Source organism: Silurus meridionalis, chromosome 24 (genome assembly GCF_014805685.1).
Source record: "Silurus meridionalis isolate SWU-2019-XX chromosome 24, ASM1480568v1, whole genome shotgun sequence".
In the NCBI taxonomy this organism is placed as follows: Eukaryota; Metazoa; Chordata; class Actinopteri; order Siluriformes; family Siluridae; genus Silurus; species Silurus meridionalis.
The window spans coordinates 2,717,056-2,840,196 of NC_060907.1; the positions used below are offsets into that span (position 1 = coordinate 2,717,056).

At 38.6% G+C, this 123,141-nt stretch overlaps 3 protein-coding genes, 1 long non-coding RNA gene and 1 pseudogene across 6 annotated transcripts in view; 1 reads left to right on the plus strand and 4 right to left on the minus strand.

Annotated features, from left to right (window-relative positions):
• Window positions 1-1,497, plus strand: part of gcgrb (glucagon receptor b) — a 34,658-nt gene extending 33,161 nt beyond the window's left edge. For all 3 annotated transcript variants that reach the window (XM_046838002.1, XM_046838001.1, XM_046838004.1), the window contains one exon: window positions 1-1,497. This exon is cut by the window's left edge and continues 739 nt beyond it. The gene's annotated coding sequence lies outside the window, so the exon portion shown is untranslated.
• A 27,090-nt stretch (window positions 1,498-28,587) lies between these two features.
• LOC124378335 (complement C3-like) lies at window positions 28,588-96,984 on the minus strand. Its single transcript, XM_046837931.1, is given in 42 exon segments — window positions 28,588-28,914; window positions 29,016-29,151; window positions 29,459-29,542; window positions 29,666-29,722; window positions 29,725-29,745; window positions 30,484-30,579; window positions 31,699-31,804; window positions 31,889-31,969; window positions 32,075-32,165; window positions 32,971-33,019; window positions 33,124-33,214; window positions 33,774-33,833; window positions 34,160-34,312; window positions 34,515-34,678; window positions 34,756-34,906; window positions 34,998-35,093; window positions 35,177-35,336; window positions 35,433-35,508; window positions 36,607-36,810; window positions 40,034-40,120; window positions 40,274-40,337; window positions 40,566-40,772; window positions 41,021-41,160; window positions 41,293-41,384; window positions 41,478-41,586; window positions 43,327-43,398; window positions 43,793-43,922; window positions 44,102-44,260; window positions 44,459-44,647; window positions 44,827-45,024; window positions 45,492-45,650; window positions 45,824-45,939; window positions 46,061-46,181; window positions 47,932-48,034; window positions 54,126-54,183; window positions 54,186-54,212; window positions 54,303-54,385; window positions 54,507-54,595; window positions 55,435-55,508; window positions 57,020-57,176; window positions 96,487-96,682; window positions 96,878-96,984. Coding segments are annotated over 42 exon segments (4,722 nt in total). The 5' UTR covers window positions 96,949-96,984; the 3' UTR covers window positions 28,588-28,769.
• Window positions 64,412-79,342, minus strand: LOC124378346 (complement C3-like). The gene is given in 26 exon segments (XM_046837961.1): window positions 64,412-64,614; window positions 64,720-64,855; window positions 68,407-68,490; window positions 68,612-68,674; window positions 68,975-69,070; window positions 69,943-70,048; window positions 70,125-70,214; window positions 71,593-71,683; window positions 72,120-72,168; window positions 72,261-72,351; window positions 72,427-72,486; window positions 72,677-72,835; window positions 73,057-73,220; window positions 73,299-73,449; window positions 73,556-73,651; window positions 73,748-73,907; window positions 74,007-74,082; window positions 74,594-74,680; window positions 74,683-74,796; window positions 76,480-76,566; window positions 76,707-76,770; window positions 76,906-77,112; window positions 77,760-77,899; window positions 78,026-78,117; window positions 78,212-78,338; window positions 79,156-79,342. Coding segments are annotated over 26 exon segments (2,766 nt in total). The 5' UTR covers window positions 79,253-79,342; the 3' UTR covers window positions 64,412-64,535.
• On the minus strand, window positions 80,020-88,887 carry LOC124378477. The gene is made up of 3 exons (XR_006924236.1): window positions 88,758-88,887; window positions 88,039-88,101; window positions 80,020-80,089 (listed from the first exon to the last, which is right to left on the minus strand). It is a non-coding gene; the product is annotated as an uncharacterized LOC124378477 (long non-coding RNA).
• A 3,309-nt stretch (window positions 96,985-100,293) lies between the features above and the next one.
• On the minus strand, window positions 100,294-121,255 carry LOC124378452 (annotated as a pseudogene).
• Window positions 121,256-123,141: the final 1,886 nt, after the last annotated feature.

Genomic DNA, 123,141 nt, shown 5'->3' on the forward strand with positions numbered 1-123,141 from the left:
CTGTTAAAAACCACAGCAGTTACACATAATGTCCTGACACTGTAGAAGAGTTTAATCTTTTTAAACAAAGACCTATGATGGTATTTCTTCGACCATGAAGGCTCGCTAGGGCATTATGGGAAATCGCATGACCACATGAACTTGATGCCAGGCTTTCTAAACGTTCACACCAGCATTCAAGCTCCAGCAGGTAGCTTACCTACTGTACATTCGCACAGAGGTGTATTTATGGCATAATGAGGACTCGGACGAACCTCGCGCAAGCAGAGACGACGCTAAAACACAACACACACACACACACACACACACACAATATTTTATTTCTTTCACACATCATGGTTCGAATCCCAAAATGCCAGAATCAGGAGTGTGTATAATACTGTACAGGGGGTATACCAGTGTGAATAACATCATAAGTCATAATCGCTAATTTTCCTAAACCGACTTCCACTGTAATCCAGATAGTAAGTAGTCATTTCTTGAGTATCTTTCTAGTGCAACTGTCACATTGTTTTACATCCAAGATAAAAGAAAGAAGTTCACAAAGTCCACATTTCTAAGCTTCAAGAGAAGAACATTCAACAATTCGTGAGTAACTACCTCAAAGGCACGGTCAGCTTTCGTACTAAATCTGGAACGAGGAACAACTAGTAAGATCTGTTTGGAGGATCTGCGATTCCTGCTGGAATTATGAGGTTGCAATAACTAATTTATATAGACAAAAGATTGTCCATGCGACGAAGACCAGAATTTTCGAGTCAATTCTAAATTTTAAAATTGAAATTTCAAATTGGTGTTCCGTGAGATCTGTTTGACGACTTGGTTAAAGAGCTTCGATAATGGACAGAACTTTGTGGACACTTAACCATAAGATTGGTATATGCTACTTTTTGCGCCTCCCATTCCACATGGAGTCCCTATTGGCTGTTAATGGAACCCCCACTCTTCTGGGAAGATGTTCCACTAGATTTTGTGAGATTTCATTCATCCATTAGGGTAATAGTAAAGTCAGATAAAGATGTAGGAAGACCAAAAAAGACCAAACATGAGAAACTGAGCCCCTGATCCATTTCATTTATACATCCGAGCAGATGAAGGGTGTTGCTCAATAGCAGGTGGGATTTGATCTCATGAACGTCTCTGGTTTCGCCTTCGAAAAAAAGGGACGTATCTGTTTGCGAGAACATTTTCAAGTTTTTACGCTGCACAGAAAAAATGATGTTGATGTGAAGGGAAGGAAATAATTTTCCCAGATTTTTCTGGATTGAATGTGGGCATGTCTTAAAAAGGGGACATTTTAAGATTTTTTTGTCTTTAGAACATTTTCAGGTTCACATAACACTGTGAACGGGATGAGGAGTCCGCTAGGGAATAGGTACAACACACACACACACACACACACACACAATCTTTCTCGCTGTCTCTCTTTTCTCCAGTGTGCAATTTCCAGGTTATAAATCAGACAGGATGGAAAAGACATTCCTGTGGGAATCCAGACTCAGAGTCGTGTGTGTATTATTTTGAAAAAATTTCTAATGGTAAAAGTGAGGGAATGAGAGATAGAGTGAAAGAGTGTGTGTGTGTGTGTGTAAGAGTGAGTGAGAGAGTGATGGAGGGTGTCAAGGAGTGTGAGAGTGTGTCAAATTGAAAGAGTGAGAGTGTGTGTGTGTGTGTGTGTACAAGGTAAGTGGAAGTGAGGGAGTACAAGTGAGTGTGAGTGGGGGACAGTGGGAGTAAGAGAGTGAACAAGTGAGTGAGTGTGAGAGTGCGAATGAGAGAGTGTCTGAATGTGTGAGTGTGCAAGAATGTGGGATTGTGAGAGTGTGTACAGGTAAGTGAGAGTGTGTGAGTCAGAGAGAAAGAGTGAACGAGTGAGTGCAGTATACAAGTGTGTGAAAGTGTATGAGAGTTAAGAGTGTATGAGTGGGTATGAGTGTGAATGAGAGCGAGAGAAAGAGTGTGAGGTTGATTGTGTGTGAGAGTGAGGTTGAGTGAGAGGTTGAGAGTGTGCGAGGTTGAGTGTAAGTGAGAGTGAGGTTGAGTGTAAGTAAAAGTGAGGTTGAGTGTGTGTGTGTGAGAGTGTGAGAGTGAAAAACCTGGGAAAAGGGAGGAGAAAAATGCCACATTGCTCACACATGATCCTCCTGCTGCTGCTGGACTTCTTCACACTCACTTTTTTCTGGGTTACTGATTTATTTTCACTGACATGAGTGTGTGAGTATGTTTTTTATTTACATGTGTCTTATAGCGCTTCATTGACGAGGACATGGCGAATAAACTGTGACAAAAAAGATTCATATATATAGAGATATATGTATAAATAAATCATCTTTTTTTGTTTGTAAATGGAATTAAAAGATGAAATGGTGTCAAGATGTTGAGGCTCGAGTCATAGGACGTGTGTGTGTGTGTGTGTGTGTGTGTGTGTGTGTGTGTGTGTGTGTGTGAGAGAGAGAGTGAGTGAGAGTAAGTGAGAGATTTATTGTGATGAGTAAAACATGTGCTAGGGTTCTGGGAACTTCACCTGATCACTGAAGAAGACGAGATCGTAAATCATGGCTACTTAGAGAACACTGAACACACACTTGTACACACTTAAACAGAAACTTGGATTCCCGCCATGCTCTGCTGTAAACATTCAGAGACGTGAATCCCACCCCCACGGACAGGAAACGATCCACTTACACTTGTAAGCTCTCATTACACACACACACACACACACACATAGCTCTCATTCATTTTTTAAAAAAAAGAATGTCGGTGGTAGCCAAATTTAGCTGCTGTTTATGTGTTAAAGCTGACTTCAGTCACATAAACTCTTTCTCAGCAGTCACACACACACATGGGTTGTGTTTAGAAATCCGATTTGCTCTTAAAATCAAGGTTATGTGAGGTTGAGTCATGTGATCAGATCAAACATGTACATGTAACAATGCCTCTTCTAAAAAAATGTATAAAATTCTTATAGTTTTATACCAAGCTATCAAACTCTGCATTCTGATTGGTCAGGAATTATTGATTAGTTTCCTGTAACAGTGGCTCAGGCAATCGTTCAGGGTTACATCATATGTGTTTCCATAGCAACGCTACATTTGAATAGACTTGGTCGATTTTTACTCCATTATCAGTCAATCCACAGACACGCCCCTTTACTCCTTTACTATATACATCACTGCTAACATTAGCCCAAAAAGACATGGAGTTCTCATGCTAGCTGCCTTGTCAATTTCCTTATCATTCTCAACATCTCAGTGAGACGCTAGAGTCTAAAATCGCTCGCTCTTTCACCAATCACTATATAGTGCATTATAGACCACTATATGGGAAGTAAGGAATTGAACCGAGTGAACAAAATAGGCAAATATGAGGTGGCATCAAAAATCTTTGAGATTAGGTTTGTAACACGCCAACAGATGGCAGCACAAAGCCGCACACACAGTCACAGGGAGCACCAACCTTAATAAGTCAAGGTGCTAAAAGAGATCGTCCTGTATCGTTACTGGTGATGAAACTTGAAAAAGCGACCGGATCCTTGGATAACTAGTTTTGAAACTTAAAATATTTTATACTAGATTAGATACTAGATACAACTTTATTGTCATTGCACAGGTACACAGCAACGAAATGCAGTTTAGCATCAACCAGAAGTGAAAATAGTAGCAATTGTGCAAATTGGCAAGTGCAGTTTAATATGTAGCATATGTACAGCATGTAATATATATATGTAAACATATGTGCAGTAAATAAATATAATGTATATATCTGTGAAGAATGTGCAGTGAATGTTAAATAGTTAAAAATGATATGTTTATTACAGTGAAAATGTGCAGAAAACTGAATAATCAATTACACTAAATATATGTACATATATGTTAAATAGGAGGCAGGATGTGCAGTATATAAAGTATATGTAGACACATACATATAAATAAAATGTTAGTGCAGATGTAAATAATGCACAGTATTTGTAGAGAATTAGGTGTATATAAATGTACAATATGCACATAGTATGTACAACTTTACAGAAGTTATATACAGTGTCTATACAGTGATCTAATGATGTAGTGTAGAGTTCAGTAGTGTGATGGTGGTGGTAAAAAGCTCATCCTGAACCTGCGTATGTTCCTGTATCTCCATCTTGATGGAAGAAGGTTAAACAGTTTGTGACTGGGATGTAAAGAGTCCTTGATGATGTTGTGAGCTCTGCACAGACATCTGCTGTGGTGAAGGTGTACAATGGCAGGAAGTTGAGTGCCAGTGATGCTTTGTAGGGCTTTACGTTCACACACTGTGGAGCCTCCGTACCATACAGTGATAGAGTTAGTCAGGATGCACTCAGGATGCACTCAGGATGCACTCAAACTCCTTAGAATCCCTGGGGACAGATGAGCTTTTTTAAGACTCCTTAAGAAATACAAGCACTGTTGTGCCTTCTTAAGCGGAGCTGAAGTGTTCTGGTGCCAGGATAGTTTCTCATAGATGTGAATGCCCAAGAAGTAGTGGGCAAGTAGTGGGACAAATGCAAGTGTGATTTTGTCAGGGAACCACCAGTCATGCATCCCTTCAAGGCTCTATCTCCCACTCAGCCCTGCTCTAATCACTTACACCTGTTCCCCATTACCTTTCTCCTTTATAAGGTCCCGATTTCACCTCACTCACGGTCGGATCTACTTATTGCCATAAGAGATCTACCGGACTTCCTACCACTCGTATGCTCCGAACTTCTATGTTTCATGGTCCATGCTCCATGCTCCAGAGGAAGTGCTCAAGATAGGTTTGCCTTTAAAGGTTCCCATTGGCGATCATCCCTGGACTACCCACATTATGGATTATACCCGCTCTCCGGTTTATACTTCTCCTCAAGCCTCTGCCTTGTATATGTTCATACTAAATAAAGGCAAGGAGTTTGACCATACTCCGGTCTCTGACTCTTGGTCTATCCGTTGCAGAATAGCAAAAAAAAAATTTGTGGCACTTACCAGTGAGCTGCATCTATGGTGAACTATTTTTAAAAAAGGCCCGCGGGCGACTCGTGGTCCTTGTGAGTGATCCCTGGTTTAGAGACAGTGGCATTGATTAAAATACTGGAGGTGGAGCTGGAGGTAGCAGAGCTAAAGGTTTTGAGATTTTTGTTGGGAGTGACGACGATGGACAGGATTAGAAATGAGTTCATTAGAGGGACAGCACATGTAGGACATTTTGGAGACAAGGTGAGAGAGGTGTGATTGAGATGGTTTGGACATGTGCAGAGGAGGGACATGGGGTACATCTGTATCAAAATGCTGAGGATGGAGCCACCAGGAAGAAGGAAAAGAGGAAGACCAAGGAGGAGGACAGGGGGGTATGGCCAGAATTAATGTGAGATGCTAATCCAAAGGCTAGGATATTCTAAAATAAAACTAAGCTACTTTTATTGGATGTTTATTTACTTGGAGAGAAATCCGATCTATTGGTGTGGTGTTAAGAAAATTAAAGTAGTGCACGGCATGATGTTGTGAGCGTTTATCTAGTGTCGATTATAACTGATAGGATAAAGCCCCGCCTTCAATTCGGTATCCAATCAGAGAGTGTAGTTTCCTGTGTCTCTTCACAGTCCATCCGTAGATATAAAATATTTTACACTTCTTAAATCCCCCTTTCATTCACATGGACGGTCTTCAGCTACAGATAATAAGATTATTATTATATTTTACGATCAGAGCACAGAGATTTTCTCCCATCTAACATCTGTCAGGACACGAGCCGTGCTCGTGATTGCGCCGATTAGCTGAGCTCGAGTCGCTGCTTTTAATTTGCCAGAGTTAAAGTTCATGAAGCGAGATCTTTTTAACGAGATGAGCACCTATAACGGATTCCCCTTCGTCCCACAATCATTTCATACCGAATGACTTTGAGCTGTAAATGAGTTTAAGAAAAAAAATGAATGAAAATGAATTTACATCACACTACACACGCAGAATGCAAAGGATCTCAACGCCACATTCAGACCCCGAGCCTTAGCCACTAGCTGTTCAGATTCATTATCCGCTTCACCAACGCGGAGAATTTTAGTCATGTCGTGTTCCCCGAGCTGAACTCAGTACTTTATGTACAGATTCAGATTTGAATAAAACACATTAGTGCTGATGATCGTTGTGTCGCTGTACACATGATCTCCATTTGTGATTAGTGACTTTAAATCTAAACAGCGGTGTACTGTGGATGCCGAAGCAGTTTCCAGATATCAGACAGACAGACAGACCGACAGATAAGCTGCTACAATGTAAGTAGATAGAAGTAAAGCACTATACATCACACTTTTAATAAAACACCTCATCAGTAGTATAAGAGGAACACAGGGGGTGAGGTATGTGTGTAAATTGTGTATTTACCCAAATGTATTCTATGTTACTGTCTACATGAAAGGAGAGGCCTAAAATTAAAACACCTGCCACCCAAAACCATTCCTCGCTCTGTTCACCTACATTTTATACAAATCAATAGAATTTTATGCATGAAAATATAATATAATACAATATAACATAAACTAAACTACTACTACAACTAAAGGTTATGTTTCTTTTTTATATATAGTACTAAGTTACAATTCCAGATGGTCCCCGAGTTACGATGGTTCGATCCTAAGATGACGATAGCTATACGACAAAATTGTGAAAATATTTTACATTTCATGCAACCACTCTCGCTAGCGATCGACGGAGTAAAGTTGTTTTAGTGTGCATTTTTTTCAGTTTCAAACAGCAATTTTAGTGGTATAAGCGTCTTCCCAGCGCCCAAGAACGTCTCCTGCTGGTAGGGAGAAAAAGAAGAGAAAGCCATCAGTTTAGAGCAGAAAATTTTAATTATAAATCAGCAAGAAGTAGAAAAGCCTGTCACAGTCATAGCACCATCGACTTACGATACTTTCGATTTATGATGGGGTCGTCGTGACGTATCGTGATGTCGGGCTGAACACAGACACGGGGAATACAGTGTGTTTATTGGGAGTTAAAACGAAAAGTAAAAATGTAAAGAAAGGTGTATAGTAGTTGTTAATATAAGATTGTTGATTCAAAAGCATCAACCAAGTCTGATTATTGAACAACACAACACTATGTTTCCACACGGACGGTTAATGAGGTGACACTGGAGAAACTGTACCTCTTCTAACTTTTATACGGATTCCATAAGCATAGAATATTTTATTCAATGTGATTTATTTACAAGTACACATTTCAAGTTTTCTATTAATGTATTTATTATGTCTGTGAGGCAAATATTCACTGAGATTCAGGTTGTTTTATTTATGTGTCTGTGAAGAGAGACGACAGAGAGCACCCCCTGTCTGTTTCCTTTATTTTACAAGATAAAAAGTGTATGAATTTATTTTAATTTTTATATCTAATAAAGATAATAAAGAAAGGAAGCTGTGAATAAACGTGTTGGGCTGAAGGTTTTAGTTTTGCCTCTTTATATATGAATTAATATTTTTTATAAAAATTGGTCAAACAGAAATGCACACTGCATTAATCACACACTAATAAAATTAGTGCCGTTATAATGCATTTGCATTCATTTTTACAGCCCTTATTAATATATTAATACAAAACAAATGTACTTTTTTTTACCGAATGAATGTATCCGGGCTGAACATCCACCAGGATGATGATGATCAGGAATGTCTCTGTTCTCAGTCATGTTTACATCACTGACTCCCTCTGTCTCATCCACATTAACCCCAGACTTCTTACTGCCTTCTGTCTGCTCATTGTGAGCTTTGTGAGGATTTATTTTGTGTCAATTTAATTGATTACTCAATTTAATTAATATAACAAAAGGTTTATTGCATTATTTTGCATTATTCTATTTTTATAAGATTCTATATTCTATATTATTTAACCAAGCAGACATTTTTATTTAAAATTGTTTTAAAATAATGTTAAATGTTGATGATCACAAATACTACTACTAATGATAAACTGCGTTTAATAAAAAATGACCATCCTAAAACTGAACCGAACTGTGAATTTCAAGTACCGCTACACTCCTTAAATAAATAAAATAAAATAAATAAATAAATAAATAAATAAATATACCATAATATTTATAAATAAATATAAAATCCAATAATATAATGGTATTATATACAAAGCCTAATATATTTTAACATATGCAATATATTAATATTAAATAAATAAATAAATAAATTATTTTGTTTGTTTCAGAGCATATTTCATCTGAAAATATTTATTATTCATAAGTTCTAAATAAATAAATCTCATCCTTATTACTTATAAATGAACTGTATTATACCTGAAGGAAAAATAAAGACCAGATTGTGTGTGTGTGTGTGTGTGTGTGTGTGTGTGTGTGTGTGTGTGTGTGTGTGTGTGTGTGTGTGTTTGTGTGCTGTTGATATTTAACTGCACCTTCATGGTAAAAATTACTTCAGAAAATAAAATTTTCTGCTTCTTAATTACATGGTGTGTAAAGTCTTTAGTAAGAAAAGAAAATAATCACCAAGAGCAAAGAGTTACTAAACAAAAACAAAACAAAAAAAAAAAAGGTAAATTAATGAGAAAAATGCTTCATCTCTATCCACATTTTCTTATAATTCTTTCTCCTAATATTTTACCAAATTATAAACAAATAAGGGGACGAATGAAGAATTTACTGCCATGTCAAGAACAGTCAAGTCAAGTCAACCAGTAGATCAAGTGTAGATATTCTCTAGAAGTGTTCAAGAAAAGCAAAACTGAACCACAAACCAGGTGAACAACAATCATGAAGGACGAAAACAAGATGAGAACACCATATCGAAAACTTCAGGAGTGACACTAATCAGGTGAAACATAAAACCGGCGATCAGTGTAGCACATGACTTGAAATGTGGCAGTGCAATGCCTGATGGGAAAGTTAGTTCCCTAGGACAATAGTAAATGTTGGAATTACTGATATTCTGAAATGGATTATTTTATAGAGCTTATACATCATGATCATTACACAAACAATAGAAATGTTGAAATAACTCAAATGACATTGAATTCTATATGCATAGTCAGTACTATGGATCTGGTCCCCTTATTTGCGCTCTTCTGGGAAGACTTTCCACAAGATTTTTGGAGTGTTAGTGTGGAAATGTTGCCATTTCACTGATAGCACTGATGTTGGATGAAAATTTCTGGCTCACAATTTCAGTTTAGGTTCATCCCAAAGATGTTCAACAGGGTTTAGGTCAGTGTTGTGGGCCAGTCATCTTCTTCAATACTAAAATCCAAATATATCTTTATAGACCTTTTGTGCCCTGGGGCACAGTCCTACTGGAATAGGAAAGGGTTTTGTGGGAGATGGTTGTGTTGAAGTTCGAGCTCAGACATTATGCTGAAGCCAATAACGAATTTCTGCTTTGTGAACCATAAAAGTAAAACATTGGCGCTTCAGTTAAAAACAATTAAAGTCCACCAGCATGAGTCGTGTTTCAACCTCTTCCCTGCTCCCGGCCACTTATTGAGGCAGTCTCCACTGTCATGATGCCAAGATCCATCAGCGTTATCGGGTCTCCTAAAAAGCACAATGCACGCTCAGGTTCTCTTAATCGGACGTTCGTCCACCTGACAATGCACACTTTCCAAAGGATCTCTAATCTTCTTGTTGTGTTAAATGAAGAAACTGATTGATTCAAAAATCGACATTTTCTTTAGTGACATTATTCGCATCGAGCTAAACGAGACGATTTTCCGGTGTAGAAAAACTACATTCTCTCATCTGGGACTGTAGAAGATATTGTATCAGTGAGCACCATCAGGAGAAAATAAGGATTGCAGTATTTCCTGGAGAGACTGAACATCACTAAAGCCTGCAGGAGTCTGCTGTATAACACCAGAATAAGAATTATTTCAAGGGTCAGAGAGAACGCTGGATTGTGATTGGCTGGAAGTTCAGACGTGGGTTTAGAGCGTTGAAGACACAAGCAGTTTGCAGTTGACAGTTAAATGTAAATGAATGTGCTCTTGTAACCATAGTAACATCCAGTTTCAGATCCATTCAGAGTGAGCTATGTTTCCTAATGATCTTCCCGAGCTCCCTTGACGAGTTTTGCATGTTTCCAGCACATGCAAAACTTATATGGGGAATACAGGGATTTTGATCAATGGCTCGAGGTACAAGATGAATTTCATTAACTGGAGAAAAACTCAACTCTAATCAACTCAACTTAATTCAACTCAACTCAACTTAACTCAACTTAACTTAATTCACCTCACCTCACCTGTACTCAACTCAACTTAATTAAAATCAACTCTTCTCAACTCAATTCAACTCAACTCAACTTAATTCAACTCAACTCTTCTCAACTCAACTCAACTCAACTCAACTCAACTCAACTCAACTCAACTCAACTCAACTCAATTCAACTCTAGCTTTGTCTTACACAGTATACAAAACATACACAGTATACAAAAGAACAAAATGCCGTTGCATAGAGAGAAAAAAATGTCCAAAAAATAAACTAGAATGAAAAAATCCCCAGGAGTAACTCCAACAGCATCATTATTAGTAGAGGCGTGGCACAGATAGATCTATGGATAAATCTTCTGGAACTACTTTATCTCTGGGTGGGATTTGGAGCTGCAGAATTCTAGCTCTAAAATGCTGTATAGGAAACGTATAAGGAAAATGAAGTTCTGCTCTGCGAACAGTAATGACAGCTTTACATGGCAATTCTGGGAAGTGACCATAATAGAAGGTGATAGTCTGTGGCTAGGTGTGAGGTCTTACAGCATTATAACACTTCACTTCGGTCTGTTCTTCATCTCCGCTTTGTACCGATGCATAAAATCTGGAAATCTATGACATTGAGAGAACATTTCAAAAGATCTATAATGGTTTTTCCATGTCTGTGTTGTAAAGATGTGACCAAATACAAATACACAGAAATCAGAATAGACAGATGATTTGCTTTACACAGATGTGGACAGGAAATGCTGTGAGACATAAAGCTCATGGGCAAACCCAGGCTGTGTTAATGAACATTTATTTAGCATTCGTTAGTTCATCTGAATTCAGAAAAGTGGCCAGGTAATGGTGTGTTTGTGTGTGTGTGTGTGTGTGTGTGTGTGTGTGTGTGTGTGTGTGTTTATTAATGCTGGTTTATTGATGTAGCTTTGCTTATTCTTCACCCTTGTTACCCATCACTGTAATGTTTCCTGTAGATGATGTGCCATAAAGTGAGACAAAATCAATAAAAGAGAGAGAGAGAGAGAGAGAGAGAGAGAGAGAGAGAGAGAGAGAGAGAACATGAACAAATGCAGATTAATTAGCTGGGTTGAATAACAAAAAGAAGAAATGCACTAATTTACTCACTCCCTCATTATTCCCCCCGTTCTTTTCTCTTGTCAATGTTTACTGTATATTAGGTAAAAGCTTTAGTACTGTTTGTTGAAAAAAGTTGGGGGGCAAGAGAGAGAGAGAGAGAGAGAGGGACAGAAAAACAAAATAAAAAATAGATGAATGTGGAAAAATATGAAGGAGATAAAAGGAAATTTGAATGAAGAGAGAAAGAGGTGAAGGGAAGTGGAAAATGAGCAGAAAACGGAATGGGAAAATGATGTAGAGAAAAGAAAGAAAGAAAGAAAGAAAGAAAGAAAGAAAGAAAGAAAGAAAGAAAGAAAGAAAGAAAGAAAGAAAGAAAGAAAGAAAGAAAGAAAGAAAGAAAATAAGTACTGTGCAGTATTTTAATTTATAACATTAACATCAAATTCAACTCAAACAAATATACAGTACAAAATCAGTACATTATTTGACTAAATTCACAATACAATTCTTTATGTAAATAAAATAAAATACAGTACCTGTACCGTAATTTATCTGATGATGAGGAAACAGTACAGTGTATGATACTGTAGTGTATGCTGTGCAATACGATGATAATCCTGTAAAGGTGGAGGCTCATCCACTCCTTTTTGGAGAGCCTCATCTTTCTCCATCATTTCCTCTCCTTCTTGCACTGGTTCCTGACGTAGCGTTTTTGCAGGACTGAAAAACATTGTTATAGGTAACTGTTGTCTTTCATGTTTTAATTCAAACAGCGATTTTGATGTACGGCAAAAAAGCACCGTCTAAAGCATTTCGGAATCTTAGGGACTGTACCGTGTCTGTATCACGTTCAATAAATTGTTGTTTCAAAGCAGTAATCAGATCACCTGCTTCTACTAACATCTCTAAAGTTAAGCCATCATCTTCTTCATGCTTTTTCTCCATCCTCACCCTCCTCCTCCTCGCTTGCATATTTTGTCAATTCAATGAGCTCCTCTTCATTCAGTGTTTCTGTTTCACCTCCTAATAGCTTCCCCCGGTTTCGCTGCATTTTGCACAGCAACAGAATGAATATCTTCCAGAGAGAAGCCTTGAAATTTTCATCCTCGTCCATTGCACTAACCATGTGTTGCAGAGAATTCCTCGTATAAAGTGCCTTGAAGGCACGGATAACCCCTTAAACCATCTGCTGGAGAAGTGAGGTTGTGTTGGGAGACAGAAACTTGACTTTAACGCATGCATATGACAAGTTGATGGCGTGGCCCCCAGCATTATCCATGATTTATACGACTTTAAATTCCAGTCCGAAATCATGTACGTATTTGCGTGTTTCAGAAATGAAACACTGATGAAAACAGTTTGATATTAAATCTTTTGTTATCCAAGCCTTTGGATGTGACATCCAGACGAAAGGCAACAAATTTGATTTTTAATTTATTTAATGCTCTATGATTTGTCGACTTGTATATGAAGCCTGGTTTTATCAAATGCCCAGAAGCATCGCCACACATTATTAAAGTCATTCTGTCTTTTTGCGCTTTAAATCCTAGTGCCTTTAAATCTTCCTTCATACGTTTTGGATGGCATTTTTTCCCAATACAAGCCAGTCTCATCCATTTTAAAGATTTGTTTTGGCTTGCACACATTCTCCTCGATAATTTTCTTTAGTATTGCTGGATATTGTACTGCCGCATCGATATCAGCAGAGTCTGCTTCTCCGTGCAAGTGAACGCTTTTAATTTGGTATCTTTTTAAGAAGCTCTGATACCATCCTTTGCTGGCTTGAAAGCCTTTTGACTGATGTTCCTGGCTGTGGTCAGCTTGAAGTACTTGCTCTCTTCTTCAATTTGACTATATTACCATCATGCATTAAATTTTTTTTACTAGCATCCTCGATCCTCAGAGACAAAGCTCCTTCCATTTTAACAATGTTTTTATCTCGAACTTTTGATAAATTTTTTGCACAAACATGGAAACTGATAAATACTGCATGCCATATTTCTCTTTTTTTCTTTTTAATAGATCGTACTGTGCTTTCTTTCATTTACATCAAAATGCTTTCCAACCGCAGTATTCAACTTTCAAGTACATACAGAACTTTAAGTTTCTGATAAAGAGTCATCACATTTTGCGTACGCAAAACAATAGAAAGTTGAAGTTCTCATCACATTAAGATTAAGACAAAAAACACTCACGATTCAGTTGAGAATAATGCGATAAAAAGAGATACAGTAGTTTGAAACAATGCTTTAACGAAAACGCCTTTGTTCTGAGAGGAATTGCTATTGGCTGAGCCATTTGTCCTCGGCTCCTGATTGGCCTGAAAAATAAGCATGAGAGATGGTTCCTTTTTCAAGGGGAATTGTACATGTACTGTGGTGTAAACTCAACAACAATTGTGAATTACTTGTCATAAATGTTTTATTTACTACTTTAAATGAATAATACAATAATAAAATAGTTTTTCAAACATTTTTATGTCATTTATTGGTACAAACTCTGTTTGCTCGCGGCTTCTAATGAACTTTCAGATCTTTTGCGAGTTACTCTTCCAAATAAAAAGTCGCAAACTATCGAGGTCAGGATTTTTAAGGTTCCACTGTGTATGTGTATATATATTCGTATGGAAGGAAATGGAATCAAGGAGACAGAAATAACGGACTGTATACAAGGTGGTAACATACAACGTGTTCTGTGGCATATATAACACTGACACCACCTCGTACATACATAAATTAAACACAGGGGGAGACATGAACAAACATGTCAAGACAAGAAGCAATAATGAGACGGGATGGAGACATTACACGGGGAGGTGGCAGCTTAGTGGTTAAGATGTTGGACTTCTGATCAGAAGGTTGTGAGTTGCCCCCTTACCTGCTCAATTGTATGAATGAGATGATTGTAAGTTGCTCTGGATAAGGGCGTCTGCTAAAACGGCATAAATGTAAACAAAAACATATACATGTGAGACAGAAGTTGTGTGATGAGACGGATTGGAGACTACACATGGTCCATTCTCAAAAAAAGGCCCAGTAACAGTTTTATTCCTCAGGCAATTACCCTCATTAACAACTTACCTTAATGATATACCCTGCTTCATATCTATAAGTACTGCATTATGAACAGTCAGCCATCACTTCATCCCCATAAGTTACTCACACGATTACTGCTGTCTGTTGCACAAAAGTCCTAAAGAACTCTTTATCTTATGTGATACTATTACAATAGGTTACTGTTGTTTGCACTCTAACACTTTATGTACATTACTGATCTGTCATATACTCTGTATATTGCGGTCGTATTTAATCCTCATTAATGTGTTAATTAACACTTTAGGTTAAGCTAAACATAAATCAAGTCAAGAAGCTTTTATTGTCATTTTAACCATATATATCTGACGCAGTACACAGTGAAATGAGACAATGTTCCTCCAGAACCCTGGTGCTACATAAAACAAGATAAAGCAACTTTACAGAAAACACAGAGTTAAGGACTAGTAAGTGTCCTCGCCACATAAAGTGCATCGTGTGCAACCTGGTGCAAACAGTGCAAGACAACACAAGACAGTGTAGGACAAATACACAAAACACAAAATAGTGCCACCAGTGTGTAAAAGAGTTCTAAATACAGGAGTGAACCTGCAAAACAGCAGTAGCAGCATTTAAAAAAAATGTGCAAAAACAGCATGTAAACAGTTTGTACTAATGAGGTGATATAATATGATATAATATGTGTGAAGTGAGTACGGTTGTGTGTTTGAGTCCGGGGTTGTACAGATCAGTCACACTGTGTGTGTGTGTGTGTGTGTGTGTGTGTTTTAGTTCAGTTCTAAGTTAAGAAGACCAATGGCTTGAGGAAAAAAACTGTTGAACAGTCTGGATGTGGCGGGCCGAATGCTTCGGAAACGCTTTCCTGATGGCAGGAGGGTGAAGAGTGTGTGTGACGGGTGTGTGTGAGGGGTGTGTGGGGTCGTCCACAATGCTGTTGGCTTTGCAGATGCAGTGTGTGGTGTAAATGTCCGTGAAATAGGGGAGAGAGACTACAATGATCTTCTCAGCTGTCCTCACTATCCTCTGTAGGGACTTGCGATCTGAGACGGTGCAGTTCCCAAACTAGGCAGTGATGCAGCTGCTCAGGATGCTCTTAATGGTCCCTCTTTAGAACGTGGTCAGGATGGGGGAGGGAGCTGAGCTTTCCTCAGCCTTCTCAGGAAGTAGAGACACTGCTGGGCTTTCTTGGTCATGGAGCTGGTGTTAAGCGACCAAGTGAAGTTCTCCGCCAGATGAACACCAAGGAATTTGGTGCTCTTGACGATCTCCACAGAGAATCCATCGATGTTCAGTGGAGAATGGTCAACAACCATCTCTTTAGTTTTGTCGACGCTCAAAGAAAGGTTGTTGGCTCCACATCAGGCTGATAACTGGTGCACCTCCTCTTTGTATGCTGACCTAACGTTCTTGCTGACCACCAGGGCCGTGTCATCAGCGAACTTTATTATGTGATTCGAGCTGTTCATTGCTACACAGTCGTGAGTCAGCAGAGTGAACAGCAGTGGACTGAGTACACAGCCCTGAGGTGCCCCAGTGTTTAGTGTGGTGGTGCTGGAGATGCTGTTTTCAAACCGGACTGACTGAGGTTTTCCAATAAGGAAGTCCAGGATCCAATTACAGAGGGAGGTGTTCAGGCCCAGTAGGTTTAGCTTATCGATCAGGTGCTGAGGGATGAGTGTGTTGAATGCTGAGCTGAAGTCTATAAACAGCATTTGTACATATGAGTCCTTATTGTCCAGATGGGTGAGGGCCAAATGAAGGGTCGTGGAGATGGCATCATCCGTGGAACAGTTTGGACAATGCATGAACTGCATCAGGTCCAGTGAGGGTGGAAGCTGGGTTTGATGTGCCTCATGACGAGCCTCTCGAAGTGCTTCATCATGTTGGGTGATGGGTGTGGGTGTGAGCTTGCTCTATGAGAGAGTATAGTACCGCACTTACATGCATTCTTGAAGCAGACTCTACTTTCCAAACTAAAAATCAGCTTTAGCCTACAGAAGACGGTTTGAATGCATGTTAGTGTGGTACTTCACCAATTAGTACAATGGAGCAGTGTCTTGGGGCTCAGGCCACTGTAACCCCTCACAGTAGGTAGAGTTGAAGAGAAAGGTATGAAAAATCAGGTGAAAACAGGTGTTTTTTTATTGTTCCTTTGTTAGTTAAGGTTAGTTCTTGATTAGTATGTGCCTTAACTCATCATTAGATCATAATAAAGTAACATTTAATTGACATATTAGTACATTCTTATTATGTATTAAGTGTTACCAGTGTTATTTATGTCTTTAGAGCCACAGATAGCTGGAACTAAATGCCTTGTGTGTGTCAAAACACTTTAAAAAGATAAACCTGATTGTGAAAAAATTACAGGCATGGATGTAGAAGTGCGCTAGCGCTTGAAGAATGGGGATAATTTCTAAATAATAATAACTACCTTAATGTACTACACTTCCCCTTTTCACCTCAGCGTTTAATATTTTCCTTGAACTCCCCTTTGTATTGTGTGTTATTTCAGACCCTTGAGATGAAATCCTCACTGCAGTTCCCATTCCGTATTTAATAAGATGCTAACTGCGGTTCCGCTCCACGCAGATCCAATCCCAGCCCCCGCTTCCACGTCGCTCAGCGTGGAAATGAAAAGCAGATTTATTTACCAGGAGATGTGGAGCCACAGAGTGTTAAAGAGGGCAATAACTACTCCTTTAATGCACACAGCACGAATAAGTGCAGTAATCGGAAAATGGTAAAGTCTTAACTAAATCATTCTCCACACGACAACATCTCCGTCCAAAAGAGACCTCGTAACGTCCACGTTCACTTCTCCATTACTGCTCAGGGGGGGGCAGGTGCAGAGCCGGGTCATGGAGATATGGAAGAGGGAGATGTGATGGACATTTCCAGAATGAAGGAGGAGTTATATTACACCAGAAGTGTGTCTGGGAGCATTAACCACAACACAGAGGGGATAAAATGAAACAGGTGTTTCTTCAAGGTCAAGAAACAGTAAGACAGAAAGACACAGAGAGAGAGAGAGAGAGAGAGAGAGAGAGAGAGAGAGAAAGAGAGAGAGAGAGAGGTGCAAGAAGGAGGAGTGACAAAGATGACAGACAAAAAATAAGGCGAAAATGCCTGAAAGAGTGAAGAATAATAGTAAAGTGACAAAAAAGAAAGAGAGATGAGGAAGAGTGAATTAAAGTGCATTAGAATAAAATAATAAAAGAAAATAAACAAATGGAAGATGCAATGGTCAACAAAACATATCACATACAAAAAGTTTCTCGTCTTTATCCACTGTCCCTGTCAAATTCCCAGGAGAAGGACATGAATCACCAGTGCAAGCATTGATCATTTCCTTCTCGAGTGAACTTGTCGGGGGCTGAGACTTGAATCAGGATCTGCATTAAAGTCAGACCCTCTGAAAATGTGCCACAGAGAGAGTGTGAACCTGACCCGAGAGAAAAACCTCGACCGGTTTAAAGTTCCAGTATTTCAGTCCAAAACAAGGCAAAAGAGAAAACTAGCAAGAAGGCAATGTTTAAAAAGACATGCAAAAATCTTTACAAAAACATACCAATTTATCTCAGAGAAAAATAGGACAAAAAAAGTACAAGGCGGGACAAACAGGGGGCAGCACATAAAGGCTTATCAAACATCAAAATCCAAGCTACAAAACCGAGATATTCTGGAACTTAAATGGACAGAATAATAGTGCACAGGTGGCAAAGATTAACCTTAGAAGCATGGAGAAACAATGGGGACATCTAGTGGACAAAGGGAGTAGATCACACTTAAAAGTCCTGACAGGATCCCAAAATCCTGAAAAATCACTTAAAAAAAATATCACATCTCTGAAAAGCAGGAAAAAACTTTCAAAAACAACCTCATCAGCAGTTAACAGTAATTATAATTCTGGCCAGACGTTTTGTCATGAGTTTCCTGTAACAGCTGCTCTGACAGTATTGACATTTCCTCCAAAGAGACATTTAGTTCACATAAACAGGAAGGCATTTTCAGGCTGACGAGGTAATGACTTTTTGAAAATTCCCCTTAAGTCCATGTGACATTCCTGTGAGAGGAACATGTCTCAATTTGCATGAAAAAAAATATTTTTACAAGACAATCCATTGCAAAGTCTTGCCTGGATTTTTTCTTTAATACCGTACTTGTCCCCCTGTCCTCTACATCTGCCTCTTTCAAACCAACTACCTGCATGTCTTCCCTCACCACATCTATAAACCTCCTCCTTGGTCTTCCTCTTTTCCTTCTTCCTGGTGGCCCCATCCTCAGCATTCTCCTACTGATATACCCCATGTCCCTCCTCTGCACATGTCCAAACCATCTCAATCACACCTTCTTCACCTTGTCTCCAAAAAGTCATGCGAGGTCCTTCTAATAAACTCATTTCTAAATCTTTCCAGAAGAGCACAGAGTGCCATCAAAAAGTTTGGAGTTCTACATAGTTCCCTTCCACAGCAATACAGCGCTCCCAGCGTTCTTCTGCAACGTGTCCTGGAAGCATGTCACCTACTGTGATTCGTGCAGGATCTCTACATTGGTTTTAAAATGCTCACCTTTGAGCTGGATCTTCATCTTCGTCATTTTATTTGTACATTTGCAGAGTTTGTGTTTATCCATTTCTCTTCTCCAGTCTGCCACTGAGTTGGATGGAGTTTTCTCCAGATGGTTGTTCTGTGGTTGACACACACATACACACATACACACACACACACACACACACACACACACACACACACACACACACACACACACACGTGTGGTTTCTTGCTTCAGAAACCTGACCACACATGTAATTGTGGATACAGAACTCAATACTAATGCTACAAATCTCACACACACACACACACACACACACACACACACACACACACACACACACACACATTTATTTAAAAAATCAGATTTTCCTTAAAATAGAGGGAGTGTTTATTCCCAGATACGACTTACTACATAGGGGTTAGGGTTCGATTTACCTGCATTAAAATTACTAAATTAATAGCAATAAAATGTATTAATCTTGGAAACGCACAGTGTGTGTGTGTGTGTGTGTGTGTGTGTGTGTGTGTGTGTGTTGTTAAACCAAACAGTCACCTTTAGATAATCAGATCCCACAGAACCTGTCTGATTTCTGCCAGACACATCAGATACAATCTCACAACTCACACAAAATACATCACCTAACATGATAAATGATCCATCACACACACACACACACACACACACACACACACACACACACACACATTCATTATTCATTTTCAGACTGCTTTCATTTTCTTTTCAATCTCACAGAAATGCCATGCTGCATTATTTACTGAGTGAGTCATTTGTTCATCAGAAAAAAAGGCAGCGCATTATTTCATTTCCATAATTACCTTTCTTCTATGTGTGTGTGTGTGTGTGTGTGTGTGTGTGTGTGTGTGTGTGTGTGTGTGTGTGTGTGTGTGTGTGCATATAAATATATAATGAAAAGATATATAAAAAGCGTACATATTAAGAGTTCATTTGAACTACATTTTATGGGCAAAACGTTTGTGGACCCCTGAGCAAAGCCCATTCTATATTTAGTCCCATCTGCTGTTATAATATCTACCACTCTTCTGGGAAGATGTTCCACTGGATTTTCGAATGTGCTCGTGGAGATTTGTGTTCATTCAGCCATAAGGTAATATCATTATTAAGTCAGGAACTGATGTAGGTGATGTGAGGAGGTCTGGGGTGCAGTCAGAGTTCACATTCATCTCAAAGTGTTCAATAGGGTGGAGGTCAGAGCTCTGTAGAAGGCCACTCAAGATCCCATGTAAAGCAGATCTCCACGTGTTTCTTGGTGCACAGGGGCATTGTCATGTTGGAACAGGTTTGGGTCTCCTTTATTTATTTATTTATTTTTATAATTAAACCAGTGTCTGTGTGTGATTGATTACCATGAGGTAGAGTACAACCCGAGCTTTAAAGATTGAATAAATATGGATCTGGGAGTGACGGCTGACTGGATGCTGACTCGAGGCAAATATAGATAAAGTAGCTGAAATGAAGTGTAACGATCTGTTTTTTTCCATTTGTGCTGCAAAACAGGACATCAGACAGTGTGTACATCGCAAATTCTGAATATTTGATGATGCAGTGGTTGAATCTTTAGTGTTTTTCTATAATTTTGTCTTATTTTCAACATTCAACATTGATACTGAAGCCGTCCAAATAACAAAATACAAAAAATATTAAACAACCCGGAAATTTGTGCGAACCAGATGCATGTCACTGCAAAATGCTGTGGCTATGTAGCTCTGCTGGTTCCCAATCCCCAATCATCAGCAATGCACCTCAACACCTCAACACTATCACACCACCTTCTCCATGCTTCAGTGCAAATCCCACATTCGGGAATCATCAGTTTACCCTCTCTATGTCTATCAAAGTTAAAACCAAAATCTCAAATTTGTTCTAGAGACTGAAGAGCAGTTTTCCACTGATCTTATCCATTGTGTTTTTGTTTGAAGCAATTCACTTCTGCTTGGTATTCTTCTGAAATAATAGTTCTTTGCTGCAATTAAAGATTTGCCTGACTCAAATGGTGAACGGTAGATCTTGGAATATGTTGGCCTCTTGAGCTCCAGGAAACATTTAATGTATGTGGGCTCCAATGTGAGGTGCTACAAACTGTCAGTTTCTCAGGCTGATAATTCTAATAAACGTATCCTATGCAGCAGAGGTAGCTCTGGTCTTTTTTTTCCTGAGAATTTCTTCACGAGAGGCTGTATCATCAGAGCATTAGATGGTTTACATAATTCCTTGCTATAATATGGATTTGTGATAAGGATCTGTTGACTCACCCTTTCCTCCGACTATGAAAACTGATAACACATTATAACACATTATGTCTATAACACATTAAGAAGGCAAGAAATAGCACAAATAACCTCCTGAAAATTCACATCTGTGAACCATTGCAGGTGAGGACCTTGTGAATCTGATGACAGAATGCTATGTTTGCTAAGCTAGCATTAAATGGAGCTTCATTGTTTAGCGCATTTCTGTTAATTACATAATTCCACATGTTCTTCCATAGTTTGGATGTTTTACTAATAATGTTCTATGTTGAAAATAATAACGAGAAAGAAAAAACACTGAAGGAGGCGAGTGAGTCCAAACTCTTGACTGGTACATTAAAAAATAATGTACTAGATTTATTTATTTATTTATTTATTTATTTATTTATTTATTTATTTATTTATTTATTTATTTATTTATTTATTTATTTATTTATTTATTTATTTATTTATTTATTTATTTATTTATTTATTTATTTATTTATTTATTTATTTATTTATTTATTTATTTATTTATTTATTTATTTATTTATTTATTTATTTATTTATTTATTTATTTATTTATTTATTTATTTATTTATTTATTTATTTATTTATTTATTTATTTATTTATTTATTTATTTATTTATTTATTTATTTATTTATTTATTTATTTATTTATTTATTTATTTATTTATTTATTTATTTATTTATTTATTTATTTATTTATTTATTTATTTATTTATTTATTTATTTATTTATTTATTTATTTATTTATTTATTTATTTATTTATTTATTTATTTATTTATTTATTTATTTATTTATTTATTTATTTATTTATTTATTTATTTATTTATTTATTTATTTATTTATTTATTTATTTATTTATTTATTTATTTATTTATTTATTTATTTATTTATTTATTTATTTATTTATTTATTTATTTATTTATTTATTTATTTATTTATTTATTTATTTATTTATTTATTTATTTATTTATTTATTTATTTATTTATTTATTTATTTATTTATTTATTTATTTATTTATTTATTTATTTATTTATTTATTTATTTATTTATTTATTTATTTATTTATTTATTTATTTATTTATTTATTTATTTATTTATTTATTTATTTATTTATTTATTTATTTATTTATTTATTTATTTATTTATTTATTTATTTATTTATTTATTTATTTATTTATTTATTTATTTATTTATTTATTTATTTATTTATTTATTTATTTATTTATTTATTTATTTATTTATTTATTTATTTATTTATTTATTTATTTATTTATTTATTTATTTATTTATTTATTTATTTATTTATTTATTTATTTATTTATTTATTTATTTATTTATTTATTTATTTATTTATTTATTTATTTATTTATTTATTTATTTATTTATTTATTTATTTATTTATTTATTTATTTATTTATTTATTTATTTATTTATTTATTTATTTATTTATTTATTTATTTATTTATTTATTTATTTATTTATTTATTTATTTATTTATTTATTTATTTATTTATTTATTTATTTATTTATTTATTTATTTATTTATTTATTTATTTATTTATTTATTTATTTATTTATTTATTTATTTATTTATTTATTTATTTATTTATTTATTTATTTATTTATTTATTTATTTATTTATTTATTTATTTATTTATTTATTTATTTATTTATTTATTTATTTATTTATTTATTTATTTATTTATTTATTTATTTATTTATTTATTTATTTATTTATTTATTTATTTATTTATTTATTTATTTATTTATTTATTTATTTATTTATTTATTTATTTATTTATTTATTTATTTATTTATTTATTTATTTATTTATTTATTTATTTATTTATTTATTTATTTATTTATTTATTTATTTATTTATTTATTTATTTATTTATTTATTTATTTATTTATTTATTTATTTATTTTATAATTAAACCAGTGTCTGTGTGTGATTGATTACCATGAGGTAGAGTACAACCCGAGCTTTAAAGATTGAATAAATATGGATCTGGGAGTGACGGCTGACTGGATGCTGACTCGAGGCAAATATAGATAAAGTAGCTGAAATGAAGTGTAACGATCTGTTTTTTTCCATTTGTGCTGCAAAACAGGACATCAGACAGTGTGTACATCGCAAATTCTGAATATTTGATGATGCAGTGGTTGAATCTTTAGTGTTTTTCTATAATTTTGTCTTATTTTCAACATTCAACATTGATACTGAAGCCGTCCAAATAACAAAATACAAAAAATATTAAACAACCCGGAAATTTGTGCGAACCAGATGCATGTCACTGCAAAATGCTGTGGCTATGTAGCTCTGCTGGTTCCCAATCCCCAATCATCAGCAATGCACCTCAACACCTCAACACTATCACACACACACTCACTGTGTGTTACTGTTACTGAACTGAACTGTACAACCTGGACTAAACACATTCATCACTCATCTCGATCCACTCCATCACCATTTATATATTTATTATTATTTATACTATATTCAGTACAATGTTTATATTCAGTACAATGTTTATATTCAGTACAATGTTTATATTCAGTACAATGTTTATATTCAGTACAATGTTTATATTCAGTACAATGTTTATATTCAGTACAATGTTTATATTCAGTACAATGTTTATATTCAGTACAATGTTTATATTCAGTACAATGTTTATATTCAGTACAATGTTTATATTCAGTACAATGTTTATATTCAGTACAATGTTTATATTCAGTACAATGTTTACATGCTGTTTTTGCACTACATTGCTCTTTCTGTTTGTATTTTCTCCTGGGTATAGTTTTTACATTCACCTCACACAGTACTGTATATGTAAGTATACAGTAGGTTTACTAGTCGGCGCTATACTTGGTTTTTGTCTTTTGTCTTGTCTTGTGTTGTCTGTCTGCACTCTGTCTGTCTGTACTGTTCTTTTGTTTGCACTGTTTGCACCAGGCTGCACTCGATGCACTTTATGTTGTTTTGTTGTTTAGTGTAGCACCAGGGTTCCGGAGGAACGTTGTTTCGTTTTTACTGTGTACTGTGTACCACTGTGTATAGTAAAAATGACAATAAAAGCCACTTGACTTGACTTGACTTGACTTGACTTGACTTGACTTGACTTGACTTGACTTGACTTGACTTGACTTGACTTGACTTGACTTGACTTGACTTGACTTGACATGACTACTGAAATTAAGGTCAGACTCTAAAATCACCGCAAGATTTCTGACTTTATTTTGTGTCTTTAGACCCCTAGAGTGAAGGTATGTGTTAACCTTGAGAGTTTCATCTTTATTTCCAAATACAATGACTTCAGTTTTGTCTTTGTTTAACTGGAGGAAGTTGTGATGCATCCAACTGATAATTTCATCAATGCACTTACATAGAGAGTCAATGGGGCTGTAGTCATTGGGTGACAGGGCTAAGTATATTTTGGTGTCATCTGCATAGCTGTGGTAAGCAATTTGGTTCTTTTTCAATATTGTAGTAAACAAAAAATATTAAACAACCCAGAAATTTGTTCGAACCAGATGCATGTCACTGCAAAATGCTGTGGCTATGTAACTATGCTGGTTATATGCCCTCAGTTTTGACTAAATCACCAATCAACAGCAATGCACCTCAACACCTCAACACCATCACACCGCCTTCTCCATGCTTCAGTGCAAACCACACATTCGGGAATCATCTGTTTACCCTCTCTATGTCTATCAAAGTTAGACCCAAAAATCTCAAATTTGTTCTAAAGACTGAAGAACAGTTTTCCACTGATCTTATCCATTGTGTTTTTGTTTAAAGCAATTCACTTCTGCTTGGTATTCTTCTGAAGTAATGGTTCTTTGCTGCAATTTAACGATGAAGGCCTGACTCAAATGGTGAACGGTAGATCTTGGAATATGTTGGCCTCTTGAGCTCCAGGAAACATTTACTGTATGTGGGCTCCAATGTGAGGTGCTACAAACTGTCAGTTTCTCAGGCTGATAATTCTAATAAACTTATCCTATGCAGCAGAGGTAGCTCTGGTCTTTTTTTTTAGACAATCTTCACAAGAGGCTGTATCATCAGAGCATTTGATGGTTTTACATAATTCCTTGCTATAATATGGATTTGTCATAAGGATCTGTTGACTCTGTACTCACCCTTTCCTCCGACCGTGAAAACTAATAACACATTATAACACGTTATGTCTATGACACATTAAGAAGGCAAGAAATAGCACAAATAACCTCCTGAAAATTCACATCTGTGAACCATTGCAGGTGAGGACCTTGTGAATCTGATGACAGAATGCTATGTTTGCTAAGCTAGCATTAAATGGAGCTTAATTGTTTAGCACATTTCTGTTAACTTCATAATTCCACATGTTCTTCCATAGTTTGGATGATTTACTAATAATGTTCTATGTTGAAAATAATTACGAGAAAGAAAAAACACTGAAGGAGTGAGTGAGTCCAAACTCAAATAATGAATAATGTACTAGATTTGTGTTTTCTTTGAAAGAGCTATGAAATGAACAGCTGTAAAACGAATAAAGAAAACTGGAAGGGAAATCTGGAGTCATGATCTTGAATCACGTGTCACATTTCCACATATGGCTCAACCGTTTGCTTAAGTATCTGATATATGAAGTAGGATTCTGGAGTGTGTGCAAGTGTGTGCAAGTGTGTGTGTGTGTGTGTGTGTGTGTGTGTGTGTGTGTGTGTGTGTGTGTGTGTGTCTGTGCGTCTTCCCCACAGAGCTATCTGAGCATCTCTGCATCTTCTCAGCATGAATTCTACACTGTTCTCACACAAATCTAAGTTTTAATGGAAAATCTCACTGCAGAAGAGACTCAACAAATCCCTCCCTACTTCTGACTGTGTGTGTGTGTGTGTGTGTGTGTGTGTGTGTGTGTGTGTCTTTATTCCAAAGATTTACTTATTTCTCTCTCTGTTCCAGGGTGAGTAAATGGCTATAATTATGTTAATAGAAGTGTGATGTGTGATATCTATCAGGCGGAGAAGATGGCAGGTGATTATCCCTTCTTCATCTTAGAGATCTGGAGAAGATATTATGGATAAGCAGATATTATATAAAGGAAACTATATAATCACACTTTTTGCCAGAATATTAGGTACAGTGAGTGACCTGCTTCACCTTTTGCATTAAAAAAAGTTTTTTAGTAATTTAGTAAAGTTTTATTTTTATTATTATTGCATATTTAGTCTTTTTTGAATAATTCTTCAGTATATAGTGTCTTTATATCCTCCTTAATTTGTCAATTGTTTTTTTTCATTTGAACATATTAGTGTTTTATTTTTGGGAGTTTATTTCAGCAAAATCTGTCATTAATAAAAATTTTCACAGCATTTGGTAGAAACTCTCATCCGGAGTGACTTACTTACTTATAATAATCTTATACATACTGAATATTAAACAGAATAAGTCGAGGGTTAAAGGCTTTGCTCCAGAGCAGAGCAGTAGCGGCTTATTGGAGATGACCTTAGACCAGAAGTCCAACATTTTAAATCTCCAAAATACTAATGTAGACTTATTTATCATGCAAATAAAAAAAAATATATAATATATATATATATATATATATATATATATATATATATATATATATATATATATATATATATATATATATATATATATATATATATATATATATATATATATATATATATATATGAGAAAAATGCAGATAAATTAAATGTACTCAAAAAGACACCTACATTTATTAAGCCATCAAACCTAATTTAGACAATGTCTAAAAAAATGTATAAGTAAACAATACATATTGATGTGTATTAAATATATAATTAATGGTTATTTATTTTATAGATAGATAGATAGATAGATAGATAGATAGATAGATAGATAGATAGATAGATAGATAGATAGATAGATAGATAGATAGATAGATAGAGCTGCTCTCAGTGTGGGTAAACACTGCCCTCAGCTGTCCTTTCTTGGTGTAGCACTTATTTTATAAAACATTATTTACATACAAGGGGCATTTAAGTCGAGTTTATAAAATAAAAGAACAAATTGCAAGTGGAAACTGCATTTCGTTTTCGACTTACTCCCCTGCTACATGGATACACTTATCCTTAACGCCTGGAAAGAATCGGCACGGAAAGTTTCGTCAGTACATCTAAAACATCCCAGGGCATCCTGCTTCACTTCTTCATGAGGGAACCACCACAACCGGGATCCTCACTGATCGACATATGACCATCTTTAAAACGTTTGCACCATACAAATGTCTTGGAGTCTTCTGTAGATATCCACCTTCATCTATAAATTTCAACAGCACAAATGTACACATTACTGTATGGGGGATGTTGATGTTGTAAGAGACCAGACAGGATTCACACATTTACTGTACTGTACTGGTGTGTTTATTTCCTATTTTAGGTGAACTAGTTGAGCAGTGGTTGATCTGATGCCATACACTTCGCTTTATTAGTAACATTTTAGATTCTTCTGAACAATTTATCAGTTCAAGACACATTTACAAAAAAACTAATTGAAATGAAATTTAGCTTCCCAGTGGTTTTACCATTTCGCATTCATTGACATGCAATGAACCAATGCCGAGATGTTTTGGGGGTTAAAACTATTCAGGGTGGAAGCAGTATGCAGTAAAACCCTGTTGTACGAGCAACCTATAGTACGAGCAAACAGAGATACGAGCGACTTCGCTCGAAAAATTTTACCCTGTTTCACGAGCAAATTCCGAAGGCACGAGCAAACCCACGCTGCCGGTTCCCCGTATTCGGCAGAGGGTTGCATCAGTCACTTAGTTGATGACGTATCATTCGGTCCCTCTTGTTGTTCAGAACTTTCAAAACGTAACTTTTTTAGTTTTATATTTTTATTTCACTAGTACGCTTGAAAAATGTCTCCCAAGAAAATCAGTGATGGTGCTGTGAAAACGAAAGTGAATAGAATTACCATGGAAACCGAGGAGGTTACGAGTGTGGTGCGCGTCTCACACTCGCAATCAACCACTACTACATGAGTGTTAAATTATGTTTACATTATGGTAATTTGCGGTGTATTTGTTTGTTAAAATAGGCTAAAAATACTTTTTAAGTGCAGCAATAGGCGATCGAATGAGGTTTCGGAACGGATTAAATCACTTTTACATTCATTCTTATGGGGAAAATCAGTTCGAATGTATGGGTGAATGGACCTACGAGCAATTTTCAAGAATGAATTATGCTCATACAACGGGGTTTTACTGTATATATATTTTGATCAACATGAACATAAACAAGTCATGATGCAGGAAACAGCAGACACTTGTACACAATTAATGAACTAACACCAAAGCATTTGCAATTTGTTCAAAGCAACAATAAACTGCTTTCATAATGTACCTCATGTATTTTTTTAGAATTTTATTTCTGATCTGAGAAACGTTCCAAAGCAGCTGACAATAGAATAATACTGCAACTGAGAAAACTGCAATACTCCTTCAATCACTCATCTATACATCTATTCATTATTCTATCAATCCATTCATCCATCTATACAATACCTAAATCCCCAAATCATTTATTTTCATTCATGTTTTAACACATCCAATGATTAAAAGAGCATTAACTAGTGCAGTGATGCCCTGGTGAGTCTCTTTGTATTCATCAGTTTGCCCTTCAACACTCGTGGGCCAGTATTCAATCCACGTCTTCTCTCCCAGGATATACAGCAGCCTGACCACAACAACACAAATGAATTAAAATTCCCAAGCACATATCACTTTATTATCATCAGCATCTGAAAACCACACAGAGATTCGTAATAATGAACCTACCTGCTGTCTTCCTTCAGTAGGTTAGAACGTTGGCCCATGAGGAGGTAGCTCTTGCCTTTCACGAAATTAAAAGCACTTCTGCAATCAGCATGACCCATAAAGGTCCTCTGGTTTCCAGGTTCAACCCGGTCGATCCCTGTAGAAACAAACCCCCAAAAATGAGACAGTTCATTCACACAGTATAAAAAAAGTCAGAATTATTGAGTTGATTTATTAATTCTTTATTTAATTCGACATAAGGTTCATTCATTAACTTGCAAGACTTTAATAAGTTTTTTACAAACATGAGTTTTTCTTTTCTCTTTTCTATAATATTTGTCTTTAAGTTTTGTTTAGGATATTTGAATTTAATAAATATCATGAAGCCAGTATCTCAAATCTGTTCAAATCATGGCAGCCTACTGATCTATTCTACTATCATACAGAAGAACAGTAAGACCTACCTTCTCTCAGGATCTGTTCAATCTCCATTATATAGAAATCTGTGTTTGGGTTCAGATTCATTTCCACTACTTTGACTTTGTAAACTGCAAATAAAATTATAATTACTATCATTATAACAGTATTGTTTTATTCTTATACATGACAGTGTGGCATGAATACAGTGAGGGAGGACTGAGACAATATGTGCAATTATATCAGCATTTTACCATAACTGAAGTCAGAGTCACAGGCCTTCAGCTCTCGCTCGCTGTCTTTAATATACTGTTTTTCTGGATACTGCAGTTTTCTGTATCAGGGAATATAACACAAATAATAAAAAATATTTACTTACACTACCAATCAAAAGTTTGGAAACACTTAGTCTTTTATGGTACGCAATATTTGCGTTGAGAATGTTGATGAAGTGGGTCAGAAGGTCAGAAGGAGTTGCATTGTGTGTTTGTGGATTAGAGGAAGCGTATGACAGGGTGCTGAGAGAGGAGTTGTGGTATTGTATGAGGAAGTCACATGTGGCTGAGAAGTATGTGAGGGTGGTGCAGGACATGTATGAGAGCAGGGAAGTGTGCAGTGTGAAGAATGGAGGTGGAGTGTGTGGAGAAGAGTGACAGGAGTGATTTGTGATAGAAGAGTATCTGTGAGAGTGAAAGGGAAAGTTTATAGGACTGTGGTGAGACCTGAGATGTTGTATGGCTTAGAGACAGTGGCATTGAGTAAAAGACAGGAGGCAGAGCTGGAGTTAGCAGAGCTGAAGATGTTGAGGTTTTCGTTGAGAGTGACGACGATGGACAATATTAGCAATGAGTTTATTAGAGGGACAGCACATGTAAGAAGTTTTGGAGACAAGGTGAGGGAGGTGAGATTGAGATGGTTTGGACATGTGCAGAGGTGGGACATGGGGTATATCAGTAGGAGCTGCCAGGAAAGAGGAAAAGAGGAAGATCAAAGAGGAGGTTTATATATACAATTCCTCATTTTTATGTTTAGTTGTATATTAGTTTTTATATTTCTGTATGAATGCTTGTACCTTCAGCACACTCACACAGACCCCCCTGATTACTGCACAATTTGTGCAGGGCTCCTTCTTTCTTTGTTGGATGGTAGAACTTCACACAGCGTTCCCCTATGAATGACATAAGAAATCATGTGTACGTCATATCAAAATGATCAACGTATCACACAAAAGCATGTCCGAAGGGTTTTAAAAGTTTTAGTGTGGTTCAGGTCTCAGAGCATAGACTGGGCATGCGACTGTTTTTTGGGGTATGTAGGGGAATAACCGTGCCATAAATCCTAAATTCTTGTTGACGCTCTTGAGAAGAAAACAGATGCTACAAACTCTAAGCAAAAGATCTCAATATACAAGCAAAATCATTCCCTGCACTCAAGCTGCTTCTCAATTATCACGACCAACTGGTTTCACTGTAACCCAAAATGTCATTAGTTAACTAATTTTACCAGAGATCATTTTAGTTTGGTTGCGGGCTCCATCAAAACATATTTGTCAATAAAATATAATAGATTTGCAAAAATGTAGTGCAAGATTATTATTAGGAAGGGTAGTACCCAGTAGGAGCTGCTGCTGTAAGTCAAAATGGCAAACCCCTGAAGCCAAGTAGGACACCATCTATACCAAGCTCCACCCTGAGGTCTATCTGGTAAACTCAGCTGCTGAGCTAACAGAAGTAGCTGACATGGCAGCTACCCACTACATGCCCCAAACATGACGCCAATAAGAGATTGTTTTTGTGCTTGAAAACAAAAAACAAAAAAACAATTTCTCCCTCCAAAAACAGAGTCTAATGGACATTTGGCCCACAGGAGACAGACTGCTGAGAAGGGAACCTTGTTCTAGAAACTCAAGGAGGAGGACTTTTGGGGGTGTAATTTCCCTGATATGCCTCATTGTTCTAAGCTGTTTTTGATCTACCCAGTAATTAGTTTGTGTTTAAATATATCTGTGTTTACATTGCAGATTAAAAATGAACTGTGCCACATCATTTAATTTCATTTATGTAAATACAGGATCCTTTCAGTTTTGTAGTTTGTTTAATCGATATTTTTAGGGTCTCGACATATAAAAATATTTCCCAATATTCAGGTACTCCTCGAGTTACAATATTTTGACATACAATTTTTTTTTTTTATCTAACGATGACTATCAGTACAAAAAAACCCACGTGTAATTGCATATCACATTTTTTTTTTTATCTTGCTGCTCTGACGTGAACACACTCTTTACCTGGAGAGTTGTGCTCATACACACTGACAGCTGCGGGTTGAAGCATATCTACTTTGTTTATCTTGTGCACGCTGAAAGCAATTATTTCCGGAACAGTGTGTGATACCTGAGAAGAGAAAAAAAAATCTGCCTCAACAGCTAGACTGCATTTCCACACTTTAACCATGGTAATAAACCATATTAAGAATACCTTATCTAAATAAATAATGAGGGAGCCACGTTCAGAAAGTTCTGTGGTCATCTGGATGTATTTATCATTCCCACTGCTCAGCTGAGATGATCAGTATTGAACAGTAATCAGACATGGTCTTCTGTCAAATATAATTAAAGCTCATTGTACAGAACTGTTTGTAGGTATCTACTGGATTTTGCTTACGTCTGTCCGATCACTTTTATCCACCACAAACCCGGTCAGCAAGCCGATGTCCAAAATAGTCATAGTGGCATCTCTGTTCGGGTCTTTATAACTGAAAAGGTGTGGCAGAATTATTTTTATTATTATTTTTAAGTTAATAAAAAAACGGAATATGTAGTTCTGCGTTTCGGGCTTATTACAGTTTTATAAAAATTTCTGCCTTTTATTATTGTTGTCACGGCAGTGACCAAGCGTAGGAAGCGGGAGTACCTCAATGATGTCTTTATTTCAGTTCAGAACATAAACCCAATTCTGTGAGAAGTACCGACTGTAACGCGGATATGATCCAGAGTGCAGGTTTAATCCGTGTAGTGGGTTTAATCCCTAAATCGGGTATAAACGGTAAAGCGGGTATAATCCGTAAAGCGGGTATAAACCGTAAAGGGGGTATAAACCGTAAAGGGGGTATTAACCGTAAAGCAGGTATAACCCTAAAACATGGAGCAAGGAGCATGAACCAGCGGGGAATGCTGCCGGTCAGGAATCTGGGAGGTCACTATGGTAACTAGATCCGACAGCAGGTGAGGTCGGAACGGGAACTTATAAAGGGGCCAGGCAATGTGGAACAGGTGTCGGCGATTAGCGCCGGGAGCGGCTGAGAGAGAGTTTAGGAGGAGGCGGTTTATACTTTCAGTTTTGCTAAAGTTTGATTTGATGATTTTCATTTAGTTTTCATGTTTCAGTTACTATTAATCTTTTTTTTCAGTTTGGGTTTAGTTTATAGTTTCTAATATATATATATATATATATATATATATATATATATATATATATATATATATATATATATATAGAGAGAGAGAGAGAGAGAGAGAGAGAGAGAGAGAGACATGCTCTTTATTTTGGCGTGTACTTACAGGACTTCGATGGTGAGCTCGTAACTTTCTTCTGCATCTGTGTACGATACTAAGAGAGAAATATCAGAGCAGACAAATTATTGCTGGGATATTTTATAAAATATAAAGATAAAGTTGAACACTGGGATTTAAAAAAAACAAGGTAAATCTTACCCTTTGCATTTCTCTTCATTTCAACAGAAAGACTGTACTTTTTACATTCATTCTTCGTTTTCATGGATTTATCATAATACATTGTCATTACCTATAAACAAAAAATAATATATATATATAAATATATATATATATATATAAATATATATATATATATATATATATATATATACAGTGGAACCTCAGCGCTCACGGCCTCACGCTCGCGGCCTCGCATGCTCGCGACTTTCATTCTGACCGGCGACTCTCATTCAGATCGGCTCGTGAGCAACCACGAACTGCTCAAAACGCTAGTTTTAACATTTCTAATCAAGGTTTATCTCATTAAAATAGTCTAATAATTAAGTGTTATGGAGAAAGTTAGTGTTATTTACTCATTTAAATCGATTTAGTATAGTGTTCTTTGGGTTTTTACTGGGTTGGAAGGCGTATCAAAGGTCGCGAAAATTCGGAACCGAGGTTCCACTGTATATATATATATATAAATATATATATATATATATATATATATATATATATATATATATATATATATATATATATATATATATATATATATATTATTATTATTATTATTATTATTATTATTATTATTAATATTAGTAGTAGTATTAAAAGCAAAAGATTTTGTAGTATCCATGAGCACTCACTCTGAGAACTGCAGCACCGGTTCCTGTAGCAGTAACCTTAAACTTTTGCTTGAGCTGAACCTGTAAAAATCCAGGCACACAAATCTTCTTTTAGGTCTACATTTGACCTTGATAAAGGACAACAACAATCTTAAAGTCTACACAACCCTGTTAAACTCTAGTTAACCAAGCTTAATCATATCAGGAAAACAGTTTTGTGTTGATAAATTGTTAACGAAACATTAGTAGTAGCAAGCAAGCTGGAAAATATTAAAAAAAAAGTTATTCTTAAAAATTCTACTGTACAATTGTCTTTAATATCATTAATATTATTATTATTTATTAATCATTAATATCATTAAATCAAGGGCATAATTAACAGAAATTCTGAATGAATTCTGAATAACCTCGTATGAACGTGTAAGATGTGAATTTCTGTTGTTTAAATTCCATTTGATGGGACGATGTACTCCACTCACTTCCACCATCAAGTCTACCTTCTCTTGATGGCCTACTTGCTTATAGTACTCAGCCACTGCTTGGAACACCATGATGGTGGCCTAGTTGACAGGTAAAAGCAGAGAGGATTTTATACAACCTCAGATCAATTCAATTGATTGATTACACTGTTATTTTAATTCCACATCAACTGTGACATGAATGAAATGTTATTGATTCAGTCAAAACACAGAGTTTTGCAAAATCGGTATCAATTCTAAATAAACAACAGCATATTTATTAAAAAGTGGCTGGTCAACCAACCTGAGTGGTGCCATGACCTCCATAATGGATACTCTGCCTATTGAGCCATCTAACAACTTTTCCTGCTGCATCAAATTCCTTTGCTTTCACCAGAGCCAGCAAGGCATATGCTGTCGCTTCCACAGAGAAGAACTGTCCTCCAGGAACCTCCCAGTAAGAACCGCCTGTGCACAAGAAATAGAAAGAAATTAAAATGTGCTCTTTAACGGGTTGATTTCCTACGAATTCACAAGTTCCTGACCTTCAGAGGAAGCCTGCAGCAGGCGATCTTTGTTGAACTTGCCAGCATTTGCCAAGGCATAAGAAGTCATCGCAATTGCATATGGATTGGTCAAGGAGGGGAGCCTGCTTTCCAGATAATCTAGGGCCTTGTTGGAAGACTCTAAAAGATGCTAAATTAAAAGAGAAAGCAAAATATTATACAAAAGCCTACACATTTGATCATTTTGAGCTGTTACTGTATATAAGTGGAAAATTATTTACTCCAACTGATTCGGCACAGAGATGGTTTGATTCTTGCAGAGCAATCAAGACAAATGCTGTCAGAGATGCACTGGAATCCTTGCCTTGCACATCACCCTGCAATCACACAAGATTTCACAGAAACAGTGGATTTGTTTCTTGTACATTTTATACGGAAAACAAATTTCAGCCCAACTTACAACCATTTCTGAATGGACCACTGGAGCTTTTTCTATAAATGTGCCATCTGGCATCTGTACATTCAGAGTCAACCACTTGATGGCGCTGCAAATCACATTTTCTTCTATGTGTATAAGGTCACTGGCCATAGCAAAGACTTTGGCCACATATGCTGTCAACCTTTACCACAGAGAAAACAAGCAGTCAGGATATGACCTGCGATCAAATGTTGTTCAACATTCAGCCATTAAACAAAATTGTATCGCTCTCTTTTACCATGTGCTGCTAGGTCTGCTTAGCCATGCTGCATAAGAACCATCAGGTTTACGGTATGTAAGTTCTCGTGTGTATCCTAAGAGAGGGAGAGAAAGAAGGATTATTTTTGGAGTCTATTTTTTCAGTGCAGATAAAAAAGACTTTTGAGGACATAAATCCTGGTACAAGAATGAAGCCACATTGTGATTAACAGTAGCAGACTGTGCATTTTTTTCCATGGCCTTCACTACCTAATCCTTATCTGCATCACAGACAGGTATCTCATGCACTGAGAATGAATACCTTACTAAAGCAGAAAGTTGCTTTCACTGTAGCCACAGCTGCACTGCCCACATACATCATCTCTAGCAGAAGCATCAGTATAAATCTCATAAAACAACTCTGGCTTTTCTGTGCATTTTTTTCTTTTCTTTTTCTTGTGTTACGATTTTTCTGAGGATTTGAAATGAAAGCAAATTGTGTGTTTTTGTGCAAATTCTACAGGGAAGAAAAAAACCTCAAAAGTATAAATGGTTCTTGAAAAAGCTAAACAACTGTCTGAAGTAATTTGGCTGATCTTCATTCACAATGTCCAGCTTTTCAGTGAAGCTGTTATTAAACTTTATTCCGGCTTCTCCCATTAGGGGTCGCCACAGCGGATCATCCGTATTCATGATCCCCATGTTTGATTTGGCACATGTTTTACGCTGGATGCCCTTCCCAACGCAACCCTCCCCATTAACCTGGGCTTGGGACCAGCACTAAGAGTGCACTGGCTTGTGCAACCCTAATGGCCGGGGTTGGTTCCCTGAAACTGTTATTGATTATGTAAAAAAACAAACAAACAAAAAAAAAACGCTGACTCTGCACATATCGCACTGTACACATATTCCTCCCTCACCATATTCATGCCATGCTTTTGTATATAAGAAATTGAACCTCCATTCTATATGAATAGCAAATGAGCAGCATTAAAATCAGAGGGAAAAAACATTGAGAAATGTTTTTGTGGGGGTGTGTTATTAGTGTTGCATTATTATATAATGCTAGAATCTATACTTTACTTCACTGGCTCTCTCGTGAATATGACAGATCAGAGCAAAATAGCCTATAACTGTCATAAAATAATTTAAGACTTGTGTCCTGACTAAACCATTGAAATTTGCTTTATAGTTTTTGAAGAGAGTTTTCTCACCTGTTGTGATGTGTTGGATAGCCTCATTACGCCGACCCAAGCCAACTCCTTCCCACTGCTCGGTGGTATCTAAGTAGTGTGTGGCAATAAGGGGCAGAGTCATATAGATCATGTTTTGTTCTCCAGAGCCAGTGGGCTGTACAATCAGGTGCCCCATGAAGTCTCCACTGATAGCCTGCTTGATCGCCTGACTAACCTTCTGACCTAGGGATAAATATATGAATAGTAAGATGTTTATTAGGATGAACAAGCAGGTAACCCTTATTTAGTTTTAGCCCTCTATTCTAACCAGCACATGGAGCCAACCAGTATGAATATATTCTCTGTCTTCATCTGGCCCTGATAAATCCCGCCTAGAAAGACCTTTACATAAGAATGCTGATTACAGACTTTTACATTTTGTTTTAAAGAGTTTATTCAAGTTGTCTGAAATATCAACCAAACCTCCAGTACTACTGTCCTAAACACCAATTCACAACAAGTCGTTAGAGGTCAGCAGCATCTCCATTTTCTAGAATGACTGAAAACAATAAGAGCCTTTTCCTGTAGTAACCTTCTTTAGTTAGCCGAATAAAATCTTTAAAATGCTGCTCAATTCCATATCCAGGTTGTCTGAAAACATTGTACATTCGGAGTCGGTACATAAGGCGGTCCAGCTAGCTGAAGACCACTTGCCGATATCAGCTCAGCGTCTGACTGACAAGGGAAGAGAGGTGGGCTCTGCCCACACTTCTCTCTGGGAATTTCTTCTCTATGAATTCCCACTGGAGGAGACAGAAGATGAAACACTCTGGCATGAATTCAACAAAGTGAGAGTAAGCGATGGTCAGCGAATCCAGCCAGACATTATGCTTTTCTACCCATACTTTGCAGATATTAAAGATAAGCTATGGCCAGACACCTTGGACATAAGAAAACCTTGGACCGCCTAGTGGCCCAGTTTTATTGGCCAAGCATTCACGGCAATGTATGTAGATGCTGTGAGGCATGCGACAAATGTCAACTGGTGAACCCTGTCTCGTTTGAGAGAATTGGAATGGACCATGTCAGGCCATTAGAGTAGACTGCACAAGGGCATCAATTTGTGTTAGTTTTGGTGGACTACGCAATGCGATACCTGGAAGCATCACCTCTCTGCATCATTTCAGCATATAAAGTTGTGAAGGCACTCTTCTGTGCTATCTCCCGTGTCAGAGTCCTTAAAGAGATCCTTGAACCCCTATTATTTGCAGTTTAAAAGGACCCGCAAGCCTCCAAGGGGTTTTCCCGTTTTGAATTATTATAAGTCCTGCGCAGCTACGGGACTTTTTACTGTGAGATCACGTCCTCATATTGCTACCCACGTCAAGCTCTAAACTACTCATGAGTGGCAAGGACCCTTTGAGGTTACACGGCGAGTTGGAGATGTCGACTATGACTATGTTAGATGCATAGATAGAGGCAATGTACTCCAGGTGTACCACCTCAACATTGTGAATCCATGGAGGGAGGCAGTGCCTGTGTTTCAAGCGATGGTGGTTCCCGAGAGGGAGGAGCTGGGTCCGGAGTTAAGGCCAAATCAGCATCAGAAATCACCCTGACCCCCTTTGGAGACCGCCTCTTGCCGTCAAGCTTAGGTGGGGAGGTTGCAAAAAGAGTTTGCGGATGTGTTTTTCCCCTACCTGGATGAACAAACCACATAAAGCACCATATTGAGATGCCTCCATTTATAGTTGTGCGCAGTCGGCCATACCGACTACCTGAACACAAAGAAAAATGTGGTTCGAGATGAACTCAAGGTTATGCTTGACATGGGGGTAATCGAGGAGTCTCGTCCAAGAGTGATGGGTTGGCCAGTTATGTGTTTACTTCCAGAAAAGTCAACACTCTGTCAAAATTTGACACATATCCAATGCCTTGCATCAATGAGTTGCTTGATCATCTAGGTGCATCACGTTTTTATTCAATATTGGATTTAACAAAGAGATATTTGCAGATCCCCTTGGCTCCAATATCTCATTAAAAACTGCTTTTTCCACTCCGTTTGATTTATACCAATACATCACACTTCTGTTTGGCTTGCTCGGGGCCCTAGCAACGTTTCAATGCCTCATAGATTGAATTCTCTGACCCCATAATGGATATGTTGCTTTCTGCTTGGATGATATAATCATCTATAGTAATGACTGGCAGCGGCATTCGCAACAATTCAGAGTGGTCCAGGGAACCTTGAGGTGGGTAGGACTCAAAACAAACCCAGAGAAGTGTGCAATTGGGTGGGTGGAAGTACGGTATCTGGGTTTTCACTTGGGTCATGGGAAGGTGCATAAACAAATTGATAAGATGGCCATGATTGCAGGCTACATGTGACCCAAGACCAAAAAGGAGGTAAGGAGGTGAGGCGGTTCCTGGGGCTCGCTGGCTATTATCGGAGGTGTGTCCTATTTTTTCTAACATCACCAACCCGCTGACTGACCTCAGTTAAAAGGGTCGTGTCAGCAGGATTTTTCTTGTTAGAAAGCTGCACTCTGTTGTGGGCTGCTTTTACATTTTCCTGACTTCTCTCTTCTCCGTTGTCTTGCAGAAAGATGCGGGTTAAATGGCTCCCCAGGTTAAGTCAGATGGTGGGGTTACGTGGCAGCAGGGGCATGGCTGAGCTCTGGATTGTTTATGGAGGGCCAGGCTAGTAGTAAGAAGCGGTAAGCATCACACACCTGTTGGGAATTTATCAGTGTTCTCTGTTGTATTGAGCAAGAAGTGACAGAAGGGCACCTTGAGAGATCGACAGAGAGGCTTGTGTGTGTGTGTGCGTGCAAGAACCTGATTCTGTCAAACTGCCACCCCGCTGTTCTTCCCCACCTGCTGAACCAATCGCTCTCCTACAGTGACTATGATTCATACGGCAACTTTTGCATATTTGTTGATGCCCTGAATTTTGCACTTGTTCAGCTGCAGCAGCATCATCAAGACCATAACAGATCAAATTATGCAACAACAAACCAATCTGTACTGTAATTTACTGTAAATAAATTATTGCTGCCTTTTCCCTGAGAGTTGTCATGGCTAAAAAATTAGATACATTTTGTGGATAGCACTTTGGATACCGGCATCTAACAAATGGCAAAAATGTAAATAATAATTGGCTGGATTTATTTTTGTGATTACCCTTAAAATCTATGAGTATGATTCTATGATTATTCATCAGTTGTTTTTTTTTTTTTAGGTTTGTTTAAACTCTTTATGCAGGCAAATACAAATAAAACTAGCTCAGACACTCATGTAACAACTTCTTAGATCTTTAATGTTGGTGCTGCAGAGTCTGGCTCATTACTGGAAGCTTAGAATGTTAGAATGTTAGAATGTTAGTTCTATTATCACACAAAAAAGAAAATAATAAAAATAAAAAACATATATTGGTCTATATTGATGTGTTTAATTTTCTTCTTACCGACCACAGTGATGTAAGTATGTGCATCGGTGTTTGGAACCTGCCCACTTGGAACCTCACTACTCAGCTGCACAACTTGAACTCCACCTTTTACCACAAGAAACAAACAAAAAACAAGGAAGAGAAATAGAGAGAAATGGAAACATGCAGGATAAAAAGTTTAGAATAAATGTTAATAAGTGAAGAAAGCAGACATGAGGTATTTGCTGTAAGTTATATAGTGTATATAGAAAATCTCACCAGGTGCTTGAGAGGGATTTAGTTCCATATTTGCTTCTAACTGTTCAGTTAACACGCCCTCGGGCTGAGCAAGAAAAACAAACAAACAAAGCAACAGTGTTAGACATGCTGAATCTAAGCATGGCATTCGACTGCACATTGTCTTGTGGCATTCAATGTATATGTTTCATCATATTGTATTACAAAATTCACACTTCTTTGTGTCTTCTCTGGCTACAAATTCTTTTATTTCTTGTCTGGATTATCTGGGTTGTCTGTAATGATCACTGATATAAACATGGTTGATACTCACCACCACCTTCAGGGTTCTCCTTACTCCATCATGATATGATGAACTTGCAGCCTGCACCTCTATATGGTGTTCCCCAATTTTCATAGGAATAATCACAAATGGGACAGATCTGCTGGAATTGGGGTCTACATTAACTATGGTACGGTATTTCTTCTTTTTGCTGGCTGTGCTGCAAATATGATCCGTCTCAAAGAATTCCACACGCACCTGTTGGGCACAAGAAGTCATACAGTACGTCCTCAGAACCTGTTCATGAAGGACCAGGCATGAAGCAGAAATAGACAGAGGAAATGATGCTAATCCATCAAAGGACACACAGGACATTTAGCATAGTCAGTCATTCTACCAGACATGTTGTGAGATACGAGGAAACTATAGAAACCACATGACATCACAGTGTTGTTGTTTTTTTTGTAGTGTACTACACATTTGTAAATGCAGATGAATAAAACTACCATCTGTCGCCTCTTGGAGAAGTTATACAGAATCGCTTTGATTTCAACTTGTTCATTGTGTACTGCTGAGTAAGGTAACTTAAGATCCACAAAGAATTCCTTTGCTACTGTTATTTCAAAGGGATCAGCCACACAGATACCTACAGAGATAGATAAATAAGAGCGTGTGAATGTTCAGTAATATGTGAGTTATTACATTTGATGAGTTCAGATTTTTAGACATCGTATCACATCAAGAGATTTTCAACGTGAGAAGAAGATGCAGCACTGACCGTGTGTCTTAGACAGACTGATGGCTAGAAGTTGCCATGTTGTAATAGAGTCTTCTGGAAAGAGTGTTTCCATGGTGATGCTTGTTGTGGTACTACAATAAAAAAGCCAAATAGCAGCATTAGATACGTGCTTCCATTAAGCTCCAGAATGCTACACTTAATAAATCTTGGATAGTTTCATTTACCATTGGTTTCCTGAGCAGGCTGGCAGGTTTATATACTCCCACAGCCAGCTCTCGGGGAACTGCGTCCGGGTGACAATTTCATCAGAGCTTATGAAATCATCATCATCATCTGGACAAATGTGGATTTGAAAATCATGCTTTAGAGAGATCAAAGTCGCAAACATTGGCTTATCAAGAAATAAAGCAAGTCAGATTCAATAGCTTAAAGTATTGTAATCATTTGCTTATTTGCTTTTATTTGTAAGTGTAGATCTGTTTCCCTTCACTTTAGAGTCAGCTTAAATAAACGTAAAAATAAACTAAACTATAATACAATAATAATAGTAAAATTATTATTATGCCAATTTGGGAACGCCCCTGCATTGTCCACGCTCTGAACCATATGTGAAATCTGGCCAATAGGCAAGACGTGAGGTCATCTGCAGGCGACATCACATAAAGCTACAAAATGGCTGTGCAGTGGCAGCGACATTAGCTTCTGCAAACAGAGAACGTAAGCGCCGCATGGATGCAGGGAGTGTGGCATAAAGACGCAGCATCTCAATCCCTCTGGGAACTAGGGTTACATACGTAACCTAGAGACGTTCCCATTTGGGAACTTCGAGCTGCGAAGTTGGGAACAAGTGTCCAAACCCTGCCAAATATGTGAGGGCCTCGGCACCTGCACACAGGACAGAGGAGCCTGAAGTGGCTCTTAGGTCGAGGCCATAAAACCCAACAAAGTTCAGCTGGGTGGACCAGCCCGCAGCAAACCAAATGTCCTGAAGTGATGCGATGGAGGACACATAAACCTTCAGGGTTAAAGGGGTTAACCCTGAGGCAAACTGTTCCTGTAAGAACTCCAGAACTAAACCAATCGGCAGTTAACGGGGTCTAAGTCATGGTGCTCACACCATGATGTGTACAGGCGTATGACCTCCTTGTGGAGGGAGCACTGGAATAGAGTAGGGTCTCTACTACCTCGGTAGAGAGTGGCTGGGTGTGAGAGAGAGAGAGAGAGAGAGAGAGAACCAGAGGGGACAGTGCAAAGTCTTCTGGGTCGCAAACAGATCCACCTGGGCTCTCTAGAACCTCTGCCATACCTGCTCCACTACCTCGAGGTGGAGTCCCTATTCCCAGGCCTCGGCCATTGTCTCGACAGTGCGTCTGCTCTGACATCTCCCCGGGGAATGGGAGCGTTTGGCCAGCAGCCAGGAGCGCATAGCCACACGACTAAAATGCTAATAGCCGATACCCTCAAGAGCCGAATAAGCATGCTCCTAGGCTAAGCAAACAACACATTGGCTGCGTGTATCCCCGAAATGAAGCGGGGCAAGCAGGAACACACAGACAGAATTCTGCCTGCATGTAAGCTCATGACTGCACAGATAACACACACAAAGCGCTTACCTGAATGAGCAGAAGCTAATGTTTTGTAACCATTTTGTAACTTCCTGGTTTACGTGACTTCGCCTGCCGATAATGTCACGTCTTGCCTATTGGGCAGATTTCATATGTGGTTCAGATCGTGGACAACACAGGGCCGTTCCCAAAGCGTTTCGACACAGTTTGAAGTTCCCAAATGTGGAACTAAACCTTGTGTAAATTAAAGTTTTCATATGGAACTCCTTTCTCTCTGGGTGTGATTCTGAGCAGAGGAATTGTAAATGTAACAAGCCATATATAAAGTAAGTCAGTAAAATCTAAATGTTATTTTGATCCACTCAGTCAGATTTACTCTGCAAATATCAGTGACAGTTTTAGCTTGTTTAACTAAGTGAAAATTGCAAAATATATATATATTTTTTTCATAAAAATTCCTACAATCACATACAATATAGTAGTAAATAAAAGTAGGTCTTCTTTTTACCCAATGTTTGGGTGATTTCTGCTAGAGTCTTTGCTCTCCGTTTTCTCTTTGGTGGCGTGGGACACTGATTATCTATTAAAAAGAATAAAAAATATAGTATCATAGGTTGTTTTTATTTATCATACATATTTTAGAAGAGTTTTACTAGGTGTGCATATACAGTGGGGGAAATAATTATTTTATGCTCTGCTGATTTTTTTTAATTAACCCCTTACAAAAGAAATGAACAGTCTAGAATTTTTATGCTAGATTTATTTTAACAGAGAGACAAAATATAAAAAGAATCCACAAAAAATCCATTGAGTGATTGAGTGAAATAAGTAAAGGAAATAAATGTTTTTTTTAGATTCTTTCTCTTTCTGTTAAAATAAACCTACTATAAACATTTTAGACAGTTCTATTATGCACTGTTTCATTAAACAAGTTTAATTACTCATTTCTTCTTTTAATAAAATATCTGCTTCACCTGTTCTTTCCTTGGTGCCTCCTGCTTTATCAGACTGAAACAGAAGTCCTGCATCATAGAAAACCCCCATGCTGTCTTTCCCACTGCCTGCTGTACAGCCCGTGTCATACTTCTCTATAAGGTTCCAGATCTGTTAGTGGAAAAAGAAAGGAATGGTGCTATAATTATGTACAATATCTATTCTTTAACAACATTGGAGCAGGTCCCAATAGCAACCGAATGACTGAGTCAACCAAATATAAACCTACAACATACATGATTTAGAAGATCAAAGAATTTAAAACTCTAACAGCTCAGGGTATCACTCACCTTGGACTGCGTGAGTCTGTTCTTGTTGAGGACAAAGACACCCTTATCCACAGCGACCAGACCAACCTTAGCACTCGGATCTCCAGTAACTACCAGTTTAAATTCATCACCAGGCTCAAATATCTTGCCATCAGGGTTGTCCTTTACACTCAGTTTCAGCTATGTTTACATAGAAAAGAAAAAAAAAAAAAAAAAAACAGGACTGAACAAATTTGTTTGGTAAATGAAAGCTCCAATGTTCAACCAAAAATGTGTTTAATTTTAATTGTCTGGGAAAATGACTGAGCTTGTAGCAAATGGTGGAAAATAATGGCACGCTAGCCAACTAGTTAAGTGGAAAGAAAGCAGACTGCCTACCGTTCCCATGCACGTGTCCTTTACGTCAACCCAGATCGAGTCTGATACGATTTCAGCTCCAACGTGGTAATAAGCCACCAGTCGAAATGAGGGAACCAAGTCCTTGGTGATTCTTTCTGACAGACTTATCAGTGACTGCCCTTTTCTGTTATATCTCTCTGCTTTCACAATCTGTCCTTTACTAAGAATCTGACAAACAGAAACCTCAGATAAAGTTCAGTTAATTATTATTATTATTATTATTATTATTATCATTAGTAGTAGTGCTAGTAGTAGTATTAGTATTATATTATTAGTAGTAGTACTGTAAAACAGAATTCCTTAAAACTGCATCACAAAATCATATTTAACATGTGAGAGATACCAACCAGATAAGTGAGGTCTTGATCTTGAACACTGCTTTTGAAGTTCAGCTGGAATTTTGTCTCGTCGTTTATTTGCAGTTCTGCAGAATCAGCACTTATATGTAGGTAATTCCCGGAGTATTCTTTGGTAGTGTAAGCCTCAGCTATCATCTTGTTCTGAGCTTGTCTTTCAGCTGATATGCCTGGGACATCGGTCCTTGCCTGGTTACACAGCACAACCATTTTAGTTGAAATGTCCAGTGTGCTTCACTGCTTTCAAAAATGCACATCTGCTCCAAACCACTGGCTAAACAAGTCAATTCAACTCAATTCAATTTGTATTGTGCTTTTAAAAATGGAAATTCCCACAAAGCATTTTGACAGAAAAAAAGAATGAAAGTATGACATTTACATCAATACATTGATGCCTACTGGATGAGGCACAAATCACAGTGATGAAAAACCTTGAGAGGAATCAGACTATAAAAACTCATCCTGATGTGGGTGATACACTCAATGGCAGGCCGTGCATTTTACACCTGGCCCAGTGGTGACCTGCCTGAATCCCTTAACACTCAGTTTGACTGTTAAAATAGGACATTATTTAAATATTGTTTTTCCATATCAATCCTATTGCTGTACAATTCATTCTTTACACAGGTCCATAAACCATCTCTGACGTGACTTACAGTGATGTCTACAGTTTTCCATCCTCCCTGGGTGTTCACTATGACCTTGGCCATGCCGTTACTTTTAGTCCTTCCCTTCACTTCACGTTGATCCTTATCGACCTTGATCACCACATCCACGTCTTCAGCAGGAGACTGGTCAGGATTGGTCACATAAACCTTTTTAAATCCGGGTCAGACATACAAATGAGATTCAAAAGAACGCTTCACTCACTCAGGTACTGATCCACTGACATTTAGCAAATTTCATTCAAGCTAATTTTATTTTTGTAATTTACACAAAATTTTATCACGTGCTCCAAATAATATTCAAACAAAAAAAATCTCCTTGCCGCAACATCGAAAGACATTCCAGGGTGGAAGTATTTGGGTGTTTTCTTGAACTCGATGGTGTAGGGTGATTTCACAATTTGAATGCCCCCCTTTTCTGCTTCAACCATTTCACTTCCTGGAACATTGTTCATGATAAAATTATATGGAAGGAAACACATGGAATGATTTAATGTGCAAATGTATATCAGTAAACACACACACACACACACACACACACACACACATATTAGCCTTACCAGTCTGAGTTAAAACACTGACTGATATGAACAAAGAGCCTCCCTCTAGGTCATTAATATTTGGGATCGCCTGCTGAATCTTGGCTTTAGTGAGTACTGCACGTCCCACTCCATTAGTGATCTACATACAACATACAATACCACAGGTAAGCATTATAACCCAAATACAAACACTTTATTATTTTCTGAATGAACATATCATGTGTTCTTAAAACAGGCTTGCAGCTTTTAGTGTGTATTATTTAATTTATACTCAATAAAAAACTACAATACATGGCCAAAACTATTGGGAGACCTGACTTTTCAAATATGTTTTCACTTCTCTGACAAACTCTTTATTACTTTGCACTACTGACCCCATTTACCTAAACTCCCCACCTTCTCCACCTTTTCTCCCTGCAACCACACCACTCCACTGCCCCCCCTCTCATTCACACACATGTCTTACTCCTACTGGCCTTTATTCCCTTCTCTCCAGCACCTACCTCCACCTCTCCAGGCTCTTCTCCACCTGCTCCCTACTCTCACCACAAATAACAATATCATCTGCAAACATCATAGTCCATGGAGACTCCTGTCTGACCTTGTCCGTTGACCTGTCCATCACCTCTGCAAACAGGAAAGGGCTCAGAGCCGATCCTTGATGCAGTCCAACCTCCACCTTGAAACAGTCTGTCATTCCTACTGCACATTTCACTGCTGTCACACTGTCCCCATACATGTCCTGCACCACCCTCACATACTTCTCTGACACAGCTGACTTGTACGCTTTCTCTAAATCCACAAACACACAATGCAGCTCCTTCTGAACTTCTCTTTACTTCTCCATTAACATTCTCAAAGCAAATAATGTGTCTGTGTCCAATCGACTTTCCACTCCTTTTCCTCTTAATAGCTGCTCTCACTTCCTCTTACGCAATCCTATCCACTTCCTGCTTTACCATCTCCAGACCACCCAACCTTCTCCCTCTCTCATTTTCCTCATTCACCAGCTGCTCAAAATACTCCCTCTATCTTCTCAACACATTTTCCTTCTCCTCCATCTCACAACCCACTTGTGGAGCCTAAACACTGATGAGATTAATCATCACCCCTTCAACTTCCAGCTTCACATTCATCACCCTATTAGAATCACTCTTTACCTTCATTACACTCTTACTGTACTCTTCCTTCAGAATCCCCCTACACCATTTCCCTTTTGATCCACACCATAATAGAACAGTTTGAACCCACCTCCAATGTTCCTGGCCTTACTCCCTTACCACTTGGTTTCCTGAACACACAACATCTCTACCTTTCTCCTCTTCATTAGTATATCAACATCCCCTCTCCCTTTACCAGTCATAGTAACAACTTTTAAAGTGCCCACCCAAACCTCGACTCTCCTACACTTCTTAGAGTTAGGGAAGTGTTTTGTCTTTCTTTTGGGTTTTTTTGTAGGTAGTTAGTGTTTGTTAAAAGTGCTTTTTGTTTATTATTTTGGCCTTGGTCCACCCTGAAGTCTGTGCCAGGACAGACTTCAGGGTGGACCAAGGCCAAAATAATAAATGCTGTATTGTACATACTTCAATATACCTTCCATTTTACGATACCCCAGTGTTTGTGTTTCCATTCCCCCATCACACTTTTACCAAATACACTTCCATCCATCCATCCATCCAAACATATCCATATATTTTTATATTATATATATATATATATATATATATATATATATATATATATATATATATATATATATATATATATATATATACCACCCGTGCCTTTAATCAAGCTGTGCACCCCACCCCTAGACTGGGATGTAACACTGTACACATGACAGGTAAAGGTTTGTGCTATAAAGTGAAAAGTGTCATCGTATATCTTACTATTTCTCTGCTTAAAGAGCCAGTCAAACGGATCTTCAGCTTATCCTTCCTCACTCCAAACACCACAAAGGCAACACCATCCACATTTTTTCCAAACAGGTATCTACATAAATCACAAAGGTTACATCATACACACATCACGGTCAGGTAAACAAATAAATATGGCCCAAAAAAGTATATTTTATACAGTAAATATAAAAATCTAAACTCTCTTAAGAAGTTGCATATTTTTTCAAATATACCGATCGATATAATAACATTTTTTATATTCAAAAACATGAATTAAGATTTAAAAAGTGATATTTAATCATTAGGAACATTTAAACAAACCAACAAACAAACAAACAGAATCTAAAACACCCTGAGTCCATAAGTCTGCACACCCTTTCATAATGGGGCTGTAACTCTCTTCAGAGTTAACCAGTCCCACTCAAATTTGGACCAGTAGTTAAATGCATAGAACCTGCAATCAATAAAAGTGACTGATTAGAAGATAAAAATCAGTTGTTACTGTATTATTTGATAGAATGTTTGGAGTTGCATTTTACTAAAAGCCATGCTGTCACGGTTGCGAAGTGACGGAAGCAAAAACTCCAGGGTAGTGAAAAAGGGTTTTTACTGAAGTAAGAGCGCAACAAAAAAAGACAACAACAGAAATGCTAAACACTAAGGAATTGGGTCTTCTACGTGAAGTAGTAGAACTGACAGTGAGAGAAAGCAGGAGAGGGGTTTATGTAGGGCTGATGATAACGAGCCGCAGGTGCCGATACTTAGTATGATGGGGACAGACTACGTGTGTGTGTGGAGCTGGGGAATGGCGTAGCAGGCTGTCCCCTGACATCACCCCCCCCCCCAGGGGCGGCACCCGACGCCCGGGAACGGCGCCTGGGGCGACCCCGACCCCGGGGGCCCGGACGGAGCGGATGAGCTGCGTGAAAGTCCACCAAGAGAGCCGGGTCCAGGATGTCCTGCCTGGGTACCCACGAGCGTTCCTCCGGACCGAACCCTTCCCAGTCGACCAGGTATTCCAGCACACGGCCCCTCCGGCGCGAATCGAGCACCTCGCGCACTGCGTACACCGAGGGCTGGCCTAGGATGTCCGGCAGCGGAGGATCCCCGCCCACCTCAGGAGGTGGTGTAGTCGGCGCGCGAAAGGGTTTCAGAAGGGACACGTGAAACACGGGGTGGATTCGGTACCGAGGAGGGAGGTTGAGTTGGTAGGAGACCTCGTTGACCTGGCGAATAACCCGGAAGGGCCGAAGTTCCGGAACACGTGCCGGAAGAGAGCTTCGGCAGTCTCCAGGGCGGTGGGCAGACCAGGGAGAGGTATGAGGCGGCAGGCCACGAGTACGCAGGTGTGACCTTCAGACCGTGGCAGGTCCGTAACAAAGTCGATGCCTAGGTGGGACCAGGGTCGTTCCGGGATCATCAGCGGGACCAGCTTACCCACGGGTAGGTGGCGTGGGACCTTGGACATGGCACAGGTCGGGCAGCCCTGGACATAACGTGCCACATCCCTGTGCATGTTGGGCCACCAGAACCGGGCTTGGAGGAGTAGTAGGGTCCCCTGGCGTCCTGGGTGGCCGGTCCCGGGAGTGTCATGGATGGAGCTCAACAATGCGGGACGGCAGGCTGTGGGGACGAATGTCCTGCCTTCCGGGCACCCGGAGGGTGCGGGCTCCTGGCTTGCGGCCGAGCGGATTTCCTCTTCCAGGTTCCACACGATGGGGCATACGAACAACTCGGGAGGAATGATTGGTTCTGGTTCAATAGGTTCATCCGGACCGTAGATGGTCCATCGGCCTTGCTGTTCTTGGACCCCAGACGGTAGGTCAGGGTGTAGTTGAACCGGGTGAAGAACAGGGCCCATCGGGCTTGCCGGGGGTTTAGCCTCTTGGCCTCTCTGAGGTACTGCAGGTTCTTGTGGTCCGTGATCACCATGAACAGATGTTTTGCTCCCTCTAGCCAGTGTCTCCACTCCTCGAGTGCCAGTTTAACGGCGAGGAGTTCCCGGTTCCCTATATCGTAGTTCTGTTCGGCGGGGGACAGTTTCTTCGAGAAGTAGGCACAGGGGTGAAGTTGAGCGGGGTACCCGGAGTGCTGGGAGGCGTGGCCCGACCCGGTGGATGATCGTCCACCTCCACGACAAAGGCGTTCGGGTTCGGGTGATTGAGTAGTGGAGCTGCGCAGAACCGTTCCCGGAGCTCCCGGAATGCCTCTTCTGCCTCGGATGTCCAGGGCAGCTCTTTGGGTTTGCCCTGAGGAGAGAGGTGGCGGGGCTGTGACCTGACTAAAACCCCGTATGAAGCGCCGGTAGAAGTTCGCAAACCCCAGGAACTCCTTGACAGAGCGGGGGGGCGGCCATTCCTGCACCGCCTGCACTTTCTTCTTGTCCATTTGGATTCCCTTGGCGCTGATCACATAGCCGAGGAACTGGACCCTGGTTTGGTGGAACTCACACTTGGGAGGTTCAGGTATAGCTGGTGTTTCGCAGGAGCTCCAACACCTGGGTCACGTGGTTGTGATGTTCCTGAAGTGTCCGGGACTAGAATGTCATCGATGTAGACGATTACGGATCGGTGTAGGAGTGGCCTGAACACCTCATTCATAAAGCCCTGGAACACAGCCGGCGAGATGGAAAGGCCGTACGGCATGACCCGGTACTCGTAGTGACCAGCGGGAGTGATGAAGGCGGTCTTCCACTCGTCTCCTTTACGAATCCGCACGAGGTTGTAGGCACTCCTGAGGTCAAGCTTGGTGAAGTAGCGTGCCTCACGGAGGTCCTCTAGTGCGGCAGGGACAAGCGGGAGCGGATAAGGGAGAGGAGTGATGAGGGCATTGAGGCCCCGATAGTCGATACAAGGCCGGAGGCCCCCATCCTTCTTTGCTACGAAGAAGAAGCTCGAGGCAGCGGGAGAGGAGGACGGGGTGATAAAGCCCTGGTCGAGGGCCTGCTGGATGTATTGTTCCATGGATGCGCGTTCAGGAACGGACAGGGGATAGATTCGGCCCTTTGGGAGTTTAGCTCCAGCAGTCAGATTGATGGAACAATCCCAGGGTCGGTGAGGAGGTAGTCGGGTTGCGGCTTGTTCATTGAACACATCCTCAAACTCGTAGTATTCAGGCGGGATCTCCGTCTGAGAGGGTGTAGGGGAGTTTTCGACCCGCGTGGCGGCCATGGTCACCCTTCGGTTGAGTGGAGTGGGAAGACCATGGAGACAGTGTTTGTGGCACCAGGGACTCCATTCGAGGATGTCACAAGGGCCCCAGGAACACCGAGGTGAGTGTTTAATCAGCCATGGACGCCCCAGGATGATGTTCACTGTGGAGTTTTCCAGGACCAGGAACTGTATACGTTCTTGATGGAACAGGCCGATCTGGAGAGTGATGACGGGAGCGCAGTATTTAATCCAGCCTTGTCCAAGCGGGCGTCCTTGGATAGTCTGGACGGCCAGATCGTGGTGTCCCCGCTCCCGGCGTAGCTGGAGCTGGTCTAGGCATGCCTGGGAGATGAAGTTCCCGGCAGAACCTGAGTCGACTAGAGCGGAGGTGGAAAGGCGGGTGTTAGGACCGAGAAGGGTTACAGAAAGTGTGGTTAACCGAGAAATTCCAGAGGAAAAGGCGATATTGCTCACCTCAGCACGTTGGGGTTGAACGGTGCACTGTGGAAGGGAGTGACCTGGATTACTGCAGTACGGGCAGGCCCCGGTGGTTCGGCGTCTCTCTCTCTCTCTCTCCTAGACAGACGCTGAAACCCCAACTGCATGGGTTCGGGGGTAGTCCCTGATGCAGCGGCCGATGCAGTGGGAGGCGTGGAATCCGGCATGGAACAGGCAGATAGATGTTGTGAGACCAAAATGGAACGTTGCATAAAGGTCTCTAGTCCCACCGCATCAACATGGGTGGCCATTGCCATTCGAATCGCCGGATTCAGACCTTGCCGATATACACTTAACAGTGCATTCTCATTCCAACCACTGGAGGCCGCTAGAGTGCGGAAACGAAGGCTGTATTCCGCCACGCCGTCTGTTCCTTGGTGGAGATGCAGGAGTTCATCCGCGTTATTTAGCGCTCCCGTTCCCGTGAAGAAAACCTCCGTTACGTGCATAGTGAACGCCACGAAGAAAGCGAGAGCTACGCTATTTGCGCTCCATAGCGGGCCGCGAGCTCTTCCGGATAGCAGCGAGATCAGAAAGGCGATCTTGGCGGTCGGAGACGGCGGTGCGGCTGCATGGCGAAGTATAGCTCTACCTGAAGCAGGAAGCCGCGGCATTCAGCCGCATCCCCGGAGAAGGAGTTCGGGAGAGCCATCGGGTTGTTAGAGGGTGGCGGAGGTGCCGGAGGTGGAGCCCGGTGAACCGGATTAGCGATCCGATGAGCTCTCGCAAAAGCTCCGCGTTTGCACCCGGCTGAGGATCAGGTTCCATCGGTAAAGCTGCGTGGTTCTTTCTTACTCCTTCTGTTTAGTAAGGTCAGTTCTTCTGTCACGGTTGCGAAGTGACGGAAGTAAAAACTCCAGGGTAGTGAAAAAGGGTTTTTACTGAAGTAAGAGCGCAACAAAAAAAGAAAACAACAGAAATGCTGAACACTAAGGAATTGGGTCTTCTACGTGAAGTAGTAGAACTGACAGTGAGTGAAAGCAGGAGAGGGGTTTATGTAGGGCTGATGATAACGAGCCGCAGGTACCGATACTTAGTATGATGGGGACAGAGTACGTGTGTGTGTGGAGCTGGGAAATGGCGTAGCAGGCTGTCCCCTGACACATGCGAACTCTTTCAAAATAAAAGAAATAAGAGAAATGGAGAATGCAGGAAATTCTAACGATAATCTGAGATTATTTGATGAATGAGAGATAGAAAACTGTAAAAATGTAAACACCAACCAATCTAATGTCATTTATATATGGCATTTATGTATTTCATATATTTAAAATGTATATTTAATTCTTGTTGTTCCCTGTTACTTACTTGTTGGCACACAGGTTTTAAATTGTTCTTTTTATTTAAGTACTCCATTGTGTCCTGCTGCATGCTTTTTTTTTTTTTTTTTTACTCTGGAAGCAATTGAAAATGTAGCAATTGTTTGATCATTTATTGAATAGAATTAAGGAAATGTAAGTTAGTTATATAAAATAAGTATATATATGTGTGTGTGTGTGTGTGTGTGTGTGTGTGTGTGTGTGTGTGTGTGAACATACATTATATTTCTATATGTGTTTTTTCCAAACCCTTTTCCAAACTGTTACCACAAAGCTGGAGGCTTCAATTGTATGGGATGTGCATTCACTTGAACTTGGAAACCCAAACCTGTTCCAACATGGCGATACTCCTGTGCACAAAGTGAGTTCCTTGAAGATCAGGTGTACATGCTTTAGAGAGAATGATCTTTAGTGGCCTGCTATAGAGTTCTGATCTCATCCCTACTGAACACCTTTGGGATGAATGTGATTGCTGCACCCCAGGTCTCCTCACCTACATCAGTACCTGCCTTTCATAATACACTTGTGGCAAATGAAAACAAATATCCATAAGCACACTAGAACTAGTGAAACATCTTCCCAGAAAAGTGGAGGAAATTCTAAGAGCAAATTTGGACTAAATGTGGAATGCAATGCTCAAAAATCACATACCACCTTTTAGGACCAGGGGTCCCAATACTTTTGGCAATACAGCCAATGACCCAAAGCACACATTCAAATCAAGTGCTGGAATAACCCAGTCAAAACCCAGAACTCAATCCCTTTGAAAGGTATAGAATGACATAAAAAAGAACTGTAAACAGGAGATCCCTAGCAATTTAAATGAACTTGAACTTCTTTTGCAAAGAAGAGACAGTTAAAATTCTAAAGTTTAAAACTGGGAAGTAGAGAATCATATGTGCTTCTACAAAGTCTGGTATGGAAGTTCTTCTGCTATAGAGCTATGGAATAAACCCTATTAAACACCTTTGGGATGAATTGGAATACTGACCCCAGACCTTCCCTCCTCACCTACATCGGTTCTCGTGACTGCAATATATATATTTATGTGTGTTTGTATACATTGCAGATGCTCCATGTGTTAATTTTTATACAGTATATTAATCAAAAGGAGTCTTGATGGTCTGAAGTGTCACTAGTGTTTCATTCTACAATTATTTTAGCCACTCACAGTATTTAATACATTGTTTTTTGTCTTTGACAATGTTCAACTTACTTGGCAATGATTTCCACCTCAAACGTCTCATCCTCCACATAGAAAAAGGCTTGGGCAGTTTAAATGCTACCTCAAAGCTGGGAAGCACTGCAAACAAAAGTGAAACAAAACATTTGAAACATGTGTGTGTGGGCACATCAACAGTAGGGAGTTTGTTCCCAAGTATGATATTTGTACCGTAATCTTTCGTTTCAAATTCAGCAGTGAAATTCTTTTGTGGGTTGTATTTATACTGTGCTGCTATAGACCATGTACCAAATCTGTCAAAAGAGAAAGAGTAAGAGAAAGAGTGGTTCACATTAGAACTGATAAATCATGTCTTAATGTGCAGATATTTATTTTGCAATGTTTTGAAAGTACAGTATAAATGCCTGGACTCACTTGACAAGTTTAGGGATTTGATATTGTCCAATCACAAACCCTTTCTTTGGGCGCATTGTTTGCCTATCGACTGTGTTTCCTTGAGGATTCTTTCGGGAGGTTGTGAAGAATTAAAAAATAAATAAAAATTAATTTGTCTTAAAACACCAACAGTCTGTAAACGATACTTAAATAGTTAAATACTTATATATATATATATATATATATATATATATATATATATATATATATATATATATATATATATATATATATAAGCAGAGGTGGAGGGAAGACTTGTTTTTTTACTATCACTCCTGTACACTACATATCCCTAAACTTTAACTTTTTTTACTTTGTCTTCTTTGCTTATCTTAATTTTCACTTTCTGGCTTCACTTCACCATATAGCAGCGGTGTTTCTTGCTTGCGAAATATATATATATATATATATATATATATATATATATATATATATATATATATATATATATATATATATATGTCTCATGCCCCCGGTTTATCTCGGAGTTGCATTTGCCACATAACTAATTAGTTTGGCTGATTTTTCCGGTCTCTCGCAGATAGCACGATAGACCAAAAAACGTACAGGGAATTGTTTTCATGGAGTTTTATGTTAAAATAATAAAAAAATATATGAATATAAATATAATTATGCATTATAAAAGAAGTGGGATGTTAATATAGTACAGTACTGTATACATAAAATAGCATTTTTGGGTTGGTGTCCGTTTATCACGGTTTTTCGTTTATCGCGGGCGGTTTGGAACGTAACCATTGTTATAAAGGAGGGATTAATGTATATACTTTTCATATGTTATAGATGGAAAAGAGGAGATGCAGAATTATACAGTAATTAAATGCCTAAATGTCTTAAATGTGCTCTAAACTGTGTAAGGAATTAAAGTGTTTTAAAATAAAGCACTTACTATGATGTCTACATCGAGTTCAGTCTGATCATCAGGCTTTAGTTCAAGATTCAATGAGAAGATCCTGAAAGAAACTGATACACAAAGGCCATTTTACTTGCTGCATATGAACATTTATCTTTTGGTGAATACAGAATTGTGATTAGCTGGAGGTTCATGTGCGTGCTCTGAGCATTGAACACACAGGTAGTTTTCGTTTGTCAGCTGAATCAGTGTTTAAAATTCAATTCAATTCAATTCATTTGTATTTGTATTGCACTTTTAACAATGAACATTGTCTCAAAGCAGCTTTACACAGATAATGTAGTGATAAAAATGAATAAGATGTTCTTTATAAGTGTAAGTTTGTTCCTGATAAATGAGCCGGTGATAAACTCCCCGAGATGGTATAAGGAAAAAACCTTGAGAGGAACCAGACTCAAGAAGGAACCCATCCTCATCTGAGTTGCACCAAATGTCCATTTATTGCAGATAAATGCAATAAACCTGCGTCCCCCAGGAACTAACAGACTAACTAGAACTAGCCAGAACCTTGAGGATTGGGGCACTCTTCTCAAAAAGATTCCCCTGAGCATTCGCATAGACATGTGAGCGCAATCTGCGCAGTCGGCTCCCTCGAAAACGGACACAGAGTGCTTCCTGAACAAACAGAAGCTAGCGCCAGCTTCACTCAATGCGCTTTTTATAGCTTCCTCGTCGTGACCCCACCACAACAGCTACGCCACGCTTTCAGTTGGAATGATTACACACGTGATTCAGAGCGTGGACAACGTGGACGCAGCTCGAGTTCCTGAAGGAAACATTTGTCCCTTTGGTCCATATATAAACAATTGGTTCAACTGGTTGTTTAGCATCTGTGTCAAACACGCTAAGAATTTGGCTTAAATGACGTCGGCAGGTGACATCATCTGAATGCATGCACCTGCAAGGCAATAAATAGACACGACACAAACACACCTTCAGGTATCCTATCTCAGGCACAGGGGACAATGTTTAATCTCCAGCCCAAACCTTCAAGTCAGACCCTGAAGGGGACCAACTAATTGATGCTGGGCTTCCAGCTGAAAGTACAGACAATTCTGGCTAGTGTATTACACATCATGCAGAACCAGATTACTGCAAAGTTGTTTCAGTGCTGGTATTCCTGCAAGGAAAATTCTTCACAGGTACAGGGCCTGCTACTCTTAGGGTTTGTGTGGCCACCATTTCAGCTTGGCAAGCCACCCTTGGTCATCCACCTCATCCGTGGAGCAAAGCAATCAGGCCAACCAGAGGGATAGTCCCTTCATGAAACTTATCTGTAGTGCTTCTCTAGAGTCAGTTCCTGTCAGGCTTTTGATTATATATTTTTTCTTATGTATATTACTTTTCTGAAGAGAATTGATGATTGGCAGCCTCTGTCAGTCTTGCCATCCTGCCTAGACTTTGTTCCTGTCCTGGTCATTTAGCCTGAAAGTTAGACTTTCCTGAAGTAACCAAATATGTTCAAAGATGAAAATATATTTAAAACAAAACGGTTTATACCAGTGTTTTAGATATCTTTATGCACGTTAATGTGTTCATCCCAGAGTCCAGTTGGTTTTACCTGTTGTTCCAGGTGTGTATATGCTCTTGTCAGTCTGAACAAATATGTAGCCAGTTAGGGGGGACACCAACACCACTTTCTCCAGCAAGCCAGTAGGAAACTTAGCCTGGAGGTACACATACTGCTTCTCCAGTGAGCCATCACTAAAGGCACGAATCTGAACCACAGCAAAGTTAGAAAATCAAAAATCTGCTCCAAATAAATATATTTACTGATATATACCAGTGGCAGGCGGTCCGGGCCAGCAAAGCCTTCTCTGCTGACCTAAACACTATCAGAAGCACTGACCTACATTTACAACCTAAATTCTAATATTTGTTCCATGAAATTTATTAATTTAGTCCCAACAGTTTATTATCTTCATTTCATAGTTTCTCTTGGCTGCACTGCTTCCAGTATGTAGTACAGAGGAAGAGAAGTTGATTTGGTCTCGGACATACTTAAAAATAATTTTTTTAAGAAAAGCTAGACATGGTGAGGAGGTCGGCCAACCCTGAAGCTAGCTAGCGTGTCTCAGCCAGGGCAAGGGTTGTTCTCCACTTCCAGACCAGTGAATACAAGCGGTACCACTGGATTACAGCCTCTGAGGGGCGCTGCACATTATGAGTCCGCATCTCTGGTGACTAGGTTGTGTTTTATTTAAATTTTTTATGATTTTGTCATGTTATTAGACAAATATTGATTCTAAACCGCTCCAGATGTTGTAGGTGCACAGTTGTGGTTGTAGTGTAGGGGTTTGGAGTCTTAACTGGGTTTCTTGCTTAGTAAAATGGTATCCAGATTGAGGAAGACTTACTTCTCTTGTATTTCTTCCATTTTCTATTTTATATAAAATGAGCAGGGGATCAAAAATTGTTTCCCCCACTGTATATCTATGTACTGTATATACTGTGGGCTTTCTGTTGGTACACTAATAGAGAGTGTGTTAGAGAAGTGAAGAAAGAGTGCAGGCAGGGTGGAGTGGGTGGAGAAGAGTGATAGCAGGAGTGATTTCTGATAGAAGAGTATCTGTGAGAGTGAAAGGGAAAGTTTATAGGACTGTGGTGAGACCTGCGATGTTGTAAGGTTTAGAGACAGTGGCATTGAGTAAAAGACAGGAGGTGGAGCTGGAGGTAGCAGAGCTGAAGATGTTAAGGTTTTTGTTGGGAGTGACGACGATGGACAGGATTAGAAATGAGTTTATTAGAGGGACAGCGCATGTTGGGCGTTTTGGAGACAAGGTGTGGGAGGCGAGATTAATATGGTTTGTACATGTGCAGAGGAGGGACATGGGGTATATCAGTAGGAGAATTCTGAGGATGGAGACACCAGGAAGGAGGAAAAGAGGAAGGCCAAGGAGGAGGTTCATGGATGTGGTGAGGGAAGACATGCAGGTAGTTGGTGTCAAAGGGGCAGATGTAGAGAACAGAGTGGTGGACGGATGATCCGCTGTAGAGACCCCTAATGGGAGCAGCCGAAAGAAGAAGATTTGCATTTTATTGCATAAAATAAGTATTTTATACAATAGAAAAATAGAACTTAATATTCGGTACAGAAACCTTTGTTTACAATATCAGAGGTCAGATGTTTCATGTAGTTCTTGACCAGGTTTGCACACACTGCAGCAGGGATTTTGGCCCACTTCTCCTTACAGGTCTTCTCCAAATCTTTCACAAGTCGCTGGGCAAAACAGAGTTTAAGTTCCCTCCATAGATTTTCTGTATGTGCTGTTAGTCCCTGTGTATTGATGTGTATCTGTATGTTTGTGTGTGTCTTGGTGCCTTTAGTAATCAAGCTTTTACTTCCTATAGGCATTATTGAGCCTTAAATGTCCATTTCCCTGTCACTGATTTACTGGTTCTCATCAACTGTAGCGTTTTTGGTATAAACCTTACAAGACCTGCTGTTCTACCAACAGAGACACTAACACAATAGGCAGTAACATTATAGACAGTAAGGAGTCATACTGGAAGACCATCCAACACCCAGCTGAAGCCAGAAGGTTCTCATTCAAGATTCTACAGTGCATGGCCCCGTTCATGTGGTGAAGTCTTTCTGTACCTTTAGCAGAGAAACAGCCCCAAAGCAGAGTGTTTCCTCCCCCATGTTTGACAGTGGGGGTGGTGTTCTTGGGGTCATTTTCAGCATTTCTCTGCCTCCAAACTACAACATTTTATATTTATATTATAATAGTTCAAACACACACATACACACCCACACACCAAAATGTAAAAGTAAATCTGAGTTTCCTACACGTTTATAAAACCATGAGGATCTACTAAGATCTAATAATTTACCTGTATTTAATTTTAAATGTTTTATTTTTTATGCCTTATATATATTATTTTTTATCATATTTAATGTGTGACTTTTAAAAACATTTGTATAACCTTTACCTATATATATATATATATATATATATATATATATATATATATATATATATATATATATATATATATATATATATATTAGTAAAATTTACCTAATTATAAACTTAAAAATAAAATGTTATTTGTTATTTTTATATATTTTGTGTATATACAATATGTACTAAAATAGTTTTTAACTATAAACATATTTGCTTGTAATTTGTTGGTAAATAGGGTGCAATCCTGACTTTGACTTCCCACTGCTTTTGCTCAACATTTTATATTGTGCAATAGTTCAAACACCCACATTAACACACACACACACACACACACACACACACACACACACACACACACTGACTCATAAGTAAATCTGAGTTTTCAACATTTTTATAAATCCTGAGGATCTGATAAGATCTAATAATTTACCTGTATTTAATTATTTTAAAATTTTTATGCCTTGTATTATTTTGTATCATATTTAATGTGTAACTTTTATTATTTATATATATATATATATATATATATATATATATATATATATATATATATATATATATATATATATACATAGTGGAACCCGGTTATGTCGCAGGCCTAGGGGACGCCCAAAAAGCGTTGAGATAACCGATGATCGAGATAAACGAAAACCAATATGGCGGCAAAATATTAACGTGCTTGAAATGTCTTTATGTACATGATGTGCGTTAATAAATGAGAATGTGCATGCACGTGTTTTTGGATGTTTTTACACAATAGCGTTGCTGCGATTTGTTCGAGATAACCTGTAATGCGGATAAGGAGGCGGAAGCCGAAGTAAACTCAACAAAGTTTATTGAGAATACTCAGGAAATAATCCACCAATACTTGTAGTGAAGCAGTGATATCCAGTGCTGCGCTCCGGGAGCGCGGTCCACAAAGTTCTGTAAAAGCAGAGACAGAAAGCAGAGAATCCACAGATCCGCGCTATGGAAAGCGCAGCGCTGGGCAGCAACGGATAAACGTGGTGCAGACAGCGTGAACATGGAAAACAGCAGGATAGGGGTAATCTGGGGTGTCGTTGAGAGAATGCGGAGTCCGAGAAGAAGGGTACGTAGCGGGATACGTATACACGATTCCACAGACCACCATGAACCAACACATACGATCATGCACAAACAATAACGGACCGCGAGTGTGTGGAGGTGAGGGGCTTAAATAGGAAATGGGATGAGTGAGTAAATGAGAGTCAGGTGTGTGTGATCAGCATGACTGCGACGAGCTCAGTGCTCAGAGAAGAAGCAGGGTGCTTCGGGGAATGCTGCTGCCAAAGGGGGCGTGGCAGGGGGTTTCCTGACATAACCGACGTTAAGTGTTGTGTTTGAGATATTAGGGTTCGGCGACATAAAAAAAAAACGACATAACCGATTAAAAAATGCTAAGACAAAGCGAGAATTTGGCGGTTCCACTTCAAATACATCGACTTAACAGGGTCGGCGAGTTAACCGAGGTCGAGATAAGTGGGTTCCACTATATATATATATATATATATATATATATATATATATATATATATATATATATATATAATCATTTAGTCTAATATATATTATATATGTTTATATATATTAGACTAAATGAAAAATAACATTTCATATTTTTTTTTTAACTTTTTTTTTTTTCAGGTGCGAGAGCTCAGTCGTGCGGTGGACATGGCCCTTCGAGCCACTAAAGAAAATGCTAAGGCCATCAGCCGGTGTATGACTGCCCTAACCGCCACTGAGAGGCATTTGTGGTCACCCAGTCAGAAATCTCTGACAGGGATAAAAGGGTGTTGCTGGACGCCCCTTCAGGCTTCTTCAGCAACTTTGTTAGTTCGGTAGTTGAAAGGTTTGAACCCAAGCCCAGCCCCAACCTTAACCCATTGGGAGTTGCAGAACCCATCCCAGTAAGGGATCCAACGCGGTGTTTGGGTCCAAAGCCCCGTGAGTTGACAGATCTGTGGACTGTCATCTTCAATAAGAGGGCCTCGACCAAAAGGTCCTGACTCATGTATGAGACCTATTCAATGTTTAAAGGGTCCACACACTTCCATTATGGCGGCATAAGGATTGTCATTCCCATAGCATTAGGAAACTCAGCATGTAGCTTTTAATAAGGAATGTCTCGGGTAACTTGACTGTAAACCTGTTTCCTGAAAAACTGGGAATGAGATGGTGTGCCTCATTTATGAACTGCAGTCGTGTTCGGACGTCATTTCAGACAAAGGAATAACCTGATGGTATGTTCGTGTCATGTCTATTTGTAGCCTCACGTGCTACTTCTTCAGGAAATCACCCAAACACCTTGGACCACTGAGCCAGCTCGGCTGCCAGTGAGACCCCAACATTGATGCTGAGACCATAAACAAAGGAGTGGAAAGCAAGGCAGCATTAGGGATAAACTAAGGCTTAACCCAATTATCTAAAAACTAAGCTTCAACCATCTCTCCCTGGAACCATCCTTGCTAATGTAAAGTATTTTACAAAAAAAATGGATGCTGCTCTGGATGACATCACACAAGTGAATTAAGGAATGTAATGTCATGATTTTTATGGAATCATGGCTCAACGACAACATCCCCATCAGAACTCATGAGATTAGAGTGTTGCACTGTTTTCTGAGTGGACAGGTTGGCAGTGAACTCTGGTAAGCGCAACAGTAGAGGTCTGTGCATTTATTTTAACAACTCATGGTGCACAGACTCTACTGTTACTGACAAGCATTGTTCCGCTCATTTAGAATATTTGATGATTAAGTGCAGGCCCTTCCCTTTACCAAGAAAATTCTCAGCCATTGTTCTGACTGCATTGTACATTCCTCTGGATGGTAACACTAAGCTAGCTATGGAGGAACTGCATGCAGCTATCAGCAAACAACATTTTGCACATCCGGAAGAAGTTTTTTTTCATTGCTGAAGACTTCAATCGCTCCTCAGATCTGTACTATTAAAATTTCATCAAAATGTCTCCTGATCTACAGAGGAGACAACACATTAGCTTAGGCATATACAAACATATCTAAGGGCATACAAGGCCATTCCCCTCCCCTATTTGGGTCAGTTTGATCAATCAATTTTGTATATGTTTACCCAAATAAACACCACCGATCAGAAGGTCGGTGATTCAAACCCCAGTATTGTCAAGCTGCCACTCTTGGGACCTTAACCCTTTGTGATCCAGGGGTGCTATATCAAGGCTGACCCTGCACTCTGATCCCAGTTTCTGCAAGCTGGGATATGTGAAGAAAGAGTTTTACTGTGCTGTAATATATATGTGACAAATATAGGCTATTCTACTCATCATCTGTTTTGGACTATATCAACATGTGCATTATGTTTTATCGTCAAACATGTGAAATGCTGTCCTATTCAGAAGCTGTGGATGAACTCCATTAGGTCCATCTTCTGCTGAAAGAGATGCTGCTTTTAAATCTGGCAATGCGAAGGACAACAGGGCCTGGATCAACCTTAAAAGGAGTATTAGTAGCCAAACTTGCATATAAACTCTACAAAGAAGAGCACTTCCATATCTCTGACCCCAGATGCATGTGGAATGGCATCCAGATCATCACAGACTACAAACCTACACTCTCTACCAACCAGCAGTGCTTTCCTACCGGAGAAACTCAATTACTTTTTGGCTGTATTCTGAGACCCTTACTCTACTCCCTACCCATGACTGTGCTCCTCTGCATAACTCTAACATCATCAAGTACACCACAAGGATCAGTAACAATGACGAATCGGCCAACAGGGAAACAATCCAAAGCCTTACATGCTGGTTTGCCACCAACAACCTGACCCTGGGCCACGCCATGTTGCAGTGTGCATCATACAATATGATCTGAGCACTGACAAGCGGACCACTTATGCAACATCTAAAGCAATGCTGGCAGCACTCATGCATCTGTTTTTTGAACAAGCTTCTGCACCTGATGCACAGCAGGAGGAAACAAGAACTAAAGGCAATCTTTGCGGTCCTGGAGTGGCGTTCTCAGTCACCAGATTTAAATCCAATTGAAAATCTTTGGTGGAATTTAAAGAAGGCATTTGCAGCACAGAAGCCGTCAAACATCACTGAGTTAGAGGCTTTTGCACGTGAAGAATGGGCAAAGATTCCAATCAAGAGGTGTCAGAAGCTTGTCAGCACTTATCGAAAACGCTTGTTAGAAGTTATAAAAACTAAAGGGCGCTCCACAAGGTACTGAAGCTGGGAGTTGAATAATCCTGCACATGCTCATGTGTTACAAGACTTACAATTTTCGTTTGAACTTCAAAGTTAAGTCAACTTCTGTTGTCAAAATAACTCAAATATGTATCAATAAATATTGTTTGTTATTTCACAAGGTTTTTTTTTACCATTTATTTTCATTATCTTTTATATATATATATATATAAAATCTTATTTTTTATATAGAAGGTGGGAAATAGTTAATTTCCCTATAACTGCAGTCATTGCAAAAGTAAGTCAATTCAAGACAGTTTAAATCATCAATTTTATTTGTGCGAATCATTTCTAATTATCGAAAATATCTTACCTTGCAACATTTTTTTAAATCCAAATCTTCGAATGTCAGCATTTGTGCTTTATGGCAGCAAATCAGTGTATGTAATTTGATCAGGTTAGTTTCGGATCCATTACATTCATGTTATGAAAGTCATTTGGAATAAGAATAGTTAGTTTATAGCATTTTAAATATATCTAATTTAAATTGTTTGCTTAATTTTATAATTTCAATTAGCGGCAAGAATCATTATTTTGAGTGCATATGTGAATTAAATAGAATTTTTAAATATATTTAAATTGTAATTAAATGTTCGTTGCAATTACACAACAAAATTAACATCAAAATGAAAAGTTTTTTTTTAAGTCATTCCACTTGTATTTTCTAGTCAAACGTAACTCAAGTGCCATTTAAGCACAAAATGTATTCAATCCGGAGGATTTTTTTCCGAAGTTTTGCTATTTTGCAGTTTATTGACAAGCACAAAGAAATGCCTGAATAAGTACATAAAAAAAAGTGTTTTCCATGTTTGTACATATACTTTATTTTATATGTCTCAAGCAACCAATAGAACTACAGATATGTTTATATATTTTTTATTTATATCTTCACATTTATAAACTATAATTTTATTTATTTGTTCATATATGGCTATTTTGCCCTTCTTGACTTGTGGGCCAGTTTTCAATCCACGTCTGCTCTCCCAGGATATACAGCAGCCTGACAACAACAACACAAATTAATTCCAAATCAAACAAACATTTTGTATTATTATCATCAACATCTAAAAAAAACCCACACAGAGATTTGTAGTAGTTACCCTACCTGCTGTCTTCCTTCAGTATGTTAGAACGTTGCCCCATGAGGAGGTAGCTCTTTCCTTTCACAAAATTGAAAGCACTTCTGCAATCAGCACGACCCATGAAGGAAGTTCGGTTTCCTGGTTTAACTTGGTCGATCCCTGTAAGAAAAAAATTTAATTTAGATAATACGTTCAAGAAGTAAAATATTTGTCAGTATTATTTATTTTATTTATAAATTCTTTATTAAATTCAACATAGGGTTAATTCATTAAGTTGTTAAGATATAATGTAGGATAATATGTTTACGATAATAAGAGTTTTTTCCTATAATATTCATCTTCATTAAGGTTTTGTCAATGATATTAGAATCAAATTAATATCATGAAGCCAGAATCTCAAATCAGATCGAATCATGACAGGAATTCAGAACAGTCCCATACAGAAATCTGATATATGGCCATACTTGAACATATATATTAAATAATTAGTATATATATATATATATATATATATATATATATATATATATATATATATATATATATATATATATATATATATATATAAACATATTTGTTCTGGTTGCTTGAGACATATATAATGAAGTTTATGTACAAACATGTGGACAACATACTTTTTTAACTTCCTATATAATGTTTCAATACATATGTAAGATACATATACATTAATATATTGTGTAACCATTAATACATTAAAGTAAAACATAACATATGAAATACCTAAAGTTGATTTATGGAATTATTCAGTATGTAAAACTAATGTCACATAGATGTTTATGTAGAATTTGCTCATGGGAATATTCAACATTGATACACTATTACAGAGTCATTTGAGATGTCAGTCATGTGATATCTCTGTATCTCTGCTGTTGATCTGCTGCATAAATGTAAATTTAGGAGAATTAAATTATTCAAATCCTTTTTGAAATAGATTTAAACAATTCAAATAAGATATGTGTAGAATGCAGGTCGGGGCAGAATACGTCCTGCAAACAGTATAATAATTTCACAAGGTAAGATATTTTCTATATTTATAAATGATTTACTCTTTTCATGATTTAATCAGTGTTGATTTAATAAATATCAATATATTTGATTAAATATTGATATTGTGTGTGTTTTTTTAAACAGCTTTTTGATCTAGACAAACATTTTCCTTTGCTAATCTGCTAACACTCAAACAAACATATGAATGTTCTCTAAATGTATGTTGAATCATTGTAAGATATAAAGTCATCGACATGCATCATACTTAAGCAAATTACATGTGTATGATTTGTCATCTTGACATTCATTTTACTTTGCTAGAAATATATTTAGCAAATATGCCAAAACGTTACACAATCACACATAGTCCACTGTATATAAAAGTTATCTACAGGGTTTGATTTCATATTAAAACTAATTGTGTATATGAAGTGTAACATGCATTGTGATGCTGAGTTGCATCTTCATTACAGCTTTTATTAATTTTTACTCTTTCAGAACCTCATCGGTGTTAAATCATTCCATATTTTTGCATTTTTGTCTCCGGTTTGGGAAAATAACTGATTTACGATATGTTTTATTTTATTTATTTATTTATTTTATTATTATTTTTTTTTTTATAAAACTGAACTTTACTCATGCAATTTCTTTGTAAAATGATTGATGTCTTTTGTTTTCACTCTTTTTCTTAGATATGTGAGTTTTGAAAGTGACATTATTCCAACATTTCTGACTCCAGTTTGGGAAAATCACTTAAATGCAGTGTTCCAAGTTCCAGATCAGGAGATTTGTTTCCCTGTTGATCCCTGTTTCTTGTTGGCACACAGGTTTTAAACTAATATATATATATATATATATATATATATATATATATATATATATATATATATATATATATATATATAGGGGGCCTAGGGGTTGCCAAAAAGTGTCGAGATAACCGTAATCAAGATAAATGAAAAACCAGTATACAATACAAACCACCGTTGATTCTTGATACAAACCTTTATTATATTCTCCAACATTGCAAACACAAAGATCGCTCACAAAATCACAAAAAACGTGCGGGGTGTAGTTCGTTTTTACAAAAAGCTAACCAGTGTCAACATTTAATTCTCGAGTCATTTCACTCTGACACACAGCTCTGAAAATTGTCCTACACTCCTGTGCCTCCTCTTACAGCATAGCTGTTAGGTGGCAGTGATGGAGGCGGAAGCCGAAGCACCAGCAAACAGAGCTTTAATGAAATATACAGAGAAAACACACAAATACCCTCGGTGTGTAGGGAATTCCGGGGCGCCCTTACGGGGATAGGAGACAAAATGTAGCGAGCAATAGCGTGTACATAAAGTCCAACCGCAACAATAATGGACGCCGGAGTGGAGTGAGTGAGGTGTTTATATGTGTGCATGAAACAAGGGACAGGTGTGTGCAATCAGTACGATGGCGAGGAGAAGAAGCAGGGTGCTCCCTGACAATAGCATCTGTTAGGCTTGATTTTTCCGCCACTTCCCCGAGTTCTTTTGTGGTTTCACAGTGCCGTCTCACTACCGTATTTTCGCGTATATAAGACACACGCTGGGTGAGGGGTTTGTAAAACATTCTGTTACCCACAAAATGATAACATTAACTTAGATTTTGATTTTGTCTCTTATTCCTCTCGTGCTGAACTCACAATGAACACATATGGTTGTTGTCGTTGTTGTAGTTTAATTTTAGTTGAGTACTTTGTGCACATTCATGTGTACAGATGGGTGTTTGTGTGTGGTCAAACTGTAAACCCAAATAGATTCACCAATTACAATCAAGTATTGTTTACATCACCAATTAAATTTCTATAAACATTCAAACATCAACTCTAGATAATAAGCATTAAATTATATGCTTATAAATCAAGATATAATAATCCCTATAATGCTAATATCACAAATTCTAATCAACAATTACATATGTGCATCAAGCATTATTCACATGTTTCTAAAACAGTCTCTGTTTTACAAACACATACTAAACTTTATCAACTATAAGCAACATATATTGCATGAATATTTCAAAAAGCAATATAAAAGAGAAAACAACAAATGTTGAACCAGAAGTGTATAACATTAGCCGTTTAGGCGCTAATCGCAAGTAGCTTGCATAACATATCAGAAACGATCAATTCACTTGAACAACATGTGAATTACTCACCACGCTGGGAATATAGTTTAAAATGATATTTTCAAAATTGGAATCTTTACAGAAGTTCAGTGAGGTTTTAACATTAGAACAACATGCATTTCTCTCTGTTCTTTTTTTTTTTTTTTGCAACCTTTTTTCTAAGCTTAACGCATGTGCTCCCAGAATCCGTGTCATTAAAGGGGCAGCACCCAACACTTTCTATAAGACCCGTCTTATATACGCGAAAATACGGTAGTGAGATGGTGACGTGGCAAAAGCCGGCGATTGGTCATGGGGATCGAGATAACCGACGTTGAGTGGCAAATTTGCGCCTGACATAAAAGAATTAACATGACCGATGAGAAAATGCTAAGACAAAGTGAGATTTGGCAGCTCCAATTCAAAAACGTCGAATAAGTCGAGATAAGTGGGTTCGACTGTATATATTTATATATTCAGATTTCATATAACACATGAGTGTACAAGCCTGACCATGGTTCAATGACTGATCTATAATCATACAGATAAACAGTAGGACCCACCTTCTCTCAGGATCTCTTCAATCTCCATTTCATAGAAATCTGTGTTTGGGTTCAGATTCATTTCCACGACTTTGGCTTTATAAACTGCAAGTACACACAAAATAGACAATATAATATTATTGTTATGTTTTATTGTTTTAATTAAAATAATGACTTATTCTCATACATTACAGGGTGGCATGAATACAGTGAGGAAGAATTTTACCGTAATCGACGAGCTCCCAGTCATTGTTTTTAATTTTTGGTTTCTTTTGGATACTGCAGTTTTCTGTATTAACGAATGTAAAACATTTATTCATGAATACACAAAATGAAAAGACTTACTCACACTGCCCACAATCAAAAGTATGGAAACGGAAAATATATATTAGGGCTGTCAAAATTACCACATTAATTAATTTTAATGGCATTAATGCAGCTCAATTTTTTTTTTTAATTCACTAAACATTTGTTGCACTGATGTGCCTCAAATCAAATTAACAGTATAAAAACAGTAAAATATATAATGCCTCATTTTTATGTTTTGTTTTATATTAGTTTTTTTATATTCCTGTATGAATGTGTGTACCTTCAGCACACTCGCACAGACCCTCCCTGTTACTGCACAACATACTCAGGGCTCCTTCGTTCTTTGTTGGATGGTAGAACTTCACACAGCGTTCCTCTACAAATGACATAAGAAATCATGTGCATGTCCTTTTAAAAAGATTAAAGTTTTACACATAGGCATGTAGCAAGAGTTTCAAATGTTTTAGTGTGATGCAGATTTTAGAGCAGAGACTGGATCTGTGACTGTCATTTGGGGTATGTAGGGGCAAAGCCATGCCATAAAACTAAACTTCTTGTTGAAGCTCTTGAGAAGAAAACAAATTTTAAAAACTCTAAGGAAAACATATTTATACACAAGCAAAATTATTTAATGCACTCAGGCTACTTCTCAATTATCATGATGAACTGGTTTCCTTGTAACCTAAAATGTCATTAGTTAACTGATTATAGCAAAGAACATATTTGGAAAATGGCTTCTGGCATACCCTACTAGGTTTGCTGTTGCTAGGTACAGTAACAAGTGCTATACTTTCTTTTGAAGTACGAAACTTGCGATCAATATCAACTAAAGGTCCTGTGCTCCATGATTTATTATGTGACTGGAAGTTTGATTTTCTATGTTTAACTGAGTTTTGGCAGGTTAAAGACAATTTTGATGAGACCACTGAGGCTCTGAAAGACTGTTTTGACACAACTGTGTGGGAGAAATTGTGCAATCCACATGGGGAGGATATAGACAATTTAACAGACTGTATTACGGGCTATATCAACTTCTGTGTGGAGAATACTGTACCCACTAGGATAGTGGGTACAAAATAGGTTATAGGTTAATCTTATAGCTTATAGGTTAACGTGTCAATTACTGAGCTGTTTACTGTATGTTGCTGTATGTTGTATGTTGATGTTATTTACACCAGCAGCTGTAAATAATAGCACATCACATATTTTTTTAATATCTTGCTGCCCCGGTGTGTACACACTCTTTACCTGGAGAGTAGTACTCGTACACACTGACAGCAGCAGGTTGAAGCATATTTACTTTGTTAATCTTGTGCATTCTGAAGGCAATTCTATCCGGAACAGTGTGTGATACCTGACATTAGAGAAAAATCAGCAGCTTTAATGCATTTCCACACTTGAACAAGAAAATAAAATTATTTTAATCATACCTTATCTAAATAAATGATGAGGGAGCCACGTTCAGAAAGCTCCTCGTTCATCTCAAACTTCTGGATGTATTTATCATTCTCACTGCTCAACTGAGTGTGAAAAAAATTCATTAAAGCTCATTGTACAGAACTGTTTGTAGTTATCTGATAGTTCCCTTTCAGGAATTTGAGCTGCTTCAAAACGCTTTGGGAACGGCAATAGGCAAGTCGTGATGTCATCAGTGGGCGACGTCTTGTAAAACAGGAAGCTACAAAATGGCTGAGTGATGGTAGCGACATTTGCTTCTAATTGTTCAGGTAAGCTCTCTGTGTGTGAATCTGTGCAGCCATGAGTTTTAAATGCAAGCAGAGTTCTGACTGTGTGTTCTTTCTTGCCCCGCTTCATTGAGAGGGGGTGTACACAAAGCCGATGTGTTGTTTGCTTAGCTCAGGATCATGCTTAGTTGGCTCTCGAGAGAATCAACTGTAAGCATTTTTAACCGTGCGGCTTTGTGCTCCCGGAGAGCGCAGAGGAAAGCGTTCTTCTCGCGGCTCAGGTCCCGCTCTTGCCGAGGCAAAGCAGTCACTAAGCTAGAGATAGCATGGCCCGATGAGAAGCGGAAGAAACATGTTTTTTAGCAACCTGGATGAGCGTTTTCACTAGAGGTGTCTAGGTCCTGGGAGACCCCATATGTGACCCGTACCTTTAACCCGCATTCGCTATATGCGAATATAGTAGGGTTATCTCTCCTAGGTATGCATCGCAAAATGCCTACAAATACCACGTTTTTTGCGAGCACTGGATACGTACCTTCACAGGATAAGTGTGTGGAGAAAGTCGGAGCAAATTTTTGTCTGCTATGGCCCTCACAGGAAAGGTTTTTCTGCCAATTTCAGCAGACGGATAGTCGATAATATTACCACAGGTTATGAGTCCTCTGGTCTTCCTTCTCCTTTCAGAAGTCAAGGCTCATTCAACCCAGAGTATGGCGGCCTCTACGGCCTGGTCCACAGGGGTTCCCCTACAGGACATATGTAACGCTGCATGCTGGTCCATGCCTTTGTCAGGATTTACGACCTCAACATCAGAGTCACTCCTGGCTCCTCTGTCCTGTCCAGACACACTTGGCAGGGACTGGTCAGTATTGAACACCCGTTTTCAAAGCATTTTGACGCAGCTCGAGTTCCTGAAAGGGAACGTCTCTAGGTTACGTATGTAACCCTAGTTCCCAAAGGGAACGAGATGCTGCGTCAACAAGCAGCGCTTACCTTCTCTTTTTTCAGAAGCTATGTCTCTACCATCACTCAGCCATTTTGTAGCTTCCTGGTTTACCCGATTTTGCTCGGTGATGATGTCACGACTTGCCTATTGGCCAGATTTGATTCAGAGCATAGACAACGTGGGGCGTTCTCAAAGCGTTTCAACGCAGCGTCACGTTCACTCAGGGAACTAGGGTTATATACGTATCCTAGTAACGATTTTGCTTACGTCTGTCAGATCTCTTTTATCCACCACAAACCCAGTCAGCAAGCCGATGTCCAAAATAGTCATAGGGGCATCTCCGTTTGGGTCGTTATAACTGAAATTATGTGTTGAACAGGAAGTTGTTGTTATTTAAAAAAACTACTTGCATTTTGAATTTTTACTTTTCAGTTTCATTTCAGTTGGATTAAATGTTTGTCGTAACATCTTTTGAAAATCATAAGCTTTAGTTTGTTTTTAGTTTCCAATATCTAGTATAATGTTAAAGCCTTTTTTATTATATATTTGTTAACTTTCATTTGACCAGGTAATTTAACAAGCTCTAAAAATCCTTAAGTGTAGAAGTGAGATCTTTTTGACATTTATGACAACTCACAAATCATTTCAAACATACAGTATTAAGCAGGACTGGCTTTATGTTTTCTCACTGGTATATTTCGATTTTATGATTTTTGTTTTACCTTTAATAACCTTCATATGAATTAGTGTTTGTTTTTTACAAAGAATGTGCAAGCATAAGTCTGCATGCTTACAGGACGTTGATGGTAAACATGTAGCTTTCTTCTGCATTGCTGTACGATGCTAAGAGAAAAATGATTGCAGAGATATTTAAAAAATATCACAAATGGAAATAAAGTGGAACACTGGGATTTTCAAAATGAGGTAAATCTTACTTTTTGCTTCTCTCTTCATTTCCAAAGAAACAGTGTAATTTTTGCAGTTGCTCTTCTTTTCTATGGGTCTAGCATAATAAATTGTCATTACCTATAATAAGGAGGTATTATTATTAGTAGTAGTAGTAAAAAAAAAAAAGACTTTGTAGTATTCATGAGCACTCACTTTGAAAACTCCAGCACCAGTTCCTTTAGCAGTAACATTAAACTCTTGCTGAAGCTGAACCTGAAAAAGTCCAGGCACACTTTAAGGTCTATGTTTGACCTTGATAGGGGACAACAGAGATCTTAAAGTCTATACACCCTGTGTTCATTAACTGCTAATGAATTAATAGCAAGCAAGTAGTAATAATATAATAATATTTAATATATGTTGATTTCAAGTTTCATATGCAGAAATTCTGAATGAAAATAACCTTGTATGTATATGTAAGTTGTAAGTTTTCGCTGTTGAAAATCCATTTGACGGGACGATGTCTTTCACTCACCCTCACTTCCACCATCAAGTCTACATTCTTTCGATGGCTTACTTGCTTATAGTATTCAGCCACTGCTTGGAACACCATGATGGTGGCCTAGTTGACAGGTAAAACCAGAGATGATTTGGTACAACCTCAGACTGATTTAAATGTGACTCTGTTACATTGTAACTTTTATTAGAAATTCTACATGAACTGTGACATGCATGACCCCAGGAATGTTACAGATTCACACAAAACACAGAGTATTGCTTCAAAATCAGTTAAATTCTAAATAAACAACAGCATATTCATTAAAAAGTTGCTGGTCAACCAACCTGAGTGGTGCCATGACCTCCATAATTGATACTCTGCCTATTGAGCCATCTAACAGCTTTTCCTGCTGCATTAAATTCCTTTGCTTTTACCAGAGCCAGCAAGGCATATGCTGTCGCTTCCACAGAGAAGAACTGTCCTCCAGGAACCTGCCAGTAAGAACCATCTGTGCACAAGAAATATAAAGAAAATAAAATGTGCTTCTTGACAGGTTAATTTTTATAGAAATGTAAGAGTTCCTGACCTTCAGAGGACGCCTGCAGCAGATGATTTTTGTTGAACTTGCCAGCTTTTGCCAAGGCATAGGAAGTCATCGCAATTGCATATGGATTGTTCAAGGAGAGGAGCCTTCTTTCCAAATAATTTAGGGCCTTGCTGGAAGACTCTAAAATACTCTAAATTAATAGAGAAAGCCAAATAATATAAAAAAGCTGGTCCACATGTTTCAGCCTATTAAGCTGTTACATATGCAGAAATATAATGCGGCATAAGTTGACATACGCTAACATACGTGGCACAGAGATGGTTTCCTTCTTGCAAAGCAATCAAGACAAATGCTGTCAGAGATGCATCAGAATCCTTACCTCGCACATCACCCTGAAATCTCAGAAGAATCACACAGATTTCACATAAAAAGTAGATTTGTGGTTTCTTGTAGATTTCATACAGAAAACAAATTTAATTTACACTTACAACCATCTCTGAATGGACCACTGGGGAGCGTTCTTTAAATGTGCCATCTGGCATCTGTGCATTCAGAATCAACCATTTGATGGCGCTGCACAGGACATTTTTATCTATGCTTATATAGTCAGTTGCCATAGCAAAGACTTTGACCACGTATGCTGTCAACCTTTACCACAGACAAAAACAAGCAGTCAAGAAATCACCTGCAATCAAATGTTGCTTAGAAAATCTGTTAATTACACAAAGTTTGATTGGTCTCTTTTACCATGTGCTGCTAGGTCTCGTTAGAAATGACGCATAAGAACCATCATCTTTACGAAATTTAAGCTCTTGTAGATATCCTAAGAGAGGGAGGAAAGATCATTATCTTCGTCCACTCTTTAATTTTATTAAAAGGCAATTAAAAGCTCTAATCTAAATGCATCATCTCTTCCGTTGATCTAAACTGCATTACAGGACCAGGACTGATCGTGCTCTGTGAAAAATGGAGGAATTAATGTAAGGAAGGAGGAAAAGAGAAAAGCCAAGGAGGAGGTTTATGGATGTGGTGAGGGAAGACATGGAGGTAGTTGGGTTGAAAGAGGCAGATGTAGAGGACAGGGGGGTATGGAGACGGATGATCAGCTGTGGTGACCCCTAATTTGAGCAGCCAAAAGAAGAAGAAGAAGCAGCTCTGGCTGGCTGCAGCCAGTCAACAGACTTTACACCTCTGAATTTCTCATGAACACAACAGATGATAACATCTTAATGAGCAAAATAGCCTATAACTGTGTTTTTCTTTACAAATTTTAGATTTGTGTCCTGACTACACATAAAAATGTGCATTATGGATTTTGAGAAGATTCTTCTCACCTGTTTTAATGTGTTGGATAGCTTCATTACGTTTGTGTAGGCCGACTGCTTCCCACTGATTAGTGGTATCTAAGTAGTGTGTGGCAGTAAGGGCAATGTCATAGAGATCATGACTTGATCCCCACTTCCAATAGGCTTTATGATCAGGCGCCCCATGAAGTCTCCACTGATGACCTGCTCGATTGTCTGACTCACCTGCTGACCTGTTGAATAGTAAGATGGTTAGCATGATGGGTAAGCAATTAACGACTGTTTACTGTCTACCTTTGGCTCTTTAAAAAAGAGTGTATCAGGCAAAAGTATACAACTAGAATTATGGAAGTATGATTGTTTTCACCTGCTTTCAGTTTAATTCCATCAGAATTAGAAGGAGCTTTATTGCACAGTATGTTTGCACTTACAAGGAATTTGTGTTGGTATCTGAAGCTTCCAGTGGAAAATTTTAAGTAAAATGCCAATAAAAAAGCCAAAAAAGAAAGATTTAAATAAGTAAAAATTGCATTGCACATATGTTGTATTTTTTTGCACAATGAGGAGAGCATTATGTGTTCATGAGGTTGATTGCCTGGGGGAAGAAACTTCTTGTGCCTGCTGTCTTGGTACTTGGTGCTCTGTAGCATCGGTCAGATGGCACAAGTAAAAAAAACATATGGCTTAAATTTAAACGATCCAGGGTGAATTTCAAGGGCCTTTTTTCTCATTCTGGATATGTTCCTGTGGAGTGAGCAGGGGTACTCTGTAGTATTCTGATGTCTGATTGTGTAGCTGAGCCAAAACAGATGGTTATCAAAGTGCACTGGACAGACTCGATGATGGCTGAGTAGAACTGTTTGAGCCGCTTCTGTGGCAGGTTTAACTTCCTCAGCTGGTGAGGGAAGTACATCCTCTGTTGGGCCTTTTTAACAATGTAGTCGATGTGATTGTCCCACTTCAGGTCCTGAGAGATGGTGGTTCCCAGGAACCTGAATGACTCCACTGCTGCCACAGTGCTGTTCATGATGGTTAGTGGGGGAAGTGCAGGGGGGTTTCTCCAGAAATCCACAATCATCTCCACTGTTTTGAGCGTATTAAGCTCCAGGTTATGAGTGCACCAGACAGCCAGCTGCAGAACCTCGCTTCTATATGCAGTATTTTAATCATCTTTGAAGAAGCCGATGACTGTAGTGTCATCTACAAACATTAGGAGCTTGACAGAGGGGTCTGTAGAGGTGCAGTCGTTGGTGTACAGTTAAAGGCCATACTGAAGTACACAAACAGGATCCTCACATAAGTCCCCAGGTTGTCCAGATAAAGTGCAGTCCCATGTTCACTGCATCATCCAGAGACCTGTTTGCTTGGTAAGCAAACTGCAGGGGGTACAGCAAGGGTCCAGTGATATCCTTCAGAAAAGCCAACATCAGTCTCTCAAATCACCAAGATGGTGGTTTAAGATGGCGGTGCAGCAGTAGCTCGCAGCAGCCGCGCCGGACTCAAAATCGTGCTACTTCCATTTTGTAGCCTGCCTTACGTAACATATGGACATCGGAGTAAACAAACAGAACAAATTGTTCTACCGGATTTGGAGTATGTGTGTAGTGCAGTGGGATTTGAAAGCACACACATACTCCAAATCCGGTAGAACAATTTGTTCTGTTTGTTTACTCTGTTTGTTTACTTTGTCTATGTGGCAGCAGGTGCGTGGCCGAGCGTCGGTTTGTGAATGGAGGGTGAGGACGGGGGCAGAAATTACACACCTGAGGGAGTTTTGACTAATGAATGTTTTCTCTTGGAGAACATTGCAATAAATGGATTTGTTCGGAACTGGTCTTTGTCCTGAGTGTTCCTTCCCCTGTACCTTGTGCTCTTCCACAGTTTATAATGGTGTTTATTTTTTTCATTTTTCTTACCCGTCACAATGATCTGAGAGTGTGCAGGAGTGTTTGGAACCTGCCCACTTGGAATATCAGTCTTCATCTGTACAGTTTGGATGCCACCTATTAAAAGAAATAGATGAAATAAAATGCTAAAAAAGTTTAGTATAAATGCTGACATAAACAAAAAAAAAAGGGAAATAGATGAGAAGCAGGAATGAGATGTTTGCTGCGGATTTGGTATGGAATATAGAAAATCTCACCAGGAAATTGAGAGGGATTCAGTTTCAAATTGGTTTCTAAGATTTCAGTTAGCATCCCCTCAGGCTGAGCAAGAACAACAGAACATTTTAGGCATAAAACTGTTAGACTTTATGTTTATTAAATCACAATATTTGATTTGGCAACAAATATAGCTTGTTGTCTGGATTGATCACTGATATATAATTAGTTGATACTCACCATTACCTTCAGGGTTTTCCTTACTCCATCATGATATGATCCGCTTGCAGCCTTCACCTCTATATGGTGGTCTCCTATTTTCATGGGAATTATCAGAAATGGGACAGATCTGCTGGAATTGGGGTCAATGTTAACTATAGAACGGTATTTCTTCTTTTTGTTGGCTACACTGCAAATTTGCTCCGTCTCAAAGAATTCCAAACGCACCTGTTGGGCACAAGAAGTCGGACAGTCTATGTCTTTAACATCAGTACAAAACAGGAATATTAGTTTATTATGATTCTGCCGGTGAAATTAAAACTGTTTCATTAGCTGTGGTTTTAGAGCCTGTCTAAGGAGGACCAAGCATCAATTCCATTTATATAGTGCTTTTAATAATGGACATTGTCTCAAATCAGCTTTACACAGATAAAGCAGTAATAACCCATGTGTAAGTGTGTTCCTTATAATTGTAAGCTTGTCCCTAATGAGCAATCCAGAGGTTAAAGAAAATAATGCTAATTCATTTCAGGACACATGTGAGCAATTTATCAGAATCAATTATCCTTCCAGACCAACCCCAGCCATTAGGGTTGCACAAGCCAGTGCACTCTTAGTGCTGGTCCCAAGCCCGGATTAATGAGGAGGGTTGCGTTAGGAAGGGCATCCAGCGTAAAAACATGTGCCAAATCAAACATGCGGATCATGAATACAGATGATCCGCTGTGGCACCCCCTAATGGGAAAAGCCGAAAGAAAGTAATCATCCTTCCAAAAATTTTATCGTGAGATAGGAGAAAACAAGAGAAACCACATAACATCACAGTGTTGTTGTACACTACAAATACTTAAATGTAAATGACTGTAAAAAACTACCTTCTGTAGCATATTGGAGAGGTTATACAGAATTGCTTTGATTTCAACTTGTTCATTGTGTACTGCTGAATAAGGTAACTTGAGATCCACAAAGAAATCTTTTACCACTGTTATTTCATATGGATCAGCCGCACAGATACCTACAGAGATCGATAAATAAATCTGTGTAAATATTTGCAGTTATATGCCAGTCCTAACAGGTGCCTAGTTCAGACATTATATTCCATCAAGACATTTTCAACATGAGAAAAGGATGTGGCCCTGACCGTGGGTCTTGGACAGACTGATGGCTAGGATTTGCCATGTTGTAATAGAGTCTTGTAGATAGTTTGTGTCCATGGTGAGAGTTGTTGTGGTACTACAAGAAAAATGTGCAACAGCAGAGTCAGATCAGTGATCATATTAAGCTCCAGAATGCTAGACTAAATAATCTTTCAGACTGTTTCATTTACCATGGTTTGTTTCCTGGGCAGGCTGGCAGGCTTATATCCTCCCAAAGCCAGCTCTCTGGGAAATGCGTCCGGGTAAAAAAGCTTATGAAGTCATCATCATCATAATCATAATCATCATCATCATCACCTAGACAAATATGGATTTGTAAATTACACCTCAGAGAGATCAAAGAGGCAAAAATTGGCTGGTCAGGAAATAAAGAATTCAGCTTAGATAGCTTAAAATATTGTTATCATTTATTTGCTAGTGTAGATCTCTTTCCCTTTACATTACAGTCAGGTTAAATAAAGTAAAGGTGATTTAATTCATTTTTATGGTACCAATGAATAGTTTTTCCTTCCACATTTAATGTCAGTTTGCAACTATTGTCGTTGGAGGTCAGTGCATCACACTGAGGGCACAATTTGTGAAGGGTGTTTGTTATATTTGTTATTATCTCTTTCGGTGAAACACTAGATTATAAAAAAATATATGTGAAGATACATTTAGAAAAAAAAATTGAATCAAAGTCTTAGTCCCAGGAGATTCAGATCAGATGTCCCGTGGGGGACACACATGCGATATGCATGTCTTCATAAATAATCAAAATCCCATGACTTAGATATGCACGTTGTTTTAGTTTTTTTTTTTTAAACAAATCGCTGTTCTAGCGAACCCATATCGAGTTTGCTTTCTCAATATCGGCATTAGCTTTCAAAATCCCATTTACCAACCACCAATACTAAGGAACTTCATGAGTGGCTGCACAATTGGAATGGTTTCCTTTAATCTGTTTTACAGTATGATGTTAGCTACAACATTCTGGCCAAAACAATTATTTGCCTGGACAACCAAAACATGCCAGAATATATAGAAGAGATTATATAAATATTTTTATAAATGCTTGTGTGCTTCAAAAACTTTCACAAATCAAGAAAAAACAAAGAACATTGCTGGTTCTTACTTCTAGCCAGACGCACCAGAGGTCTTTGCTTATCCTTGTGGGACCGAATCTCCGTACAGCAATCCAGAAAGGCCTTGACACACTCTGAATCTTCCATAATAAACGTAGATCTCTGTTCACATGTGTAATCCAGCCTGGTCTGCCTAATTCCATCTTCACAGCATTTCTTTAGATCTTTGGCAAATTTACCAACTACAGAACGAGAGCATAAATAAAAATTTACAAATTTACGAGCAGGTCCATCCAAGATAAAAAAAAAAAAATATTTATTTCATCTGTAAATCACCTAGTTTATTGTATATAATTAAAATAATAACTATTAATGTCACAAAAACAATAAAACACTGAGTGTTTAAAAATGTGTGTGTTTGTGTGTGAAGAAATGCTGTAAAGTAAAAATGTTTTAAAAATAAATATTTTAATTATTTTTTTTTTTTTAAACAAATCGCTGTTCTAGCGAACCCATATCGAGTTTGCTTTCTCAATATCGGCATTAGCTTTCAAAATCCCATTTACCAACCACCAAAACTTCATGAGTGGCTACACAATTGGAATGGTTTCCTTTAATCTGTTTTACAGTATGATGTTAGCTACAACATTCTGGCCAAAACAATTATTTGCCTGGACAACCAAAACATGCCAGAATATATAGAAGAGATTATATAAATATTTTTATAAATGCTTGTGTGCTTCAAAAACTTTCACAAATCAAGAAAAAACAAAGAACATTGCTGGTTCTTACTTCTAGCCAGACGCACCAGAGGTCTTTGCTTATCCTTGTGGGACCGAATCTCCATACAGCAATCCAGAAAGGCCTTGACACACTCTGAATCTTCCATAATAAACGTAGATCTCTGTTCACATGTGTAATCCAGCCTGGTCTGCCTAATTCCATCTTCACAGCATTTCTTTAGATCTTTGGCAAATTTACCAACTACAGAACGAGAGCATAAATAAAAATTTACAAATTTACGAGCAGGTCCATCCAAGATGTATTTCAAAAAATGTATTTCATCTGTAAATCACCTAGTTTATTGTATATAATTAAAATAATAACTATTAATGTCACAAAAACAATAAAACACTGAGTGTTTAAAAATGTGTGTTTGTGTGTGAAGAAATGCTGTAAAGTAAAAATGTTTTAAAAATAAATATTTTAATTATTTTTTTTTCTTTTTCTTATTAATTTACAAAATGCAAATGAGCGAACAAAAGAAAATCTACATCAAATCAATATTTGGTGTGAGCAGCCTTTGGCTGAAAGAAATAGTTTTGTCCCTGATCTCACCATAACTGAGTCTGTCTGTGATTACATGAAATAACAGAAAGATTTGAGGGAACCTACATCCACATAAGATCTATGTTTATGTGGCATGACACACCGAGGGCTGACGAAGAAAATGTAGCGATTACGCCACCCTGGCACTTGGCCAGGAAAATAACTGCACTTAGGCAACACAGGTTCGTGTACAAAGAATCAGCGGAAGACGTGGGTAAAATTAGTATGGATTTCTTTTATTAATGATAAAAGTATCTGATGCACCTAATGAAAAACCAAAAACAGAAATTACTCAACTATAACACAAATAACTTCAATAATCTGACACCTTTATCGATGTGAATGCAGGAGCCAAGGCATAACAACGGGGATCAAGGGCACTAATCGGCCTCCACAGCACCACACAACTTTTGGTTGCACCTGTGTAGACACTCACACACACCACTGCACCCAGCACAGCACTCGTGAAACAAAACCACCACCACAATCCGCCCCGCCTTCGGCACTCAGCTCCTTTAAGACACATACCCTTGGGATGAGTGATCCAGAAACACAGGTTACTATAAGGGTAAACCCGAAAGCTGCAGGCTCGTTCCGTAGATCGTGTGTGGGGTCTTCCCAGGAATCGCGTACACAGCACTTCTGTGCACCCGTAGGCTCACTCGCTTTAATAGCTCTACCACACCATAGTACAATGTGTTAAGGCAGGCACTGTCGGTATTATTAACGCCGCTCTCTCTCTCTTCGGCTCACCTCGGACTATACACTGCCGCGAGGAAACACGTCAACCCAACACCAGCCGCAAGGTTTACCCAAACAGACAGCTCTGACTGGCGACTCGTGATGACGCAGACAGGGGCGTAGCACCCGTGCCAACAAAATGCTCCCCAGCCAAATTTATACATCCCCCTTGCCCAATGATAGGACAATCACTGAGCACCTCAACCGACTAATCCGGAAGCAGGAAGGGACTCGCCAATCTTATCACAATCTCCCCCCCCGCTTCTGCATCGCCGCCCGACGATGAACACCCTTAATCCCAGGGCCTAAACAGTACTGAAATAGCCCTAGATGCTCCATCCGCCGTATCAAACCCCCCCACAGATCGTGGAAGGTGGTGGACATTAGAATGTTGGCCAGCTGTAGTTCGACTACTTTGTCGCACGGTCCTATCATACAAACCCTCTGGCCTTGGAATTAGCTCATCCCCAACGGGCTGACCCAAGTTAGGTGGGGCCACCACCACCTCACCACTAGGAGGGTCTACACCGCCCAAGTCTACTGGGACACTAACCTCCTCGGTCACTGGGGGCCCAGATACTACAACCCATAAATCTCCCAGTTCAGACTCCTCAGGTGCCTGCTCATCCGGAGCCAATATGGCCTCAGGGTCCTGAGCAGGTACATCACCAGAATCTTGCTGAATTCTGATTTTCAATAAGGAGCGATGTACTTGCCTTACCTTATCTAAATCATCCACAGGGGCAATAGAGTACACCGAGCCTCCTTTCGTAGGGGCTCTCACAACTTGGTACACCACTGGGCTCCACAGATCTCGGATTTTTGACCGACCTCTCACGCCAAAATCGCGGAGATAAACCAGTTGACCCTCCCCCAGTGGTGCATCTCGCACTTGTGAGTCATGCCGTGCCTTACGGCATTCCGCAACAACTCTCAAGTGTTCACGTGCCCCCTCGAAAGCCACCTGCAACCGGGTTTGATGCTCTACAACCCACTCATGCACTTTTCCCACAGCAGTCTCCTCTACCTTACCTAACAAAAAGTCAACGGGTAACCGAGGCTCTTGGCCAAACATCAAGTAGTATGGTGACTCACCAGTGGATTGATGGGGGGTAGTGTTATAACTAAACAGGACCTGCGGGAGACATGCAGCCCAATCCCGCTTACTCGATGGGGGCAATGTGCGCAAAAGGTTATGCAAAGTCCTGTTAAACCTTTCACACTGACCATTCCCTGCAGGATGGTAGGGGTTGTTCGACTTCTCCACCCCATACAACCCACAGAGCTGTTGTATTAATAAAGACTCAAAATTGCGGCCCTGGTCAGAATGTATACGACCAGGGACCCCAAACTACAGAACCACTCCACCACTAACACTTGGGCCACTGTCTCTGCCCGCTGATCCCGTGTAGGCACCGCCAGGGTATATTTGGTGAACACATCTGTGATCACCAGCACATTCTCCAAACCTGCACTGGTTGGCTCCAACACGGTAAAATCCACAGCCAAGATCTCATTGGGCCTAGAAGCCAACAAGTGCCCCATAAAACTAGAGGCCACTGGCTGTACCCCCTTGGCGGATTGACAACGGTCACATTCCTTACACCATCTGGCCACCGCATCGACATACCAGGCCAGTAGCAACGCTGCCGGACCAACTCGGTCGTTCGTTCAATGCCCTGGTGTCCATGCTCCTGGTGTAACCCCCTCAAGACCTCAGCTCTTAACACAGATGGCAAAAGAACTTGAAGGATTTCCTCTCTCCCATCGGGACGGAAAACCCGACGATAAAGAACTCCTCCTCGTTCCACCAGTCGATCCCACTGGCGGAGCAAAATTAGACTATTCTTGGACAGTACTTTCCGTTCGTCTGGACCTGAAAGTTTTACTGCGCCAGAGACGCCCACACCCCAATGTCTGGGTCAACGTCCTGCAGTGCCCTGAGGTCAGCCGCGGAATAGCTCGGGAAGACCCTAAGGGCCGCTTGAGTTGCCTGATGCATAGGCTCTATTCCTGCAGCTTGTTGTATTGATGCAGGAAGCACAGTAACTGGTATGAACTGCCCTACTTCCCCACTATCAATTGGGAACTGCCGAGAAAGGGCATCAGCATTACCATTACTCTTACCCGGCCTGTACCAATTTCAAAATCAAAACAGCAAGCTGTGCAGCCCAACGCTGTTTGGTGGCCCCAACCGCTGATGACAAATGGCTCAATGGGTTGTTATCTGTAAAAACAATGCACTTTTGCCCCACAAATACTCCCTGAATTTTTCGGTCATTGCCCACTTAAGCGCCAAAACTCCAATTTCATAGAGCTGTAGTTTGCAGAATTGCGCTCAGTGGGTCGCAGGCTACGGCTGGCAAAGGCAATAGGTCGAACTTTTCCCTCCTGTTCCTGGGACAGAACAGCCCCAACCCTTGAAACTTGCATCTATCTCAAGAATAAAGGCAAAGAAAAGTCAGCATATGCCAAAATAGGGGAAGTGGTAAGCTTCTCCCGCAGGGTGTCAAAACTCCTTTGACATTGTTCAGTCCAAGCTCCGGCAAACCCTGGACCCACTACTCTTTTACGCTTGCCCCCAGCAAACTCTGCCACTAGCTTATGTAGGGGGGCTGCCACCCTGGCAAACCCCTCTACAAAGCGGCGGTAATAGCTGGCAAACCCTAAAAATGAACGGAGCTCTGTAGCACTTCCTGGACAGGCCCAACTAGCCACTACCTCCACTTTACTTGGATCCGTGGCAACCCCCTGAGAAGATACCACATGACCCAAATACTTTACCTGTTCTTGGAAAAACACACACTTCTCCAGCTTAGCTTTAAGCCCTTCCCGCTTCAATCGACCCAAAACTACCTCCAACCGCTCCAGATGTTGAGTCACCGAGGAGGAGAAAACCACAATGTCGTCCAGGTATAACAGCAAGGACTGATGCCGTTGGTCCCCAAACAATCTTTCCATCAAACGCTGGAAAGTGCTGGGAGCATTACAAAGCCCAAACGGCATCCTGTTCCACTCAAATAACCCAAATGGCGTACAGAAAGCTGTCTTAGACTTATCCCCCTCAGTGACTGGAACTTGGTTGTAACCGCTAGCCAAATCCAAAGTAGAGAACCAGCGGGCCCCGGTCAATGCGTCTAACGTTTCCTCGATACGAGGCAGCGGAAACGCGTCCCTCCTGGTCTTTGAATTCAACTGACGGTAGTCAACGCACATGCGGAGACTACCGTCTTTCTTTTTCACCAGGACGATAGGGGATGCATATGGGCTCGAGCTCTCTCTAATTATCTGGGCATCTAGCAGCTGGTTTATATGCGTTTTCACTACATCATACTCAGAGGGTGGCAAGCGCCTGTACCGCTGCCGAACCGGAACGTCATCTGTAAGGGGAATGTCGTGTGAAATCAAGTTTGTACAGCCCAAGTCACTCTCATGAGCTGAAAACACAGACTGATATTTCTGTAACAGGGTCCTAACCCTATCCTGCTCCTTAATCTCCAATGCGGATAAATCAACCGTATCAATCCGCTGCTGTAGCGAAGGTTCCAACACACACTCTTGAGCCCCTACCATTGCAATGGTCTCCTTCACCTCAGTGACCCCAGGAGGCAAACTTACAACAAACACCCCATGTAGGGTACCCAGCAGGGTATTTGGATAGAGTACCACATCTAACAACCCTACATTTACAACTGGAATGTAGACTGTACCTCGAACTGATGGCACCAAGGCAGGTGAGGCCAGAAGGCCAGCCGGGAGTCCCGACTCAAGCGGCTCAAACAACACCGTGCCCTGAGAGTACTGTTCGGAACAGGTGGCAGCCACAATCTTCATGGTGCCACCTGGAATACGACACTGACGACGCCCTCGCACCTTTACTCGCCCTACCTGTCCAAGTCCTGGCTGACATGTGTCCTTGTGGCACTGCTGCAAAGCCTGCATCACAAAATCAGGAACCTCTACCACCGGTGGAGAGTCGAACAACGCTTGGCCATGTTGACCAAACAGTTCCTGGTAACACCGGCTCAACACATTCATTCCCAGTATTCCTGGGACCTGAGCACACGTATCGCCGGGGGGATCCTTTACTACCAATATCCCACACCCTGGCACTATCTTACCACACAGCTCAACATCCAATTCCATATAACCAAGATATGGAATAGCGAGCCCATTAGCTGCCCGCAGTTGGAGCCATTGGCAAAGTTTTAGACGCCCTGACCCCAAGGTTCAAAATGGCTTAAAAACAGCTCTCGGTTATTGTAGACACCATAGAGCCTGTGTCAATCAAGCACGGCACCCCAACCCCTCCCATCCTGACCACCAATTGTGGGCAGCCAGACATTAAATGAGACATCGAGCCCCTCATTACCCCTGCCGAGCTGTGGCTCAACAGCCCGGCGGGCACTAGTTTCCCGACGGCTGGCTTGGATGACGTTGCCCCCTCGCTAATGACGACGTGGTAGGGTCCTGACACGAGCGATCAGAAGACGATGAATCAGAAGCCGAATTGGCGGCAGTAACAAATTACACTCCCTGGCAAAATGGCCAGGTTGATGACACCGCCTACAAACCCCGGTCCATAACGCGGAGAATGACTACGAACGCACGCCCTGAAACTGGGCGAAACTTTGAGTCAGCTGATTTAACTGATTCTGTTGAGCTTTTAATATTTCTCGTAATTCGTGCAATTCAGACGATGAAGACTCATTTGTAACAGAACGCTGACCCCCCTGCACACCATATTGGATCCCATATGAAAACGGGACAGACTGGCTACGAGCCCGCGCACCCCCTGGCAAACCCTCCTGCTCCCACCGTATCGCCTCACTACGTACTTCCAATAGCGTGGCGCTTGGTTGACGGCGAACTAACTGTTTAAGTTCACGGCGGAGGGCATTATCAATTACATGCTCGACGAACTAGTCACGCAGCAATTTTGGAGCATTTAAAACAGCCCCAGGAAATCGCTGTTTAACTTTTTCCATAAGACCCATCAGAGCAAGAGAAAACTCCAAAAGACTTTCCCCCTCCAACTGTCGTCTGGAAAAGAACGCTTCCTGTAATGCTACGTGGGACTGCGAGCAGCCAAAAACCTCACGTGAGCAAAGAAAATCTTTTCCGGATCCCCTGCTCAGCCTCGAACGATATCGGATTTCGTCTCGGGCCTCCCCCTCTAAATGATCGAAAAGAAAGAACGCCTGCTCGCCCACCGATAAATGACGGGTCCGAATACAAGCCTGTGCCTCCTCAATCCATTCACTGATGCCAATACCAGATCTACCATTGAACCGGGGACACTTCCGGTCACGAGGCACAAACACAAATCTTTCGGATGGATTGGCACCAGCAATGCCTGGAGGAGGCACAACCCGCTCTGGATCGGGCACATGGGAAGATGATGCGCTGGGGCCAGGCAACGCGAAGCACTTTCTGGCGCAACGCTCATTATCCGCCCTCAACTGGACGACCAATTCTCTAAGTTCCCTAAGTTCTTCTTCCATTTCTTAGAATCACGACTTACCACTACGATGGTGTCACAAAAATAGAGGAAGCTGCTCACCACACTCCAGCAGACGCTGTTGCTTTGCCTAAAAAACACTAAACACAACAAAACAATAACAAAGAAACACAATCACCAACCAATTGTAATTCACCTTAACAGAAAAAAAAAACAAATACCCACGTCTTCACCTAAATGAACATGTATCCTGCCGACTACGCCAAAATGTGGCATGACACACCGAGGGCTGACGAAAGAAAATGTAGCGACTACGCCACCCTGGCACTTGGCCAGGGAAAATAACTTGCACTTAGGCAACACAGGTTAGTGTACAAAGAATCAGCGGAAGACGTGGGTAAAATTAGTATGGATTTCTTTTATTAATGATAAAAGTATCTGATGCACCTAATGAAAAACCAAAAACAGAAATTACTCAACTATAACACAAATAACTTCAATAATCGGACACCTTTATCGATGTGAATGCAGGAGCCAAGGCGTAACAATGGGGATCAAGGGCACTAATCGGCCTCCACAGCACCACACAACTTTTGGTTGCACCTGTGTAGACACTCACACACACCACTGCACCCAGCACAGCACTCGTGAAGCAAAACCACCACCACAATCCGCACATACACATACCCTTGGGATGAGTGATCCGGAAACACAGGTTACTATAAGGGTAAGCCCGAAAGCTGCAGGCTCGTTCCGTAGATCGTGTGTGGGGTCTTCCCAGGAATCGCGTACACAGCACTTCTGTGCACCCGTAGGCTCACTCGCTTTAATAGCTCTACCACACCATAGTACAATGTGTTAAGGCAGGCACTGTCGGTATTATTAACGCCGCTCTCTCTCTCTTCGGCTCACCTCGGACTATACACTGCCGCGAGGAAACACGTCAACCCAACACCGGCCGCAAGGTTTACCCAAACAGACAGCTCTGACTGGCGACTCGTGATGACGCAGACAGGGGCGTAGCACCCGTGCCAACAAAATGCTCCCAGCCAAATTTATACATCCCCCTTGCCCAATGATAGGACAATCACTGAGCACCTCAACCGACTAATCCGGAAGCAGGAAGGGACTCGCCAATCCTATCACATTTAGTTCTCCAAGATTCCTTCAGAAACTGTGTCCTTCAGAATCAATGCTATTTTGCAGGCAAAGGATATATTTTACAGTTCTTAAAATATTTATTAGGACTTATGTAAATAAATGTAATCTTAAGGCACAACTTATAACTATATATACACTATATACATATATATATATATATATATATATATATATATATATATATATATATATATATATATATATATACTACTTCATTAGTTAATAAAGTCCAGCTTCTTACCCAATGTTTGGGTGATTTGTAGCTCCCTCCGTTTTCTCTTTTGTGGGGTAGGACACTGAATATCTATTAAAAAAATAAAATAAAAATAAATTAATTAATAATTATATATATATATATATATATATATATATATATATATATATATATATATATATATATATATATATATATATATTTATTATTAGTGAAACCAAACTCAACACAGTGCATTAAGACAAAGTGATTTTGGTGGTTTAAATTATGTAAATCATCAAAACAACAAATGGAACTTTTGCTATGTTTCCACACGGACTGTTTTAATTGCCGGATGTGTGCATCATGGCGGATTTTGATGCTGATTTGAGACTTCACATCAGGGAAATAAAAAATGTCGCTGGAGTTAAATTATTGATTTATTTTTAATCCGAGTATAGATATGATGCGAATAAATGTGTGCTGCATTAAAGGTTTGAAATTTGCCTCTTTTATATTTATTTATTTCTCTTTTTAATAAAAATGGTCCAACAGAACTGCAGGATGCATTTATTACACGTTAATTAAAATAGTGGTGAGTTGTCTGCTTTGTTGTTGTTTTTTTCATAAGTAGTAAGTCACAGTCAAAATATGTGTTTGCCATTAGGGGTGTGTCACGGCAGTGACTACGCATAGGAAGCGGGAGTAACTCCATTCTGCTTTAATGAATTTCAGAACACAAACAAGACTTGAGTCAAGGTACGAACCATAACGCGTGTGTAATCCGTACTGCGGGTAGAATCCAGAATGCGGGTAGAATCCATGAAGCAAGTATAATCCGAAGACAAGGAACAAGGAGCATGAACCAGCGGGGCATGCTGGTGGTCAGGAATCCGGTATATCACTGTAGCAACTTAATAGGACTGACAGTGAGTGGGGTGGAACGGGGACTTTTTAAAGGGGAAAGGTAACGAGGAACAGGTGCTGCCAATTAGAGCAGGGAGAGGCAGCATGAGAGCCTTTGAGGGAGGTGTGGCAGGTGGATCCCTGACAGGGTTCTTATGTGTGTGTCACGATGAGCACAATTTCAGAATCCATTATTGAAGTTACAAACTTTACTCATCCCCCTGTTACATTTGTATTGCAGGTGCACACTGAGAGCATTAGCTGTGGTTTTCTATCCTGTTTTTAAACTGCTGATTCACCTGATTGTTTATGCACCTGAGTGTTTCCAATGGCTGTGGATGTTGCTGTTTTGAACAGCTGAGTTGCTGAAAGTTTTAAGACTAATCTGCTCCATTAAATTAGTGGAGAAGTATTAGCCACCTTTGATTTTAGGGCTACTGTTTTAAACTAAGACAGCTGTACACTGGCTTGCTCATCAGGGATAAAAGCACACCGTTCACCTTGACTGTTGATTTCTGTAAAGCTGCTTTGAAACAATGTCTGTTGTGAAATGCGCTTTAGAAAGAAACTTGGTTTATTGAAGAAGTTTTAAATGATTATTGATAGCACTGCAATTTTGTTTAACGTGTTTGGACAGGTATATATTTTGTATACAGTTTTTTTGGTATGCCAAATCTTTGACAGTGTATCTGTCTACATGTGAATGTTGGATCACCTGTAATGTTGCAGTTTAACAGCAGGGGAAAGTGTATTTGCTTCTTTTCCAATAATGTTTTTTTTTTCCACTAGCTTTAGGAAACTCAATTTACTGATTTGCTGTGTGATTTGTCCCTGCTGCTAATGTTGGATTCACACAAGTTTCTTTAGATAAAAGATTATTGTTGTGAAAGTAGAATTTTTCCGGGAAGTCACATTTTTTGTAAACACATTGTTTAAAAACTTCATTTGGAGTATTTAATTTTATTTTCCTGGGTGGTAAAAGAACCCGGGTGGCATATTTATGCTTCCTTAACATTTTAAGCAAAGGGTTTTATATTTTTTATAGTTTTGAAATGAACATTTTAAAATGTGCAAAACATTTTTTTTTCCTCTGAAATTATATTTAGATTTGATTTGTTATAACTGATGTCAAATCTTTGGTCATTGTCGGTTATTTCAGTTACCCAAAATTATTTATATGCTAAAATTTAAATGTTAATGATAATACCTCGAATAACAATTATTTTCACTTGCTACTCAGTAAAAAAAAAAAAGATTAGATATAAAAAATAAAATGTGTGGTTATTGAACCAGTGAGCCTGTGGTAATTTCGGGGAAATTATTGTGGCAAAATTAAGCAGAAAGACTCACATTAGTGTACATAAGTGATGTAAACAAAGTTTAATCAAAACCAGTAATAACTCATTAATTCTATTAATAAAATATCTGCTTCACCTGTTCTTTCCTTGGTGCCTCCTGCTTTATCAGACTGAAACAGAAGTCCTGCATCGTAGAAAACCCCCATGCTGTCTTTCCCACTGCCTGGTGTACAGCCCGTGTCATACTTCTCTATAAGGTTCCAGATCTGTTAGTGGAAAAAGAAAAGAATGGTGCTATAATTATGTACAGTATCTATCTCCCAACATGAATGACTGCTTCCTGATGTCTGAGCAGTGGTGAATAGTACCATATTACTTTTTTTTTAATAATATTTGCATTTCATAGTTTAATAGTATTTGCATTTGGAGAGACTTTTTACTTCAACTTCACTACATTTCAAAGTCGAATATCTTACTTTTCACTTAACTACATTTATTTAAATTAGTCGTTTCTTTTTATTTATGAGTGACAAACTTAACTGGTCAGATCACCAATCAGGGTCAAGTGCACACTCTGTTTTGAACTTGTATTGATTGGCACGTTTGTGGCATCTACTCATCACCAACATACAATTCAGCATCAGTTCAACAGCAAGCAGAACAAACTTCTGACTCGAACTCTCCACAACACCTGTGGCCTTGTTTGTGTGATTTTTTCAAAAGTAGTTATAAAGAAGGTTTTGGGTTTATGATCATTTTCATATTTAACTCATTATCACTATAATATTAATAGTCCAGTGTGCTGAGACTAACATTAAAAATCTTTTCACATAAACTACGTTAATTAAGTAAAGAGTCTTATGACAAAAATGATAATAGGAACATTATAACCATAGTCTTTTGGATACTTAAGTACATTTAAAGGCAAATACTTTTGTATTTTTACTTAAGTGAAAGTTTAAAGGGAACATTTTTACTTTTATTGGAGTCAAATTTTACCAATCTCTACTTTAACTTTGTCAACCAATGGTCCTGATTGAACCAAATATAAACATACATGATTAAGATCATAGAATTTGAAACTCTAACAGCTCAGGGTATCACTCACCTTGGACTGCGTGAGTCTGTTCTTGTTGAGTAGAAAGACACGCTTATCCACAGCGACCAGACCAACCTTAGCACCTGGATCTCCAGTAACTACCAGATTGAAATTCTCACCAGTCTGGAAAACCTTTTTGGACATTTGCTTTACATTCAGTTTTAGCTACATCCAAGAACAGAACAGAAAACAAATAATATCAGGGCAGAATTAATTGAATCAGCAAATGGAAGCTCCAATGTTTGACGCAAATAAATGTGTTAAATGTAAAAGAAAGTGAGAAGAGAAACTGCCTACCGTTCCCATACACCTGTCCTTTACCTCGACCCGGATCGAGTCTGATACAATTTCAGATCCTATGTGGTAATAAGCCACCAGTCGGAATGAGGGAACCAAGTCCTTGGTGATCCTTTCAGACAGAATCATCTGCTCTTTTTTCTTCAACCTCTCTGCTTTCACAATCTGTCCTTTACTAAGAATCTGACAAACAGAAACCCCAGAATGTTCACAGACAAACAATGATTTACAGTAGTAACCAAAGCTTAGGTGAGATTTAAAGTTAAGGCTTAGTGATTAATAATAATAATAATAATAATAATAATAATAATAATAAAAATAACAATAGTATTGTTGTTGTAAAACTACCAGACAATATCACCATCCAATGTATATGTAAAAAACACCAACCAGATAAGTCAAATCTTGTTCTTGAACACTGCTTTGGACATTTAGATGGAATTTTGTCTCATTGTTGGTTTCTAGTTCTGTAGAATCAGCACTTATATGTAGGTAATTCCTGGAGCCTCCTTTGGTAGCGTAAGCCTCGGCTATCATCTTGTTCTCAGCCTGTCTTTCAGCTGATATGTCTGGGACATCAGTCTTTGCCTGGTTACACAGCACAACCATTTTCGTTGGAATGTTTCAGTTTAATTTGATTTAAATTGTGCGTTTAACAATGCACATTCCCACACATCAGCTTCACAGAAATGAATAGATTGAGAGAATGACAGTTACATTAATATATTTATGTGTAATGGATGAGGTAGAGGTGATGATGGTGAGGAAAAACTTCCTCAGAGGAGCTGAGAAAGAAATTTTGAGAGAAAACAGACTCCAAATGGAACTTATCTTGATGTAGGTGACAAAAACTCTACAGTAATATTTATTGTATTGATGAGTTTGGTCATGTAATAAAGCTGGAAAATGAATTATTTACTAGTGAAGTTGGTTTACCATCTCAACCAGCACGGCCTGTTTACTTATTATTTAAAAAGTACATTAATATTGATGTTTCCTTATTATTTCTATTGCTTTGCAATTCATTCTTCACACAGGTCCATAAACCATCTCTGATGTTACTTACTGTGATTTCTAAAGAGCTCCATCTTTCGTTGGTGTTCACAGTGACTATGGCAAAGCCGTTCCTCCTGGTCAGAGCCCTCACCTCACCTTCCTGCCCTGCTCTGATCACCACACCCACATTTTCAGCAGGAGACTGGTCTGGATTGGTCGCATAAACCTTTTCAAATCCAGATCAGATGTACAGATTATAAAAATAATGCACATCACTCAAAACTGGTGAAATTATGATCAACTGACATTTAGCACATTGAATAAAAGCGATGCAAATCATTTATGCTAATAATTGTTACTTCTCCAGCAAATACGAAGAAGTCTTGTGTTGGACTAATGTTTGAATGGCTTTGGATGAAAATAAATTATGATTTAAAAACACATATTAGGATTATATTTTGTTACCGTGACATCAAAAGGCATTCCAGGGTGGAAGTATTTGGGTGTTTTCTTGAACTCGATGGTGTACGGTGATTTCACTATTTGAATATCCTCCTTTTCTGCTTTAACCATTTCACTTCCTGGAACATTAATAATGATAAATAAAATAATAAAATAATAAACCAGTAGTAGGGAGAGACATTGAATGATAACATTTGTAAATATAGAACACCACACACACACACACACACACACACACACACACACACACACACACAGACACTTTCCGACTCTTACCTGTCTGAGTTAAAACACTGGCTGATATAAACAAAGAGCCTCCAACCAGGTCAGCAATATTAGTGATGGACTGCTGTATCATGGATCTTGTGAGCACTACACGTCCCACTCCATTAGTGATCTACATACAACATACTACAGGTAAGCATTATAACCTGAATATGAGCGCCTTATTATCCTTATATTATTATACTGTCTCCTTTTTGTTTCATAAAAAAAATGACAATAGATTAATTCATTTTGATTTTGGAGGATGGAACTGCTGGAAAGTGCATGTTCTTTACCGGTGTTCTGCTTAAAGAGCGAGGCAGAGCGATCCTTCTGTCATCCCTCCTCACTTCAAACACCACAAACGCAACACCTTCCACATTTTTTCCAAACAGGTACCTTTACATAAATCACAAAGGTTACATCATTCACATAGCAGGTACAAGTAAAATATAAATAAACATATAACTACCAATTAAAACTTTTAAAAATCTTTTTGAAATATTAGTTTGTTTTTGTTTTTATAAATAGTTGGACAGATTTAAATTTTTTAATACATCTCCAGTGTCAGTGCCTCTCACTAATAAAAGCCCCTGGATAAGGCGTCTGCCAAACACCATAAACGTAAATGCAGATGGAATATGTGTGAGTGTGTGTGTGTGTGTGTGTGTGTGTGTGTATGTGTGTGTTATTTACTCCATTTCCATTTATGCTCATTTACTTCTCATCTTTGTCATGTTTACTTTACTAACTTATGTATACTTACTTGGCAGTGATTTCCACCTCGAGCTTCTCATCATCCATGTAGAAAAAAGGTTTTGACGGATTTAATGCTACCTCGAAGTTCGGAAGCACTGGAAAAAAAAAAAAAAATGGAAAAAAGGGAAACGCTCATTTTTTTAATGTGTTCAGAAGAACCAGCAATCGCGGGTTTGATTTTCTAATTATAATAAACCCACCGTATTCTTTAACTTCAAACTGAGCAGTGAAGTTCTTCTGAGGGGTGTTTTTATACTGCACCACTATAGACCATATCCCAAATCTGTAGAAGAAAGAGAGAGAGAGAGAGAGAGAGAGAGAGAGAGAGAGAGAGAGAGATTCACAGTATAACTGATTGATCACAATTTTTCACTTTACATCAGACGCCTGTATGCAGAGGACTGACTTGGCGAGTTCGGGGATTCTGTATTCCCCTTTTATGATCCCGTTCCTTGGGTACATATTTTCTCTTTTGATTGTGAGACCATGAGGATTCTGAGGAAGAAAAGAAAAGAAAAGAGTTTGCGATTCACCAATAACTTAATCTTTCTATATCTCTTATCTCTGTCTTAACCGTTCTATATTTCAGTAAACATTAAAGAACGAAGAAAAAAAACAGAAAGATTAAAGTGATTTTATTTTACTATGACATCCACATCAATTCCTCTGTGGGAGTCAGTGGGCTTCAGGTCAGGAGTCAGTAAGAAGATTCTGTAAAGAACTGGGAAACAAGACATTTACATTTACTTCATTTACACATCAATACCCTGGTCAGTGTAAATACTAGACTTTTATTGGCTGGAAGTTCAGAGAGTTGAACACACAGGTAGTGTGTTCAATATAAATGCGGTCAGGATTTTTGGCTGCTACTGCCTTTGTCCACTGGAGGTCTGAGAGTGAAAGCTATTTCCCCCCTGATGTTTATTTCCTGTGTCTGTAAACCTAATTATTTCTAACAATGTTCATTCTCCACTGTATATTTCAGATCCCCTTCTGTCTCAGTTTTTAATGTGAATATTTGAATTAAGTTTGCAGAAATACATACGTTTTATTTCATAAAAATGCTCAAAAATGTAAATATTTGGAACTACTTTTTTTTTTTTTTACAGCTACTTTAAACATGTGAACATTGAGGCTTTTATCTCTGAATCCATTTAATTTTACCTGTTGTTTCAGGTTTGTAGATGCTCTTGTCAGTCTGTACAAATATGTAGCCAGATTGGAAGGACACCAACACCACTTTCTCTAGCAAGCTTGAAGGAAACTGAGCCTGAAGGTACACATACTGCTTTTCCAGCGGGTCATCGCTAAAGAAACCCTTATTGTCAGGAATCTGAACCATAGAAAATTGAGAGAAATCAATAACCTACTCCACACCATCGGAAATAAGCTTTCACCCTCACTGGACCCCATGCATTTCGTGTCTCGTCCAAACCGTTCCAAACTGAGCACTGGGGCCCCTCAGGGCTGTGTGCTCAGCTCACTGCTGTTCACTTTGCTGACTCACGACTGTGTAGCACTGTGTAGCAATGACGAGTCAGCATACGGAGAGGAGGTGAAAAGGCTAACAGCCTGTTGTAAAGCCAACAACCAGTCTCTAAACTTTGACCAAAGAGATGGTTGTTGACTTTAGGAGAGCACTGAGCAGCCATTCTCCACTGATCATCGATGGATCTTTTGTGGAGATCATTAAAATGAGTCCAGATTTAACCTGTTCCAGAGTGATAGGTGCATTAGGGTAAGAAGAGAGGCGGATGAACTGATGCATCAGTGCTATGATCTGGGGGTTGCTGCAGTTGGTCAGGTTTAAGTTCAGCAACATTATGTGCCCAAAGAATGAGGTCAGCTGACTACCTGAATATACTGAATGACCAGGATTTTCTCTTCACTAACGACACGGGCATTTTCCAAGATGACAATGCCAGGATTCATTGGGCTCAAATTGTGAAAGAGTGGTTCAGGGAGCATGAGGCCACCACAGAGTCCAGACCTTAACTCCATTGAGAATCTTTGGGATGTGCTGGAGAAGACTTATCACAGTGGTCTGACTCTTCCATCATTAATACAAGATCTTGGTGAAAAATTACTGCAACTCTGGTCAGGAATAAATGTTGTGGCATTGCATATTCATAGTTAAGTGCTTATGGATTGTTTGAATGGATAAACAAGTCAGATATTAGTAATTATTAACAACAAAATATAAAAAAATTATAATTGTAAGGTTTAGGAATAAAAAGATCAACAGTGCCGAAAAAGGGAAAAAAAGGAAAAATGTTGTATTATGTGTTGTATAAATCAGTTACAATATATTAGTATAGTGCCACCAATATAAGATTTGGACACGTGGACATTTTTTTTTTTTTTTACATGCACATGAATATTATTGTTTCTGTTGTGCAATTTTGGAAAACTCACCTTTATGTTAACCAGAGACTGGAAGTTATTGGCAGCAGTGAGGGTGGTGGATGCAGATGTCAATTCTGTCCTTTTCTGTGGGTAGTCCTTAATGCTGATATTTACTTGGAGATCATTTCCACTATAATCCTGTGCCTCCACAAACACCTTCTCGACTGTACCCATATGCAGTATGTTCGGGGCCAACAACACGTTCCTGTGACAGCATGGAAACATTTTACCATGAGCTCAAACAAAGACACACGACACTGTGATCAATGTGCTCATGTGTGTAAAATTACGTGTTACGTACGAGTGCAAATAGTGTGTGGAAAATGCAAAAACTACATGTAAAAATTTGCGAAAAGATGTGTGTGTGTGTGTGTGTGTGTGTGTGTGTGTGTGTACTCACAGTGGATCACATAGTATAATTTGAGGAAATGAGAGAAGTGCCACCATCAGCCACACCAGGTCTACATGCATCCTGCCTGCTGGTCCTGGTTCTGTCTGAGGAAGTGTGTTTTACCTCTAAACACTTATAAGCTGCCAACCTGATGTTGACTTCCCACTGCTTCTGCTCTACATTTTATTATGCAATAGTTTAAGCACACACACACACACACACACACACACACACACACACACACACACACACACACACACACAAAATGTGGTGACTCATAAGTAAATCGGATTTTTCGATACTTAATAAAATATATAATAATTTACCCATAATTAATATATATATATATATATATATATATATATATATATATTCACCAACCAGGCTTACCATTACATCATTATAACATTGTCATTATACAGTTGTTAGCAGTGAAGTGAAGAACACTGATTATCTTCATCATAGCACCTGTTAGTGAGTGGATTTATTTATTAGGCAGCAAGTGAACATTTTGTCCTCAAAGAAGGATAGAAGCAGGTAAAATGGGTGAGCGTAAGGATTTGAGCGAGTTTGAAAAATTGTGACGTCTAGACGTCTGGGTCAGAGCATCTACAAAACTACAGCTCTTGTGGGATGTTCTGGTCTGCAGTGGTCAGAATCTATCAAAAGTGGTACAAGGAAGGAACAGTGGTGAACCGGCGACAGGGTCGTGGGGGACGAGGATCATTGATGCACGTGAGGAGCGAAGGCTGGTCCATGTGGTCCGATCCAACAGACGAGCTCCTGTAGCTCAAACTGCTGAAGAAGTTCATGCTGTTGATGATCGACAGGTGACGACTTTTTTGGCAGCAAAAGGGGACCAACACAATATTAGGCAGGTGATCATAATGTTATGCCTGCTCAGTAATTTTTTTTTTGTAAACTTACTTCATTTTTTTTTTTTATAAATTAATTTTTTATTATCAGGATATATTTTGGTTTATAGAATATGTTGTAAAGTAGTTTATACCTGTAAGTATATATTTTTGTTTGTAATTTCAACTAATACAATATTGAATAAATAGATTTAAGTTTACAACATTTTTTACTGTTTACATTTTCTGTTTGTATCTAGATTTTGTTAAGCGTATTCGCTGACGTCAGTTATGAAATGCTCATTATTTGCTTTATTATGATTTATTTTAAAAAAAATGTTATGGACCTGAGGGAACTTTTTTGTACCGATGCACCTGAAGGGTTAATGAAGCTACGTTTCCGTAAATCAGGCATCTTATGTAAATTTAACCTTTGATCATATGAACGACCTGCTGAGAGACTGGTATTGATTGTATCAGGGTCAGCAGGTAAAAACACTCTCGCAGAAGATCTTTCAGAAGATACAACTGTTTTTCCCTATCAAAAGCTACACCACAGACCCAGCCGGAGGAGGGAAGTAATGAATACAAATACTTAGCACTTAGTACTCTACCACTATCAAGGGAGAAAACCGTATGTGATATATATTTAGTGTATTATCCAATTTTATTAGTTTTATTATTATTTATATATATATATATATATATATATATATATATATATATATATATATATATATATATATATATATATATATAAAAATAAAAAAGAACTGGAAGGAGAGGGGCAGATAATTTTCAAGCTTAAAAAGTTCAAGCTGTAAATTCGAATTGTAAAGTTTTCAACTTTCAACTTGATGATCTGGTGATTCTGAGCTAAACTAACAAGTATTTCCTTGTTGCAAAATCCAAGGGAAAATGCGAGGCACAATGCAAAACAAGTGACATCTGCCCAACCTTGCACAGTGTATATGCAGTTTTCTTCCTTGAAAGAAATTAAAACCCCACAGATCTTTCAATTCAATTCAATTCAATTCATTTTTATTTGTATAGCGCTTTTAACAATAAACATTGTCTCAAAGCAGCTTTACACAGATAATGTGGTGATTAAACATAAATATGTTCTTTGTAAGTATGTTTGTCCCTGATGAGCAACTGTGGCAAGGAAAAACTCCCCGAGATGGCATAAGGAAGAAACCTTGAGAGGAACCAGACTCAAGAGGGAACCCATCCTCATCTGGGTTGCACCAAATGTCCATTTGAAGCAGATATACAATGTTGTGGGGTACAGTGATGATGATCAGAAGCAAACTGCACTCCCGAGTCAGTGCTGCAGACCACCGACACCAACTACAGTCCAATCCGTCCTCAAAGCACCCGTTCTACTCCGGAATTAAGAGACCGTCCCGAGCTGCACAGAAGTGTGAAGATCCAAGGAGGGGAGAGGGGCAGGAACAGTGGTCTTTGAGTACATCTTTGAGTTTCAAATAAAAAAATTAAAATGATGTTTCCTCAAAAATTTCCAATAATAATTAATATAATTGATAATTAGATTGTACATTATAAATTATAATGTACAATCTAATTATAAAATATATTAATTTATAATTATATCAGTTGTAATATTCTGATTTTTCAACTTGAAAATTTCGACGTACAACTTGAAATTTCAATATTTGTAAATCGGAAATTCCCTGTCCCTCCCCTTCCGGTTATTTTTTAAAATCTGATATTGGCCGTAATACACCATCAAATTATATGCGTTTTTTTTTAATGCAAATTATATGCGGATAGAACCCTCCCCCACCATAAATGTTTGAGTTTTACACACAGAACCTTTATTAAACGTGCAATTTATTTCTCGTAAATTTGTGACGTTTTTTCTTGTAATCTTTTGAGTTTTTTTCTCTCATATTTTGAGTTTTAAACTCGAAAGTAAAAAAAAAAGAAAAAAAAGAAAAAAATAGTTTTAATTAGAAAGTTTCGAGTTCCTCGCCCTCTCTTCTTTCACTTTAAAATTTTTTTTTAGCCCATAGTGCCGCTAATACACCATTGTTTTCAGCTCATCAACCTGTTTCTTGTCATTGTGTTGCTTTTTTCTCCCACTGGTGTATCATTTCTTGTCTCTCTCACACCACAGATGTAGACTAGTTTCTGAAGCTCACAATGAGCAGGCAGAAGGCAGTAAGAAGTCTGGGGTTAACGTGTATGAGACAGAGGGAGTCAGTGATGAGAACATGACAGAGAAAAGAGACATTCCTGATCACCTGATCATCAGGTCTCATCTGTTGAAACTTTTGAGTTGTACTGTAAAAGATTTACTGTATTAGGTTTTTGAAGAGAATGTGAAATAAATATATGTTGAACATCTTGAGTTAATCACATGTCCACATGTGGTTTAATTTGTATCTGGCATGTGATGATGTGATGCTGGCTTCTATCTCGTGTCTCAGACCATTCTGTTTGTTTTTTGACTTTCCTTTAGTACTGGGTTTATTCTGTTAACTAATAATCCAGGATACGGATTCTAATACCGCTGAGTCTGCAGCTGTCAACCAACATGTAGAGGAATCATTGGAATCATTTTTTATTATTGTATATATGTTTTCTTTCAGAAAACACATATAGCACATAATTATAAAAGTTAGATTTAAAAAACAACAACCAAAAAATGTTTTAAGTAGGGCATCCAAAGGTAAGAAGAGCTTCAGCTAGTGCAGTGATGCCCTGGTGATTCTCTTTGTATTCATCAGTTTGCCCTTCAACACTCGTGGGCCAGTATTCAATCCACGTCTTCTCTCCAGGATATACAGCAGCCTGACCACAACAACAACAACAACAACAACAACAACACAAATGAATTAAATTTCCAAAGCAAATATCACTTTATTATCATCAGCATCTGAAAGCCACACAGAGATTCATAATAATTAACCCACCTTTTGTCTTTCCAAAGTAGGTTAGAACGTTGGCCCATGAGGAGGTAGCTCTTGCCTTTCACGAAATTGAAAGCACTTCTGCATTTAGCAAGACCCATAAAGGTCCTCTGGTTTCCAGGGTTAACCCGGTCGATCCCTGTAGAAACAAACCCCCCAGAAATTAGACAGTTCATTCACACAGTAATAAAAGTAATATATAAAAGTTCTAAATGACTTATTTTATGTATTAATTCTTTATTTAGTGCAACATGAGGCTAATAAATTAAGTTGTAAGATCAAATGTAGGATAATATGTTTTACAATAATACGCCGCTGTTAATCGATATTTTTTACTAAGTTACATTCAGATTTTTTCTTAATTTTTTTTTATGAAGTTTTGTATATTATATGTATATATTTGTATATTGAAACAGATTGAATCATGACAGGGAGTGTACCGTGACTCTAACATACACACAGGTGCATCATACAGAAGAACAGTAAGACCTACCTTCTCTCAGGATCTGTTCAATCTCCATTTCATAGAAATCTGTGTTTGGGTTCAGATTCGTTTCCACTACTTTGACTTTGTAAACTGCAAATACACACATTACAGACAATATAATAGTATTGTTATGTTTTATTCCTTTGATTAAAATAAGAATTGATTCTTATACATGACAGGGTGGCATGAATACAGTGAGAGAGGACTGAAAGAATATGTTAGCATGTGCAGTGTCAGCATTTTACCATAATCGGTGCCGGCTTCACAGGCTCTCAGCTCCCTCTCATTTTGTTCAATATTCAGTTTCTTCTGGATACTGCAGTTTTCTGTATCGGGAAATGTAAAAGATGTATTTATTAATACACATCATAAAAAACAGTATAATTATATAATTCCACTTTTTTTTTTGGTTGTATATTAGTATATGAGTAAAAATGTATGTGGATTGAATTTCAAGATTGCTTTACATTTAGGAAATCATTTATCTTGTAATTTGACGCCGAAAATAATGTATTTCTGGATGGACTTTGATTTTGAAGGAAGGATGCGAGCAAGCATGTGCTCTTGGTGGTGTGCAAAAGAGCACTGGGGATTGAAGAGAAAATGAAGTTGGAAAGTATGAAAAAGAAGAGCTTGTTGGGGGATTGAATTGAAAATAATGAAAAAGAAGAGCTTGTCGGTGTCCGTGAATGTTATTAGAGAAATAATCTCACTTTAGTATCCACACACAATTCTTACATTAGTTTATATATTCTTGTATGAATGCTTGTACCTTCAGCACACTCACAAAGACCCTCCTGATTACTGCACAATCTGCTCAGGGCTACTTCTTTCTTTGTTGGATGGTAGAACTTCACACAGCGTTCCTCTATAAATTACATAAGAAATCAAGTGCATGTCAAAAAGATCAAATTCTTACACATAAGCATGTTACAAGGTTTTAGTGTGATGCTGATCTCAGGGTGTAGACTGGACATGCGACTGTCATTTGGGGTATGTAGAGTCATGCCATAAATCCAAACTTTTTGTCAAAGCTGCTCCCATTAGGGGGCGCCACAGCGGTTCATCATATTACTCTGTCCTCTACATCTGCCTCTTTCAATCCAACTACCTGCATGTCTTCCCTCACCGCATCCATGAACCTCCTTTTTGGTCTTCCTCTTTTCCTCCTTCCTGGTGGCTCCATACCCCATGTCCCTCCTTTGCACATGTCCAAACCATCTCAATCTCACCTCCCTCACCTTGTCACCAAAACGTCCTACATGCGCTGCCCCTTTAATAAACTTATTTCTAATGCTGTTGTTGTCACTCCCAACAAACATTTCAACATCTTCAGCTCTGCTACCTCCAGCTCCACCTCCTGTCTTTTACTCAATGCCACTGTCTCTAATCCATACAACATCTCAGGTCTCACCACAGTCCTATAAACTTTCCCTTTCATTCTCACAGATACTCTTCTATCACAAATCACTCCTGCTATCACTCTTCTCCCACAAATCACTCCTGCTATCACTCTTCTCCACCCACTCCATCCTGCCTGCACTCTTTTCTTCACTTCTCTAACACACTCTCCGGTACATTGCACTGTGGACCCCAGGTACCTGAACTCTTCCACTTTCTCCACCTCTTCTCCCTGCAACCGCACCCCTCCACTGCCCTCCCTCTCATTCACACACATGTACTTTGTCTTACTCCTACTGACTTTCATTCCCCTTCTCTCCAGCATGTACCTCCACCTCTCCAGGATCTTCTCAACCTGCTCACTACTTTCCCCATTACAAATAAAATCGCATGTTATATATTTTTAATATCTTACTGCTCTGGTGTGTACACACTCTATACCTGGAGAGTAGTACTCGTACACACTGACAGCTGCGGGTTGAAGCATATCAACAAGTTTATCTTGTGCACTCTGAAAGCAATTCTGTCTGGAACACAGTGTGATACCTGAGAAGAGAAAAAAGTCAGCCACAATACAGCAGCTTTAATGCATGTCCACACTTCAACCATGAAAACTAAATCATTTTTATCATACCTTATCTAAATAAATAATGAGGGAGCCACGTTCAGAAAGTTCCTTGTCCATCTCAAACTTCTGGATGTATTTATCATTCCCACTGCTCAGCTGAGACGAGTGTTAAACAGTAATCAGACATTTGGCTTTCTGTCAAATATAATTAAAGTTTATTGTACAGAACTGTTTGTAGGTATCTACTAAATTTTGCTTACCTCAGTCAGATCTCTTTTATCCACCACAAACCCGGTCAGCAAGCCGATGTCCAAAATAGTCATAGTGGCATCTCTGTTTGGGTTGTTATAACTGAAATGATGTCAAGTCAAGAAGCTTTTATTGTCATTTAAACCATATATAGCTCATGCAGTACACAGTGAAATGAGACAATGTTCCTCAAGAACCCTGGTGCAACATAAAACAACATACAGTGACATCAAACAACATGAAGTTAAGTGTCCTCGTCACATAAATTGCATCGTTTTCAACCGAGTGCAAACAAACCACACAAGACAGTGTGGGACAAATACACAACACACAAAACAGCACTGTCCAGTAACCCTGCTGTATTATACATGTGTTATACAGTAATGTGTTATACAGTACAATATGCAAAATAGCGAGAACTGTATACTTGAACTGTATACTCCTCCTCAGCCCGAAGGACACGCTGTCTTTGATTTCCAACAAGAATGTCAAATTTGGGCTTGTCTGACCATAGAACACTTTTCCATTTTGAAACAGTCCATTTTAAATAAGCCATGGTCTACAAGACATGATGGCGATTCTGGTCTAAGTTCACACATGGCTTCCTTTTTGCATGATAGAGCTTTAGTTGGCATCTGCAGATGGCAAGGTGGATTGTGTTTATTGACAGTGGTTTCCGAAAGTATTCCTGAGCCCATTTAGTATAACTTCAATGACACAAACATGCTGATGCAGTGTCTTCTGAGGGCCCGAAGACCTGATGTCAGTTAACTTGATTAGTTGCTAGATGTTCTTCCAGCAGAATATTTTGTAAATCTTTGGCTTTTTTAGCCCCTTGGTGCCCGTGCCAACTTTTTAAAAACCTGTAGGACATGGCTATGTAGTGAAGCGATGTGAAATGAGCAGTGAATGTGTGTTGAGTTCAGGTTGTATCAGGTTGTCACACAGTTTAGTGAGTGTGGGGGTTTTGTACAGTTATTTTGTGTGTTGAGGAAACTGATGGCTTAAGGGGAAAAGACTGTTGCACAGTCTGGATGTGAGGCCCGAATGCTTCGGAACCTCTTACCTGATGGTAGGAGAGTGAAGATTGTGTGTGAGGGGTGTGTGGTGGGGTGTGGGGTCATCCGCAATGCTGTTGGCTTTGTTGATGCAGATAATGTGTTAAACAGGAAGTTCATTCCAAAGAAATATAATATGAATTAATGTGTATCAGTTACAAAGAATTTCTAGCTTTTGTTTTTTTACTTTCAGTTTCATTTCAGTTGAATTTAATGATGCATTAACATCATATGGTTACTTGAGCGTAAAAAATTAAAATGCTGCATTTCGTAATGCCATTAACATTCTTTGTTCAACCCGTTGTGAAGCGTGAGTGTCAAACACGCCAAGAATAGCTCCTCTCATCGACTAGGGCAAGGCAACCCCTCATATGTGACATTGTTTGCCTAGTGGCAGCCACCCCCAGTTGCAGCCCCCATAGCATAATAAAAGCTGCTTTGACTCAGGCCACTAGCTTGTGCGGTGGATGTAAGTCTAAAGAGCATGTACTGGACACAGTAGGTGAAGTCTGTCTTGTTGTAGAGAGCAGAAGGCTTCCAAAAAAAAAAAAAGCAGATGAATAGTCAAGAATGGAACTTTATGCAGAGAGTTAGGGTGCAGACACAATTTGCTGACTCCTCACTTTCAGAGAAGTAATGGCCATGAGAAAACCGACCTTTAGAACCAGAAGCTTGACAGGCGCTGACTCTAGTGGTTCAAAATAGGGTTCAACCAGAGCTTCATCCACTACAGCTAAGTCCTATGCAGAGATTGTCCATTTAGTGGTCGGCTTATTTGCTCCATGGATTAAGTGGACGACCAGGAGGTGATTGTCTACAGAGATCCTGTTAATCAGAGCATGACAAGCCAAAATGGCAGCCACATAAACCCCGAGACTAGCAGGACCTGTACCTGCAGAGAATTTTTCTTCACTGAAACAACTTGGCAGTGAACTGATACTACCTGGTGTGTCATAAGCCTCCTGGGAGCAGAACAATTGGGAAAATGTGTGAAGATGCAGTCTGGTCCATGTTTGGCCCATTGCGTCCAGTCCCAGAGGAGCTACAAGAGTCAGAGAAATGTATTGTGCCTCGCACGTGCTCGCATTCAGATGATGTCACCCACAGAAGTTATTTAAGCCAAATTCTTTTTAGTGTTTGACACACGTTACACAACTGGTCGAACAAACAATGTTCCCATAGCGTTATGAAACGCAGCATCGAGTGTAGCTTTTGATAGGGAACAGTTTGCATTTAGTTAGTTTTTAGTTTTACTATGGGTTTAGTTTCTAATATCTAGAATATAATAAATGATTAGAAGTCTAACAAGCGCTAAAAATCCTTCAGTGTCAAACTGAGATGTTTTTTTGACATTCATGACATCTCACAAATCCTTTTAAACCTACAGTATTAAGCAGGTCCAGCTTCAAATCTCATGTTTTTTTACTAATAAATTTAGGTTTTATGATTTGTTACCTTCATATGATTTATTCAAAAAAGAAAAAAATGAAAATTTGAAATGAACTAAAGAATGTGCAATGAAAGTCGGCATGCTTACAGGACATTGATGGTAAGCATGTAACTTTCTTCTGCATCGTTGTATGACGCTAAGAGAGAAATATCAGAGCAGAAAAGTGATTGCAGGGATATAAATATATCGGAAAAAATTGCACAAATGGACAACGTTAAACATCGGGATTAAAAAAAAAAGAGGTAAATCTTACTCTTTGCTTCTTTCTTCAGTTCAACAGAAACAGTGTAACTTTTGCACTCAATCTTCTTTTCTATGGGTTTAGCATAGTAAATGTTCATTACCTATAAAATAAAAGAGGAATTATTATTATCATAATTATTAGTAGTTGTAATGCAAACAAAAGACTTTGTAGTATTCATGAGCACTCACTTTGAGAACTCCAGCACCAGTTCCTTTAGCAGTTACATTAAACTCTTGCTGAAGCTGAACCTGTAAAAGTCCAGGAACACAAATATTTATGCATATATTTATATATGTTCCACAATGCAGTTGTCTTCAATATCTGCTTAATAAAACAAGAGCATAATAAACATAAATTAAAAAGAAAATGTACCTTGTCTGAGCTGGTCATATGTGCACTTTCACTATTGAAAATCCACTTGATTGGGTGACTTCGTTCACGCACTCTCAATTCCACCTCCAAATATAAATCCTCTTGAACCCTTACTTTCTTATAGTACTCAGCCATTGCTTGGAACACAATGATGGTTGCCTAGTTGACATGAAAAGCAGAGACAATTCAGTTCAACCTCAGATCAATTCAGATAATAGGTTAATTGTATTTTTACCACCAAATGTGACATGCATGACCCCTGTAATGTTACAAATCCAGACAAAACACAAAGTATTATCTTCATCAGATTCATTATAAATACGTCTGGTCAACCAACCTGAGTGGTGCCATAACTTCCATAATTGATACTCTGCCTGTTGAGCCATCTAACAACTTTTCCTGCTGCATCAAATTCCTTTGCTTTTACCAGAGCCAGCAAGGCATACGCTGTCGCTTCCACAGAGAAGAACTGTCCTCCAGGAACCTGCCAGTTAGAACCATCTGTGCACAGGAAATATAAAGAAATTAAAATGTGCTCCTTGACAGATTGATTTCATAAGAATTTACGAGTTCCTGACCTTCAGAGGAAGCCTGCAGCAGGTGATCTTTGTTGAACTTGCCAGCATTTGCCAAGGCATAAGAAGTCATCGCAATTGCATATGGATTGGTCAAGGAGGGGAGCCTTCTTTCCAGATAATCTAGGGCCTTGTTGGAAGACCCTGGAACATTCTAAATAAGAAGAGAAAGCAAAATATTATACAACAGCTGGTCCACATGTTTGATCATTTTGAGCTGTAACATATACAGGAATAAAACATGACATAAGTTAACATACTTCAACTGATGCAGCACAGAGATGGTTTCTTCTTGCAGAGCGATCAAGACAAATGCTGTCAGAGATGCATCAGAATCTATACCTCGCACATCTCCCTGAAATCACAGAAGAATGACACAGATTTCACATAAACAGTGGATTTATGGTTTCTTGTACATTTCATACGGAAAAATTTCAGCACAACTTACAACCATCTGTGAATAGATTACTTTGGAGCTTTTTTTAAATGTGCCATCTGCCATCTGTGCATTCAGAATCAACCACTTGATGGCGCTGCATAAGACATTTTTATCTATGCTTATATAGTCACTGGCCATAGCAAAGACTTTCACCACGTATGCTGTCAACCTTTACCACAGAGAAAACAAGCAGTCAAGAAATGACCTGAGATCGAATGTTGCTTAAGGATCAATCAATTACAGAAAATGTGATTGGTCTCTTTTACCATGTGCTGCTAGGTCTTGATAAAAATGGCGCATAGGAACCATCCTCCTTACGGAAGTTAAGTTCTTCTGCATATCCTAAGAGAGGAAGAGAAAGAAGGATCATTTTGTAATTAGAAAATCCAAAAAATGTTAACCAATTTTACTTAGATCAAATGAAAAGCTCTAAAACTAAATGCATTGTCACCTCTGTAGATCTAAGCTACTTCAGGGGTCCAGGATGGACCATACCCTGTGACTCTGGATACTCATGGAGGAATGAATGTAATTATATAATGCTGATACAAGAATGTTCTAGCTATGTTCTGGCTGGCTGCAGGTTTTTTTGTTTGTAAAATGTCAACAGTCAACCAACTTTACATCACTGGATCTCTCAAATACATGACAGATAAAAACAAAAGCTTGATGAGAAAAATAGCCAACCACTGTGTCTTATCCATAAAAAAAATGGAAGATTTGTGTCCTGACTACATCTTATAAATGTGCTTTATAGTTTGTAAAAAGCTTCTCACCTGTTGTGATGTGTTGGATAGCTTCATTACGTCTGTCGAGGCCGACTGCTTCCCACTGATTAGTGGTATCTAAGTAGTGTGTGGCAGTAAGGGACAATGTCATAGAGATCATGAGTTGATCCCCACTTCCAATAGGCTTCCTGATCAGGCGCCCCATGAAGTCTCCACTGATGACCTGCTCGATTGTCTGACTAACCTTCTGGCCTGCAAGTAAATTCATGAATATTAAGATTGTTACAAATGTATGTTGTATGAAGTAACAAATGTTTACTGTCTACCTTCTACTACTACAAGTAAAGAGGGTTACAGACAACAGTGTACAATAAAAATGATAAAAGTATGATTGTTTACACCTGCTCTCAGTCTCAGTTTAACAGTTAATAAGCTGCAAAAATCGCATTTGCTATGTATTTTTCTGTCAATAACGACTAGTCTACTTGCACAATGGGGAGCAGTATCACCTTGGTATTAAAGTCTACCTGAGTCTAGCTGTATTGTCTCATTTCTGTAAAATGGCCCTTTAATGTGTGCAGAACCATGCTGCAGATGTTCTACCACTCCATGCAGACCAGCGTCAACTTCTACACTGTATTTTTTTAATGTGTTGTACAAGTTGACCAAACCTTCTATTCCGTTGTTCCTGGTGTGGTTTCTGTAAGCGGCAAAGATTTACAGCATTTGGCAGACGCTTTTATCCAGAGGAACCTTTTCTCATTCAAACATCTGAGCAGCTATGGGGTTTAGGGCCTTTCTCAGGGGCCCAGGTTTGACAGCTTGGTGTGGCTGAGATTAAAACTCATGTTTCAGCTTCATAGTACAATGCTGTAACAATTCATCTACCATCTCTCCAGTGTGATGGGGTCGCACCGTGGTGAAGACCGCCAATGCCAACAAACTCAACAAGCTAATTTGGAAAGAGGTGCCTGAGAGGAGAGTGCTGAGGAAACTTCTCAGTATACTTGACAATGCATAACACCCCCTGCGTGCAACACTTGAGTCCTACCAGAGAACGTTTAGCCTTATACTTAGACCACTGCTGACAACCACAGGATTAAGAATTTAGGTCTAATTTTATCTTATATTATCTTGTCTTATCTTGAAAAAAAAGAAGAGTAAGACAAAAAAAATACAATGTTAATGTTAATTGAACATAGGATTTATCCTAGTTAGACTGCAGCACTAGAAAAACGGAATCATCTGCACCAATGAAGCTTCATAATTGCTCTTTAGGTACATCTACTTGTTTTTCCATTTAACCCCCTACCTGGCCATAGTCACCTGCATAGATCTGCTACAGAGTGGGTCACAGCATAATTCTTAACTTTTTATGTTTAAACACGTTTAACAGAGCAGTTTCCGGATTCAGCAGCAGCAGCAGTAACAGCAAAATCATTTCACATCTAATTTTCCAACAACAAACCAATCTACATTTCATTGTTGTGGATAAATGTTGTGGATAACACTGTGGATAAGGGCATTTAACAATGGCATATATGTAAATAATAATAGTTCAGATACATGTGTTTAAGTGACCGCCATTGAAATCTATGCATTAATCCAAATCATCCAATGCCAAGATGTTTAAAGGAGATTTATAAAATGACTTTGCATCAGTGAATCGTTGAATCTACTGTGGAAGGTGGAAGCTTAGTGATTAAGGCATTGGATTTGGATCTAAAGGTTGTGAGTTTAAATTCCAGCCACACCGAACTGCCTCTCTTGGGTTTCAGAGAGTTAGTCGCTCTGGATAAGGTCATCTATCAAATCCTGTAAATGTAAATGTTAATCTACATGCGTAAATGTTCCTGAATCAGGTAAAGTATCCACAAATGTCAAATTGTTTTACAGGACTATGTGTGTAGTGCAGTTTGAATTGGAAACACACATTATCTTTGACTTTGTGCGACCATGCGAAATGGATTTTCTTTTGTTTGAAGCTCATTAACTAGACCATTACAAATATAAATTCATAGATCTTTAATCTTGGTACTGCAGGGTCTGGCCAATTACTGCTATGATTAAGATGAGAAAACCTTTATTGGTATATAATGGTGTTTTTGAATTTCTTCTTACCAGTCACACTGATCTGAGTGTGTGCAGGAGTGTTTGGAACCTGCCCACTTGGAATACTAGTCTTCATCTGCACAGTTTGGATGCCACCTTTTATTTCAAATAAGGTTTAAGATCAAGAGAAATACAATGAAATGGAAACGTGAACTGTGCAGAAATATGCTGAGAAATCGATTCTATTAAAAGAGCTGAGAAAGAGCTTCATATGATTGGGGTATAGAAGATAGAAAATCTCACCAGGATATTGAGAGGGATTTAGTTCCAGATTTGTTTCTAACAGTTTAGTTAGCACACCATCGGGCTGAGCATGAAAAACAGAACGTTTCAGAGATATGCTGATAGACCTTATGTTGATCCAAACATGACATTTGACTTGTCAATAAATATGAGTTGTCTGGAACAATCACTGGTATAGAATTAGTTGATACTCACCACCACCTTCAGGGTTTTCCTTACTCCATCATTATAGTATGTGCTTGCAGCCTGCACCTTTATATCGTGTTCCCCTATTCTCATGGGAATGATCACAAATGGGACAGATCTGCTGGACTTGGCATCAACATTAACTACGGTATGGTATTTCTTCTTTTTGCTGGCTGCGCTGCAAATATGCTCTGTCTCAAAGAAATCCACACGCACCTGTTGGGCACAAGAAGTCATACAGAACGTCCTTAGGTCCTTAAGAACAAATCAGGGATGTACATTTTATTATGAAGCAGCTATTATTGCGTTATTACGTGCTTTAAGTAGTGGAATCGGACCTCTTTTATTCATGCACCTTTAGTTTACCTGTGGATCCAAACCATGTCCAAGGACAATAATATGGATTTGCAATGGATTATGATGCTAATCCATTGCAAGACACATCGGGGCAATTTTCTATCATCCTACCAGAAATGTTCTGGTGATATATGAAAAACAAAAAAACATATAACACTGTAGTGGTTTTGTGAATTGTAAAACTACCTTCTGTTGCTTATTGGAGAAGTTATACAGAATCGCTTTGATTTCAACTTGTTCGTTCCGTACTGCCGTGGAAGGTAACACAAGATCCACAAGGAAATCCTTTGTCACTATTATTTCATAGGGATCCGCCACACAGATACCTACAGGCATAGATAAATAAATGTGTGTGTCAATATTTTGGCATATGCCAGTTATTACAGGTGTCTAATTCAAATTTTCATATCACATCAAGACATTTTCAACACAAGAAGAGAATGCGGCACTGACCGTGGGTCTTAGACAGACTGATGGCTAGGATTTGCCATGTTGTAATAGAGTCTTTTAAATTGATTTTGCTCAGAGTGAGGCTTGTTGTGGTACTACAATAAAAAGAGAAAGAGCAGAGTCAGATCTGTGCAACCATTCAGATCGTCTCTAGGTTTACGGATGTAACCCTAGTTCACTGAGGGAATGATATGCTGCTTCGCAATGTTCTGGGAAGGCGACCGCGTTGTCCACGCTCTGAAATAATGTGTGTAATTAGTCAAAATTGGTGTGCCTCCGAAGCCTGTGAGCCAGACCGAGCAGTTGAGGTTGGAGAGGAGGTGCTACCACCAAGGGAGCTACCACCTCGGTTGAGGTTGGAGAGAGGTGGTAGGTCAGTGGTTAAGGCATTGGGCTTTGGATCAGAAGATCACAGGTTCAAATCTCACCACCACCAAGCTGCCACTGCTGGGCCCTTGAGCAAAGCCCTAAAACCCTCCCCTGCTCAGTTGTAAGTCGCTCTGGATAAGGGCGTCTGCCAAATGCCGCAAATGTAAATGTAAATGACATGGACAAGCCCATCTTAAAACCCTCTAGAAGGTCCATCTGTTACCCCCAAGAACTTCGAGTTCCTGAAGGGGACCCAGAATTCTAGACTAACTGAATCTTGGATTGTTTCATTTACCATGGGCTGTTTCCTGAGCAGGCTGGCAGGCTTTTATCCACCCAAAGCCAGCTCTCAGTAAGTGTGTCCGAGGCACTCTATCACCATCCTCATCATCATCATCATCATCATCATTGTCACCTGGACAAATATGGATTTGTAAATCATGCCTCAGAGAAATCAAAGTGGCAAATATTAGCTTGTCAGAAAAAAAAACAAGTTGGCTTTAATAGCTTAAAATATAGTAATGATTTATTTGCTAGTGTAGATCTGTTTCTGTTGACGTTCTAGTCAGATTAAATAAACTAAAAGAGTTAGAAAAAAAAACCTCTCGTTTATTTTATTATTATTCTACGAATATAATGTTCTTTTTTTCCTTCCACATTTAATGGCAATTTGCAACGTTTTTTAGTCCAGCTTCTTACCTGGTGTTCTGGTGATTTGCACTTCTCTCTGTTTTCTTTTTGGTGGGGAAGGACACTGAATATCTGTGAAAAATATTGAATTGGAAACATTACAGTTGTTTTTGTATTTAACATTATATTTTTCAAAGATACAGATGTGTATATATATATATATATTTAATAAGGAAAGAAATACAACAACTTCTGAATCACACATGGCTCATTTATCTTTATTTTAGTAAACCAAAATGACTTCACAGAATTCATTTTTAATGATAATAACCATGATCACATGCTTTTTTTTTTTGTTATGGAAACAACAAGCTGATATTACATGAGACCAGATGTTCCACAACAAAAAATGCAGCAGCAAATAGATTACAAAAAAAGAGGGATGTGTGGCTCTTTAATCAGTGTTGGGAAATTATTGTGGCAAAATTAAGCATATTGAATCACTTTGGGACACGGTGTTGTAGAAAATTATGTACTGTTTTATTATAACTGCTTGCTGTTTAATTACTCATTTCTTCTTTTAATAAAACATCTGCTTCACCTGTTCTTTCCTTGGTGCCTCCTGCTTTATCAGACTGAAACAGAAGTCCTGCATCATAGAAAACCCCCATGCTGTCTTTCCCACTGCCTGCTGTACAGCCCGTGTAATAATTCTCTATAAGGTTCCATATCTGTTGGTGGAAAAAGAAAATAATGGTGCTATAATTATGTACAATATCTATTCTCTAACAACATTGGAGCAGGTCCCAATAGCAACCGAATGACTGAGTGAACCAAATATGAAGCCACAACATCATTTTGAAGAATAAAGAATTTCAAACTCTAACAGCTCAGGGTATCACTCACCTTGGACTGCGTGAGTCTGTTCTTGTTGAGAGCTAAGACACCCATATCCAAAGCGACCAGACCAACCTTAGCACTCGGATCTCCAGTAACTACCAGATCAAATTCTTCACCAGGGTTGAATAGGATTTGGCCACTTAAACTTTGCTTTACATCCAGTTTTAGCTACATCAATAAAGAGAATACAAGTAGAGAAGAAAGGACAGAAACAAATGATATCAGGGCTGAACTCATTTGATCAGTACATGGAGCTCCAATATTCAACCCAGACAAATATAGGCTTAATCTTGGTTGTCTGGAAAAAAGACTAGTCTAAAAAATGGTAGCAAGCAATGGAAGATAATAGCAAGCAAACCAACCAATCAGCCAGTAAAGTGTAAAAGAAGTAGACTGCCTACCGTTCCCAAGCACGTGTCCTTTATGGCGACCCAGATCGAGTCTGATACAATTTCAGATCCTATGTGGTAATAAGCCACCAGTCGGAATGAGGGAACCAAGTCCTTGGTGATCCTTTCAGACAGACTTATCAGCTCTTTTCTCTTCAACCTCTCTGCTTTCACAATCTGTCCTTTACTAAAAATCTGACAAACAGAAACCCCCCGAACTTTCTTTTAAACGAGCAAACAAACAATGTTTTTGTAACCACAGATGAAGTTAGATTTAAGGTTTAGGCTTATTAATTATTATTATTAATTATTATTATTATATTATTAATATTGTTGTTATTATAAAACTACCTCACAATATCACCATCCAATGTGTATGTGAAAACACCAACCAGATAAGTCAAATCTTGGTCTTGAACACTGCTTTGGACGATTAGCTGGAATTTTGTCTCATCATTGATGGCCAGTTCTGCAGAATCAGCACTTATATGTAGGTAATTCCTGGAGCCTCCTTTGGTAGCGTAAGCCTCGGCTATCATCTTGTTCTCAGCTTGTCTTTCAGCTGATATGTCTGGGACTTCGGTCTTTGCCTGGTTACACAGCATTATTTAGTTTAGTAACCATTTTAGTTGGAATGTTTCAGTTCAATTTGATTTAAATTGTGGGTTTAACAATGCACATTCCCACACATCAGCTTCACAGAAATGAATAGATTGAGAGAATGACAGTTACATTAATATATTTATGTGTAATGGATGAGGTAGAGGTGATGATGGTGAGAGAAAAACTCTCTCAGAGGACCTGAGAAAGAAATATGGAGAGGAAAAAGACTCTAAAGGGAACTTACCCTCATGTGGGTGACACAAACAGTCATATAATAACAAAGATGGAAAATGAATTATTTACTAGGGAAGTTGGTTTACCATCTCAACCAGAACCTCTTTACTTATTATTCAAATAGGACATTAACACTGATGTTGTGTTTTCTTATTATTCCTACTGCTGTGCAATTCATTCTTCACACAGGTCCATAAACCATCTCTGATGTTACTTACTGTGATTTCTAAAGAGCTCCATCTTTCGTTGGTGTTCACAGTGACTTTGGCAAAGCCGTTCCTCCTGGTCAGAGCCCTCACCTCACCTTCCTGCCCTGCTCTGATCACCACACCCACATTTTCAGCAGGAGACTGGTCTGGATTGGTCGCATAAACCTTTTCAAATCCAGATCAGATGTACAGATTATAAAAATAATGCACATCACTCAAAACTGGTGAAATTATGATCGACTGACATTTAGCACATTTATGCTAATAACTGTTACATCCTCCAGCAAATACAGAGAAGTCTTGTGTTGGACTAATGTTTGAATGGCTTTGGATGAAAATAAATTATGATTCAAAAACACATATTAGGATTATATTTTGTTACCGTGACATCAAGAGGCATTCCAGGGTGGAAGTATTTAGGCGTTCTCTTGAACTCGATGGTGTACGGTGATTTCACTATTTGAATGCCCCCCTTTTCTGCTTTAACCATTTCACTTCCTGGAACATTAATAATAATTGAACAGTTGTAAGGAGACACATGGAAGGATAAAATGTGTGAATGTTAAACACCACACACACGCACACACACACACACACACACACACACACACACACACACACAGACACACACTGGCCGACTCTTACCTGTCTGAGTTAAAACACTGGCTGATATGAACAAAGAGCCTCCAACCAGGTCAGCAATATTATTGATGGACTGCTGGATCTTAGATCTTGTGAGCACTGCACGTCCCACTCCATTAGTGATCTACATACAACATACTAAAGGTAAGCATTATAACCTGCATACACTTCATTGCCAAAAGTATTGGGACACCTGGTCATAAATACAGTATGTAATTTTTGAGCATTCCATTCCACATTTAGTCCCAATTTGCTTTTATAATTTCCTCCACTCTTCTGGGAAGATGTTTCACTAGATTTTGGAGTGTGCTTATCGATATTTGTGTTCATCAGCCACAAGTTTGTTATGAAAGGCAGGTACTGATGCAGGTGAGAAGGCCTGGGGTGCAGTCAGGGTTCACGTTCATCCCAAAGGTGTTCAGTAGCATGAGATGAAGTCAAGTCAAGTCAAGTTTATTTCTATTGTGCTTTTCACAATGGACGTTGTCTCAAAGCAGCTTTACAGAATTTAAGACTTAAAGTGAACGATGTGTATCGCTGATGAGCAGCCATGGAAACTGTGGCAAGGAAAAACTCCCTTAGATGTTATGAGGAAGAAACCTTGAGAGGAACCAGACTCAAAAGGGGAACCCATCCTCATTTGGGTGACATCAAGAGTGTGATTATAGTCTTTAAACAATTCAGAACACTGGAGAGTGAGAACTAACATGAGCACTGGAGTGTGCTTATGATTAATGTCCTTTCTACAGTCTTATAAAGACAGTGATGGTTATGGAACCAGGAACTACTAAGCAACTCTTAAAATAGCTCAACGTTTGAGATCATTACAGATCCAACACCAGCTTTGCCAAGCACACTCAAAGAGGTCCAATATCCGAACACTACATGAGGTGGAATCCAGCTGGCGCTGGTACGTCTCTAGATTGTTCGGGATGTTTGCGGGGTCGGCACCTACTTGTCGAGGACTCGCTAAAAAGATATATCTTTAACCTACACTTAAGCTCTGAGAATGTTCTACCTTTAGTGGATTTTGCTATTCTAGGAACTACTAGAAATCCAGTGTTTTGAGATCTCAAGGAGTGTGGCGGATTGTAGCATGTTAGAAGATGGGATATATACACAGGTGTCAACCCATTTAGTTTTTTGTAGGTAAGTAGCAGTAGCTTCTAGTCGATTTGAAACTTAACAGGTAGCCAGTGTAGGGATGATAAGATTGGGGTTATATGATCATATTTTCTCGATCTTGTGAGAACTCTGGCTGCTGCATTCTGGACAAACTGTGGCTTGTTTATTAATGATGCAGGACATCCACCTAGTAATGCATTACAGTAGTCTATTCTGGAGGTCATGAACGCATGGACGAGCTTCTCAGCATCAGATATAGATAACATGTTAACTTAGAGATATTTCTAAGGTGGAAGAAGGCTGTTTTTGTAACTTGGTTTATATGATTTTTGAAAGACAAGTTGGTCTAAAATAACTTCCAGGTCTTTTACTGTTGAAATTGTAGTTACAGAACATCCGTCTAAATGCAGGTTAAAATGCTGGAGCTTCTGTGTACTGGTTTTTGAGCCGGTGAGCAAAATATCTTTTTATCAGAATTTAATAATAGAAGGTTATGCATCATCCAATCTTTTAATTCTTTAAAACACTCAATTAACCTGGTCAATTGACATGTTTCGTCTGGTTTTGATATATAGCTGGGAATCATCAGCATAACAGTGGAAACTAATCCCATGCCTTCGAATAATATGTCCCAAAGGAAGTATGTATATTGTAAAAAGCAGGGGTCCTAGAACTGAACCTTGTGGCACCCCATAATTTATTAGCATTAACCTGGATAGTTTTCCATTTAAATCTACTTTTGGCAATATAGTGTATGAGCGCCGTATTATCCTTTTCTTCGTTTCTTCTTTTTGTTTCATGAAAAAGTTACATTTAAAACTTTGAGACAAATTCAATTTCATATTAATTCCTTTCGATTTTGCAGGACGGAACTGCTTGAAAAGTGCATGTTCTTTACCAGTGTTCTGCTTAAAGAGCGAGGCAGATCGATCCTTCTGTCATCCTTTCTCACTTCAAACACCACAAACGCAACACCGTCCACATTTTTTCCGAACAGGTACCTTTACATAAATCACAATGGTTACATCATTCACATAGCAGGGACAAGTAAAATATAAATAAACATATTTAACAATTAGACCTTTTAAAATTTTTCTAAAACAAATGTTTTTGCCTGCTTGAGTGTTTTAATCTGAAATTCAAATGCCTTTAAATGTGTTGTAATGGGAAATTCCTACTTTTTATCATGTAATGTGTAAATTTTAATACAGCTCCAGTGTCAGTGCCTCTTACTAACAACAGCGTCTGCCGAACACCATAAATGTAAACGTAAATGCAAATGGAATGTGTGTGTGTGTATGTGTGTGTGTGTGTGTGTGTGTGTTACAATGGTCACCATTTATACTTATTAACTTCTCATCTTTGACATGTTCTACTTACTTGGCAGTGATTTCCACCTCAAGCACCTCATCATCCATGTAGAAAAAAGGCTTTGATGGAATTAATGCTACCTTGAAGCTCGGAAGCACTGCAAAAAATAACAAAAACAAAACGGAAAAAAAGGGAAACGCTCATTTTTAAAATGTGTTCAGAAGAACCAGCAATCGCGGGTTTGATTTTCTAATTATAATAAACCCACCGTATTCTTTAACTTCAAACTGAGCAGTGAAGTTCTTCTGAGGGGTGTTTTTATACTGCACCACTATAGACCATATCCCAAATCTGTAGAAGAAAGAGAGAGAGAGAGAGAGAGAGAGAGAGAGAGAGAGAGAGAGAGAGATTCACAGTATAACTGATTGATCACAATTTTTCACTTCACATCAGACGCCTTAATACAGTGGACTGACTTGGCGAGTTCGGGGATTCTGTATTCCCCTCTTATGGTCGCTTCTGTCGGGTAAATTGCTTCTCCTTTGATCTTGAGACCATGAGGATTCTGGGGGGAAATAAGAAAAGAAAAGAAAACAATTTGTTTAGGTATGATGTTTAGGTATGATGTTTAGGTATGATGTCTAGGAGATAAAACTAATGTTATTTTACTATGATGTCCACATTGATTCCTCCGGGGTAGTCAATGGGCTTCAGGTCAGGGGTCAGTAAGAAGATCCTGTAAAGAACTGCAAAACAAGACGCTTTTATTTACTTCATTTACACATTTAGATTTGTCTCATTGGCTGGAAGTTCAGGGGTATGTTCAGAGAGTTGAACACACGGGTAGTGTGGTTATAATAAATGCTATTTACTCTTTTAATGTTTTTTTGAATAATTAAATAAAGTTGACAAAAATAGATTATAAAAAATGCTCAAAAATAAAAAAAATTTAAAATACTTGTATAAAGATCATTTAAACATGTGAACATTGAGGCTTTTATTCCTGAATCCAGTTAATTTTACCTGTTGTTTCAGGTGTGTAGATGCTCTTGTCAGTCTGAACAAATATGTAGCCAGATTGGAAGGACACCAACACCACTTTCTCCAGCAAGCTGGTAGGAAACTGAGCCTGAAGGTACACATACTGCTTCTCAAGAGGGTCATTGCTGAAGAAACCCTTATTGTCAGGAATCTGAACCATAGAAAAGTTAGAGAAATCAATATTCTACTCCAAACCATCAGAAATCTCTGTCTACTAAAATTATTTTTATGTCTTTATATAACCCCTGAAAAAAAAAGCAAATCTTTATATATGTATCCAAATACAAAAACAATCTGAGGCTCCTGTTTTATGATTTTAACACTATAATATAATAAATAAAAATAAAAATCACATTCTATTATTAGTAAAGTAATAATATTTGATTGTATGTTCATAGATAGATTTTTTTTTTTGTATGTTTTTCATGGTTAAATTCTAATGCATTGTTTGAATAGATACAATCATTCTATTATTAATAATTATTTAAAAAATAAAAAAAATTATCGTAAGGTTCAGGAATAAAAAAGTCAACAGTGCTGGGAAAGGGAAAATATTTATATATATATATATATATATATATATATATATATATATATATATATATATATATATATATATTGCATAATCATTTACAATGTATTTGACAAATAAATTTGGACATTCATGTAAAATTCTTATGTTTTTACATTTTATTAAAATGCACATGAATATTATTGTTTCTGTTGTGTGATTTTGGAAAACTCACCTTTATGTTAACCAGAGACTGGAAGTTATTGGCAGCAGTGAGGGTGGTGGATGCAGATGTCAATTCTGTCCTTTTCTGTGGGTAGTTCTTAATGCTGATCCTCACTTGGAGATCATTTCCACTATAATCCTGTGCCTCCACAAACACCTTCTCGTCTGTGCCCACACGCAGTATGTTCGGGGCCAACAACACGTTCCTGTGACAGCATGGAAACATTTTACCATGAGCTCAAACAAAGACACACGACACTGTGATCAATGTGCTCATGTGTGGGAAAAAAAGTATGAGTTAATGAATGAATGTGTGGAAGAAGCAAAAATTACATGTGAAAAAAATGTGGGAATGTTAGAATGGTCAGATCTCTTCATGAGGTCAGACCCTGAGAACTGCCATGCAACAACATAACAAAGTTTCTGATCTGAGAAAAGGATCTCTTTAATCTGAGGAGAGAAAGCCATTGTTCAGATTCCTTCTTACCCATCCTTGAGGCCCCTCTTTCCCTCCAGGCAAGATGGCCGGTTCATGGATAGGTGACTTAGAAGTGCCTGGAATTCAAGCAACTATACGTGCATAATGTAATAATTACATTTTAGGAATGTATGAATTTTTGCCTTTACATGTTTGGTATCATTTTAAAGGTCTCAGTTCGATTGGAAATATGATCTCAGGTCCATATCAGTAGAACAGACCAAAAATTAAGATCCCAGGTTTGGGGAAAATTCTGTCAGAAGATCTTTATCAGGTGTTGGTTTTTACCCAAGGTGGTATTAGGTTTTAGGTCACCTCCTGTCTAATATAGGGTTTGCAAAGCTTTTATTACTTTGAATTTAAGTGAATTTAAGTGTTTATGGTGGTTTGGTTATTTAAGGAGATTTTGGAGAAACACTCAGAGAAGCATTCTGTGAGTCAGAACTTCCCACAGAACTTCCACAGAACTTCCCACTCTCTCTGTGTCTCTATTACCAGGTATAGTGACTCTTTAACAATTATTTATTAAACTGCATTGCTAAACTCTTTGGTTTTATGTTGATCATGTTGTGTAACTTTCTTCAATTATTTGTTCTAGATTTGACATTTGTTTATTGATTATAGCCTGGCAAATAAATGTACAATTCTTGATTATTTCTGATATTTCCTGAAATCATTTATATCCAGTTGATTATGTAGTCTGGTGTTACCACACATTCATTTTAGTATGAACGCAGCGCACCAATGGATTCCGTCATTGGGCCAGTGAGTGGGTTACATTAAACGAAGATACGATTGTGTGTGTGTGTCTGTGTGTGTGTGTGTGTGTGTACTCACAGTGGATCACATAGTATAATTTGAGGAAATGAGAAGTGCCACCATCAGCCACACCAGGTCTACATGCATCCTGCCTGCTGGTCCTGGTTCTGTCTGAGGAAGTGTGTTTTACCTCTAAACACTTATAAGCTGCCAACCTGATGTTGACTTCCCACTGCTTCTGCTCTACATTTTATTATGCAATAAACACACACACACACACACACACACACACCAAAATTTGTTGACTGATAAGAAAATCTAAGTTTCTAACATTTCTGACCTGAGGATCTGTTAATTTACGTATATTTAATTATTTTTACATTTACATGCCTCACGTTTATTATGTTTAATGTGTATTTGTTTTTATATTTAATATGTAAAAAAATGTAAATAAAAAATGTAGATATATTGAATAAAAATATATCTAATTTTTTATTCAATAATATTTTTTATATAATTCTGTTTGTAACCTGTTGATTCCCAATTACTGGTTCTATTTATGTCATTTACTTTTTTTTTTTTACATTTTGTGAATAAAATATATATATTCACTAACCAGGCTTACCATCATTATAACATTATGACATTATAAAACTATAAGCGGTGAAGTGAAGAACACTGATGATCTCTTCATCATGGGTGGATTTATTTATTAGGCAGCAGGTGAACATTTTTTCCTTAAAATTTATGTTACAAGCAGAAAAAATGGGCGAGCGTAAGGATTTGAGGAGTTTGGCAAATTGTGACGTCTAGACGTCTGGGTCAGAGCGTCTCCTAAACTGCAGCTCTTGTGAGATGTTCCTGGTTTGCAGTAGTCAGAATCTATCAAAAGTGCTCCAAGGAAGGAACAGTGGTGAACCGGCAACAGGGTCATGGGGGGACGAGGATCATTGATGCACGTGAAGAGCGAAGGTTGTTCCGTGTGGTCCGATGAGCTCCTGTAGCTCAAACTGCTGAAGAAGTTCATGATGTTGATGATCGATAGGTCACGACTGTTTTAGCAGCAAAAGGGGACCAACACAATATTAGTCAGGTGATCATAATGTGATGCCTGCTCAGTGTAAAAAAAATATGTAAATTGTTAACTTACTAAACAAAAAATTTACATTTTATAAAAAAAAAAAAAAAAAAATCAGGATATATTTTTGTTTATAAAATATGTAGTAAAATAGTTTTTAAGTATAAAAATATTTTGGTTTGTAATTTAAACCAATGCAACATTTTATATATTGATTTATTTATACTTTTTTTTTTACTGTTTATATTTTCTATAAACCTGTTTTTATCCAGAATTTGTTAAACTAAATAAATGCTGACATCATTTATATATTGCTCAGTTTTATTCTGATTTATTAAAAAGTAAGCTTGATCTCAAACGGTTTTCTGGACTGAGGCACATGAAGGGTTAAAGAATCTAACTTACCGTAAATCAGATGTGTTGCAGGCATCTTGTGTAAATTGAACCTTTGATCATATAAACTGTTATTGATTGTATCAGGGTCGGCAGGTAAAAACATTCTTGTGATCTGAAACTGTGCTAAAGATGAAGATTTCCACTTTGCAGAAGATCTTTCTGAAGAAACAAATGATGCTCCTTGTCAAGTTACATGCTGCATTTCATGACGCTATCTGAACATTCTTTGTTTGACTGGTTGTAAAGCATGTGTGTCAAACACACCAAGAACTTGGCTGAAGAGACCGCATTTTGTGTGTGTGTGTGTGTGTGTGTGTGTGTGTGTGTGTGTGTGTGTTTCTGTCTGTCTGTCTTCCCCACAGAGCCATTAAAAGCATTTGTGCATCTTCTCAGCATGAATCCTGAACTCTTCTAACTGTTAAATCTATGTTTTTATGGAAAATCCCAATGCAGAAAAGAATCAACAAACCCATCTGTACTTCTGACTCTGTGTGTGTCATTATTCCGATGCTCCTTAAGATCTCAAAACTCTGGACTACTAGTAGTTCCTAGAAAAGAAAAGTCCACTAAAAGATCATTTTCACATTTAGCTCCTAAACTCTGGAACAGTCTTCCTGACAGTGTTCGGGGCTCAGACACACTCTCCCAGTTTAAGTGTAGATTA